We start from the raw sequence: 144,179 nt of genomic DNA, 5'->3' as shown, positions 1-144,179 counted from the left end.
CATAAATTCATCAGATGACATATGGGGAGTTTGTACATGTTCCCAGATTTCAGGCAAGAGTAATAGCTGCTTCAGACTTTGTTTGAATGGAATAATGTACCCTAACCTTGGAATTGTTTGAATTGTACCATTCTTTGTTACAAATTTTTCACCTATTATTATTCCCTGTGGCTCAACTAGTGTTTCTAGTTTCTTTTTATAGAACACTTTCCTTTTTGCATCACTGGAAAATAATTCCAAACCTGTGTCAATATCAGTATCATCAATTACATGAGAGTCAATTCCAATACTCTCCAATTTTTCTGTAATTTGTTTTCTGTACAATTCTATGTGGCTATGAACTGAAGTGTTTGCTGTTGACACAATATTGTCAATACCAGTTTAGGAAACATTATGCTCTGATTCTAAACTCAGAGTAAACATGGTATTGAAGTGATTAGCATCTGGCTGTCTTACAAAAGGGAGAACACCAGTGTCTTCATGTGAATCAATGTCATTACCAACAGTCTCAGTGTTTAAATGCTTGTGTTTCCTATGAATATGAACCCTATAATTTGCCCAACAAGTAGTTGTATATGCACATGATGAATCTATGCAGCAAGCTATAGAAAAATTTGGATCATTTTTGTGGAAACGTACAAAGTGCCTGTTGAAGGATTTAAACAAATGATCAGAATATGGACATAAACAGCATTTAAATATAGGTTCCCCCATGATTAACAAAATAAAACCAATGTAGATTTGGAACGGTATCTAGTAAGTACCAACACGTGCCAGTGGCAATGCGCAAGTTACAACTTTAACAAAAATCAATGTCTTACACAGTTAACAAATACATATACAATGTATGTAGGTCATACATGTAGCCACGAGAAAATAACCGGAGCTATTTCATAAATTTCAAATTTACTGACTCATTAAAAGCCTAGATCACACTTCTGCAAAAGCACCATCACTAACGAAGTCGAACAGGGTAGAACGGTAATGTTCATGACAAGAACACAAGTGTTCAGTGGCGAGTTCATCAAGTCACGTGACATTCATCTCTACTGAGACGCATGCAAACAGAGAAATAAAAAATAATGGAATGGTGTAAAATTGCCACATAATTTGCAAGAGTCTAGAGACAACAACAAAATTATATCACTATAATAACATTAGGCCATTAGGTTACACACAATACTGCGAGGAAGAGTTATTTTGTGGTTAAGCTATGAAAATCGGCACAATCAAAGGCATATCACAATGCCTAGCGGGCCACAGTCATGCAGTCCACACTGGGTTCACATTTTAAAATTAATTATGTCATTTTGCCATCATATACAATACTCACAGTATGCTTTAGTTCATTGTGTAACAGCTTTCACACAACGTCTTTGTGTTGTCACAGAATTCCACTCCGAATTGACCAAGGGAAAACCATGACATGCCAGCAAACTGCACAGTGTCCGTCTGCACAAGTTATGTTGTCTGGTCACTGCGCGCGCTAATTTCGTCTGATGTGTGCATGCTCAGCTTGTGCAGATTACCCATCAGTACTTGCTGCAATAGTTGAAATGCGTAAATGCTAGTGTTCGCTTCGACGCATTTTTAGAACACAAACATTCCCAAATGTAATACTTGTATCACAGTAAACTACAACTAGTCTATACTAGTATCACAGTAAACTACAACTAGCCTATACTAGTATCTACAGTAAACTACAACTAGTCTATACTTATATCACAGTAAACTACAACTAGTCTATACTTGTATCACAATAAACTACAACTAGTCTATACTTGTATCACAGTAATTAAACTACAACTAGTCTATACTAGTATCACAGTAAACTACAACTAGTCTATACTTATATCACAGTAAACTACAACTAGTCTATACTTGTATCACAGTAAACTACAACTAGTCTATACTTGTATCACAGTAAACTACAACTAGTCTATACTAGTATCACAGTAAACTACAACTAGCCTATACTAGTATCTACAGTAAACTACAACTAGCCTATAATGGTATCTACAGTAAACTAAAACTAGTCCATACTTGTATATACAGGAAACTACATCTTGTCTATACTTTTAATACCAAAAACTACAGCGTATCTATGCTTGCATCTACAATAAACTAGAACTTATCTATACTTGTATCTGCAATAAACCACAATGTGTCTATACTTGAATCAACAGTAAACTACAACTAGTCTATACTTGTATCTACAATACACTACAACTAGTCTATACTTGTGGCTACAGTATTGTACAATTTGCCTATATTTGTAACTACAGTAAACTACAACTATTGTGTGTGTGTATCGATAGTAAAGTACAACGTTTCTATACATTTATGTATATATAGTAAACTGTAAATAGGCTGTATTTGAATATACATTAAACTAGTCTATACATGTTTTAGAGTAAACCACTACAAGTCTATACATGTTTTAGAGTAAACTACTACTACTCTATATTTGTACCTAAAGTAGAGTACATATAGTCTATACTTTTGTCTACAGAATATTAAAACTAGTCTATACTTTTATCTATAGTTAACAAACACAGGTCTATACTTGTATCTGCAGTAAATTACAAATGGCCTATACTTGAATCTACAGTAAATCACAACTATTCGATACTTGTATCTGCAGTAAAATATAACTTGTGTATACTTGTATCTACAGTAAGGTACAACTTGTCTATACTTGTATGTAGACATGTAAAGTACAAATAGTTTGCACTCGTGTGCACAGTAAGCTATACCTAGACTATACTTGTATGTATGGTAAATTACAACTTGTCTATATTTGTATCTAGAAAAAACTTCAACTAGTCTGTCCCTGTAGTAATCTACATAGTAATCTACACTAGGCTATTCTTGTATGCACAGTAAACTACAACTAGGCTGTATTTGTATTTATAGTAAACTAGAACTTCTCTATATTTTTATCTATTGTAATCCACAACTAGTAAAAAAAAAATTCGACTACAAAATATTGCCACCTGGCAAGAAGAAGATACGAACTGGCACAGCCAAGAAGTGTACTGACAGAAACTTTGACAAAAGGTTAATAAAATGAGTGCATTGCTCAAATCATCAAAGGCAACACATGTATACGGTCGGTAAAAAAGGTTACATGACTCAGAACGAAAATGAATGGAACTGCTAATATTAGGCACACTATGGGTAACTGCGAACCAGACAAATTAACATGACTCAATGTGGCGTAAAATGCACTGGTAGAGACAACCTCAAAATGTCACTTTTTCATTTGGTCTCTGGGTGCTTAGTCGTTAAAAGGACAATGTGTCACTCCATCGCTGCTGTTGCGTCATGCGACTGAACGACTGGCTCCATAGTGAAGTCACTCTTCTGGCGGGAAATGTTCATGAAGGCGTATAACTGACTGGTTAACACTTGCACTTGACCCTATAGTTCGTCGAGCTGCCCCTGAACTTTGGTACCTTGTCTTCTAACCTGAGTTGTCTTCTTAGATCGTGTTAACTCTGGCTTCGCACCTAATTCAGCGAAAGTCTTTGGTTCGATCGTAACTTGACCAAAATTATCAACTGCTTCCGAATCCTGAACATCTGACTGTTGCTCATCCCTGGCCTGGAACGACATAGTGATGCAAATAAAATGGCTGAAACCGACTGTGAAGTTGGGAGATATCGTGAAAGATCTTTAAAAGGCAAACCAGTCCCAAATGAACACTAAATTCAGAAATTTGGCTCAAACTATAGCCAACTACTGTGACATGTAAACTTCAGTGGGACAGTGCAAAGTAAATAATAATAATGTTGGGTTCTTATATAGCGCTTTCCCACACCGTGCTCAAAGCGCTTTACAATTTATTACCCCTGGCTCGGATCACAACGGCACAACGGCCCTTTAGTCTTCCTCAACTCCCCGGGGAGCATACAATCCATTGCAGCCATTTCAGCGCATAGGATTAAAGCCTTCACATTGCAACCTACATCCTACCAGGTCCCCAATTATACAGCTGGGTTGACTGAAGCACAGTCGTGGTTCAAATCTTGCCCAAGGACTTTAGCCACTCAGAAACAAACAGCAGGCAGCGACAGGGCTCGAACCTGCAACCTGTAGATTCCAAGCCGGTCATGCTAACCATTCACCCATCATGACTCCAATGACCAAGCATCCGTAGCGAGATGCTGAGATATACCATTAATGTACAGGGGTGCCGTAAGACAGACTTGGCAATGGTTTAGGGCAGTAATTAAACAAAATGACACTGAATTATAATATCGCAGTAATATTTTTAAAAGGTCAGAGTAAGTAATTATAATTTTGAGCGTAAACATTACAATTTGAATGAATTTTATTTCATTAAATAAATAAATTTATTCTCTTTTTCATTTATTCACGTTAGGACAAGGCAACGGAAGATGGTACGAAGACCGGACGGAGCTGGGGAGCTGGATGGATGTGACAACGACTCTAAACGCCACAGAAGTGAGTCAACATTCTTAATTTCATAATTAGTCGACATGAATTTCATCAAGATGTTATTGGACAACATTTTTCTCTTCCTTCATCCATGGAAAATACAAGTTATCTAAAGGGGAGGGGTTTGGCCTTGTGAATACTAATCACATGACGAGTAGTGACAACCTTAGTTCACGAGTACTTTCTAGACCAATTAAGTAATATTTCGGGGAGTACCATAGTTATAATATCAAAGTAATATTTTTAAAAGGTCAGAGTTAAGTAATTGTAATTTGGAACGTAAACATTACCATTTGAATGAATTTTATTTCATTGAATAAATAAATTTATTCTCTTTTTTATTTTTTATTTATTCGCATTAGGACAAGGCCACAGAAGATGGTACGAATACCGGACGGAGCTGGGGAGCTGGATGGATGTGACAACAACTCTAAACGCCACAGAAGTGAGTCAACATTCTTAATTTCAAAATTAGTTGTCATGAATTTCATCAAGATGTTATTGGACAACATTTTTCTCTTCCTTCATCCATGGAAAATACAAGTTTTGTAAGGGGGAGGGGTTTGGCCTTGTGAATGCTAATCACATGACAAGTAGTGACAACCTTAGTTCATGAGTACTTTCTAGCTCAATTAAGTAATATTTCGGGGAGTAACATAATTATAATATCGAAGTAATATTTTTAAAAGGTCAGAGTAAGTAATTGTAATTTTGAACGTAAACATTATAACTTGAATGAATTTTATTTCATTGAATAAATAAATTTATTCTCTTTTTTATTTATTCACGTTAGGACAAGGCCACGGAAGATGGTACGAAGACCGGACGGAGCTGGGGAGCTGGATGGATGTGACAACAACTCTAAACGCCACAGAAGTGAGTCAACATTCTTAATTTCAAAATTAGTCGACATGAATTTCATCAAGATGTTATTGGACAACATTTTTCTCTTCCTTCATCCATGGAAAATACAAGTTATCTAAAGGGGAGGGGTTTGGCCTTGTGAATACTAATCACATGACGAGTAGTGACCTTAGTTCACGAATACTTTCTAGATCAGTTAAGTAATATTTCGGGGAGTAACATAATTATAATATCGAAGTAATATTTTTAAAAGGTCAGAGTAAGTAATTGTAATTTTGAACGTAAACATTACAATTTGAATGAATTTTATTTCATTGAATAAATAAATTTATTCTCTTTTTTATTTTTTATTTATTCACGTTAGGACAAGGCCACGGAAGATGGTACGAATACCGGACGGAGCTGGGGAGCTGGATGGATGTGACAACGACTCTAAACACCACAGAAGTGAGTCAACATTCTTAATTTCAAAATTAGTCGACATGAATTTCATCAAGATGTTATTGGACAACATTTTTCTCTTCCTTCATCCATGGAAAATACAAGTTATCTAAAGGGGAGGGGTTTGGCCTTGTGAATACTAATCACATGACGAGTAGTGACAACCTTAGTTCACGAGTACTTTCTAGACCAATTAAGTAATATTTCGGGGAGTAACATAATTATAATATCGAAGTAATATTTTTAAAAGGTCAGAGTAAGTAATTGCAATTTTGAGCGTAAACATTACAATCATTCAATAGGTAAATTTATTGTCTATTGTTTTATATTTTGTGAAAGCTTAGGCAAAGTAATAGCAATTTTGAGTGTTTTGACTCGTATGTCGAACACTTGAGAATGAATGACATAGAAACTTGTTGTGAATTAATTTCACAATGCCATGATGTAGAACGATGCTCATGCAATTTATGAACCACATTACACACTGGAATATTAGATGTTAGAAGTTTTGTTTAAGGATTTTGTAAATGTTACAATTCGAATGGATGTTGTTTCAATAAATACTTTGATTAATTCACTTTAGGATGGACCCAAGATGAATACGAAAACCCAAGAATGTGATTATTAAAAGTTGATGAAATCGTAATGTTTTTTGAATATGATTGATTGAATGAATGAATGAGTGACTTGTTTCTATATTCCTTCCCCTCTCTCTTTCCCAACCTCCACATTAAAAATACTATCATCGTTTTCGTTGTCATCGTCAACTACCTCGCGTCTCAGTCCTTTTTTGCTGTCGGTTTGCATGATCACATATTACATGTACACAACATTTCATCTTTTTCTCGTTCTTCTTATTTTTGGCTAGGTTATGTTGGTGACCGGTTGGTCGGTTGGTTGGTAGTATTTTCACTTGCCTGTCTATGGCCTTTCTCTCATACCTAACATCCACAGACATAAATTTCGCAGTTCCGCCACCGTCTCCATTTTCACCGCGTACATCTCCGTCCGTATTTGTCATCCTCGCCGCGTTTCCATCTGCGTTCGTCATCTTCGCCATGTGTCATATTCAAGTTATTTTTACACCAAACGTACAAACTGTATATGTTTGTATGTTTGAGAGTTATAGTGGCCTCATGTCCTCGACATTATTCGCAGTCAAGCAGTGTGTGTGTGTGTGTGTGTGTGTGTGTGTGTGTGTGTGAAGGCTATGTATGGCAACTCAAAAAAGGCGACAAAGAATTGCTTGGCAGCAATGACACACCTAGCATTGACTAGATAATATGAACTTAGACTGTTAGAAATAGTCTAACGTTCAGGGGACCTTTTTGCCAGACTTGCCATATCATAACCTGCAGCTGTTTCAGTGCTAACAGTAAATTCCATTTAGTCTTGAAGGATGAGAATACTGTAAGTTATCTATACATATAATGACCAACTGAAAGTACTATCGTCTGGCTTTTGTGGCTGTCATTCAAGGCAATGTTTATTACATCTATAAGATATCAAGTGTACATCACCTACGCCTGATGGCTAAGAGTGGTAAGTGTCATCTATAAGTTACTTACTTTTTGTTATTCTTCTACATTCGATGTGCGATGATGATGAATGCAAAATAACTTTCATACATGCTAACGTAAGTGACACATAAATGTAATTTAAGCATGTGTGAGAGCAAATAACACACACATAGGGGCAAATGACTCACATATGAAAATAAATAACACACATAAGGCAAGTAACACACGATGAATATAAATGATGCACACACAAAGGCAAATGATGAAAAATTGAAAATAAGTTACACATGCATGGTGCATCATAAAAATAAATGACACAAGATAACTGATGTACCTAGTATCAAATCACACACAAGACAAATGATATGTCATGTAAAAAATGACTCACAAGGCAAATGATATGCCATGTAAAAAATGACACACAAGGCAAATGATATGCCATGTAAAAAATGACACACAAGGCAAATGATGCATGTATTAAAGTAAATGATGTACATATGAAAATAAATGATGTGCATTAAGGTAAAAGTAGCCTGTATGTAAGATATGTCCTGATGTTCCGCCCTCACCGGCCTACTCTCGCACTTGTGAGGGCGCCCCATCATGGCGTAACCTACAGTCTCAGTGGTGATTCTGAACCAAAAAATAAATGACGTGCCCTTCAGGCAAATGATGAAATATGCAAGTGACACATGTAGGGCTAAATTATATAGGGGTACCGTGTGTTTGTGTGTGTATAATGGTCACAGATATAAAGGAAAATACCACATATGAAAGTAAATGACACATACTAGACTGTATCGCATTCAAGCATAGACAGAATATTTTTCTTATTCCGTCTGATTCTTCGAGTTGACTCGTTAACAGACAAAGAAAAATCGCCACAAATTCTTGATTGTCAATGAGAGAGAACAAAAAAATCGAACCAAATTATTTCCATCTGCTTGATTATCAAACAGACGGAAAGAAAAGTCTTCCCATTTTTCGATATGTCTGCTTGATTGTTAGACAGAAAAATCTGTCCATTTCTATTGTCTGATTAGATTGAGGAAGAGACATGGGGGGGGGGGGTTAGATCTTCATGCTATCTGATTGTTTGGGTTGATTGTCAACAAGATAGAATGAAAAAAAAATGATCCAAATTCTTTGTCGGCTTGGTTGACAGACAGAAAGAAAAATCTGTCCATTTCCGTTTTTGTCTGATTATATAAAATTAGGACCCACGCATTCAGGCAAGGACAGAATATTTTTCTTGTTCCTTCTGATTCTTCGAGTTTACTCAGACAGACAAAGAAAAGTCGCCCCAAATTCTTTGATTATCAAAGAGAAAAAGAGAAAAATTGGTCCATTTTCGTTCTGTTTGTTTGTTTGTTTGTTTGTTTGTTTGTTTGCTTGCTTGATTGTGAGACAGACAGAAAGAACAATTGGTCCAAATTATTTTTGACGGCTTGACAGACAGACAGACAGACAGACAGACAGACAGACAGAACGAAAATTCGGGCCATTTTCATTCTCTCTGACTGTAGGAAGAGAAATATGGGTAGGTCTTCTTTCTTGTTTTGATTGATTGTCAATGAGACAGAACTAAAAATCGAACCAAATTCTTACTGTCTGTGTGATTATTAAACAGACAGAAAGAAAAGTCGGCCCATTTTTCGATATGTCTGATCAGATTCGGAAGAGGGGGGGGGGGGGTTAGATCTTCTTTCTGTCTGCTTGTTCGGGTTGATTGTCAACGATACACGAAGAATGAAAAAAATGGTTCAAATTCTTTCTATCGGTTTGATTATCAAACTAGAAGACCATTTTCGTTTTGTCTATTTGGTTGTCAGAGAGACAGAAAGAAAAATCGGCCCACTTTCGTTCTGTCTGATTGGAATGGATTGGATTGGGAAGAAACAGTTGGTCTTTCTGTCTGATTGTTCTGGTTGATTATCCAGCTGCAGACAGAATAATTTGCCCAAATTCTTTGTGTATATTTTATTACGAAACATCTGCTTGTTTTGGTTGATTATCAAACAGAAAGAAAATGTGGTCAAAATTGAACTTTGTTTTTGCGGTCGAGTATCAATTTATAGACAAAGAGTAAAAGGGATCCATATTCTTTCATTTTGCTCCAAATTGCAAGCTGTAGCTGTCATCCTGAATGCAATAAACTACAGGACACTTACATGCTATGCAGAATGACACAGACTTTAGCAAAACGAAATACAAAAAATGAAAATGTATATGTATATACATAGACTCTCTCAACAGTCCTCGGAGCTTCGCATATGGCTGAAACTTAGGTTGTTTTGTATATACTGACCTCTGCATAAAAGGTACCAAAAGTGGCAAAGTGCTCGGTAAAGTGCTCGATCGAGCACTTTGCAAAAAAATACAAACTGCGCGTCAAACTGCTAGATACCAATATCCCTGTACTGTACGCCCTCCTCTATCACATAGCGCTAACCTTTCGTTGATGTATTGTTAGTGTGACGCAATAACAGATCATAGTAGGATGGAGTGAGTGTACTTTTCAAATAATAATTCGTTTACTGTTGTTTTTTGTCGAAACTAGAGACACTAAACCTTATTCTAAAAAGTCTGAGATCTTGCAATAGTAAAACAGATAGTCAAAGGTCTTGTCACTAGCAGGACAAAAGCTACAATAGGGGTGTTTTCTGTAACAGGATTTATAACAATCAAACACAACTGCCTTGTGCATTGCATCTGGAATGTGGTTTGGATGCAGGGTTGTAATCATCTTCCGACTGCAAGGAGATGGGCTTCAATATAATTTCTCTGAAACAACCCAAACAATTTCATGGCATGTGATGTCAAGATGGGTTGTGATGTATATTGCAAACATGCATCATGCTGGTGTTTTTGTCACTTTTTGCTGAATGATGACCATATTTCTTGTGAAAATCCAAAATTTGTAAAACAGCCCAGGAAAATAAGGCAGTTCTTTTCATTCAAGTTTTGTTTTTTGTCAATTTTCTTTCCTTCCAATATACAAAATTATACTTCTTATTATAATCAAATTAACTTGTGACTTGTCTTTCTCACATTGTTTTCTAACCAATCAGAGTGACCCTCCAAAAAAATGTCAAGTTATGTGAAACCTCTCAAAAAGATTCAATTACATATACAAACGGTTGGTCACATATGTTGCCTTACTGGTTAAGGTTAGGCAAGATGACATCTGTTGTCTTATTTGTTAGAAATACTTTCCACTCAGTGGTCCCCTTCACATGACATAACATGGACCTACATTGTGTGTGTGCACCTATATAGTCCTGCCCAGTAGTCATGGTGCCAAGGGCTGAAATTTAGAGAGAAAAAATTAAAATGCTTGTAATTTTTTCACATTATATTTGGTATTGGAACATCTAGGTTCACCTGTGGATTATCTTGTGTAAGTGAACAGGCAACAGTTTCCATGGTAACAGTGTTAGATAGCCATAGACAACAAAAATTGTGCAAGATACTAGAAGGTGAGGTTTAGGAGATAAAATCAATTCACATCAATACCACGACTGACACCACAATGTGTTATGTTTATTTCTGTTAAAACTGAATACAGTGAGTAAATAAAATAACAGAACTGCAACCCTTAGGCCGACATAACTGACAAACATCAGTACTTCCCCAGGTGTGCATGGCATAGCAGTTCAGCTCGCTGTTTACAATGTATAGCTGTTTGCTCCAAATCATAATGAATTCTGATGTGTCATGATTAACATACTAAATAGTATCGGTACATGATAATTGGCTAATTTGAATAATAGATCAACCCTTGATTGGCTGTTTAAATTAGTTCAGGTGAAAACTATGGCTCCTTGGTGGTATGTTGATTGGTTAAACACAGTGTTGGGGCACATACTGTTTTAGTTGTGATGTATTAATACTGCTTGGTTAGTTCTTGATATTTGTTGTCAGCTTTCTAATCTAGTGATTCCACACACAATGAAATTTTCAGCTTTGAATTCAGTTCTTTCTTTCTATGAAATTACCACCGACAGCTGTACCATATCCAATTGGAGCATTTAATACAAACCGATGACATTATCCACACATGACTTACTTTCAGACCGGAAGATATACATGTATGTTGGACCACAGACAAGGTGAAGTTGCTCTTCCTTGTCCGTTGTTGGACCTAAACAAACATGAGTGAATTACAAGTACCTGTCAATGTCTGATGGATTACTACTAGACTGACAAGCCCTGTTGTTAACATGATTCATCCACTTCTCAGCTTGACATATAGTGCTGACAAAATCACAGTGCTTGGTTTTGATATAGGATCACCAGATTAGAAAGCTTACGACAAGTCTCTGGCAGGTTCAGTAGATCAACACTGATTGGTCAATTACCTGACACACTGACAAGTCAGTAGATCAGAACTGATTGGCCAAGGGAATCTGCACACTAAAAGGCTCAGTAGATCAACACTGATTGGTAAATTACTTGACACACACACTGATTCAGTATGGTGACATATCATTAGCTATAATGGGGGGGGGGGGTAGTTAATGCTGATTGGTTCACTGTAACAATCTAGGGTATACAAGCAGGGATGGTTGTGTATCTAAATCTATGCATCATTTGGTCTATCACTGCATTTGATGACCACTAGGGGCTATTATAGTAATTAAGACAAGACTACGGCATGTGTTAGGTATAAACATTTATCACATTATGGGGTCAAAGGTTGCTTTCACATAAATATATAATATAACATCTACATATTTTGTTTAATAAGATACAAAATTATAAATAACAAAAAAATGGTGAAAAACTATAAAAAATTGTAAATATTCGGTGAACATTCCTTTGCAAAGCATTTTTTTTATACAAATGTGTGTAAAATACAGATAGCTATAAATAATTAAATAATACTTGAATTTGTTCAGCTGAGACAACCCATGCATGTAGCAAGAGTTTCCATTGAGACTATCTCTGACATTCTGTCTGGTTTCCATGGTAATTTGTTGTGACTGCAGTTTGGTGGAAGTGAACACTACAGAATGTAAACATGTTACACTTGATGGAATTGTTGTACTCTGCACACAAACCATTGACGACACTGTTGTGATTTCTATGTTACTAAGGCAACTGATAGTAAAACCCCCATATGGCTAATCACATACGATTGGTTAACTGTTGTCCAATACAGTGATTTGTTACATTCAAAGATGGCTTCATCAATTTGTTGTTTATATAAACTTTGACTTCTCCCAACATACCCGGTATAAAAGGACCTTTCTGATTTGTCAACAAGTTGCAGGATAACGACCTTTTTTAAAAAACCATGTGAGGGTGCACTATTTTACATGAAAATCACACAAGTGTCTTCAAAGATTTTTACAGCATCAAAATAGAATTACAAACCTGGGTAATTCACTATAATTTGTTTTCATGAACCATGATGAAGGTATTACCAGGATATATGTCAAAGACTGTATTAAAAGACAGCAAGGAATAACAACTCAATTACACTTTTTTTTTTCATTTTGAAATTCTCTACAAAAAAATATAGATAATATAAATAATTTATCGTTTACTTAAAGCAAACATCAAAATACATATCGTGATCAACCTTTGTATAAGACTTTAGGGGAACATATACGACTGTAGGAAATAAAAGATGTTTTCATAGAAATTGAGTCTTACAGAGTGATATTATTACTTGCTTCATTTATGTTACGTGTGATTGTAGAGATGGAACTTTCTGTTTTATTTGCAGAAGTATAAATATACACAGACCTGTGTTGTCACCAGTGAAAGTCACCTTCTGACAAAAACCATGTTGTCCTTCAATATTTATGACATGACATATTTGTGACACATGACCGAATGATTTGAGTAGATTTCTCTCTAATCACAAGTAACATAATTAAAACATACATCTAAATCGCTATGTAAAATTCATTCAATACAAAAATATCATGATTTATTACAGTGGTGTTCTCCTGATTGCTCAATATAAGTTCCATCTCAGACAAAAGTAACAGTAGTGATTGTGTGTATGACTGTGTGTGTGTGTGTGTGTGTGTGTGTGTGTGTGTGTGTGTGTGTTCGTGTGGTATTTCCATCTTCCTCAAAAGCCATTCTCTGTCCAAGTTTGCTATGACAAAAGAATTGTATACTATAATAGCATCAGTGGTCCTTCTAAAATTTCTTATAACTTGCAGATTTAGAAATGGAGATGGTCTATACAAAGATTTTGACTGGTGTATCTGTAGAGATGGTCTATACAAAGAGTTTGACTGGTGTATCTGTAGAGATGGTCTATATAAAGTGTTTGACTGGTGTATCTGTAGAGATGGTCTATATAAAGAGTTTGACTGGTGATCTGTAGAGATGGTCTATATAAAGAGTTTGACTGGTGTATCTGTAGAGATGGTCTATACAAAAAGTTTGACTGGTGTATCTGTAGAGATGGTCTACACAAAAAGTTTGACTGGTGTATCTGTAGAGACGGTCTATACAAAGAGTTTGACAGAAAATAAATAAAAATCACATAATCTATGTAATTAGGTCAAGTTCAGTAGAACATTTTGACATCATGCATAAAAGCACACAATTACACATCAAAGGTTTGAATATAAATACATTACTAATTATATTCATAATTAAAATAACTTACAAATAAAGTCAAATTGCATATTATTTCAGTCCCATCATGCACTGTTTTGTATTGTCTTTCATAGTTACATAGACTCCACGGTAACTATGATTACTATATTTCTGGAGTTACTGGTACATCATTTTTACATGTGTTTGGCAACTATTCAGAAAGCACAAGATTGGAATCTAATGTTTGAAAAAACAAACACAAATGCTGATCTTGTGGGAAAAACAAATACATCTGAAGTTGAACCCTGTATTACTTCAGAATCCACATCAAACTAGGTGACTGTAAACATTGTTTACTTGCCCTACATGTACATGTGTAATAAACCCTGGTATATATCACACAGATCTCATGTATTACATGTAATATTGTATTTATAACACAGTCATCACATGTGATAATGAAATATATCACATGTAATATTGTATTTATAACAGTCCTCACATGTGATAATGAAATATATTACATGTGATATTGCACTTATAATACAGTTCCCATGTGATAATGGATATTTATATTACATGGCTTCCTACATGTTAATGCTCTGTGATAGTGCATTTATTACACAGTTCTAACATGTGATAATGGATATATTACATGGCTTCCTACATGTAAATCCTCTGTGTAATTTGTATTTATTACACAGTTCTATATTACATGACTTTCTTTATGAAATAATGAGCACTATGTTGTTTTTTTTGCACAAATTCTCATACTGTATCAAATCTTGCACAACTATTGAAGCAATAAATGAGATGATATGAAACGTTGTGATATTTTCATCTTCCATACACAAGCAGATGCACGATATGACCCAGAGAGAGTTGCTTTTTAAAAAAATATCTTGCATGGAAAGGCACAGAGTGGGTAAATACAATATGAATCAAGTACATTATATAGAAATATTTGGCAGTTGACACTTTTCAGCTTTTCACTTTTCAATAAATAGGAAGGATTGTCTCAAGAGTTAAGACTTAAAATTGCACCAACGGGGAAAAAAACATTCTCTAACTTTCTCACACCTGGTTATGAAATAAATTGACCCATGTAGAAACAGTGGATCATATGTGTGACTATTACCGGTACTACTTTCAATTGTGGACATAAAATTTTGATTTGTCATTCTCATGCAAATGCTTACTATTGAAAAGATGGCTGATATAAATGATTTGATAGAACCAGAGTTTAAGGTCCTTATGGTCCACTAATTCTGACTGGTTCATTTTAAGACTTCAATTTCATAGCACACACAATATTAAATGGTTGTCATAGCAACTGCACCACACAACAGGAAAAACTGCCATTTCTCTGGCACTTTGTAACAATGACTAAGTGAAGTGCAGACACTTTTAGTTATTGTCACGCATAGAAAATGAACAGGCCAATATACACCCAACTCCTACAGACTTCAAAATTAATCTAAAAAATACACCGACTCCCTGTTTTGGACAACAGCCCTTCTTTAAGAGAAGAATTCTAAAACATTATCACTGCATCAAAATTGATGCTGTTGATTTCACACTTTTTATGGCATATCATAAAGATAAAAATATGGCATTAAAATCAAACAAAATTATCTGTTTCAGTTCACATTTTTCATTTGTGAACAGTATCAGTTCCGTAGTGAGGTTTGATTCAGCTCACTTAAAAATTGCTCCTTGAAGAGCAGAGAAAAAACAACTGCCTCCAATTCAATAAGATAAAATAAATTCTTACGACATTCCGGCCAGTTTTGAACTCAGTAACACAGTTTCTTTGTGAAGAAAAGTCATGTCTTGGAATCAAAGTCATTCCTTGTGACTTTCCCTAGAAACAGTTCTTTCCTGAGAACAGAGTCAATTGTTATAAATAGGTCATTCATTGATGATTTGGTTCAGACAAGTACTGCTGTATGCAGAACACTTTGTAGTCTAGTGCTATCCTACATCCAATCTCAAGATCTCTCTCTACACATCTTTATGGGATCTGAGATGAGTTGATAACCACTTTCATATCTACACTAGACACTTTGTGAACCTCATGTAATCATCAACATTTACTTAGAGTACTCTCTAGTACTTGGCCCAGAGGTTTGTCATGGTGATCGCAGGCTAACATTTAAACCACTCCAAGTCTCATGCATAAAATCCCTGCTGTGCAAATATTTCAAATAGCCTTAGTTTGTAATGTTAACAGCAGCAAAGAGAGTTGATAATCAAGAATTCCATATTGACAGGCACTTGTAATTTCTATTTTGTTCAAATTGTTGAATAAATATTCAATTAAACTAAAGAAAGATCTCCTCATACAGGTATAAATTGTAAATTATGTTCACCACTCAATGCCATCCTCACTTTCAATAAAAAGTCATGTGGGTACAAGGTGATTACATCATAGGTTTACATCTGAGCTCCAATTGGATATAGCACACCTATTGGCGTATCTCAAATTCAGAACAGCTTTCTCTGCTGCTAACAAGGTCTGGAGTCTTGGTGTGAATGCCTATGATGACCACAACAAATCTCTGGGCTATACATGTATAGTACGTACTGCACTCCAATGATCTAAAATCGTCAAACGTTAGTTGGAGCACTATTACTACTGTGGTGATGTTTTGCAACACTCAATTAGCACAGTACCCATGTTGGATAATACGCAACACTTGATATAGTGTTCATTTTGGTTACAACACTTAATATAGCATGCATATTTCACAACATTCTAATAGTGTCCATGACGTAAAAAATATTTAATACGGTGTCCAAGGTGGTTGTGACACTTAAGATAACGTTCTTTTTGTTGTAACACTTCAGATAGTGCCCATGTTGGTTGTAACACTTAATATAGTGTTTACATTCGTTGTAACACTTATTTAGTGTTCCTGTTGGTTGCAACACTTAAAGATAGTGTGCATGTTAATTGTAACACTTAATATAGTGTCAAAATTGTTGGTTGTAATACTTATAGTGTTCATGTTTGTTACAACACTTAATATAGTGTCTATGTTGTTGATTGTTAACACTTAAGAGTGTCGACTCCATGTTTTGCAACACTACATAAAGTCTCAATGTAGGTTGTTCATTTTAAAGAGACAAGATTTTACCTGTAACCTTATTACGTTGTAGTCTCTTCATTTGTTTTCAATTATTCTTTTTTTTTTAATTTTAAATTTTAAATTTATTTTGAACTTACAATTCTTAAAGTTATCATTTTCACTTTTTAGTAATAAAATCTGATGATCACAACTCAAATAGAAAATTTTAGTTTCACCTGAACTGTTGCAAGTTGCAAGTACAATTTGTGTACACACCATTAATACTTTGAAGGTAATACTGTGTTTTGAGAAAATATGATACACTGACATGTCTTTGAATGACAGAAAACCTTACTTTGCACAAGACAAAGACCCAAAATTGGGTCAAGTCTAAAATTAAAAAAAAACCCATCAATTACGTTTGTGTTAGTTCAGCTTGTAATGTATACTTACTATGCTATTTTTGGATCAAATGATTGCTAATTTAAAGCTTGGAGGAATTATACTGTCAGTATAATTCCTCCTAATTTAAAGTAATAATGTATCAAATACAACATAAACATATTTTAAAACATAGATCAATGAATCTAGTATTACAACCATTATAGATTGAAGTGTGTAGTAGTGAGTTGCCTCTATATGGTCAAAGGTTAATAACCAGTTGCAGAGGCTAACATATTTCTTTGATAGTGTTGACAAGCTTGCTAGCCTGAAAGACTCATCAGTTTGCACTCTTGTAACCATTGATCACAGGAGTGTACACAGCTGTGAACCATTTGGTATAATACTAGCTTACCAGTCTGTGCAAAACAGATGACAGACACACTGTATCAGTTACCAATCTGTACAAAATTGATGACAGACACACTGTATCACACTCAGAACATTTGTCTGTACCAAGTATATATAAGCATCATTATTATCAAAACAGATGTTATTAGACTGATAAACTAGACTTGTCAGATATATTTGACATACAAAGAAGTTGTTGAATGTCTGCCATTGGTAAACTGTTGACCAGATATAGGCAAGCACATCAAATCTGCAATGGTTGTAATTCATACTACCCAATTCATTCTACTAAGAGGGAACACAATTGACTCGGATAAAGTCAATTTCTGGTAACAGACATGTTTGGTCAAACATTGGCAAAACATGCTGTATGTAATTTTACATGTTGGCTATGTTTAGTACTTGATTACTACAGACAAGATGCTATATAACATACATACCAACATTTCAATTTGGGGACAGCAAACTACAGAGTGTAATGTTGACAGTTTCAAAGTGAAATCATATTGTCAGTAAACAAAGACATTTCAAATCTACATCATGTCTGTATATTGCACCTCTTTCATTAGGTTGATCTTGTAATTCAAGGATCTAAGGGTGAATATTTAAAAAAAAAATTCTTTATGTTTAAATTTGTAGCAATACGTGTTTACTAAAGTTTCAGACCTCCGGCACATATTTGTGACAGTAAATGACTGACATTTACATATCAGTGGCAGTTACATACCTGTGACAGTTACAAATCAGTGAGTTACATACCTGCAACAGTTACATACCTGTGACAGTTACAAATCAGTGAGTTACATACCTGCGACAGTTACATACCTGTAGTAGTTATATATCTGTGAGTTATATATCTGTGAGAGTAACATGACTGATAATTAAATAACTGTGACAGTTACCGATCTTGGAGTTATGTATCTGTGACAGTTATGTATCTGTGACAGGTGACAGTTACGTATCTGTGACAGCTAGATGACAGTTACGTATCTCTGACAGTTACGTATCTGTGACAGCTAGGTGACAGTTACGTATCTGTGACAGTTACGTATCTGTGACAGCTAGGTGACAGTTATGTATCTGTGAGTTAGATATCTGCGACAGTGACATGAGTAACCGATCTGGGAGTTATATGTCTGTGATAGTTACGTATCTGTGACAGTTATGGAGCTGTGAGTTACGTATCTGTGACAGTTATATATCTGTGACTGTTACATATCTGTGACAGTGACATATGTCAGTAACATGACTGTTAAATAACTGTAACAATTACATATATATGACAGTTAAATGTCTGCCATAGTGAGTTACACACTTTCAAAGTCACTTTAACATTGTCGTTTAAATAAATTGACATCTTTAGCTTTGATATACTCAAATGCCATGATAGATTTGTCAATAACCCAGTCTTTCGATGGATGCATGTAGTCCTGTATTAAGTGATTCATGTATGGGTGATAGTAATCATCGATGAACACATTCACGTAATCATCTTTGAAAACATTGAAATATTTTGTCATAAAGACATGCCATGAGTGGATGAACCATTTCTTAGTGGGTAGATAACATCGATGCACTACTAAGTTCCATTGCCGTGCCATCTGGGTCTTACAGGGTACATAGTACATCTCTCTGACTTGTCTTACTTCTGGAATCCGTCGCAATTCATCTAAATATTCATGTTCAATATCTGTTTCCATGACTGCAATAACCAGGGCAACAGCAAAAAGGAATAAAAGGATAAGTAGGTAAAACAGTAACTTGATACCGACTTTGAATTTGGATGACTTTTGAACTTTTTTCAGTTGTATTGTTTGCTTGGTGTCTTCTGTGACTTCAAACTCAGGTTTCGGGATTTCTTCGTCAGGGTCAAAAATTGTTGGGGTTTCCTCTCCATTACCAGAACCAATACCTAGAGTACTGGGTCCAAATGAAGCATCTCTGGAAAACTCCATTCCTGGTTCGTCGTGGGCTAAATCAAATGTTTCATTGTACACTGGTGTGACATCATCAGCATTAGCTGCCGGCCTGGATGATTGGCCTGAATCTCGATTGGAAAGGTTAAAGAAATCTGGTGAAATAGAATTTCAATAGGTACGACATCAAATAGTTGTCAGATAGATTGGACAACTTTCTGGTAAAATATACAAAACACCAAAGATTGTATGATAGGCTGGAGACATTTGGTAAAATGTGCAAAACATCAAATATTGATTGATGTTAGTAGTTTGGAAACATTGGATAAATTGTACAAAACTCTTCATATTTTCTGACCGGTTGGAGAACTTTCAAGGTCAAATACACAACACATTAAAGAATAGATCTTGAGGACTAATTTTTTGAAGGTTGGTATGACATCATGTCAAGGTCAAAGCTGAGTCATAACTTGTTGATTTAAGAGTTTTAATTCAACTTCAAGCTTACCTCGGTATATTTTATCTTTAAATGAACTTGAACGTCGAGGTTGTAGTTTTGGTGGGCTCCTAGGAAGAAGATCACCGACATTGAGTTAGATGCGACATCAGCATGATAATCAGATTGTAAAGTAAATTTAATACAATGTATGATTTGAGATTTGGAATAGAGAAAATATGCACAGTCAGCATATTAATGTACGCTTGTAGATGTTGCAACACAATTATTTGGCACAGATCTACATCCTACAATCTGCTCTACTATTGCTAAACTCCCTGAGAGCATACACAATTTTTGTACTAAGACTTTTATGCCAGTTCCTTGTATGCAGTAGAGTAGTAGAGATCAGTACAGATGATTTGCAATGTGTGTCATTGTGATAATGTGAAGTTCAACCCTGTTTCCATAGGAACATATATCTAGTCGCCAGCAGAGTATAGTGACTATAATCATTTTGATTAGCATATTAATCATTTTAATAGCATCTCTTATGACCATTGCCATGGGTTCAGTGTTATTGATCCAATTCATTTGTTTACTTTCCCTGTACCGATACGTTATATGTTCCACTTCGATACCTCCAGGTATTGAAGACAAATATCATTTCATACTTGTGTGTCCATTATATCAAAATTTAAGATGTCTACTACCAAATTACTATAGACGTTTTCCAACACGTGTTAAATTCTATAATTTACTGAGATCTAATTCCACAACTGTGTTGAGGAATCTTGGTAAATTTGTTTATAAAGCTATGGATTTAAGACAAGAATTTTATATGGACGCTTGATGTTGCTTGATAAGTTTCTAAGTTTCTACAACATTTCACAACCTGTTATACTGTATTCTATTTTTCATTAAATTTAATGTAATTGTCATTTTGGCCTGTGGCCTAGCTAAAAGACGAATAAACAATATTTATAACATGTTCCACTAGTACACGCTTACATGTCTCCTGTTGTACATGCTAGTCAAGGTATAGACTCCACACTTGCATTTTTTTAGTTCATCACTTCCAGCCTAGCAATCACACAATAAACACCTGTATAGTCCACAAACATAGTCCACAACTTTCACTATCCCTAGATTTCTCACATCAGATACTTGTGATATGTGCACAGACTGTCATATCTTGGTTTAGTTGACTTACTGTTACATTACTGAGCTGGTATGTTTATGTACTCTCTAACAGCTATAAAATAAGCTAGGTTTTTACACAAAAAAAATGTAAGTTTAAATTTTACCGTCGAAATTCTGGAGCTTCTCTGATAATTCTCTCACTTTCTGCAAGAGCTTCTCTTTCTGTTCTTCCACTGTTAACAACACAATATAATATCAACACTTACATATTGTCTGGTATATATGTATTTATGATAATCAGCTTGTCTGATACAGTGTCAGTTTTCTAGCTTTTTACCTTGCTCACAGTTTTTGTTCATCAGACTGTATTGGTTAGATATATTTCTTGATTCATTGGTTACAACATGTGAAGTGAATATATATTGTCTCGCATATTACAAAATATGAAACTGTTATCAGCACTAACCTATCTGTTGACATGGTGACTGAATGTATCTATCAAAGTGATTAACACTAACGTACATGGATCCATAACAACTAAGCATATTCTTGAAAGTTACCAACACTAACCTGTCTGTTGCCATAGCAATTAAAACATATTCATCAGTTACCAACACTAACCTGTATAACCATAGCAACTAAGCATATTCATGAGTTACCAGCACTAACCTGTGTAACCATAGCAACTAAGCATATTCATGAGTTACCAGCACTAACCTGTGTTACCATAGCAACAGAATGTATCCATCAAAGTGACTAACACTAACCTGTATGTTACAATAGCAATTAACATAGTCATCAAAATCACCAACACTAACCTGTATCGGAATTTCTTTACTTTGAAGAAGCGTCCTCCAGATTTCTGTCTTGTTATTTCACTAGATCGTTTAAACCTGAAATAAAAATTACAAACTGAGTCTTTTTAGTGTGTATTCATGGAATTTTACTGTTTACCATTTGCATGGGACGAAGGAAATAAGAACAAGTTCACAATGTTCACAAAGTCACATGAAAACATTAATTTTCAACTAATCATTCAGTTTTAACAACTTGTTAAAATATTTGTAATTTTTTATTTTGTATTGCTATCCAGTACTTGCACAGATATATTCTCTTCATATGTAGAAGTTCTCCTTGATAAAGTTTGGCTTTTTGGCCTCAAGTTTTTGTAAAATACAGGACTGGTGCTTTCTTACCAGTAGGCAAGTCAAATTAATACTTAGTAGCAATGGACTCATCTGGACATGAGATATATCAAACTAAGTTCTACTAGTACTACCACGATTGATTGGCTTATTCAAGTCATGTGATAGAGGTAACTATGGAAACCATAATCTATGTCTTACTACACACTGTAAGCTCTAAAAATAGTGCCAATGGCATTGTTGCACCCTATCCAGTTGCCTATCCCACCCTTTTATTATCTTTGCAATATATGCGATCATTTGGCTGTTGCTCTGGGCGTGGTCATGTTGATAGACATATTTGCATACATTTTTGGAATGTCTGTTCACTTGTCTATGAATCCCTGATGTTATCTTTGCATTATATGTGTTCATTTGCCTGTTGCTATGGGCGTGGTCTTGTAGCTAGGTATATTTGCATAATATATTTTGAATGTTTATTCATTCAGCTATTAATCCCTGTTGTTATCTTTGTGAAATACACCACTGTTTGGCTGTTGCTATGGGCGTGGTCATGGTTGCTAGGGGTATTTGCATACTTTTTTTGACGTTTACTCACTTGCCTACCAGATGATGTTGTTATTTGACCAAAATATACTGCCATTTGGGTGTTGCTAATGGCGTGGTCATGGTTGCTAGGACCAACTGTGTCAAAATATTTTGAAGAAAATCTGCAAAATAACACTTCTAGACATCTCACCAAGCTTCAGTCTCACTCACTTCAAATTCACATTTTTACACCTAATTTGCATATCACTGATGAGATTATTATATGCTTAATATTTCTTCATCTATTCATCCCCAGGTGTATCCACATTAAATTTCAACCCAATCTGCTCAGTAGTTTTTGAGTTTCATTTTTTTGACCAAAAACCACATTTTTTGACCCAAATCACACACCTGTGGTATGATCATTTTGATTTGAACAATTTCCCAACTAGACACCCAAGGTAATACAATCACCAAATATCATGGCAATCAGTCTGGCGGTTTTTGACTTTAAGTTGTTCACACACTCGGTCTGGCAGTTTTTGACTTTAAGTTGCACACACACACACACACACACACACACACACACACACACACACACACACACACACACACACACACACACACACACAGACAGACAGACAGACAGACAGACAGACACTTAGTGATGATGCCTATAGCACTACTGAACCTTATCAGTTCAGTTGTGCTTAAAATGTAGATTATAACAAACATCATGTAATTCTGTCATATCCTGTCAGGCTTCTCTTTCATCGAAGTGATGCATCGTGACATGTAGAGACAATAATGAACAATAACTGCTACAAACTAAGTACACAAAATTATCACCTATACAATTATCTAATTATCACATTGATTGATAATCTCATCAATAATATATTAAATGTCCATTAGGGCGTAAAAAAAATGTGTTTGTGATAACATGGCCTCAGAAAAAAAGGGTACTTCAACAAAAAAACAAACAAAATGTTGGTCAGAAAACCCCTTCTGTGATAGTTTAATGAAATATGTATAGACTTAGCTGGTGAAAGAAAATGGATATGTATGGAGGTCAAGAAGACAGAGAATTTCTTATCATTTTGTTTTAAAATTTTTAAACCAAGCTTAAACCTGGGTCGATGAGGTTATCAGAAACACATCATTTTTTAAATTTGGCCTTACATTAATTAAAATATTCATTTTATCTGACTTCAACAATTCCATTTTTAGTGCAATGTTTCTTTTTTTAGACTATATCATGATCAAAAGATGTTGCCTTTGTTCACATTATTTTACACTGTGCTGTCATTGATTGCCCTCACTATTCAAATGTTTATTTTGTTAGGAACTTATTAATAAAAAATATCATAATTTTTATTGAACAGGTGCACTTGATTTCCCTAGGCGATACTTAAAACAGCCTAGTTCTATATGGTTTTGCTAGGTGTTACTCTAGTCAAGTGTTATGTAGGGCATGGTTTCACTAGGTGACATTACTCACTACTTCTAATAGCACAGTACATCAACTTACTTGAAGAATGATTCATGCTCTATAGCACATTTCCACAGATGTTTACTGGCTGATGTTGAACTGGATCGATATCCATGTGTTACTTTTCTCTGGATAGAAAAAAAAGATGGATACAATCAATCAAATTTAACACTTGGTTTTCTCTTTATTAATTTTTTTTTCTTACACACAAATGGAAATTGCGAAACACTGTTCTCCATTGTAAATTGTACTTTATTCAGTATTCTCTACAGCAGGACATCCCGGTATTTAGGTTTGCTGACGACATGTTAGTCCTCCATTTTAAAGACTTCTAATATACATGTGTGAAAATCTACTGTGTCGGTGCTCAGTCTTGCAAAATTTGGAAGTTCAAGTTGCAAAAAACAATTATTAGATATCAGGGTTCATTTTCACTGTAGTTAGGTTTTAATTATAATAATCTAAATTTAAACTGAAATTCTGGCACACACAATTATAACACATGAAATATAACAAAGATAGCACTAATTGCATTGTAGCATAACTGTACAGTATGGGCATTGACTGATGAATGTTTTTGGACTCTGAATTCATGATACACAAAAATATTACTGCTAACAGAGGCTGACAATTATTGAGAATATTAAACCATGTTTTAATTTCCTTTATTGATGGTTTTATAGCATTGTACTTACATGGTTAAACATTGCATGGACAAAAAACGTCTTGCCATCATATGACACTTTATTGATGTCAATCCATTTGAAGAGTTGGACACGTTTTCTGTTTTCAAACAATGATATACCTTGATAGGTGAGACCAATAAACAACTGAGTTCCATAGATGTCCTAGGGAGGTACAAACAAGTTAAAAAACACTGTAACCATATGTTAACATTAAAAAGTGGTGGTGAAAAAACTCTGTCGTTGAATTGATGAACACACTCTACATGTTTGGTGACAACTGTCAAATAGTACACTATTTTGTTGCTGGCCAGGGCATACTGTAAACCTTGATATTTTCACTACTAGAAAATTTATTGATTTTACCGTCTTCAGCTAGTTTTCAAAGACTAATTTTTTAATAATTACCAAACTGGTACATCATGTTCACGTACAAGAAGGCATTTTAGTCACTACTTTTCTTCATGTTTTTGTTTTCCAGTGAAATATTAAAGCAAAAATAAGTCTTTAGTGAAAATTTCCAGGTTAACATAGTCATAATTGAGCACAGAGACCACACAACCATATTTGTAGTTTTGTCTGAAAGCAGACACAATCTTTCATTCTTTATTTATAACACTGTTCAGACAAAAGCTGACCAAAAAGTGACAGGTGTGAATAAAAGTAACTTGCATCCTGAAGATGACATAAAGTTTTCTGGGTTTACATTGATACTCTGAACAGTATGAAATGAATAATACCTGTAATAGTAATTTTACAATATGAGTCACTCTTTATATAACACTTTTCAACACTGTGCTCAAATTGCTTTACAATTATTACCCCTGGCATGGACTATATCGACACAAAATCCATTTAAACTTCAAATCCCTGGGGAGTATCTACATAATTATTTACCTTGACAGGATGGGGATCCACACCATATGTCTCTAGCACTATGGCTTTCTTTAGGAAAATATCTTCTGCTTGACTAGCTGAAATTCCTCTGTATATTTCAGTAATATAAGAAAACATGAAACATCATGTTGTCATTCTAAATAATGTTGTCATAAAAGTCACAGTATCTGGTCATTAAAAGTGTTGTTAACAGAATCATTCCTGAATGATCTTCATTGATCTGATAATAGCACCCATCATGGTAAGTTCAAGTATTAAGCAGCTCTAATATAACATTTCATTGGGGTTTTTTTTGGCATGCAATGAAATTTCACAGATTGAAATATTTGACAAAAAACTTTGTCTGTTTGAAGGCAAAGCTGACTTACATATGACGAAATCAATATATGAAACCAATATGAAAACCTTTCTTATGATAAATTTATATGAGTACTCCAACTGGTGGAGGGTCTATGGTACAATGTTATACAAGTATATTAAAACAAAACTATTTTGTTTGTTCATGGTTCTCATAGAAACTGTGTACATATGGCCTTGACTTTGTAAAGTCTCATCACAAAGTCAGCTTCAGATAATTTATAATTAATTAATTAATTAATAATGATACATTTAATTAAATTCCATATTTAGATTCTAACCACCCAAGAATTTTATTTACCTTGCCATTGTTTGGTGAAGTTCTTCCATCCTATTTTCTAACTTTTCTGTTTGATTTGGAGCAATGGCAAATTCTGAGGCGTATCCAGGTAGGTGGAACATCCGGTCATAGTTTCCAAGCACGGCTGAAATTAAAATTAAACAATTTTGTATAAACAGTTGTGACTGTACCCGGTCTGTATACTGACACAATGAAGAACTTTGTGTGAAATATAAACATTGTTTAGAATATTCAGTTTATTTTGATATATTGTTATAAAATACATTCTCAAACAACTTAAATTGTTTCACATATTAGAGTTGGTTTTATTCCTATATACTATTCTAATAGACATGACTTTTTGCTGGAAGTTACACAAAACACTACATCTTAACTAGTTTTTTAGCTATCGTGCTAGTTACAGCTATGGCATGTATAAATACTAATTGTACTATTGTTGGAATTATTATTATAAATTATATTAACACAGGTGGGTCTCCTGAATACTTACAATAATAATATTTGTTTCACCTCTCTCCATACACTGTTTCCTCAAGGTAATATGAGGGATATTTTAGCTAGAGCAAATTGGGAGATGTTCACTGATGCTGTCATAAAGGGTGGGTCTGCTTACCTTGTAAGATATATACTCCTAGTTCAGTTGTTTCTTACCTTGTATAAAGATATATGCACCTAGTTCAGATGTTTACCTTGTAAGAAACATGTATATATCCACCTAGTTAAACTCTATCTTACCTTATAAGATATATACTCCTATTTCAGCTGTTTACCTTGTAAAATACATGTATATGCACCTAGTTCAACTATTTCTTACCTTGTAAAATATATGCACCTAGTTCAGCTATTTCTTCCTTGGAACACATTAGTCTGTCATGTAGTAGATCTCTTTTCAGTTGTAAATACATCTGATATCTTGTTAATTCTTCTTTTAGCCTAGTTGGGTCAGCTGGGTAAAACTTAACACGGAACACTAAGTTCTGCCCAGCCTGTCCTGAAATGGGAAATTATGAATAAGATGAACCAATATGAACCTCAGTATGTGATAAACCCTATACCGCCTAAATATGGGTATATGGACCTCAGTATGTGATAAACCCTTTACAGCCTAAAGATAGGTATATGAACCTCACTATGTGATAAACCCTCTACAAACAAAAATATGGGTATATGAACCTCAGTATGTGATAAACCTTTCACAGCCTATATATGGGTATACAGCCTAGATTTGCTTTTGGGTATGAAGACAATAGGAGGGTAAAACAATGTGTATAGTCATAGAAATATAGGTACATGTATATCTGACTTCACTTAAAGTTCATACATCCAAAGGTTCAGGAGAGATTTCTGTCTGCTAAACCCTACTTCATACAGAACAAAATACTAGTTTGAAGTACAACAAAATTATCAAACTGTACATTAGAACAAATCCAATGGATGAATTATCAATATCATTTGACATAGCAGCGAGTAATATCATTCCTACTTGTTTTATACAGCATGTAAATCACTGTATAAGAAATCACTATAATGATATACGAGTATACTTTATGCAGGCATGTTGTGTATGTGATGACATACCTACCTCTTACTTGTCTGTGCACATACTTGGCTGGGTCCAACCAGTGCTGAAATGAAATACATTATATCAATTATATGAAATAATCAATTAGTCACTTGTTTCCTATGTGTATAGCAATGCATTCTTTGTATATGTTTATGACAGAAGATTTATATTTCTCCCATGTACACAATCAAATATGTTATCTGGCACTTAAGGAATGTTGCCATGATACATTGTGAATTGATTTCAAGGGATAACTTTGTCAATTGTACTCTGGTCGACTCTGTGACATAGCCCAGGGCTGATGTTCTTTGATACAGTCTGTCTTTCTGAATGGTTGGCTTATTTTGTTTGCAATGGTAGGCCAATCGAAATGGTTGTCTGGTTCTGTCTGTAGTAGTTGGCCTATCTGTATATGGTGACCTGATTGTGTCTGGAATGGTTGGCATTATACCGTATACTGTATTATGTAAACAGAGGAATGATTCTGTCTGTAGTGGTTGGCCTATATAAATAATGTCAGTGGTACATCTATATGATTCTGTGGTGGTTGACCTACATATTCACTTACTTTTACTTTTAAAAACTATTTTCAAATTGATGAAGTTTATAAAAATGTTTTCCTCAATTCTCAGACATACAATTAAGCAAGAATGAAGTATGAATCATATCAGTAGTCAAACAAGCAATACTGGAGTTTAATGTGAAGTAATTTCATGTTTTCCTTACTCTTTGTTTTTCTCCATCTACAAATCGTAATCCAAAGTAGTCTCTCTCCAGAATATTGAGTGTATTGCACACATGGTCTAACAGGAACTGTCCTTTTGTTTCTTTCTGTAACAAATGTGAAAAAGGGAAGTGAGAACAACAAGTAAAAATCTATCGATAATTACTATGCTGAACTTCCCATTACAGGGGTTGATTCTTGCCTGACAAAAGTTGAACAACTGTTACCGTACGTTGATTTTTAGTTATGTTCAGAAAATTATCAATCTCCTGGCTAATTATACGTCATACAATTATCAAACTTCAATTAATTATGCAATACATGTATTAGAAAACAATTAAAAATACCGCCAATGGCATTGTAGCACAACTGTACAGTTTTTAAAAATGTTTATCCATATGCTAGTCCATGCTAACAATAGATATTCATTTGCTGAATGACTATCCAGTTGCCTATCCAACCATGTTGCTATCTTTGCGATATAATGTATATGCGATCATTTGGCTGTTGCTATGGGCATGGTCTTGTTGCTAGGCACATTTGCATACATTTTTTAAATGTTTATTCATTTGTCTTTCAATTCCTGTTACTAGTATCTTTGAAATATACATGATTTGGCTGTTGCTATGGGTGTGGTCTTGTTGCTAGTCAAATTTACATACATTTTTTGAATGTTTGTTCAATTGTCTATTAATCCCTGTTATCTTTGTGAAATACACCATCATTTGGCTGTTGTTATGAGCGTAGTCATGATTGCTAGGGACATTTGCATACATTTTTTGAATGTTTACTCACTTGCCCACCAGATGACAAAATATGCTGCCATTCAGTTGTTGCTAAGGGTGTGGTCATGGTTGCTAGGGCGACTTGTGTCAAAATATTTTGAAGAAAATCTGCAGAATAACACTTCTAGAAACATCTCACCAAGTTTTATTCTCATTGATCAAGTACTTTTTGAGATATAAATTTTTTGACCAAATTTCACATTGTTTCACCTAATTTGCATATTACTAATGAGATGATTTTATGCTTAATACTTCTTCATCTATACACCCACAAATATATCCCTCTTAAATTTCAGCCCAATCTGCTGTGTAGTTTTGGAATTATAGGTTTTTGACCAAAAGGACACATTTTTAGCCCTAATTTGCATATTACTAAGGGAATCACCATGTCATGAACAAATCTTAATTTATTCACATCTGAGAATGTTCCCACCAAATTTCATGCCACTCTGCTGAGTAGTTTTGGAGTTTAAGTTTTTTGATCAAAAATCCCATTTTTTGACCCAAAACCAACATCTCTGATGCAATCATTTTCATTTGAACAATTTCCCAACTAGACACCAGAAGTAACATGACCACCACATATCAAAGCAATTGGTCCAGCAGTTTTTGACTTTCAGTTGTTTACATACACATCCACACAGACAGATAGACAGACACTTTGCCATGCCTATAGCACTACTGAACCTTCAGTTCAGTTGTGCTAAAAACAGGAAATATGACCACTAGGACAAAAACTTATCTGACTGGTCTGAAATAAACAGTTACAACAGTTACTGTTTTTTATGTATCTTGAGCAGAGGCCAGAGTTGGTCACGAGAGTCTGTATTGTTACCAAGGACTGTACATATGGTGCAGATGCAACTCGTGGACACTCACTCAAGCTGAAGAAATCTAAATCACACTCTCTCAACATTTGTTTCACTCACAGAGTCTTCCAACCATGGAACAATCTACTGGAATATATTGTTACTGCTCTTACTCTAAACTCATTTAAAATCAAGATTAGACAACACTGGATAAATGCATCATATCTATACAACCATACATCTGATCCATACTTCCAGATTGATTGTACCGGTAAATACGTACTGGACTGGACTATTGTAAACTATTGGCACTTTGCACAGATCTTTGACATCACCAGTATAAAATGATGATGATGATGATGATGATGATGATGATGATGATGATGATGATGATGATGATAGTGATGATGTGCAAAGTTATAATGTCAACTGTTAACTTGTTAAGGTCATCATATGGTCAAAGGTCAAAGCAGACTTGTCAAGGCTATCAATCACAAGTTTAAGGTTGATGTGGAACTGCATTCTACCGACTATTTTAATCACATTCCAGACATAACAGTTCTGCTTCACCAGCTGAGTTGTGTGGTACACATTTACACTTTCTCAATGATGATAGTTAGACCACCACAACCTAAGGCTTATGAAGCCCTTGGAAAGGTCCAACTGATTCAGAGCATATGTATAACAGTGTAATATGTTTTCTTATAATCAATTACAAAACAAGCAACAGCTGTCGATTTTCTTCTAAAATTGTTCTCCAGCCTAACAGTGTCAACATATCCAAACTCACAAAGGGTATGTCGTTTCATTAGCAAACATGAAATATACGATTTGCTAGCCATTAAATTAAACTGTAGGAAATGAAGTGGCTATCCTGTAAATGTCAAGGTTTCTAAGACAGTTTCAATGACATTATTACTGAATAATTAAATCAATGAATGAATATTTATGTTCATAGTAGATGGATAGACCACACATTTGGTTCTAATTTACTGTTCCAAAGTAACAACATTTCAATTTTCACTGTCTAATTGATTCATAGGTCCACAAACATATTTCCTATGATTTCTACATTTGGTATCTATTGCAATCAAAACATGCCAAGATGTTCATGATTGGGTAAAGAATCTTAACTGCTGGAGTTAGAGTAAACTGTTTATCTTACAACTTTTTGATCAGCTACAGTTTAACACTGTGTGTTACAATCGTAAATCACTGGGCATTATAGATTGACTATAAAAGTATTATCAGTAATTCAGCTATCTTTAACAGAAAATGTATTTTTTGTGAAAATGAAAGTCTATTAATGTTCTTGAAGATGAACTGCATGTTTTGTTATTTTGTCCTTTACACCAGTCTCTTAGAAAGGAATACCAAATTATTTTATACAGTACACAACACGAGAAAAAGCACTAACCTTCTTACTTTCAACCAGAAATCAACTTACAATTTTTTTGTCTATTTTTGTATTCAAAGCTTTTTTAGTCAGAGAGAAGACGCTATTATCTTTGTAATTTCTATTTCATTTGTAATTGTGTTCCATAAGTTGCTGTCTTTATATTTATCCTCATTTTTTGTCAAATGGTGGGCTACCTTTTCTTATGATATAAATATAAATCAAAATAAATCAGAAATTCAAACACTGTACATTTAGTATAGTCACTTTTAACAGAACTAATGCCAGTATTATGGTTCATAGTCTAGAGACTATATCCATTGCCATTGGTTTTTGAATCTAAAGATATTTTTAGACTATCTGATCCACTCGTACAAAAAAAAACCAGATTTGACATCGTCATGCTAGCTGTAAACAAAGTAATGATAAATGACCTTTAAATTACTAACTTACATTCCCGATTAATAGTCCTGGTAATTTGAGAAAGATAAGAATGTTTAATATTGCAATGCAACTTTTTCAAAGTCATATTTCATATTTATTCATATTCCAATATGTAGCTTTGGAATGGCTTTTGAATAACCACATCAACCACACAGTTAACCTTAAATACATATGTACAGTCCAAATAAAACATTTATTGACAAGTATATCTAAATTAAAAAGTTCGAAATGACAGGATGACTTGTATATACCAGCACCATATTAAGTTTAATATGGCCTCTAAGTTTATTCCTACCCTGATAGAACCTCTCTGAGTGAGTCACCAAGTGTCTGAAGACATTCCAACCATGCCCTACACTATGATAACAAGAATAGTTATACTCAGTACAATAACAACAGTGGAAAGTTTAGTCCATCCAAAACATCTAACCACAGAAAATATACTGTTGCATTATGATATTTATCATATTTTCTCATGTTTAGATTTTCTACTTGTAACTTATTAAATTAATAGTTCCAGTAGCTGTACCTGGAACAATATTTTCCATAACTTTTGTTTGCATATTTGACTTAAAAGGCCAGTGTTTCAATCCATGGTTCCCATATTATTGCTATCATATCAGTGAAGACTTTTATCATTCTTTTGTTATGGACTAACTTTTTCTATAGCTTTGCAGTAACTATTTTTTTTCACCAAAATTTTAAATCCTTATTGAACATTGGTCTTTAAGGTCAATCCCAGGTCAATCACATCTAGTGTTATCTTATCTGTAGAACTATAAGGATTATGTGGAATAATTCTTTTGTTCTGGACCGACTTTTTTCTATAACTCTTGTCTTACAACTTTTTTCTCTCTAATTGAATGTACAATCAAAATTAAGGGGGTCAGCAATGAACTTTTTTTAATTTTTACTGTTTGGGGTATAACATCACTATTTTGTTATAATTCATGATAAATATTAGTTTGACTTTCATGTCTTTTTAAAGATATTTTCTTACACTTCAGTTAAAAGTTTTGGCTTCAAAAAGATGAAACTTAGAATAGGATTGAGTAATTAGAATCGCAATTTGTTGTCTGGCCTATTAAAGTATGAAGTAAAAAGTAATATTTCTTTTATCAAAGTTCTATTTTACAAAATCTCTATTTATGGCATGACATTCTGCTTTAACAAGTTACTGGTCATTATTGAGGTTTGTTATTGACAACACCTTTATAGTAGTCTATGTTCATATTACAGGGATCAGAGTAACTTTTAGTCTGACTTCAGTCATAACACTGATGAGCTGTATTTTGGGAGCCATGTTCAGATTGGATTTGTCAAATGTGCTACCCAACTTAGACCTCACTACATTTACAACCCCTAATAGATGGGTGATTGCCAAGAACTGTGTCATCAACTGAGACCACAGTCAACCTAACACAGTTCCGACTTATAAACCACCCTCTGGCAATGGGTCTATTCTAGCCTGACTCTTGGGCCAACTTCAACTAATCAAAATTATATTTTTAATTCATGTTAAGACCAGAGTCGAGTTGGTTTAAAGTGTCCAGTGTGAATGCACTATATGCATCCAACAAAATTAAAGTTGAAATATTTTTGTTCTGTACAGTTAGTTTGTTTAAATAAAGTACTCCTTTTCAATTTTGATTAATTAACTGCAGCTATAGCAATCTACAAAATTACAAATGTACTGTCTAGAATTCTTCATTCTGTGCAATCGATTTTGTTCTAAAGTACTCATTTCAATTTTGATTATCCTGTTTGAGTCTAATTATCAACATTAGTTACGGTCTGATCACATTATAATTATTGCGAATTCAACCAAGTGGCAGAACTGGAGAGTAACAGCTGATGTTTATGAGTCCAAAAGACATCTTTTACTACCAACAGTTAGTTTAATGACTATATACAAATGGATATTCTTCTTTCAAAACATATTTCATTGCAAAAACAAGAGCATCAAAAAAATTAAATGTAGTTAAGATTTTCATTCATATATTGTATGGGATCACATTATTATATATTATACTATCATATTGCATTATATCATACCATATCATATCATATACTATATTGTTATATATTCATATTATATTACGTTTATTATGAATTGTATTACACAAATGCATGCAAATCTTCACCTGCATGACATATCAAACTGGACATATCAAAAAACCTGAGTCCATTCTATGCTACAATCACATTATCTTAATAATTATGTACTTTCTAAACTGGTAAATACACAAACGTTAGTCTAGTCCCTATACGATATTGTTACAATTTACAACTCTACTATTTTCAAAACATCCAGCAAGAAGGATCTACAGCTACTACCGATCCAGGGACATATCGCCAACAGTTTACCTACACAAATCAACCCAAAATTTTAAGGGTTTCAACCTGAACATAACAACCACATAGCTGGTGATCTGTAACCCAACTACCATACAACCTGGTTGAACTTTGTCCATGTTCGGAGTCCCATTCCCCCCTCCTACATGTGTTTTAGAGTAGAGATCACATTGGTATCGAGACTAATATACACATTTACTTTCCATACATCCTTGGGTGGTATGAGTTTGATATGCAGAGGTACTTTTAAATTAATTTGTATTTAATTCTATCATCAAAATGTTGATAATTGGTGATGATTTGTATATAGCTTTCGGTAACTTTTGTTGAGCTTGAGCTCAGAATGTGAAGAATGCAAATGACAAACAAATATCATATTCAGAAAACTAAACTTAAATTTAAAACTAAATTTGAGAAACCACAGTACAAACTGTCGACCTGTTGATTGTAAGCTTGACTTTGTGACAGGTGATGAATGAAAGTCGTGCAATAATGTAATTTGCATAGCTGTTGCATAACCGTTGGATACCATTTTTGATGAGTGGAAAAAATATTGTGCAAAGTAAAGCTGCAGTATTCATGATTCAAAATTGTAGCAAAATAATGGATTCTTGTAATTATGTGATAAATATAATCCCACTGTCAAAAATGGCGTCCAACGGCTATGCAAATTTCCCACGAAATCAATGTTAGTTTTACATTTTAATGATCCTTGGATGATTCTGAGGACTACAAATACTCACCTGCAGCTCACTCACATTTGTATAAGTCTGTGGAATCATACTCGGAGTATTATGAGGAAAATCTAACATTGCTTTCATGGGCTTATATATATAGGTACCATACTTTATTACATTATATCATGTCATTTTATATTAGACCATATTATATTATACTATATTATTATATTATACTCATATAATGTTATGTTATACAATTTCATTATGTCATGTATATTTCATTTCATAGATCTTAAAACAATTGTCTCAAATTGTGATACACCTCCAAAGCAAATGTCACTAATTTTTTTTTTTTTTTTTTTTTTGGGGGGGGGGGGGGGCAGTATGAACTAAATCAACCCTCTTCAGATCAAGTCTATGTAAAAGATAATGACTGTGGCAGGGGGGCAGTATGAACTAAATCAACCCTCTTCAGGTCAAGTCTATGTAAAAGATAATGACTGTGGCAGAACTAGGGCCATGAAGTTCACATACGGATTAAAATTTAGGAGTGAAAATACAGTTGTCTGATTATTTATAGCTGTAGAAAAATGTGGTCCTGAACAAAGAGAATGAGTCTACTTAATCCTTAGCTAATACAAAGATAGTACTTACACAAGAACCTGGGATTGAATCATGGGCCTTTAAATAGGGACACTATGAGTTTTATTTGCAGACAAAATATGGCATATTAGAAACCATTAAATACATCTAGAAGCTTTTGAGAAATTTTATCAGTGTTTAGTATTTAAAGATTTTACGTTATATGTCATTATGTGACTTATTTAAATTGTTATTTGCACGTACTTACATGTGAAATAGTATTGTAAAGAATGAAAGGAAAAAATAACTTTTAGCACAAAAATAACTTTTAGTTATAACTCAATCACTTGATGTCATCCTGTGGTAACACAGTTCACTAAATTGCTAGGTAACACGGCTTATTTTATACAAAGTGAAAACTTTCTGTCAAATTTAGATTTGATATTAAATCCCTGACTTACTGGGTAAAACAGCTTAATAGAGCTAGTGTGCAATTACTTATGTCTGTCAAGTTTTGTTCAATAAAATTCTTGATTTGATGGGAAAACAGTTTATACATCGTGAACAGTCTTTCGATCAAGTTTTGTTTGATAAAATCTTTGACTTTAATATAATTTGGTAAATTGGCTTACACAAAGTGAACACTCTCTATCAAGTTGTTTGATAAAATCCCTGGCTTAGAAGGCAAAATGGCTAAAAGGCATTTCTGTTCATTTGTTCTGAAAGAATCCTGACTCCAGGTCGATAAACAAATTGCCTAAGTGGGTTCAAGTATAAATAGAATCCTGAATCCAGGTCAATCAAATTAATTTGGTGGCTTCAAGTATATAAACAGAATAAACTGTTTTTCTGTTCAGTTTAATTTGATGGTAATCACGTATATAGTACAACACAGCAGCTACTGAAGCAGATAACCTGGTTGGTATACTTGAGTAGCTGCTTGAATCAGATGTATTTTGCACCAGTTCAAGGCCAACTGTTGCCAAGGTTGCATACACTACTAAAACCTGACTGGTGAAATTATTTTTTAATGAGAATTTAATGAAATACATTGATTGAATACTTTAATATTTTGGCAGGCAGGACTTCAATACAAACTTCAACATAACACAAATGCTTCTTTGTAACCAGTGCGTCCTCTAACCACTTTGACGTGCCATTGATGTATGATGCACACAATGTCCAGTGAGGACACACCAAAATTTGGTGTTCCTCTATCACTTACTATGTGGTGACTCACAAGAAATCCCAGTTTTTCTCATTTTGACTCACAACAACAAAATTTGGCTGTCATTGCAGGGCACACTTTTTGTAACTATATATTTACAGAACTCTGAGGTTTATGTGTATACACCAAAATATGCTATCTTTGAAAGGTATGTACATTATAAATAGAAAATCATGTAATTGAATACAATAAAATATACTCAGATTTCTCAGCAAAAAACAACAACTATATATGATAATTGAATATGAAAAAGACATATTAATAGTTATGCCTCTTATATTACATAACTCTATAATCTATTTTTTAAAATTCATATATTCTTGAAGTTTCCCCTTGTGTGTTGATGTATAACTAGGCTAACAAAGTCCTGGCCATAATAATTATAGAGTCTGTATGGTTTATTTTGTGAAGTTGACATTACTTTTGATTTTTAGTACTCCATATCATTTGAAAATATCTTTAAGAGGAGTTCGATATGAATCATAATTTCTTTCTCTAATGTAATGGTAATTTCCATATTATGTAAAGTTTTAATTATATACTTCAAATTTGCATAATTCGGATAAAATATGCAGATGCATACATTTATATTTTATTCATACATTTGATCTACGTTTGAAAGTCAAAAATGAAAGGAAAGAAAAGAAAAATAAACAAAAAAATGTAAGTAAAGTATGTTTATCGCGTTTTTCACAACGCAATATAAACTACTTATTATGCCGTCGGTCAGTGGGTAGCACTTTCACGACTCAACGCGCAAACACGTCACCGTAAAATTAATTTCTACCGTTGAATGGTCAGAACGGAGATATCGCTCAATACAAATGAGAAACGGGCGTAATCATTGGAATATTAATGAAAATAAAAATACTGTCAACACTGACATTAGCTTACTGCATATTACATTGTACAAATCTGAAAGACGAGAATAATTTCATCCCGATATATCGGTACGAGTCTCGACTCAAGTAACTAGCGAAGAACTACTTTACCTCATAACTACATTCCATCGGATCAGATTCGTCCAGCAACCCAATCATACATTTTTGTTCGTCCAGTAATTGGAACGGCTTTTTTCTCCTGGTTAGAGTTCCTAACTTGGTTAGCATGGTCGACATGGTTGCAGGTAATGCTGGAAGAACTTAGCGTGTAGACATTCCCGTGTTTACAGGACAACTGATCTCGACTACGAATCAATCCCCTTCCCACCGCAAGCAACTGTCTCGCGTATTATTCTAATCTGAGTTGATGACCTCTTTCAATATGGCCTCGATGACTAGTTTTACTTCATTTGCATAATCATGTAAACAGTCATTTGCATATCTAACTTTCTAAAGCCAAAAGGTCGTTCAGTAGAGGTCACACAAGGCCAGCAGTGTGCTATTATGAGACAGTGAATTTCCGACCAATGACTTTGAAAAAACAAATGAACAGATCTCAAGTCAAGTCAGCAATAAATCAATCGCCTTGAGTAAATAATTTTAACGGGTGGATGGACAGTTCTATATATCCTGAGACAACTTGAATCACAAGATTGAATTTTACTTTTAAAACTCTTTATGCTAACTTTATTTCAAAAAAGAAATTGTATATCTCAATATCGTTGATTCTTAAGATTCTTTAAAAAAAGAAAAGAAATTAGACTATAGAAACATCAAAAGTTATGACATGTACAATGTAGTGTTACAAAGCCATTTCAAACTCAAATTCAATGGGTTTTTTTACTATTTGAAATCTACATGCATAAATGTTATGAAAAAGAATTTATGGGGGGGGGGGGGTATGAGGAGATAATATTTGGGTCAAATTTCAAAGGAAGGACTTTTCTTGTACACTTCCCATACTTCACTATATTCAGATAATTTTCTGCATTCCAGGTATATTTTACACTACACACTCTACAATATTTCATATTTCAGGTGAATAAAACGTCTAAAATCCTGGGATCCACTATAATTTGGCTATTTATATTTGCATTTTGCACCATCATGTACTGTATTATTGGTTGTGCATAATGTACTACTGTTTAAGATGGGTCCTGCCAAAAAATATATAAATGGTCTAAAATAGAGCACACAATTTTTGGATTATTAAAATAGGTCTAAAATGGGGTTTTAGGTTTGTCACATGGGTGGCACATCTCTAGCAATGGCTGATCACAGGTAACCCCCCCCCCCCCCCCCCCATCAGTAGCATGTCTTTATGTAAATACACACACACACACACACACACACACACACAATGCAGTTTAGGATTCTATGTTGTTTTAGTGACATTTATATAACAAAATGAATAGAATATCAAATATTTAATTATAAACTTCATGTAGTAGTGAAAATAAAGAAGTACAAAATATAAAATTGTATCTACATAACATCGTCAAAACATACATTTTCACATCGGCCTTTTTCTGGACCACAAATTTTAGTATTATGTTACATGTGGTTGAGTTTCCTTGAATACTTTTATCAGGTTGGTCCAATGCACATATCCAAAAGTTATCATTCAAATATAACCAATGAACAACATGCTGTTAGCAATTACTGAGAGGGATGAGGTCTTGGTACACCATCGACATCATGTCAATGACTGCATCATCACTGCAACACCACTATGCAATTGAGTAAACAAATGAACTGGCTGACAAAGCCTATCCATTAGAATAGGGTGAAATATGACATGCAAGTTACTTGCATCTCAAGTAAGAGTGGCCCTATTAGAATAGGGTGAAATATGACATGCAAGTTACTTGCATCTCAAGTAAGAGTGGCCCTATTAGCATAGGGTGAAATATGACATGCAAGTTACTTGCATGGCAAGTAAGAGTGGCCCTATTAGAATAGGGTGAAATATGACATGCAAGTTACTTGCATGGCAATTAAGAGTGGCCCTATTAGCATTGGGTGAAATATGACATACAAGTTACTTGCATGGCAAGTAAGAGTGGCCCTATTAGAATAGGGTGAAATATGACATGCAAGTTACTTGCATGGCAATTAAGAGTGGCCCTATTAGCATAGGGTGAAATATGAGATGCAGGATTGACCCTGTATTCATTTGTTTCTTATGACCTGACTGACCCTTACATGTATGTATGGAATCTGATCTATTTTCCTTCAAACGATGCCCTCTATGGCCAGATATAAATTGAACCACACAGTAAGAGTGTGTTATTCTCATTAATGTCATCTGAGCACCACAACTTTGGAATAAATCAAGAGGTTGACAGTTTTACTTTCTTTTATCGACTTTCTACCTTAATAATACCATACCGAGTTCTCTATCCACATCGTTCTATTATAAATATTATTTCTTTGAAAAGTAATTTACAATTGTTTTCTTAACTTTCTGGCCATTTTGTTTTGATTTTTTGGAGAGTTGTGAGGATTGTGCCAAACCACTGAAACTGCCATTAGATGTATTTTTCTTCTCTTCTCTCCATCTATCTAACAACTCTTGTTGTACTTCACTTGGTAATTCTGCAAACACAGTTGAATCTATGCCCTGTGGTAAATCTGTAATATCATTGTGTGCACTTTTTGTTGCCATGTTATGACCTCCACGTTCCTGAGATAAGTCTGCAATCTCACTATTTGTGCTTTCTGTTTCTGTTTCGATGCCATAGCCTTCAAGTCCCTGTGGTAAGTCTATGGCCACACTGCTTATACTCTGTGTTGCCATGCCATGGCCTATGAAATCCTGTGGTCTTGTAGCATCAATGCCTGTACTTTTTGTTGGCAAGTCAAATATAGTTGACAAATTATTTTGAGATTTCACATTAAATTTCTTCTTTTCAAAGAAAGATTTAGAGGCTTGAGAACGTGATGAGGGGATACTATCATCACCATCAGTGAAGTCACACAGCTGATCAATGTCACGATTGTCTCTCTGTGGTGTCTGTGAAAGTAGTAGTGTACTGAATTTGTTTCCTTGCGATTTCTGTAACAGCAATGTATTGAAGTTTTTATCAATGGATTTCTTCTGGTCTTTGAGACACTGATCTTGAACCAGAGGAACACTATTGTCATGACTTCTGGTTTTGTTCAGTTGAGAAGTACTCTGAGAGTTGGGTAAAACTGTAGTGGCAGTGAAAAATGACTGGATGGTACTGGAAGGTTTGCATTTGTCTTTCAGTTTAGCAAAACAAATGTTGATGAGAGTTAGATGGAAGGGATGGCTAATATCCACCATTCTTGTAAATAATGTGACACACAGTTCCAGAAGTTTGTTGAGTAGCACAGCGTTATCTGTAGTATCTATCAACAAAGAAAAGAAGAGAATAGAATGGAATGGAATCCAAAAGATATCAAATATTGTTATAAGAAGTCTAAGGACATTGTGTGTTTATGTGTCTTTCTGTTTGGGGCCAACATGACACTCTTATAAATGTGGCTAGCTCCGAGGCAGCATTACCGGAAACACCCTCTCTCTTCACTGATTTCTATTTTCAGCTGACATTTCGTGGTATGGATATCAATGCATAGAAGCTTGCTGACATGTACAATCCATTCATAAATAGTAACTTCCAAATTATAAAATGACGATTTTGAAATTAATCTTTGGTTTACATTTTTGGGTATATTAGAATAATGCAAATGGCAAACAGAAATGACCTTAGCCTCATAGTGGTTATATTGACACACAGAGACCATCTTTTTGCAATCCTACTCAATAGTTGAGATTAGGATAAAAATTTAGGTGTGAACAATAGTTGTTTAGGCAGAGACAAAAAGTTACTTCCAAACAAAAGAATGATCCTATGTAATCCTTATGTCTCCACTGATAAGATAACATTAATGTGAGAATGTGGGACTGAATCTTGGGCCTTTAATCACTCTAATGCACATGTACAATGTATTGAGATATAGTTCCATATTATCCCTCTATTTTTTTCCAACAGGCAAATAGAAATCTTGTTCATACAAAGTATAGATAATTGTTTACCAGTAGTAGGCTGTCTGTTGTAATCATATATAAACTTTTGAAAACAATGATCTGAGAGGACTGTCCTGAACCTAGAGAGCTGAGTGCTCCTGTAACTTTTATTCATTATGATAAACTGTAAGTAATTCTAAATTTACTGCAAATTTTACTGTTTACAAACCTTGCTGGAAGAATGCATTGATATCTGCTGGTATTGGGCACTGTCGACTTTCTCTGCTCCATTTATGAGTTTGTGAATATTTCCTGACAGTAACTCTCAGTGTATGTGGTGTTCTACCATCATCCATCATTCTGATAACAATCAAATAAAACATATGTTAACGTTCAGGTTTTATCTACTTATTGTCAATGATACAAATCAACTATGCTAGGGGGTTTGACCCTATACCTATCCCTAACCTAACCCTAACTACAACTCCCTAGCTTGAACGTGTAAAACAGTAGTCATATGTAGTGGGTGGTACAAATCAGCTGGATGTTAGGGGGTCTAAAACATTATTTCTGCTGACTCCCATGATGCAATGTCCCACAGAAAAGATCCCCTATAAAAGCATAAGATCAACTTGATGTTTCTCTGAAATCACAAGTAATTGTATGTGATGTAAAATCATGAAATGACTCTCCAGAACCCATAGTTTATGATAATGTCTTTATTTCCCAGAGTGGTGTTCCCCTTTAATTACCTTGTAATGACATTGTGCAGTAATCCTGTCATGTGTTGTTTGGCTTCGGTCAATGTACTACACTTCCTGAATGAGTCTTCATCACTGATAGACTGTGCGATAAAATACAGAACACAAAATTACATCATCAATTTTTTTGAAACTTAAAATCATATTTTACACCTTACCATTCCTACAACTTTACTGAATCTTTGTTTACTTGTACTACAGAAGAATGTCATATCATTACAAATGGTGAGAACAATGATGATTAGTAATACCCAAAGTGGTCTGGTCTGGATCAATCTGATTAAAATCCGATGCAGTGTACATGGCGTGATTTCTTTTTAGCTCTTACGTTTACTGTCGGTTGTTTTCTTGTGAGTGCCTGTTACATATATCTGACACAATACTATAGGTTTTCCCGAGCCACACACTAGTGCTGAGTGAATTCACTCAACGAATGAGAACCCATAATGCACTAAAACATATGGGTACATACTTCAGAGTGCTCTGTACGAAAAGAGCTGAAGGAAAGAGCGCAGACGTAAACAACGATGTTATCCTTATTGCTTGATGGTTCTCTTTCTTTCAATTTTAAATGTTGATTGTTACATTACAAAACAGATTATGGTTTGTTAGTCATCAGTACGAGATTGGGTTCCGTTCGGGAAAACCTATGGTGTAAGATGTACATAATGGGTGCTCATGACAGTAAACGTAACAGCCAAAAAGAAATCACGCTGTGTGCGTTACATTGGATTTTAATCAGATTGGGTCTGGACCAATCATCAGACTGTTTCATATGCAATAGTACTGAAATAGTGGTAAACATCATTGCACATGTATGTTGTAATCTAAGACATTTACTGACCATTTCTCTTCATTAATTATACCAATTTGGGGAATTTTACACTGCATATACTAGCAGATAACAAGACTGTACATAATAATTCTAATGTATATTTCAAAATGATATCAAACTGAAACATTATCTCAATACCTGAGGAGGAGCTGTCATTTTGACAGGTGAATCATCAACACCATGCACAAGTTGATACATTGTAACAGCTGAGTTGTATCCAAATTCACTTTGTAGCATTTCAATGGAACATGATTTCAACTCTTGGACTGTGTGTATTCCCATGGCAACCAGTTTCTTACCCGTAGTATGTCCAATACCTGTGAAGAAAAATATGAAATAATAGTATAAAAGCAATTAAAAAGAAATGTACTCACTATAGTACATTGAATTAATTCATTTCACTGTTTAGACCTTTCTGGAGTAGTGGGTTCTGCCATATGCTTTCACCTAATAATCAGGGTTCTCCCTATGCCTTTATAGAGAAGTGGGTTCCATCCTATGATTTCACCTAATATAGTAATAATCAGGGTTCTACTCAGACCTTTATAGAGTAGTGGATTCCATCCTATGAGATCATTTAATATTCAGTGTTCTCCCCAGGCCATTTTAGGGTAATGCATTTAATTCTGTGATTTCTTGAAAATAATAGAATTAATATGCGAGACATAATAAAACTGAAACCAAGATACTTGTAGTACAGTAGTGTATAGGTCTGGGCTACTAATTGAGCTACTGGGTTCTCCCAGGCTGTTACAGAGAAGTGACATGAATGCTATGATTTCTGGAAATATAACAGAAATTAATTTACATCTCAAACTCAAACTGAGATACTTGTCTATGATTCTGTCTGTAAGTGGCATGTGATATACTTTGACTACGAAGCTTGTCTTCAAGACTCTGTCATACCTGGTATTTGACGTACTTTATTCAAGCTAAGGAGGAGTTGATCTGTCTTGTCTGGCAGTAACACTGTTTGATCATTTGGTTTGTGTGTGCCAGCAACTAATTTAGCCATTAGTTTATTATGTGATACGCCAGCACAACATGTCAGTCCGATGTCTTGATAAATAGCTTGACGAATATCAAATGCAATCTGGGAACCAACCATTAAACGTTCATAGCAACCACATGTACAGAGAGCTGACACATCTGAAATTGAATAAAATAACTCTATGGTGAACAACCAAACAAAAAACATACTAATCTGATAGAGATTGTGATTATAGAATAATATATTTAGATATTAATCCCCAACATTTATCTTCATTCAGTCAAGGAAAATATGAGTGATGGGCTTTGTCACTATTTATCCAGCGACAGGGGACATGTAATATGTATTATTCCCAGTATTTTTCTTCATTCAGCCAGAAAATAATCGTGACCTATACCCCTGTCATCAATCTTGCCTTCTGATTGGTCGAGAGCCCTTCAGATATATGCTAGCATATTTTTCACCAAAAGTAGCATTTTTTGCTTGTTGTATCATGTGATCACTGCATGTCTCCTTGTAAACAAACCTCACAGACAACAAGGAAGCCAGCCATAACCAGCATGCCAAAGTTATTGTAAAATGAACAAAATATCACTACTGTATACATTGTATTAAATTTTTGAACAGTATGTTTCATGCCACATTGGTCCTTTGTAAACCCATTGGTCCATGTAAAATATACAATATTATAAAAATAACAAAGCATTGTCAGACTTCTGTGTGTAATAATAATTTATTTACTGTCATTGTGTTTGGCAGCTGGTCAGCACACTCGTGACGTTTTTTTTACTTGTCCTAGACTAAAAATAGCTCTCCTCAGGCTACCATATTGTCAGGCCCTGCAATGGAAAATGCCTGTCACACGGACTGAGTTAAAATTTTCAAACTTCAGTAATGCATGTACAATGTATAATGTAAACATGATTTTTTGTAATACTGACCTTCATCTTGTTGGTATCCATAGCAATGTCCCATAAACTTTGGCCGTTTATCACTGTTCATTGACTGTATTTTTGTTTGTATTAACTCGGTGATATCCAGGAAGTTTTCATCAAAGCCAAGTCTCTCTACTAAAGGTGTATACTGTTGAAGGAAATCTGAAACATAATATCCCAAGGTTACTGTGAATCAACTGAGTAGATTGGACTTCTATTCTACCACATACACAGGGTTCTATTCTACAACATCCATAGAGTTCTATATTCTAAGCCAAACTACATGACGTTCTATTGTATTGAAGTTCTATTCTACCACCATTAACAATAGACTTCTCTAGACTAAAATGTAGCAAAAAAGACAAAAGTATGTTTATGTTCTTGAAGGGAAATATACTCTGGTTCTCATTCCACAAGACAGTGACTTTCACCTTTCTGTTGAGTACACGTCTTTCTGTCCTAATTTGTATAATACTGTTTATACATTCAACTATCATTGATGTAGACATAATTAGTCTAGAGGCTACACGTAGCTTCATAGACCGAAGTGATTCAAAGCCACAGATAACCTCCAGACTATGACATAATATCCATATTTAGAGAGACTAATACTAGTATATTGTCCACCTTTTATGGTTTTTTATATGAATAATTAAGTAATTTGATGTTTATATTTCCCCAATATTTTTCTTCGTTCAGCCAAGGAAAATACAAGTGACCTATAAATAGACGAGTAGTGACAAAACATGAATATTTTCTGGCTGAATAAAGACACATATTGGGAATAACATAATTATACCAGCACGAGTAATATCAACGAAAAATTGCAGAAAGTAATGACAATGCAGTAATTTACCACTTTGCTACATTTCACACTTTGACCATTGGTGCCACCCTACTAGATAATATAACATATGCTAAACAAAAGTACAATTGTAGTATCTAGATTGGCTAATGATCATAGTGTCTGTATAAAGCCTTCATGATCAGTACCACTTTTCCATTAAAAAAAAATGAATAGCAGTGCATTTGTAATTTAAAACTACAGTATCTACAGCTACATTGCTCTGATACCAAATTGACTGAACATTTGTACTAGATGGTATCTTTAGCAGCTGATTTCTTGGAACTGTCCGTCATGAGAGAATAATTAAATAGAATATCAATAGCTTAAAAGTTAAATATTCTCCGTGGTTCTAACATCTGCCATGCAATCAATGCAAGAGAGACAGTGAATATACAATGATAGCAGAGACAGACATACCTGTTAATCTATATGAGAACTGCCTGTAATGAGTCAGATCTTCTCCTTTGACAAGTACCAACTGAGGACATTTTTCGAACGCTTCTTTGATGCCCATTAGTTTTGTGACTCCATGCTGTCGGGCTACATAATTACATGTGACTACTATGTACTTCTGTTGAATACCTACATACAGAAATGAAAACAATACAATGACAATGGCACGGTAGAATAACTGATGTATGGAATATGAAGCGGATGTGACTAGAGGTAACACTGTCAAATATTTTCAAATGAACAAACCTAATAATACATAAGACAAATCTGGGTGTTGACTAAAAAGCACAATAATGTACAAATCTAGTTGTACAACATTGAAACATATCATTCACAGGCCACAGTTGTCAAGTTGTCTTGGATTCTTACAGCACATATTACTTCTTACGTAGCATTAGGGTGACCCTGTCTCAATTTTCAGCTCATAGATCAAAATGATAAAATATTTTTATTTTCACCCACCCTTAATATTTTGTAGAATAGTGCCCTCTCTGGCAAGAATAAGCAAGTGTCAGGACTGTAGACATCATCCACAGTCATGGCAGTGATGACGACATTTGTTCATGATTAGAGCAATTCTTTCATAATGGAAGTTATTCAGGGGGGGGGGGGGGGGAGCATGCCAATTGTTTAGAGAAGCTGGGAAAGCACTTGTTACCAGGAATCCAATAAAAAGAAGGCAAAGAGACATGAAGAACATATTCTTTTCCCTTTTTTTAATTGACTGACCAAGCCATAGTTGCCGAGAAAAGAATGATGAGAAACATTAGAAAAAATAGGGTCACCCATACGCCGTTTGTCTAGGACTTATACAGCCCAATAATGTGTGTATCCTTTCACTAGTGTTTTTCTCCCATTTTAATGACACTGTTCAACATTTTAATGTGGTTATCCATTTATTGGTTTTTCTGGAAAATGTGCAAGCCCATTTCAATGAGGTTATTCCTTGTCAAGGATTGCTTTAACACCTGCAAACATTTCAATAGGGTTATCCCTATTGTTGGTTTTGCTGGGCAAACATTTCAATAGGGTTATCCCTATTGTTGGTTTTGCTGGGCAAACATTTCAATAGGGTTATCCCTATTGTTGGTTTTGCTGGGCAAACAGAATATTTTGATATGTTTAACATCTTACCTAGTGGTTTGTCTCGAAGAGAAGGATTTCTGATCATTTCTACTTGTGCATAGAAGCAATCAACATCAATGTGAAGTATGGTACGGCTGTGACGTAGCCTAGATTGTAACATGTCATCACCACCTGGGAGATCAACAAGAACAAAATTCACTTCAGATGAACACGTAATGAATTCCTACAACTTTGTAAAGAATTATGATGCAAGTAACATATTATTCAATGTTAAAGTAGCCATATGAATGAGGATTGGGTATTTATTTTTGGATTTTTAATTTTATAAAACAATTTCATTATGGTTCCCTACTTTGGAAGTCTGTATTTGTAACTCAATACATTGCAAAAAGCCAAAATATGTCATTCTCGCAAACCAGAGCTGCTATTTCTTCCGTGAACTTCGTAGAGCACATTATGGACAGTGCCGTAAAAGAGGCCGTGGTTTGCAACGATGAAATATGTGTAAAAAGTTAGTTATTATACTTGCAATAACAAACATTTTATACATTTATTAATTTTTTGCATGTTATTGAGTGACAAACAAGGACTTACAATATGTTGTCTCACATTGATATTTCAAGTAGGAAGCCACAGTAAAATTGTTTTATAAGTTAAAAATTCAAAATAAATACCCCAATCCTCATACATATGACCACTTTAAGGTTCATCTGTTGTTACAAAAACATAAGTTTCATTTTTTTGGAAACCTCTCAAAACATACATAATGCCATTATATACTCTGTACAAATTTAGTGACATTTTTCGTAGATTGCTTTTTACTTCAACTAACTTTTTAAAGTCAGTGGTTCTCTGATGCTCAAAATACAAGTCTAAATGTTCAGAACCACAAATACTTTCCCCATTTTTCTTACATCAGGCTATGATTACATTATTAGAGAGATTAAGCAGAACTTATGAGAATGACGCAACAATGAATGACCCAACAATGCAATCATCATTTTGTGCTGTGAGTCACCAAAATTTGCACACAAGAGAGGTTTCATTCTAGTCAGTGAGCTGTCTTTTTGATGAGAAACCAACAAGTGTCTCCTAAGTGAATATGGGAGCATATTTTGGCATAATTACCCCAGTTTGCAGTCAAATTTCACCAAGAATTAATTAAAAATATACTTTAGCTAATTTGTAAGAACTATGTACGATTCCATTAGGATATACTGAAAATCTACATTAGAAATACCTGCGGTACAACAGATAAACATCATGCAACTATCGCCTCTGTCTGCGGAAACGTTCCATGCCACAGTGCTCCGTGGTGACCTTGAAGTCACATTTCTTATGATTTCTTAGGTTGCACTCAATTTAACAGATATTTTTTTGTAAACACAAAATTGCAGCAATTAAAGAATTTATTCACAGCATCCTATCTGGTAGGATGCATGTACACTGCATGCAGTGTTACAAGAATGGGATGACTAGACTGTGAGACTCTTGATTGTGTTTGCTTTTTATTCCTCTGACTATGTCAATTTGCTTAGTTTGGAAAAAGGGGAAGTTAACAAATTAATGATAAAGAACTGAATGCAAACTAAATTTGCTAAATTTGTCACTTGTAAATAGTTGTCAAAATTGTGTGTCTTAAAAGCCATAATCACTTTTACAGTACCATAAAAACTAGATGCCAATAAGAAACTGTTTCATGTCATCACGTCGTTGTTGTTGTCGCCATATTATTGTAAGCTCTTCTTAATCTCTCTATTTTCTGAAACATGTATCTATCTTCATTGAGGCAGACAGTAATACTGATGCTGTGAGATGCAATGGTTTTGTCACTTCTCATTGTCAGGGCCTTAACATATATTTAATCAGGGGAACAAAGATAAATATTGGGGTATAATTATATTATCTATAAACTGTATTCTACATTAAATTGACAAGGACAATTTTATCTTTACTGCTACTACATGCAGATTTTTGTACACTGTAAGTGCAACAAACAAACAAACAAACAAACAAACAAACAAACAAACAAACACCAACTTTTTTCATACACTATCCTTTGCTTCTTTGCTGTGGGAGATTTTGTTGATGATTTTGTTCTCAGATTTCCATGGTAATCATGAGAGACAGCAGGAGATCCCCAGTCTTCTTCGTCACACCCAATATCATCTTCATCACTTTCACACCACTGTCTTTTGCCAGTATTCATGCTTACTGACATATCCAATTTGTTTACAAGGCTCTGTATTTAAAAATATAGATATAATGATACAAAGTGTAGCACAACTGCATTGTTTGTGCAATGATTGATTGATGCTGACATTCATTGAAAGGTTAAGGTTCAGTTACACGATGCAACTCATGAAGCAATTTGTCGCATGTGACGAGGCTAGCAACTGCGACGGAGCACGTACACGAAGCAACCAGTTGCATGGTGAGTCGCACGAGCTAACTGTTGCACATGCGTAGATATATAAAAGTTACAAGTCATAGAGGTCAAGTCTTCTAGCGGCAGGAATTTGGCAGAAATACTACAAAATTACTAATATTTACCAATCAAATGACTGAAAATTTGTTGAGGCATTGATAGTAAAACTATATTCAATTCGAAGTTCGTTTAGGGCGATGTTGATCTTTCCGACATCGCTACTTGCATTAAAGGTACAAATAAAATTATATTCAGCGGAGATCAAGCATTCTTAGTCATTGTATACTATTGATAAGTGGTAATCATGGTGATAAATCGAAATTATATCAAAAATACTTGCCGAAATAGAATATTTATACTAAAAACATGGTGGCCATAACATTGAACATCATTTGACAAGTAGGTATATGTCAAAGGTTATTACTTGTGACGCGACGAGGTGGTTACACGATGCAACTCATGAAGCAACTTGCGACGAGTCGCAGAAAAACCAACATGTCGGTTTCCTTGCGTCGCACCTAGCGACGTCGCAAGACCCTGCGATGGAGTGAGTACATGATGCAATTTGTCACATGCAACGAATTGCATGGTGCGTTGCTCATCGAGTTGCATCGTGTAACCGGGCCTTTAGATTGGCAGGACATCAGCCAGTCTTAGTATGTTGATTCAGACTCATCGTGGTTCTTATCTTTGTAAGAGAGACTGTAACCGGCTCCCTGTGGCGTAGTGGTTAGCGCTCAGGATCAGCAGTCGGGAGGTCACAGGTTCGAATCCCACTGGAAACAAGGGATTTTCTGTGACCGACCCAAACCCAGGATGAGTGTTCTACAGACTCGATGGGTAGGCTGTATCACTCAGCCGTGTCTCACTCACAAGACGAGTGCGAATTTGGGGGGACTCCTGGAGTAATGACTCGAAAAGTCGGGGACGATTACTCACACGGAGCCCGTAGGTGCTATGTTTGCCAGGCCTGGGTGACTCTGGGATAGCCTGTGGACTGACTGGGAAAGCTTTGACAGTTCCACAGCAACGTGATATAGAGCATGCTACATACAAATGTAGCCCTGTCACGTAGTCCCAAACCTGAATGGATCTCTGTAGCATTTGTGTTTGTTTGTTTGTGTGTATTTGTCTGCATAACAGAAAATCGCTGGGAGGAATTGCCAGCACAAAAAAAAAAAAAGAAAAAAAAAGGGACTGTAGCTTGGTTGTTGCTATGGACATGTACATGGTTACTATGTACTTTCTGTTTATTTTTAATGCCCATTCACTTGAATGCTGCACTTTATTTTAATCTTATCAAAAGGCACTGGACCTTGGCTGTTGCTATGTCCATGGTCTTTGTTACTAGGCACAGCTGTTAATTTTTGGAATGGTGCTATGTACAGTACTCATTCTTGTAACTTTTGAATTATACACCATTATTTCACAGTTGTTATTGGTGTGATCATAATTGATAGGCATAAATATTTCCAATCAATCAATCAATCAATCAATCAATGTTATTTCTCTGTGGTGCCTATTCCTGTTTCTCTCTTTGCACTAAACATCATCATATCATTATATCACTGTTGTATTTACTTGAGGGTCTTATACCATAAACTCCCAAACATCCACTCCAGGGTCTTACCATGTAAGTAATTGGCCCAAAACTGACCAAGTACGGGCAGAGTTACGAGCTCGCAAGTCTCAAGTACGAGTGACGTCACTCATAGTACAGAATGAACGTACACGTACGCTGCATATCACACTTACACATGTTACATGCACTCTCAGACAAATGAAACGTACCGTACTACATAGAAACCCTTTTTAATGAATTGTACTTATTTAATACTAAAACTAAATACAGAGTTGAATATAAGATTGTTGAATTGAATATGTGTAGAATAAATCAAAAAACGTATTTACAAGAAAGACGACGACGTGGTGGACAGCTGATAAGAACGTATTGTTGTCATGGTTGCATCTATAAATAGTGTTCACTGACATGTAAATGTAATCAAATTGTATCAATGTGTATAAAACGATGTGTCCGCAATTTAGCCACTCAATGAGAAGAAAAAATAAAGTTCAGAAAAACGAAGTCAGGGGTTTCTGTTTCATTGCACGGCTGTCTGCCGCTTTTCTGGGTAAACTACGGAGCAATAACAACTGGGTAGGTTCACAATCAGGCTGCGACTCTAGCCATAACAAACACGGAGAAAGCATAGCTGCCGCTTCGCCGTGCAATGGTACTGGTTCACACGGGACATCTTTTTCGGCTTTATTAAGGTTCACGATCGAATGAGGATTCCTTCCTAGACATCGCAGATTTATAGGTAGGCCGAAGCTGAAAAAGTTTTACACCTTTGAAAATCTTTATTGGAAAAAGAAACGAAACTCCTTTCACTTCTGACCGACAATCATCTTTTCGGTATCACAGTCAATCATCAATGGTTGCGTTACATCTCATGCCGACAAGTTGTTTGAAAGTCGCCACTATAGTCAGAGTGTGACATGCCGTTCTCACCATTTCACAATCATCTCAAATCTTTTATGAATCATACAAAAGACAACGGGGCGGTCAATAGGAGAACAACTTTATTGAGATGTTATTGAAGGTGTGATCGTTCCAATGCACCCGATGCAGTCGTCTTTTGCTCACGTCATTCAAGTGGTGGACAGTGATTTTATGCACACTGTAGCTCCAAGACAAACCGCGCTCATTCACAAGTCGATCGTCATTCATCAAACTTCAAATTTTTACCGAAACATTACTTTGATATCAGAACAACAAATTTTTTCGTGGGACACGTAGTCAGCTCGGATGACCGATCAATTCAGATATTCGCCACGTACTCGCGGAATACGACAAGCGTGAGTCCTCTGCGTACTCATCGAAAATTAGGCCAACTGCAAGAGTATGACGTCACCCGTATATGGAAATTACGAGTTCAGACGTCACTCGTACTTGAGACTTACGAGCTCGTAACTCTGCCCGTACTTGGTCAGTTTTGGGTGAATTACATACCTCGTCTTACACCATAAACTCGAAAACATTCACTCCAGGGTCTTATACCATGAACTCCAAAACATTCACTCCAGGGTCTTATACTATAAACTCCAAAACATTCACTCCGGGGTCTTACACCATAAACCCCCAAACATTCACTCCAGGGTCTTATACCATAAACTCCCAAACATTCACTACGGGGTCTTATACCATAAACCCCCAAACATTCACTCCGGGGTTTTATACCATAAACTCCCAAACATTCACTACGGGGTCTTACACCATAAACCCCCAAACATTCACTCCAGGGTCTTACACAATAAACTCCCAAACATTCACTCCAGGGTCTTATACCATAAACCCCCAAACATTCACTCCATGGTCTTGTACCATAAACTCCTAAACATTCACTAAGGGTCTTATACCATAAACTCCCAACATTCACTCCATGGTCTTATGCCATAAACTCCCAAACATTCACTCCAGGGTCTTATACCATAAACCCCAAACATTCAATCCGGGGTCTTATACCATAAACTCCAAAACATTCACTCCAGAGTCTTATACCATAAAAACCCAAAACTCACCCCAGGGTCTTATGCCATACATTTGTAAACTCCCAAACATTCACTCAAGGGTCTTATACCATACATTTGTAAACTCCCAAACATTCACTCAAGGGTCTTATACCATACATTTGTAAACTCCCAAACATTCACTCCAGGGTCTTATACCATAAACTCCCAAACATTCACTCAAGGGTCTTATACCATGAACTCCCAAACATTCACTCCAGGGTCTTATACCATAAACCCCCAAACATTCACTCCAGGGTCTTATACCATTAACTCCCAAACATTCACTCCAGAGTCTTACACCATAAACTCCCAAACATCCACTCCAGGGTCTTACACCATAAACTCCCAAACATCCACTCCAGGGTCGTACACCATAAACCCCCAAACATCCACTCCAGGGTGTTACACCATAAGCCCCCCAAACATTCAATCCGTGGTCTTAAGGCCCGGTTACACGATGCAACTCGACTAGCAACGCACCATGCAATTCGTTGCATGCGACGAATTGCATCGTGTAGCCACCCCGTCGCAGGGTCTTGCGATGTTGCCTGGTGCGTCGCAACGAAACCAACATGTCGGTTTTCTTGCGACGTGTCGCAAGTTGCTTCTCGAGTTGCTTCGTGAGTTGCACTGTGTAACCACTTCGTCGCGTCGCAAGCAATAACCTTTGACATATACCTACGTGTCAAATGACGTTCAATGTTATGGCTGCCATGTTTTTAGTATAAATATTCTATTTCAGCAAGTATTTTTTAAATATAATTTCGATTCGTCATCACGATTACCACTTATAAATAGTATACAATGTCTATGAATGCTTGATTTCCGCTGAATATCATTTTATTTCCAACTTGAATGCAAGTAGCGACATCGGAAAGATCAACATCGCCATGAACAAACTTCGAATTGAATAGAGTTTTACTATCGATACCTCAACAAGTTTTCAGTCATTTTATTCGTAAATATTAGCAATTTCATAGCATTTTTGCCATATTCCTGCCGCTAGAAGACTTGACCTCGATGACCTGTAACTTTTATATATTTACGCATGTGCAACAGTTAGCTCTTGCGACTCACCATGCAACTAGTTGCATCGTGTACGCGCTCCCGTCACAGTTGCAAGCCTTGTCGCATGCGACGAATTGCTTCATGAGTTGCATCGTGTAACTGGGCCTTTATACCATAAAATCCCAAACATTCACTCCGGGGTCTTATACCATAAACCCCCAAACATCCACTCCGGGGTCTTATACCATAAACCCCCAAACATCCACTCCAGGGTCTTATACCATAAAATCCCAAACATCCACTCCGGGGTCTTATACCATAAACCCCCAAACATTCACTCCATGGTCTTATACCATAAACTCCCAAACATTCACTCAAGGGTCTTATACCATAAACTCCCAAACATTCACTCCAGGGTCTTATACCATAAACCCCCAAACATTCACTCCAGGGTCTTATACCATAAACTCCCAAAACATTCACTCCAGGGTCTTATACCATAAACTCCCAAACATTCACTCCAGGGTCTTATACCATAAACTCCCAAACATTCACTCCAGGGTCTTATACCATAAACCCCCAAACATTCACTCCAGGGTCTTATACCATTAACTCCCAAACATTCACTCCAGGGTCTTACACCATAAACTCCCAAACATCCACTCCAGGGTCTTACACAATAAACTCCCAAACATCCACTCCAGGGTCGTACACCATAAACTCCCAAACATCCACTCCAGGGTGTTACACCATAAACCCCCCAAACATTCAATCCGGGGTGTTACACCATAAACCCCCCAAACATTCAATCCGGGGTGTTACACCATAAACCCCCCAAACATTCAATCCGGGGTGTTACACCATAAACCCCCCAAACATTCAATCCGGGGTGTTACACCATAAACCCCCCAAACATTCAATCCGGGGTGTTACACCATAAACCCCCCAAACATTCAATCCGGGGTGTTACACCATAAACCCCCCAAACATTCAATCCGGGGTGTTACACCATAAACCCCCCAAACATTCAATCCGGGGTGTTACACCATAAACCCCCCAAACATTCAATCCGGGGTGTTACACCATAAACCCCCCAAACATTCAATCCGGGGTGTTACACCATAAACCCCCCAAACATTCAATCCGGGGTGTTACACCATAAACCCCCCAAACATTCAATCCGGGGTCTTATACCATAAAATCCAAATCAAACATCTTATGTCCATAAGTTTTGATGACATATAGGCTATTTTTCATCCAATTCTTTATTGTAGAAATATTGTTGCAACTTTGTTAAAAATAAAGATATTGACTCTTGATTTTGTCCCTTTAATATTCATCATAACATTAAAAACATTATTGTAGAGTTTGGTTAAATTATGATGAAATTTGACACCTGTGTATATTATTACATCATATTTTTCATATTTTCCACTCTGTAATAGGCAATTTTGATTTTTGTGTGCATGTTTTGTTCATATTTGAAAGGTTATTGAAAGAAGGGAGGGAAGATGTTCCCGATGTCCACCCTTTAATATTTCTACTATAGTATAGATATTGATACATTTGTAATAGCAGAATTTGTACGATATTTTCCTAAGAAAACGGCAATCCAAGCAATAATATGTTCCCGTGTGATCAGGAGATGGTCATATTTCACGCAACGGCCCAGGCCTGATTTCTTCCAGCCCTCCCTCATTGTAATTACTGAAGGTTCCCTAAGTTCACTACGTCAGATTTTAATGAGCTTGTGATCCTACAATGCCAAGTGATTCTGAACTCTAGACTATGGACAAGCCCCGGGTTCCTAGCATAAGCATAGGTTCACCATGGATTGGACGTATGAGTGAGCATGAAACATCCATTGTAGGGGTTTGATAGCTTAGAAGTTAGAGTCAAGTCGTGTCTAGTACTAGTAATGCACGAGTCAATGTAATGCCCGAGGGACCCCACCTCTGGCGATACAGGACAAATGTGGGGGATTAGACCTTGTTTGCCATGAAACAATGCCCGAGGGGGTGGGGCAATTGCCTCATATTGACCTCCCTAGTCATTTTCATGGACGTAAAAGAGGGGTTGTGTGTCAGTCAGAATTTTTGAATGCCCCACTCACTGGGGTGGGGGAAATGTTGGGAGTTGTACTTGTTTTAGGTGGGGATTTTCAAGAATGTCTTGCCCCAGGGGGTGGGGCATTTAACAAATTTTATAAGACTAATTTCCAAATCCCCCACTATGCCCCGAGGTGGGGGGTGGGTGGGGGTTGACATTCACTCTTGCATAATACTGTGCGGGATGCGATAGTTAAATCCCACACCATGATGACACGACTTAATTGACTCCACGCATCCATGTTCTACCCCGGGAGCAAAATCAATCAAAGCCTGGATTGACATTGTAGGTCTGTTTCTCATTTATTAGAGGAAAAGTGTATTATTCGAAGACACGGCTTTACTAGGGGGAGATATTTATCATATTAGTGATCATCACAAACAGACCAATATAATAACTGTTTTTGAAAGCTGTCGACCACTTCCGGCGGCGACCTTGTACTTGTAAACATGTGAGGTTTCGCCAGAGGAGTCGAGATCTGATCTGCACACATACTGTCAGTGCACTGAGCCGGGTCTCCATTCTTCTCACACTACGCGAGGCATGACCACCAAAGTGACCGTGAAACTCATACGAAATGTGAACGAAGTATTCATCATTCACATGTGCAGTAATAAGCAAGATGTTGAAGAATGTAAACAATGTTTTACCTGCTACTCGGCACGCTGCTTCTCCAGCTGGCAGCCATGTTGTGGACTATGTATGACATCACTTATTCCCTATCACATGATTCGCTCCTCTGCTCGCCAAGCGTCCACTAGTGATTACACCTGAATGATAGACCTCCGTACTGTTGTTGTGAATTTAGCGTATCGTCCGTCGTTTCGTAACATACGAGGTAGCGAGTCTAAGGTAAATACCTTCCTCTACCTAGCAGAAGTAATTTTGGATGTCGACAAGGATAGAAAAGTAACTTTTATATCGAAGGAATCTGGAGTTAGTTAACTGTAGAAGCGAGGGTAAGCCCACAACATGGCTGACAGCATCAGAGGCGGTCTTCATTAGCACGATCAAGCTAGCCACCACGTTTCATGTATCATTTGTGTAGAACGTAGCTCAAAATTACAACAGTGCGTAACATATTGCGAGAATTTACCAATGTCAAACAAACATATCTCACATTTCATTCATAAGTAATCTCTGGCATTTCGTTTGAGACCATATGCATGATGTCTTTGTCTGATGTCTGGCGTGTAAAGACCCTTGGCTTTGCAGTCCCAGACAATCTTATGAATATTAATGACTAGAGTTTCCCTCCATCTTTACACACAGGTGAAAAAAAGTTGTCGGCAAGTCCGGTTATACTGGTAGATATTACAAACTAATAAACAGGACACTTTACAGCGGTAAGGATTTTTCATTATTATAATATTTTTTTGGTAAATCTATGGTTTTGTCTTCACATTTTATATTGACTATTGTAGCTGAATTGACACCAAAAAACCCAACCTGGGCTTTGATGATAAAAGTAATTCAAACTTGCATATTACTTCATTTAGTTGATTATATAACCTTGTAAGTATTCAGTGATCATTATAGTAATTTAAAAAAAAAAGAGATTAATCTTGTATTGAAAAGATTGTTTATTGGTAAGTACCATAAATTGTTGGGACTGGTAAGTTATGGTCATAATCTACATGTACATTCACTGATCTTGAACTGTTGCTATGGCATGCAAGTGTTCCTGCTATACATGAATGTGTAAGGTCAATTGTCATTCCTAGTCCATTGTTATTGTGTATTAATGACAAATTAAGAGAGACTGATGAGGGCATTTGTAAGGGTTGCGGCATTAGAGGTGAAATTCTTGGATCGTTGCAAGATGAACAACAGCAAAAGCATTTGACAAAAATGTTTCCATTGATGTAAATGGAAGATATTTTATCTCAAGCAGGAAATATTACATGTACATGTACCGTGTCCAAATATTTTACTTAGGCTCAATTGACTTCTTTGGTGGACTAAATGTTTTCGCCAGGTGTTGTTAATGACAAAAAAATGTTATTGACAAGAACTTCAGAATTGAGAACATGTGATGATATTCAGATGAAAGGTGTAACCCCCATCCAGTTTATGGTAGGCTTCTCCGTCCGGATCCTACTCAGTTTCTCAATTTCTAAGCTCTTGTCAATAACTACTTGATTTCAATAACACCTGGTGGAAACATTTAGTTCACAGAAGAAGTCAATTGAGTCTAGAAGAAACATTTTAACAAGCCTTATTTTTAACTTATTTCATTCTTGTGATAAAATGACCTTTAATTTATAAGTTGTGAAACCAAACTGATGAATCTCATTGGGTTAAAAATATTTATTTGACATGATTCCCTTATGGTTATTTCGTATCTGAAGGAAATTTGAGTTGGGAATCATCCCAGGTGTGTTTTAGTGATTATCTGACATGATATGCCATAAACCATGTAATTTAGGTTCACCAGCCTTCCTGTTAATATCATATTACCATCAAAATTCAATATTAATAGGTACATGTATATTTCAAGGTAATTACTTGTATTAACAGTACAAACACTAGCTGCAATAATTGTAGCTTTGTTTTTGTTTACAATGCTTTTTAGTCTATTTCATATTTTATGTTGTTGTGACACCATTTTTTGTTGCATTTTTTCTCTTACGGGGTTTGCAAACCAAAACAAAGCTACAATTCTGTCTACCAGCAGGGCTAATCTAAAATCTCTTGGCAATTACTTCCAGGGTTTTCTCATAACAATAGTCAATTCCTTAGCATCAATACCAAAATTCACTACGTAAATACTCAAATCAGTTCATTTTTATGTTCAAAACGGCAACAAATACTCCAAACCACAACACGAGAGTGCTACTCCGCAGTCTACATTGTATTACCAGTGTTTTTCGCTGCCCATTCGCCAAATCGCAAAATGCGAATAAAATCTGCATTTGGCGAGAATATTTTTGATACAATTAGCCAAACTTGTGAAGCCAATTTAGAATAGGGCACCACAAAATCTATGCGTAATGCTTGTGGTTTCTTTGTCGCAATGTGGAATATCCGTAATTTAAACTACATTGTATCACATTTAGAAGGAAGTGTACACATTGTGTGTTCCTCAAAAGTTAAACGAATCATAAAATTGTTACATCAGCAATGCAAATAACGTCCCATCCAACAAACTTGCAAGTTCCGTTGTGTAAAACTTTCAGCATCTGATCATGCGATCCATGCTTGTAAAATTTGATCAAGTAGTTCGTTACATGCAAGTGGCAATGGAAGATGAGTCGTCTTTATTACCGGGCCTTCCACTATGCAGGAGAACTGTTAACTTGTAATACACAAAGATATTCGTTTATTCTTGAACGATACATAACGTGCGAACCAGACGAAGAGCATGGTGTAGTGAACTTACCGTTTGCGTTCGATCTAGTCTACATTGTATTACCAGTGTTTTTCACTGCCCATTCGCCAAATTGCAAAATGCGAATAAAATCTGCATTTGGCGAGAATATTTTTTATACAATTAGCCAAACTTGTGAAGCCAATTTAGAATAGGGCACCACAAAATCTATGCGTAATGCTTGTGGTTTCTTTGTCGCAACGTGGAATATCCGTAATTTAAACTATATTGTATCACATTTAGAAGGAAGTGTACACATTGTGCGTTCCTCAAAAGTTAAACGAATCATAAAATTGTTACATCAGCAATGCAAATAACGTCCCATCCAACAAACTTGCAAGTTCCGTTGTGTAAAACTTTCAGCATCTGATCATGCGATCCATGCTTGTAATATTTGATCAAGTAGTTCGTTACATGCAAGGGGCAATGGAAGATGAGTCGTCTTTATTACCTGGCCCTTCCACTATGCAGGAGAACTGTTAACTTGTAATACACAAAGATATTCGTTTATTCTTGAACGATACATAACGTGCGAACCAGACGAAGAGCATGGTGTAGTGAACGGTAAATTCACGTAATGCGTTTGATCTAGTAACGAAGCTCAAAAAGAAAAAGTTTCAGTTTTAGTGAGAATGAAATGGTGACGTAGCAGTTTTGAATTTATCTAAGTGAAGTTTTCAGCATAGACTGTCCAACGATGTGGTCCATTCGATCATCGCTTCACTCGTGCGGGAAGATGCTTCGCCGTAATGGCCGTTCTATCGATGGAAACCCTTTCGCACCACGTCTGTTAATAAGTAACCAATCACGTGGATAAGTAATGATAACATCGCGTAGTTTCCAAACTACCCAAGACGTGCTCTCCACATCAGGAAATGGTCATGGGGCACATGAAACTGTTGAAACGTTATGCATACGATGGGTCATATTCAAACTTCACAGGTCACACTGCACATTGAGATTTAGAAAATAGTTACAATGTGAACTGATTAAAACCTCAATGTTTGGTGCTACAACTTCGAAGCAAAGATGAGAACCGTACGTTTGCCAACATGACATGAAAAATGTATGTAAATAAACAGAGTAAAAGCATACAAGTGTGCGTTATTGTCTTTATTTATATAGGTTCATTTTTATTGCAAAAGTTTGGCTAATTGAAAGTCTGGTTTGGCTAATAAATTTTGAGGCAAATTAGCCAAATTGCTAGTAAATTTTTTGACTCGGAGGAAACACTGATTACAATGTCGTGCCAGTGCATTGAGCATGCGCAGTATTAGCCAACATGACCGCAGAATCTAAAAAGTTAGCTGAAACGTCGAGATTGTATTATGATTTTCACTTGAAAATAACACTGAGGAAGCGTTAATCCAATCGAGAACGATGAAGTTATAGTCTGTGATATAGGATATGCTCGGGTTTCAAAGAGGTGAAAGATATTGTCTACCACAAAAAACGGTTTAAAAATATGCTCCTTGATCCTGAACACATTTTAGATGGGAGCTTTATATAGGGCGATCTGTAGCGGTCGCAGCATAGTGAGAGTGATATAGCGAAACCGCTTCAGTACTGCATCTATACAAACACCAAAGATACGACTCAATGTGATAATTCATTCTGAGTTTGGCAGCTGTTCCGGCATACACTGTTACATGTATATACAAAAGCAATACTGTTTAGTGTAGGACTAGTTCTTTTATTAGTCCCCACCAGATGAAATCCGAGGGGACTTATACATGTAGATTGGGGTCCGTCCGTGCATATCATTCTCACAAACCAGAGTTATTATTTCTACCACTACGCTTCGAAATAAAACTCTAGCATCTTACGGCTGTCAAAGCCGTACCTCATGTATACGTAATACATATTCATTATCAATAACATAATGGTAATCTGACCAATCAAAGTCTGTTTCTCAAAGAATGCACTTCAGATAACAACAATGGCCTCATGTTATGGCGAATTATGGCAACTGCCGTGTTTGTGGCAAAGCAGAAAAACTACAGGGTACTCACACATACAACTTTCCCAAAAGAAGTCCTAAAAACTATAACTGGGGAGTACAACAGAAATTGATGGACGTTCACATTTTTGACGCTGCAGTAAGAGAGGCTGTGGTTAGCGCCCGGGTGTTAGCGACTATAATCAACTGAGTCCAACACAGCTAGCTAGCGTGAACAGCAAACGTTGTACAGATGCATGCACTGAGTGAATGTGAACGGGCGATTCTAAAGACCCGAGTAAAAGTTACTAGTCTCATTTAAATCTACTAGGATAACCAATATTTGATGGGGGTTAAAGAGTATAAAATAAGAACAGGGAAAGATTTGTTGAACATTTACATTAAGGGCTGATAAACAGGTACTGTACAGTGATGAATGCAGTCATCCCGGTGTTCCTAACTCGTGTGCCTGAAGACACTGTGCTAAAAGGTCGTACTTAATTAGCGTTCAGCCCAGGTTCAGTTCCTTGTAAAATCAAGAGTATGGTCAACAACACTTCAATAACTACAGGTTGTGAATGGAATTAATTTTATCTTGAGTGAACTCGCTTGAATCAGCCTATATTGGCTTGTTGTAACCATAGCTCTAATATTGAGATAATCCATGTTCTAATCTACTTGAGTACTTGCTACAAACTCACGATTGTATCGGACGCCCGGTCTGACGGTACAACAAATCCATGCTCTCACAAACCCTGCTTGACACTTCAAGGCAAGATTTATAGATCATTATTTTATGTTCATACATGTATCAATCCAATCTTGTTTGTAGGATGGCAAAAATAAAATTTCAGCATCAAGAACCCAACTTGGTCAAGTCAGTTTTCAGTGTACGTACTAAGCTCTTGCCAAGGCATTGTATATCATGTGGTATGCAAGGGGCAATCTGATTGGTTATAGTGTTTACATACAAAACAAATAAATTAGCTATGCCATAAGTACGGATATAGTACATGTATATGAATGCATCCACGGCCAGTGGGAGGCTCGTTAAGAACATTGTCGTAAACAGACCGTGGTTTGTGACGATGGTGCATCTGGAGCCATTCTCGGAAATTGCGGGACTGATTTCTCTCAAACTTGGTACAAGGACAACACGCTATGGCGCATACATATGCACGTCAATTTATTTTGTGATACGATCCAATATGGCCACCAGACGGCCATTTTGTTCTGATTTTTTCTCGTCCAAAGCCATTACGCAGACATGCCTGAACTGATCTCATTCAGAGTTTGTATAAGGACAATGTTGTATTACGTACATATGCATGTTAATTTATGTTGTGATACGATCCAATATGGCCACCGGGCCTTTGGCCTCGGGAAATAGCATGTGATTCTGGTAACTCACAGTCACAGTCCGTCGGGTGTAATAAACGGGTGCTATAGCCCTCATGGCCAGGCAATATGTGTTCACTATAATCTTCACATGCATATCAACTTGTCATCTATGATGGCTTGTTTAGTCTACCAGTATACATGTAGTAGCTAACTAAATGCTAAAGTTGCTGGTTTGATCCATTTGTTTTGACTGGCTGAACTCCATGGGCAAAACTTGAATCACTATTTAGCCTTTGAGTCTTCCCAGCTGTACAAATGGTGACCTGTAGGGTAGAGTCTGTTCTCTCAACTATTTATTCCTGTGTGCCATAAGTTATAGAGGCAGCATGTCTTCTACCAAGAGAGTGGGGAAAATACTTCTTACTAAATCAGGGTTCTCCACAATTTTGAAAAGTTGGAGTTATTACGTATTGATTTGCATATCATTAGCATATTTTCAGATCTTGACATCGAACAATAAAAAAAAAGGTTTTAACATCATAAATGCCTGAATTCAATTAAATTCATATTTTCAGGGATGATCCATTAAGCAAATAAAAAAGCATGAAAGTAGAATGAAATTGTTTCAATTCAACAATTTCAAATATACATAACAGCCTAATTCATCTTGGCAAAAAAAGGAGGGGGGAGGCAAAACAAACTACATACTCCATAATGTATTAATACTGTTAACCATTCTAAATGTACGTCCACACAAGGGGTAATGGTTGTACACAATATAGGATATTAGGAAAAATTAGACTCTCTTGCAGTCCTCTGAGCTTCACATCACCAACATTAAAGGAGTTGTTTTGTATGTACTGATATCATGTATACTACTGCATAATAGATTGTACTAGAATATCCTTGTACTGTGCGCCTTCATTGATCACATTGGGCTAACCATTTGTTGATGTGTGTCTGCGAAGCTCAGTCGATGACAAGATATTTTAGTACAATAATTATACAGTAGATGATATCGGTATATACAAAAAACTCTTTTAATTTTGGTGATGCGAAGCTCCGAGGACTGTAAGAGAGTCTTAGGAAAAATATAAAAGTAAAAGTTGTGAGTTACCGATGGAATTATTTCTTCCCATCTCATAATGGTGTCTTCTCCATGATAATGGAATTCTTCCCATGTTATTCATAACAATTGCATCATCTGTGATCTTGTACATGTATGAGTTTTACAAGTTTCATTATCTGTGAGGTCTCACGTCAGGCAAACCGTCACCACCATGTCTTTAAAGGCAAACAAACTCAAAGTTTTCCATGGTGATTTTTTCTGGTGCATACTAATTTGTTTCTTTGGCTGCCAAATGTTAATGGGAAATCCTGGCATGGAGCCTGAATACACCAGGTGACCAATTATCAGAAGTACATGTGTACAAAACAGGTTGCTTGAATAGATATTTTAACTTCAAGGTACATTGTAACTCGCCACCAAAGACTACATTTAGAAAAGTGACAGGTGTTAAAAAGGTAGCAAGATACACTGAAGATTAGAATCTAACCTAATCATTATCTCAGTAAATTTTGAACCTGCTTGACCCAAAGTCTACGGAGATCACTGTTGTAATGTTACCTGTGATTTGTTTCTAGGTTGAGTGTACCATGGCAGATATGTTAAGATGTAGACAGTGTGACTTCATGGCAGAAACTTATACAAGATTGGCTCACCATGTACAGCAAGATCATGCTACTGAAGAAGAAACTTTAGCTGAGTATATTCCTCGGGCACACTCTGCTTCATTTTTTGCTGAAAACCAAAACCTTTCTATTCAATCGGATGACCAAGAAACAGAAAATGTTTCAGTCGATGTAGAGAGATGTAGTGGTGATGAGAGGGAGGAGAAAGGGGAGATTCAAGAGAAGCCTGAGGAACAAGAAGAAGACACGATGATCAGCACAACCACAGAAACGCCAGTCGACAATACAGAAGACCAGATTGAACCTGTAGATGAGGATATGCCAGAAGATGTGGATGAGTCCAAGATAGCAAGCGATGAAGAGAAAAATGAAGATTTTGAAACCAACAGTGAGATTGCTGTAGAGCACTATACAGCAGTAAAAGTTGAACCTTCCTCATTCCCCAAAGTTTTGATTCTACCTAAAACTGCCATTGTAACAGTGAAAAAAGAACCAGAAGATAACTCAGCCTCATCAGACCATGAGCCAGATGATAAACCAGCTTCATCACTCATTATTGATGATAAAGAACTTTCTGATCGTATCCTTGAAGGGAATGTCATCAAAATAGGACAAAATTTTGTTTGTTATATTTGTCACCAGAGATTTAATAAGAAGGATAGATTGGCTGCGCATATAAGTTTTGTTCATCATGGTAAAAAATTATACCAATGCAATGTTTGTGGTGAAAGTTTTACATGGCGAGAATCATACAGACGACACATCAATCTAAACCATGAAGCAAATACCATTAAGTGTCATCTGTGTGGTTTTTCATGTTCATTGAGAGCTGAGATGAGAGCACATGTCAATAAAGATCACAGGTGTCATCGTTGCAACAAGGTATTTCCTACCAAAGATGAATTGCAAGAACATATTAGTACGATCCACTTACAGAATAAGTTGAATAGCAAGGTTTCGCCTTCCAAATCTAGACCTCTTTCAAAAACAGCCAAGTTTAGATTGAGACTCAAGAATTCTACATGTGAAATTTGTAATACAACTTTCGCAAATAGAAAGTATTACAATAAACATAACAGGGTTGTTCATGGTATTTATATTAGACCTCCAGTGCCAGTTCAGGATAACAGTGCTGGTGGTACAGCTACTACTAGTAGTCCAGTGAAGACTGAAAGTGTCAGTCCTGACACTGCTACTAGTAGTCCTGTAACAACCAAAAGGCATGCTGAACCTGAAAACGTCAGCCCTTCTACTAGTAGTCCTTCAAAATCTAAAAGGCGTGCTGAGCCTCCTTTCATTTGCAGTATTTGTAAGAAAGTATACAGCAGTAACAAAAGTTTGTTATTTCACAGACGCAAGATACATAACATATTCATTATGAAGCGGAAACAACTCCCTGTGAAGAAACAACCCCCAGTGAATAATAGCGTAGCATTTGCTGCTCAGTGTAATGTCTGTAGATTGAAATTTAAACATAGTTGCAATTTGTCACGCCACATGAAAGTACAGCATGGCGTCACATCATCGCGTTCGCCTCATGCAACTACTGAGGCAAGTAAAGCCAAGCAAGAAGCCGATGACAAACAACCACCATTTATCTGTAGTATTTGTGACCGTAGCTTTGGTCGCAGAGGAGATTTAACACAACATGAGCGTAAATCTCACCCAGGGGAAAAAACCAAAAGCTTTCAATGTGTGGAGTGTAATAGGAGATTTTCCAAAAAACATCATCTGCTCTGTCATCAACGATGGCATAAAAAGAGTAGAAACAAACCACACAGATGTAAAATGTGTGACCGTGGTTTTTATAAGAAGGTTGATTTGATTCGACATCTTCAGATCCACAAAAATGAAAAAGCTTTGAAGTGTGACAAATGTAAGCATTCCTTTCCATCAGTTCATGCATTGGTCCTTCACAAAAAGACCCATCGGTCCACAGGAAAAGGTACAACCAATCAGTCAAGAGGAAAAGGTACTGAGTACATGTGTACTACATGTGGTGAGGAAGTCACAGGCAAAGTTGCTTTGATGTACCATGTTAAATCACATCCAAATGCCCTTCTGTGTGATATCTGTCCCTATGCCACCGTTGAACACAAGAAATGGGAGCACCACTATTCCAAGCATTTCGACAACAAAACTAAAATGTTCAGTTGTTACTACAGAGGATGCTCATACAAATGTAAAACCAAAGAAGGTGTCAAGACACATGTCTCGTCCCATTTTAAAGGCGAGTGCTATAAATGTGAAATGTGTGGATTTAAGACAAGATATAAACCAAATTTAAGAAGACATATGGAGTCTGTACACCCAGAAAAATTGGAAAAAGAGGAGAAGGTGCAAAAGAAGGCATCACAGGAGCCACCTCAATTTGTTCGAGGCAGATCTTCCATAAAAGCACTTGTAATGTTGAGAGATCATTTGAAAAGTGCCTCAATGTCTACCACTCCTGCAGCAAGTAAAGTCACTGACAATGTCGAGGTTGGCAAGGATGATGATAATGATGATACTGATGAGGTAAAAGTGACAAAAAGGTGTCGTGTGTGCCACAAAGAATTTAAGTATTCTTCTGAGCTACGGCGACATGAATGGATACATACAGATGATAAACCATTTGTTTGTGTAAACTGTGGTAGAGGATTTACTCGTCAAGATACACTTCGTAGTCATAAATGTACGCCTGTTGGAGAAAAGGGGTTTAAGTGTATGCATTGTGATGAGCATTTTGACACTCGCTTTCAGTTGTCAATACATCAGGTTGCTCACAGACAGGATGTGAGAGTTAAATGTCCTCTCTGTGACGAGTCATTTCGTTCACGTGTGGATCTAGCATCTCACCAGTACACAATACATAACGTAGAATCACGATTAAGAAGTGATTTGTTAGATTTTAGTTGTGGGCAATGTAACAAATCATTCAAACTGTGGAAGAATATGAAAATTCATATCAACAAACCAGGCCCCTGCCAGGGAGTACCTCCCATACCCAATACTGCCACAGCCTACCAACAAATGTCTCCAACATATAAAAGTTCTACCAATCCATTTAAAACACCAGGTACGCCAGTAAAGAATGATGGTACTGCACCTCATGAGAACTTTGATCAAACACCTCCACCTGTAGGTTTCAATGGTAGTGAGAGTCCCAGCAGTAGCAACCGTGATTCTTTTGGTTTGGTGATCTCAAATGTATGCTCACTGACAGATAGTGAAAGAAGAGCAACTGCATCTCATCCAAGCAGACTGCAGTCTTTGTTGTCTACCAGGCAAGGATATGAAGAACATGTAAGTAGACCAGGCTATGATGCTTCTTCCAATGGAACTGATGAAGGGTATAGTGAGAAGTCTAGTACTGACTCTAAACCAGTCACTGATGCTTCTAGTCCTGCTAGTCTCTCTGCTTCGAGACCAAAGGATCGCTTCAAATGCAAACACTGTGAAATTGTTTTCCCTGATGTCATGTTGTTCACTATTCATATGGGTATTCATGGTCCTGGCAATGCCTTCCAATGCAGTAATTGTGGTGAAAACTGTGGCAATCGTAATGCTTTTATGCTTCATTTTATAGGACAACATAGTTAAATGAAACTCGCTCCCCTACTCTGTCTCGCTACTCAGATTTTAGTGGTACTTTCCCTGTTACAAAGGTACCTGAAATTCTCAGCAGTATGTCTTCAAATAAAAACGAAGTTTTCTTTTGGTATAAAAATTATAAAATTTAGGGTTTCTTCTGAGGCACAACATAGTAAAAGATAGAGGAATGCCAAATTGTGGTTCATCATGGACAAGAAATTGCTGTTCATTAGTGTCACTTCCTGATGTAGAGGGCTCACTGTTCCAAGTCATTTTACTTGGATTCCCCACCAAGATTTTACCTCTGTCAACCTATGGGGTACTATACAAGTTCACCCTATTTTCCCCTTTCACTTTACTGGGGTTTTAAAAGCTCAGCAAAACCTTGTGGTTGGTCACAGTGATGTATGATGCCATATTCATTCACGATGTGAAAAACAGACAGAGCTATGCTTTCGTTTTGAATACTGCTTTAACTATTTCACACAACTGCAATTATGAAAGCGTTACCAGAAGCTTTCAAATAGAAACTCTAGCGTTGTTCACTTTCTGCCACTAAATGGCATTGTGTTTATGAAAGCTTTCAACTAGAACCTCTGGTGTTGTTCACTTGCTGCCATTAGGTGGCATAGTATTTACAAAAACTTTCGATCAGAACCTCTAGCGTTGTTTACTCACTGCCACTAGAGGGAGTAGTATTTACGAAAGCTTTCAACTATAACCTCTGGTGTTCACTAGATTGTGTAGTATTTACGAAAGCTTTCGACTAGAACCTCTAGTGTTGTTCACTCACTGCCAGTAGATGGTGAAGTATTTATACAAGCTTTTGATCAGAACCTCTAGCATTGTTCATTTACTGCCACTAGATGGCATAGTATTTACAAAAGCTTTCGATCAGAACCTCTAGCGTTGTTTACTCACTGCCACTAGAGGGAGTAGTATTTACGAAAGCTTTCAACTAGAACCTCTGGTTTTCACTAGATTGTGTAGTATTTACGAAAGCTTTCGATCAGAACCTCTAGTGTTGTTCACTTACTGCCATTAGATTACATAGTTTTTACGAAAGCTTTCAACTAGAACCTCTAGCGTTGTTCACTCACTGTCGCTAGATGGCATAGTATTGAAAGCATTCAACTAGAACCTCTAGCGTTGTTCACTCACTGCCAGTAGATGGCATAGTATTTACGAAAGCTTTCAACTAGAACCTCTAGCGTTGTTCACTCACTGTCGCTAGATGGCATAGTATTGAAAGCATTCAACTAGAACCTCTAGCGTTGTTCACTCACTGCCAGTAGATGGCATAGTATTTACGAAAGCTTTCAACCAGAACCTATAACATTGTTCACTTACTGCCACTAGATGGCATAGTATTTGGATCGCTCTGATTCATCGATACAAGCAGTGTAATTTTTATGGACATTTAAGTTGTAATCACGTTATGTTTTTTCAGGGACTAGCTTTAAAACACACAAAATACAATAACAACCGTGGAGATTCGGGATTGTATGCACTGAGGACAACAAATATTTTAGGTTTGTCAAACCTGATTAAAAATTAAATACTCGTTTTGTTTTCCGATGGAAATCTACTGAAGAATTTGATTTGTAATTTTTGACAATGATAGGGGGGTATGCACAAGCTTAACGTTTATATGTTTTTTTGGGTTTTTTAGGGGGGGGGGGGGGTTCATTTAATCTTTGCTGCATATTAAAAAGCACCTGTAGTATTCTACTTACTTATGCACACTGAACACTTGGCAGATCTCAAACCTGGTGTTCAAGTATAACGTATATGTATGATTTCAGGACATATAATATACATACTAAATAGACAGAAATGTCAAAGAAACCCTTGTTATGCCCTCAACTGCATCTTCAGTGCCAGAAGATAATTTTAATGCCAGTGAGTCATGCATTGACATTATTAGCATTACACTGGAATAGTTCATGCAATATTTTATATTCATATTTTTAACTTCCCCAAAACTATTGTTACATTGACACTCCTACCTGCCTACCCCTACATAATTACATGTGTGCTTTTTGTTAGGACATTGACCTTTGACCTTCGGGGTCACTTAACAAAATCAGTTCATTTCATGCATATCACATGCACTTAATGGTGTTCATTTTTAATAGTCACACGCAAGTAAACTACATGGGTGGGGGGGGGGGGGGGGGGCTATGAAGTCTTGTCAACCTTAGTAAAAATGCTTATAAACTCAGGTTTGATATTTGTCTTGTGTTAATATTTGCATTTTTTATTTGGAATCAGCAAACTCTTACTTTGAAGGGCTGCTTTCTTTAAAAGAACAGGCTTACTTTTGTTTGTTTGTTAGTTTTGTAATTAACTTTGAGAAAGAAGGGCATTCGTAACTTTAAATAATGACCGATCATTTTGTACATTTGTGGTTAGTAAACTTTTTCTCTGACAATAGCTTGTATCTAAATTCCATGCTATGGTTAGCTTGTTACAATGGCAGTTATATGGATTGTAACTTTGCATGAAGTATTGACCAGTTCGCTTGGATATTGACTTTGTGTAACATCGTTAGGAGTTGTAAGCCAGTTTTTGTGAATATTGAAGATGTTCATATGTTGGCTGCTAACCAATCAGGTCAGATTCTGTCCGTATTTTGACCAATTATTGTAGATACTGCAATTTCCTGGCATTTTCATAATTAATGACCAATGTTGTTAGATATTTTGATAATAAATTTCCAGTGCTTGTTATTGCCTACTTCATCCTTATGTTGATGGGAACTTTTCTAGACTAATGTAACTTTTCTAGACTTATCAACACATATTTATGAAATAACGAAAATAGAACTACTTCATTTCATTGTTTTAATGAACAAAAAGTGTTGTATTAACATTTGAAAGTTTGTTTTTTTTAAACTACATTGTACATTTATTTGGTAGTTAGATTGTAGATGGTAGTTTTTATTTATTTTACACTGCCATTTTTGGTGCTGCCAATATGTCCATTTTGTTGGACCAAAGTTATACTTTTCTTATTTTACAATGTATGAAAGTTCATTTACTGTGTTATCTAATGCACCCATCTGTACAGATTGGATGTTCTGGTTTTGTCAATGAAATCAGACACACTTTTAACTTGAGTCCAGTAAACACTATGTTGTATACATTTTGCAAGGAAGCCAATAAATCCAAATCTGGAAGCATTTTGCAGCACACAAAGTCAGTCTGTTGGTGTGAGTGACAGTTCAATTGTACAAGTGTAGCTCTTTATTTAGCCAAACTGTTATACTTTGTGAAAATAATGCAAAGGTGCTACATGTAATTCTTTGTAATGTAAAAGTTTGCTACATTTTAGCAATTGCAATGCCTTGGAGGAGATAAATGTAAAGTTGGTACTTTGTAGCAACTTTGGTACTGTTTGTACTGAGATGTACATTGTAGCAATAGTACTGTTTTGCATAGAAAATTGCTACATTGTAGCAAAGTTGTCATTCTTCATATTAACATACAAAATACATTGTAAAAATATTAGTAACTGAGTACAAGAATGCTGTGAATGTTGAATTGTAGCAATACTGTCACGCTTTGTAAAATGACTAATAAAACTGTGAATTGTATCATAACCCCTTTTGTTTTTATGTTTCTCATGACTCTACCCACCCATTGTTTCTGCAATTCTATAAAATCATTTATAGAAATTGACACCCTCTGTGGCCAGATCAGAAAAATAATGGCAATTGACCAAGCTATCATTTCCAGGTGTTACAATCAGCAACATAAAAATGAATAGGGTTACCTTAATGTCAAATGACAGCATTGTTGGCAACTTGTCATCGTTTATATCAAGATAATGTAAGAAGAGCTAATGAATGATCACAGAAAATAAATCAAAAGTTGGTTTTGAAGAAAATAGCCTTGTCACATTCATTATGTATTTTACTTCATTGTAACACACACACACACACACACACACACACTCTCTCTCTCTCTCTCTCTCTCTCTCTCTCTCTCTCTCTCTCTCTCTCTCTCTCTCTCTCTCTCTCTCTCTCTCTCTCTCTCTCTAATATGCAAGCCACTCCTTTTGTCAACTGAACAGAAACAGTGGTTATATTGTTTTGCTAAATTCCATAAAACCACTTCCATATTATTTATTCATCGTGCACTACATGTATTTACACAGTACTTCATAGAGGGCGCCCTACTGTGGAGGGTCTGAGGTCTCGCCAAGTAAATTGTTATACGGTACAGCCGTATGAAGCTGTCAATAATTTTGCCAAAGCAAAGAACTTTAAACATTTTCAAAATCACTCAGATATTACCCATTACCTTACCACCACACTTTAGTTTTGTCTCACTGCTTATTTAAAATTAGATGACACTTTAAGTGATGATGAGATGGGGATGTTTTATAAAACGAAATGTTCAACGTTCCAGAGCAAATCAGATATCGGACAGTGCTTTATCTTTACGCGTCCAGACATGAACGATGACAACAGACCAAACAGAAACAAAGACCGTGTCATCTTCCAGATCACATACAGCAGCTCACTCCCAGATATACCAAGGATACTCATAAACAAGATGCGCACTCTACATAAATCACAAAGATGCAAAAAGTATTTAGAAATCCACCAATGGTAGCCTGGAGAAAAGGAAGAGATATCGGCTCACAACTCGTACATAGCAAACATCACAGAGCATTCATCAAAGAAACAACAGGATCAATACCATGTGAGAGCAAACGATGCGCCATCTGCCCCTACATGGAGAAGACAGATACATTTCAAGGGCCAAATGCACAGCATTATAAAATAATACACCATATCAACTGCAAATCAGCAAACCTAGTGTATGCAATACGTTGCTCACATTGCGAAAAAATAGTCTATGTAGGAGAAACCGGAGATACACTATACACAAGAATGCAGAATCAGTTATCACAAATCAGGAAAAAAATAAATATGAACCAGTACCAATTCACTTCAATGGACCATCTCACTCAATCAAACACTTCAGAATCATAGCAATTGAAAAACTCTACACACCAGATAAAACCTACTGTCAACTACGTGAATCATTGTGGATAAAAAAAAATAGATACACTCACCAATGGCATCAAAAGAAAACAGTAACCTAGCAACCAGTAGTCACCAGTACTCCACAGCTGGCCGAGTATAATATTCATACCTTTCCAGGACAAGAACACTATTTTGCATGACAATAACCATTACCTTCAGTATTTAAAGTTTAACTGAACTTGATTTGTTTGACAGAACTGGAGACCCACCGATGAAGAGGAGCTCATTCTCTTCGAAATCAGTCTCTTCGAAATATTTGGGTCAGAACTGTATGGTTCATGATATTATTTATATATAGAACCTCAGTGTAAAGTGTTATATATATATATATATATATATATATATATATATATATATATATATATATATATATATATATATATATATATATATATTGAGGGTAGAAGAAAATCAAGTCGGGTTTTTCGTCTCTACAAGCCTGTTTCGTGAGTAAATCACTCGTCAGGAGATGTTGATCTCCTGACGAGTGATTTACTCACGAAACAGGCTTGTAGAGACGAAAAACCCGACTTGATTTTCTTCTACCCTCAACATATACTCCGCTCTGCGTGCAGACGTATCGAGCACTGTACTACGGACAAATCTTACCACTGACTTCCTATATATATATATATATATATATATATATATATATATATATATATATATATATATATATATATATATATATATATATATATATATATATATATATATATATATATATATATATATATATATATATACAAAATACACAAGTTATGGTACGGAGCCGTTACTCAGAGTTTCACGCTTGAATGCGATCTTCGGACGACTTCCGAGTCGTCCGAAGATCGCATTCAAGCGTGAAACTCTGAGTAACGGCTCCGTACCATAACTTGTGTATTTTGTGTAATACAGCTCTACTTCTCAGTATTGAGCGCTTTTCCTTCAGTTTATGACTTACCTCTTACACTGAATTAGTATATATATATATATATATATATATATATATATATATATATATATATATATATATATATATATATATATATGTGTGTGTGTGTGTGTGTGTGTGTGTGTGTGTGTGTATATATATATATATATATATATATATATATATATATATATATATATATATATATATATATATATATAAATAAATATATGTATATATATATATATACACACACACACACACACACACACACACACACACACACACATTCTGGGCGCAGTCGAGAACAAAATGGCAGCAATCAATGTACGTTATCTCTGATGGACACACATCAGCGTGAAAAGCTACAGGTACTAGGTATGTACATGTACTATATTTTATTATGCGCAAACTCGGATACCGTCCACTTACACTGAAAATGTGAAAAGGGGTAGTTTTAATGATATATTCATAATATTACAGTCATATTCAAATAAGTTGTCATTAGGGAAATCGAACCTGTAGTAATTTAGACCCCCTTAGAAATATTTCAAAACGTGGTTTTAATGCTGTCAGACATGAAAAAGAAGACTAATCCCAGAATCAATGGTTTAAAGGACTTAATCCCACCGCTGCCACCACGTTGAAAAGGCATTGGTTATTTCCCAACTACTACTTCAAGAGTGAGCTCGAGTTTATGTGAAAATGGCACTAACTAACTAACTAACTAATGGTATTAACCAATTAAACAATATCGCGGTGTTTGGGTCTGTGATTGGCTGAGCTGAAAGCCAGAACTTCAACTCCCAAACAAACACTACATGGGCACACTCCCGACATTGTCAGGACCGATCGGTCAACATCTCCACCCACAACTACCATCTCAGACCACTAAATTAATAATTTTCTAAAAGAAAAGTTTAGGGTCGGCAGTGAAAAGCTAGGTGGGGTAACCGGAACCAAACATTTTTTTGTATGAGCTATATATTACCCAACTGTTCCAGTTTACTGCTGTGAGACCCTTAGATAGTGGATGCGGAAACTGATATCAACTTAAAAAGACAATATAAAACTATTATTCCAATCTGTAATGGCTGTATATGTGATAGGAAGAAATGAACAACACAGAGACCATTTGGAAAACAATGGAAAACCTGAACTAGACACTCACACATGAAAAAAAAATGTATATAGAATAAAATAAAAAATCTACCTACCCCACCTTTTCTAAAATTTAGCATAATTAGAAGCACACAACCCTTTTTATTAGGCCTTAAAGGAAGATGCGTAAATTTAAGGAACTTTGTTTTTCGATAAATAGATGTACATCCAATGAAACCACACATTCACCTAATAATCCAACAAAAAACCCCTAAAACTAGCTTGTACAAGAGAAGTGAGTATATTCAACAACTGTTATTGAAATAACTCTTTAAGAAAAAGTAGATTTCAAAATACATGTATAGGCACTACGTTCAGCGTATAAATACAAACATTCATTTTAGACAATTTCTGGTGAAGTTACTATATACGAGTTCATCCACCGTCTGGCATATCATTCCTGTTTGAACAGCGCCGCCACCGTTCTGTTTTATGATTAATTGCACCTTGCATCAATATTCTAGTAATGGCCGCCTCCATGAGCTTCAGTCTGTGGTTGGCGTATTGACATATTAGGCCGTAACGACACCGATCGAGACAGAGTGAGTGAGTGTATAACAAGTTATAATCACAATATGTACATAGTTATCAGTATTCGAAGCTGAATTTAAAGGGTAGTGTGTTAATATCTTATTCAGACTGGCCGCATAACACCACGTGTGAATTATCATCTACATGTTTACCATGCTATTTCGTCATAACATGAAAGATCTACTAGAATACCATGTCATCTAACTGCACTAATTGTAGTAGCGTTTGTTGTGATTTTGAGGGGGTTTCCTGCAGTTTCTGTCCTTTTTTCGTTCCGATGTTTAACTGGAAGCAAACACTACAATTCCTGTAATACTGTTATCAACAGTATAAAATGATGATGATGATGAAGTTAACGTTAACGCAAATAGACGGAAGCGATTCAGATCTGAATCGCAAAGTTGGGTGGATTTTTCTCCTAAATTACGCCTTACCTGCCAAAAAAATCGGACATTTCCTAACTCTAACATTAATTACGGAGCCTTCAAGACCCAAGACATGTTCAGAGATACGCTAATCCCGTCAAAATCGGCAAAAGTAGCAATGCATGCAGTATTTTGAAACGGGTATTAAATTACGGGTGACGGATCAACTCGTCCCAATTTCAACTCGTCCCATTTCAACTCGTCCCACTCAACTCGTCCAATTTTCAACTCGCCCCAATTTCAACTCGCCCCATTTTCAACTCGCCCCAACTCTTTGCAATATAATTTACCTGTGCATATATGAAATCGAAGCGAGTAGTACTCAGTTTGGAGGGTCTGTGGTATCTCGTATTCCACTAATGAAGTACCACTTGCGCTGTAAACACATACTACAATACTTAGTTGCGTTTACTAGGGAGAGGAGACACGTCTCCAAAACCCGTACGCGCGGAAGTCGTAAGCGTGTCAGTCACTAATATTCTCCCTGGTTATTATCATTATTATTTCTTATTTGGGTTGTAAACATTAAGTCCTAATGTGAAAAGTGATATTCCATGACTGGGGAAAGTTGTTGTGCTAGTATAAGTTCTAGATCTACCAAACACTTAGCCAAAACCCACACCACTTTCTGCTACGAAATGTTACATTTGCTACGCTTCAACTGGCTACGTAGGTAAAATCATGTAAATGTTTCTGTCTCCGTACTTCGAGTCTATGTATCGTTTAGATTTATAAACGTTTCCTAGTGTTGTTGGGGCGAGTTGAAAATGGGACGAGTTAAAAATGGGGCGAGTTGAAATTGGGGCGAGTTGAAATGGGACGAGTTGAAAATGGGACGATGTGAATCGCAATCTAAATTACGTAGCCCTGCTTATACAGGCGGTGCACGAGTCTATATTGCTGACTTGACTCTAAGGGACAATTGTCAGAATCGAGTCCCGGATTACTCCGTATGCAAGCAGGGCTATAAATTACGCTAATGATATCTAGCTCTGGATGTACATGTAGTATGTACATGTATGTGCTACGAGGTTTGACACGTCTTCCCTTAGACTTTAGAGGGAGACGTACGTTCGTGTCGAACCTCGTACCAGAGCTAGCTGATATCTAACTCACGTTTTCAGCGTGATTTCGTCTATTTGCGTTTACGTTAACTTACATGAATTGTGGCGTTTGCTTACAGTTAAACATTGGAGCGAAAAAAAACCAAAAGCAAAAGTAAAAATCCTCAAAATCACAACAAACGGTACAATTATTGCAGCTATGTCATCTAGCTCTGGAAATATGCTCTCCAGAGATGTGTCGGATTTATCGTAGTCTATTTCCAGAGCTACATGTCCTCATACGAATAGATCCTGGATACCACATTACCAGGATAGACGATTTGTACAGTTATTATTAATTGAAGGAATTACACTCGACACTCTGCATAGTGTTCATTCATTCATTCATTCATTCATTGCAATTACGATTACAATGTATAATGATTGAGTTCAATTATGTTAGGAAATCTATGCCTATCCCCACTAGTGTTGTTTGCAAACCATGGAGGTATAACCTCCTTGTGCAGATGCGTAGATGTAGTCCTGCTTGCATATACGAAGTAAGTCGCCCCTTGCTTGTTGAGCGAAACGCTTGCACCGTCTGCAAGCAGGACTGGTGCAGATGTAGTCAATCGGGACATGGATGTATAATTTCACTAATACATCCATGGTCAGGACTAGATTCTGACAATGTCCCTCTCCTTAGTTTCGTTCTTATAGAACGGGACAATGTCAGAATCAAGGCCAAACTTATTCCATCTTCAAGCAGGAATAATCCTATTCCTAACCAAATCCCTGGCATAACCCTATCCATAACCCCATGTCTATTGGCTGAATCATAGACAGTGCTCCACTGTCAGTGGTTGAATCTCAGTTCATGATATATCGGCTGTGGTTGAATAGAGAAATATTGTCTATTGTATACGAATGCATGGGTGACATTCACAATCAAGTCCTGTAATTAGTCCTTCTTGTAACTTGTAAGCATTGAAGTAATCATAGTCCAGTCCACACATATGACCAGGTGTCAATTTTAATATATGTTATCCATGACAATAGTATGAGTTTTGTTCAAGTCTTGTCCAAAGACTTTCACCAATCAGAAACAAATGAGAGTGGTACTATTTCATATCATATCAGGTGTATAACAGTAAATTACAGTGTGGATTTTCAACTCAAATGTTACAGGTCAAAATGCGGAATTTAGAGTTGCGACACAGTGAATGTCATACTGGTTATGGAGAGCTGTCCAATGCACAATGTATTTCGATAGACTGTGACACTAGCTATGTGTATGTTGCTACATCACAAGGCGTTGTGGGATTTGATCCCAGCAGTCAACAGGTAAGTGATGCTACATCACAAGGCAGTGTGGGATTTGATCCCAGCAGTCAACAGGTAAGTGTTGATGGCATTGTAGGAACTTAGCTCTTACAGCATTTTTGATAAGAAAATTACTTCAGCGTGATACAGTTGAAATTTTATTTCAATTTGTTCTTCAAATTGAGACCAGAGCATGACAAAAGAAACCAGTAACTTGAAATATACAACTTTATCATCATGCCCATATACATCATTATGTGTATCTTTATTGCCATAATGATGGAAATGATATGAATTTCCAATATCATAAATTTGCATTATCACTATAATTGCCATTCATATTTCCAAAGTAATACTTGTGTGTTGCCAAGGATACACACACTGTCTTGATGTTGTTGCTATGGATATGACATTCATATAAAGTATATCAAAATTGACTGATTTTGTCCTTGATGATTGAGTTTGTTTGTTGCCATGGAAATGACATGTAACCTGTATGTTTTACTTTTGACCTCTCTACAGATTATATCCAATGTATCTCTTGTTGACGAAGCATATCTGCCTAGTGATGGAAGTGGACACATCGTAGGAATACAACATTTACCAGACCAACAAGCTGTATGTGTTGCTACACAGCAAGGAGAGGTCATATTATGGGATAGTAATTCAAATCAGGTAAAACAAGATTCAATTTAAAGTCATATTTGAGTGTTCAGGTTAACACACAATCATGCATATTAATACTATTATACACGATGAAAATTGATTCCACACAAAGTGGGTTAAGTGATGTATAAGCCATATGCAATATGTTTTGTCCAAATGAAAATTTCTACATGCCGAGTCTAAAATATTTGTGGTATGGAATCCCAAATTTTCACTCATGTTTCGTCAGCATCATCAGGGACGTACGTATAAGAAGAAATTTTTCATTTGATACTATAAATCCATGAACATTAGTATATTTTGTCCAGCCATGCCACAATCTGGTTGGCAAATATTACTGCAAAGTTTTCACGTGATAGGATTAAAGTTATTTGAAATTTTCCTGAAGCAATTCTACAAACACTTAATGTAAATGGATTTATTGTGGTTTATAATAATCAACACACCCAGTAAACTGTCAGTAGTTTTACCTTTCATCTTCGAGGGAAATGTTACATGACACAATCCTGATTAAAAGAGAAAGGGGTTACGTCTGAGACATGTATGTCAGCTGTATAGCAGAATATGTAGCGATCAGAAAAGAACTTAAAAGGTTTTTAAATATTATCAAAAAATGCAAAAATAACCAGAACTATTTAGACTGGTTGTGAATGGAATGGGGGTAGACATCTAGTTGTCATTTAAGAGTAATTTTCAACATAATCTACATAACTGAGGAAAGAGTTTCTGACCCTGTATCTTTATAATTGTAACTGGCAGTTCGAGTTTCACTTTGAGTTTGGATTTTGTTCTTAGCATAAACTGTAAACTCAGGAAATCTAAGCAGACTCATTGTACATATGCTTCGATTCATATGCTAAAATATCACTCTGAAAGTTTCTGCAAATAAAGAAATGTTTTTATATTATTATAGGCAAGCAGTGGATTTAAAATCAATAACACCATTACATCAAATGTTTGAAGATTTGGGCAAGTGGTTTTAGAAACTATTGTCCAAATGGACAAGTTAAACTTTCTTTTGTGATACAATGTAGTGCATGATATGACTACCCTACTAGTTTGCTAAGAATCCTTAGAGAACACTTAAATCATTCTGTGATACAGTATATATAATTGTATTACAGCTTGAGTGTGTTGGAAGTGTTGATAGTGGGTTGACCAGTATGACATGGAGTCCAGATCAAGAACTGCTCATATTGACCACATCAAGGGATACTCTGATTGTCATGACTAAAGATTTTGACCCCATCACAGAAATGGACTTACACTCAGAAGACTTTGGAGAACGTGAGTTGAGGAGGACTGTAGGCTGTTTTTCTCTCTGTCTCTCTGTCTCTCAGTCTCTTTGTCTGTCTGTCTGTCTCTGTCTGTCTGTCTGTCTGTCTGTCTGTCTGTCTGTCTGTCTGTCTGTCTGTCTGTCTGTCTGTCTGTCTCCCTCTCCCTCTCTCTCATAGCCCCTTTTGTTTTTATGTTTCTCATGACCCAACCCACCCATTGTTTCTGCACTTCTAATTCTATAAATTGACACCCTCTGTGGCCAGATCAGAATAACACTATAATGTCACTGATTTCAACTGACCAAGCAATCATTGTAACCAGGTGTTACAATGAGCAACATAAAAATAACTAGGGTTACCCTAATGTCAAATGACTGCATTGTTGGTAACTTGTCATCGTTTATATCAAGATAATGTAAGAAGAGCTAATGAATGATCACAGAAAATAAATCGTTTAGAAGTAAATAGCCTTGTCACATTCCTTATGTACTTTACTTCATTGTAACTCACTCTCTCTCTCTCTCTCTCTCTCTCTCTCTCTCTCTCTCTCTCTCTCTCTCTCTCTCTCTCTCTCTCTCTCTCTCTCTCTCTCTCTCTCTCTCTCTCTCTCTCTCTCTCTCTCTCTCTCTCTTTCTCTCTCTCTCTCTTTCTCTCACTCACTCTGTCACTCACTCTCACACTCACTCTCTCGCTCACTCTCTCTCATTCACTCTCATTCACTCTCTCACTCACTCACTCACTCTCTCGCTCTCGCTCTCTCTCTCTCTCGCTCTCTCGCTCGCTCTCTCTCTCTCTCTCTCTCTCTCTCTCTCTCTCTCTCTCTCTCTCTCTCTCTCTCTCTCTCTCTCTCTCTCTCTCTCTCTCTCTCTCTCTCTCTCTCTCTCTCTCTCTCTCTCTCTCTCATCATCATCCTTATAATACATTATTACCAAGATAAGGTACACCATAATAGAAATAAAATGTCATTTTCTTTACACAATATTTTCAGAGAAACCTATGAATGTAGGATGGGGTAAGAAAGAAACACAGTTCCATGGATCAGCTGGTAAAGGAGCTGCTGTGAAGAAAGAAGATCGAGTGGAAGTAGCATCAGAATGGGATGATGGGTTGACACGTGTCAGCTGGAGAGGTGATGGACAGCTGTTTGCAGTGACAGCCATCAATCCACAAACAGGTATGTTCATCTGAGATGATGGATGATGGGTTGACATGTTTATGGATTAGTGATGATCACCTTTTTGCCATATTTCAGTTCCTTTGTCAAATGTGTACTGTAGTTGTGTCTTGTCTTGTAAAATCTTATGTATGGCAAATTCTGGTGACCAACTTTTCATCCACTTTTGAATGTAGTGTCGCACAAGAGCACTCCAGATCATGGAAAATGAAGGTTTAACAATGGCAAATACTTGGCAGCACAAGAAGCAGTTGGCAAAATGGATTGACACAGATTTCATGACTTCATAAAATCTGTTACAATTCAAAAAGAAGTAGCACACAAACTATTTCATTTTCATTTAACTAATGATGCTATCAAAATGTGTCATGAAAGATTGGAATGTCGACTTTCTAGGTGAGCTACAGTACTGAATGAATCTGGCTTACACTTGTGATGAAGATCTGCCGTCAAATAGCAACCTTAGTAACCAACCCATGCAATCATAATATAGCATATTTAATCAGGGGTGAACAATCATTTTGTGAACTGGTGGTCCTCGGACCAGTGCCTTAAAAAATCCGGTGGTCCTGCTGAAAAAATTAGTGGTACAAGGTAAAATTTGTGCAGGTCCGCCCAAAAAAATCGCTAGTCCCGGACCCAGGACCAGTGGATTTCTTCACCCCTGCACATTAACTGAACTGAAAGTGGCCATATGGATGAGGATTGGGTATTTATTTTGGATTTGTAATTTGTAAAACAATTTTATCATGGCGTCCTACTTGAAAAATTAATGTGAAACATTATAGACTACATCCTTGTTTGTAACCCAATAAATTGCAAAAAGCTAAAACGTGTTAAATGTTGTCCTTGTACGTACAGTAAGAAACATTTTATACATTTATTAATCTCTTGCAATTAATTGAGTTACGAACAAGGACTTGGCATATGTTGGCCATGATAAGATTGTTGTATAAATTAAAAATCTAAAAACAAGTATCCAATCTCCACTTTAAGGTGCAAAAGTGCTATAGGTATGGTAAAAGTTTGAAACAAGTAATAAGTACAAGACATAGCAGTGAGTTTTCTTTCTTATCATTGGATTGAAGGTACTCGAAATATAAGGATTTGGAATCGTGAATGTGTACTTCAGTCTTCTGGTGAGAAACTCAATGGTTTGGAGCAAGCATTGGTATGGAAGTAAGTCATTATGCAATTTTACAAATCTACTCATGTACGTGTAACATACACTCATATATACACCTATTAGTGTAACGGAAGTAAGTTTAGCAGAGCAGAGTTTAATAGCCAACTCATCAGTGTAATAGACGTGAATTTGTATCTTGTCTCAATTCTCGGTACCAGAAATAGAATATCACTGTTTCAGCTTATCATAAAAATAACAAACAATCATTTCTTGGTTGACGCCATAACTTCTGCTCCACACATTTCAAATACATTACCGTAGGTGCGTGTGAGACTAAGTCAACCTTCTTGTTCTATTTTGACCCCCTAGTATGAGGTAAAATGCTATTACAGGTACTGAGAATAAGTCAACCTTCTTGTTCTATTTTGACCCTCTAGCGTGAGGTAAAATGCTATTACAGGTACTGAGAATAAGTCAACCTTCTTGTTCTATTTTGACCCTCTAGCATGAGGTAAAATGCTATTACAGGTACTGAGAATAAGTCAACCTTCTTGTTCTATTTTGACCCTCTAGCGTGAGGTAAAATGCTATTACAGGTACTGAGAATAAGTCAACCTTCTTGTTCTATTTTGACCCTCTAGCATGAGGTAAAATGCTATTACAGGTACTGAGAATAAGTCAACCTTCTTGTTCTATTTTGACCCTCTAGCATGAGGTAAAATGCTATTACAGGTACTGAGAATAAGTCAACCTTCTTGTTCTATTTTGACCATGTAGCGTGAGGTAAAATGCTATTACAGGTACTGAGAATAAGTCAACCTTCTTGTTCTATTTTGACCATGTAGCGTGAGGTAAAATGCTATTACAGGTACTGAGAATTGATAACGCATAAAAATTATTTTTGTATTTTTGTTAGGCCATCTGGTAGTCTGATAGTCAGCAGCCAACGCCTTCCTCATCGCCATGATGTCATATTTTTTGAAAAGAACGGTCTAAAACATGGAGAATTTACATTACCATTTGATAAGTTACAAGTGAAGGTAATTGATAACATTAGAATTGTTTCTATTCTATCCTTCTTAAAGTCTGATTCTTCAAAAATTAGCACCTCTACTGGTGTTCAAATGGTCTTTTATTTTGATGGGTTCATGTAGAAAATCTGTACTGATAGAATTATATGTCTATCACCCAAGCCACTCAACTTAATGTTGCTGTTTTTCTCATACTTTTGTACACATGGAATCATTTTCTGCTCATTTTCATTCAAGTATGCATGATGTTTTTGGTATTGCACTGCAATGTAAATACCACCTAGTATATATATGTACTGACTCAGGTAAACACTGCACTGCAATGGAAATACCACCTAGTATATATATGTACTGACTCAGGTAAACACTGCACTGCAATGTAAATACCACCTAGTATATATATGTACTGACTCAGGTAAACACTGCACTGCAATGTAAATACCACCTAGTATATATATGTACTGACTCAGGTAAACACTGCACTGCAATGTAAATACCACCTAGTATATATATGTACTGACTCAGGTAAACACTGCACTGTAATGTAAATACCACCTAGTATGTATATGTACTGACTCAGGTAAACACTGCACTGCAATGGAAATACCACCTAGAATATATATGTACTGACTCAGGTAAACACTGCACTGCAATGGAAATACCACCTAGAATATATATGTACTGACTCAGGTAAACACTGCACTGTAATGTAAATACCACCTAGTATGTATATGTACTGACTCAGGTAAACACTGCACTGCAATGTAAATACCACCTAGTATATATATGTACTGACTCAGGTAAACACTGCACTGCAATGTAAATACCACCTAGTATGTATATGTACTGACTCAGGTAAACACTGCACTGCAATGGAAATACCACCTAGTATGTATATGTACTGACTCAGGTAAACACTGCACTGCAATGGAAATACCACCTAGTATGTATATGTACTGACTCAGGTAAACACTGCACTGCAATGGAAATACCACCTAGTATGTATATGTACTGACTCAGGTAAACACTGCACTGCAATGGAAATACCACCTAGTATGTATATGTACTGACTCAGGTAAACACTGCACTGCAATGGAAATACCACCTAGAATATATATGTACTGACTCAGGTAAACACTGCACTGCAATGGAAATACCACCTAGTATGTATATGTACTGACTCAGGTAAACACTGCACTGCAATGGAAATACCACCTAGTATGTATATGTACTGACTTAGGTAAACACTGCACTGCAATGGAAATACCACCTAGTATGTATATGTACTGACTCAGGTAAACACTGCACTGCAATGTAAATACCACCTAGTATGTATATGTACTGACTTAGGTAAACACTGCACTGCAATGGAAATACCACCTAGTATGTATATGTACTGACTCAGGTAAACACTGCACTGCAATGTAAATACCACCTAGTATGTATATGTACTGACTTAGGTAAACACTGCACTGCAATGGAAATACCACCTAGTATGTATATGTACTGACTCAGGTAAACACTGATACATATATTTGATATTTACATGTACACCGTAAAGCGAAGATTCTTACTTGACATTGTATGCTGCCTCAAAGTGCTGACTGTGCTAAACATTATGATCTTTTAAAACCCAACGTGAACAAAACAGAAGGACATGTTTAAGTCAGTCTAGAGTTAGTCTAGGGTAATATGAGAAGGTGGTTTAAGTTGACACTAATTGTTAAGCTGGCTTGATGTGAAGTGAATACATTTAGCTTTACATGTATTCTGGTCTCTGTTGATGACACAATTCTCAGTAATTCCTTATCCATTTAAGTCATGATTTAAGCAGGGTCAAAGACTTGGATAGCATATTTGACTAAATCCGATCTAAATGCAATCCCCAAAAAACATTTGATCAATTTCACCACCGAAATTAGAGTTGATGCTGGTCTTGATAATGTAAACATACTAAAACTATAAACCCTTATACTATCTGTAAATGTTTGTTATTTCCTTATTGGTCTCAGGTTGTTGAAATGATGTGGAATGTAGACTCTACAGTTTTAGCACTCTGGCTGGAAGAATTACCATCTGAACAGGCCAAAGCACAAGAAAATTTCACTCCTAAGTCTTATGGTAAGTTCTTCACCCAAACTAAAATTATCTCTGCTGAGTCTTGCAGGGTAACATGATCAGGTTCTAGTTCTGGCCTTGGTAGCAGGTGGACTGATGTTTGGCATGATGGGTAATAAGGAAAGACAACCAGATTCACAGCATACACTACAAAACACTGCTACCTTTATTGCTATGAATCTAAGACTAAAGTTACATACCAAGACAACCAGATTCTGAACACACAACAAAACACTGGTACCTTTATTGTTATTAGTCTAAGACTAAAGTTGCATACCAAGACAACCAGATTCACAGTACACTACAAAACACTGCTACCTTTATTGTTATTAGTCTAAGACTAAAGTTACATACCAAGACAACCAGATTCACAGTACACTACAAAACACTGATATCTTTATTGCTATGAGTCTAAGACTAAAGTTACATACCAAGACAACCAGATTCACAGAGTACACTACAAACCTCTGGTACCTTTTATTGCTATGAGTCTAATACTAAAGTTACACACCAAGACAACCAGATTCACAGAGTACACTACAAAACACTGCTACCTTTATTGTTATTAGTCTAAGACTAAAGTTACATACCAAGACAACCAGATTCACAGTACACTACAAAACACTGCTACCTTTATTGCCATGAGTCTAAGACTAAAGTTGTGTGCCAATGATAATGAGTCACACATCTCCTTACTTAATATTCATATAGAAACTCATGAATAGTAAAACACATAATTATGCATGTTTGTTTATAGCCACATCAGAGGCAGTTGGTGCAGTAAATACAAAACAAAATGTGAATAAACAGAGCACATCATATGTGATAAGTACTTCTATCTCAGCACACCAAAACATAAATATTTGTTGAATGTATTTAAATGAACATTTAGAGAATAAATAGCAGCAGAATGCATTTATGTTTTGTACAATTTTTGTTCATCCTATGAATATCAAACATCAAAAAAATCATACTATATTATGTAATTTTTATTTTATTTTCAGTTCAGTTATGGACTTCAAGTAATTACCATTGGTATTTAAAACAGAATCTAGAGTTTGGTGCAACAAGGGAGGAAAGAGTTGTGGCAGTGCAGTGGGATCCGGAACAAGGGTATTGCATCCATATCCTATGTTATGGAGGTGACTATTTAAAATATACATGGTCCTGGACTACCAACCATAGTCGTGGAATATCTGAGAGTGACAGTGCTTATGTGGCTGTTATCGATGCAGGTATGGTGAATATGTTTACTACAAAAATGGGAGTGTAGCTAATGTGTACTGCTAAATAATCTGTCATCACGGTTGGACATTGTCATACATTTTAGCATTACAGACAAGACATACAACAGTGTTGTCAACTCTTTGCAACGTATCTATAAGGTGCTTAGAGCAACCAGAAAGGAAACAGTTACAATAATCTGCCAGTAAGTGAGACAGAATGAATGTAGAGACAAGGGTTTGAGTAGCTTGTGGAGAGAGGAAGTGACGAATAGAGATGAAATGCCCAAGTTTTATGTAGGCAACTTTGTAAACATTCTGTGACATATTTAGTCAAACATGATGCCAATGTTTTTGACACCATAGACAAAAATTACACTGGAATTTTCAGAATAGAGGACGGGAGAGAAGATTTGGTTGATAGTCTGACTGTTGATATCAACTTTTGTTCTGTTTTACTAGCATGTTGAATTTTGTATGAATAAACCCATTTCATGTTTTTTTTACAGGTCGTGTTCTGTTAACACCGTTCCGTTCAGCGGTGGTACCCCCACCAATGTGTGCATACTACATTCAGTTTAGCAGTAATGTCAATCAAGTCTTCTTTGGATCAGCTCAGAATAGCAATGATGTGGGAGTAGTATTAGCTGATGGAACAGTTGCATTGTATGAATTCACTAAAGGTATGTGTTTTATAATACTGTAGGCCAAATGAAGAAAATAGTCTATTTCCAATAAACCGACCGACCCTAGTTTAAGCCTCCAACCCTAAATATTTTTTTTTAACCATATGAAAAAGAAAGATAAGAAAATCTTTGTCTTCTTGACCTTCATGCATGTCTGTTTTCTTTCCCCAGCGATGTTTTATATATTTCATCAAACCATCAGAGAAGGGGTATTCTGACCAATATTTTGTAGGGTTGATGTAGTTTTGTAGTTATTTTTCAAAAATAAAAACAATTAAAAAGATCAAATAAAAAAAAATAAAACCTGACCTATCTACCCTATTTTCTGAGGCCATGTTATCGTAAACACACAATTGTTTTTCCCGCCTAATATAACTCAGGCTGGTGGTCATACTATGAATGTAAGTAAGTTTGACTCTCAACTTATCTTATTTAGCTGATATGGTTTTCCACCAAAATAGATCAACTTGAAAATGTAATCACTGTCGCTGGTAAATTCTTTATTAGTAGCTTTAATACAGTAATAAAGGGAGACATGTTTATTTAGGTGAGAATCAAGACATCAAGTTAAAACAAATGTGATGTAGCTTTAAGTGAGTCACAGCCCCTAAACATTTTTCCATAAAAAAATGCGGCCAAAATTATCAATTTCAATAATTTTAATTTTTAATAATTTTGATAATTTTTAATGCATTATCTCTCTAACTTCACATTAATTGTACTATGTATAAATTATACCTAGAAGTGCCATAGAGGGCAGTATATGTCTCCAAGTTGTCTAAATTAACATTGTAATTATACCGTATATAAACTATAGGCATGAACACCCTAGATGACAGTGTGTGTCTCCAAGCTGCTGGTGGTGGCAATGGCTTCAAAAGAACAGTGTCAAACCATCAACTGATTGGGAGATACAGGTAGGAAATAAACTTTTTATTTTATGCTATGCAATTATCCTCTGCCTAGTTATATCTTTAATTCAACTTTTGCTAATGGTTTTGTTGTTAAGCCTAAAATTAGATTACATTTTCATGTAGCAACAACACAACCTACTTATATATGTGTAAGGGACGTTGTCACAGTCAAATGCATCGTAATTACTCGTCCTAGCGACTGGTTACTAGTGATTACCAGTGAACACGATTCACTATTATCATATATTCATAAAGTCTTGGAACATATTCATGAGATCGATACTGTAGACAATGAATGGTAAACCATATGTACATTTCTTTTGTCTTTTGTTCATTAATTTATGCACGTAAACTACATGTCTTGCAAAGATAGCAATAGGGATAGATAGGCAAGTGGATAAAACCAAACGTCAATCATTACCCAAACTCTGAAGTGAGTTGTGTTGTAATGCCATTGGTGTTATTTTTATGTGTTCTGGTCATTTAACATTAATATCAGAATAAATGTAAGAACTGTAAAATTAGTCATTGTGAAGACCAGATACCATATTCCATTTATCAGAAAGACAAAAGATTGTATATTTTATACTTTGGCCACTAGGAGTGCTGTTTATAAGCAGCTTTTAGACCACTAGTGATTGCCATGATAGTAGAGTACTATAGCCTCCTGCGAAGGAATCACCATTTCCCAGTGTTTCACAAGAAAAGTTGGTTGCATTCTCAACCAGTGAATATATTCTACTAATTTTGTTTCCAATGATGTCATGTTTGGAAACTCACAGAGTTGTCTTAGCCACACTCTGTTGACTGCTTCATGTACTGTCATGTAATTTTAGTCACTACTTTTTCCCATGGGGGAAAGGAGGGAGAGGGGAGGTGAAATCAGATGTTCCCTCTTGTAACACTTCTTTTAAAAAATGACTGCAAGGTGGGTTACCAGAGTATCGTGTGTTGTCCATTAGAACTGATTAAAAGCTTCATGGTTCTAATACCTACAATGAAGAACTCCTTTGTGATTCCTTTTTAATAAAGGTTTTTGACTGCTTAAAAGTAACACTAGAGACGGAACATATTGAGGTATCTACCAAGTGGGTTGACTTTGAACTACACTTCATGAATGTGGTTTGCCACTGTGTTGAAAAAAACAGAAAGACAAGGAAGATTTTTAGATCCACCATGTGGGTTGATATTTTAATAGTTCTAGTAATTAATAGTGTTCATTACATTCACTCTACTGGCTACGTAAACTGTCTAAATTTTAATTTCATAGAATATAGAATAATATACTTGTAGTTATTAAAGCTGCATTAGCTACAACTGGGATATTTTTTGAAACTGTTTTGTTAGGTATAATGACTTACTCATAATATCGGACATCCTGAACAGTATTGAATTACCTATGGGTAAACATACTTGTGTAGCAGTACACAAAGTATGGTGCAACATATCCAATCGAATTGATTTTTAAGTCCACACCCCAAAATCAGCATCCCCACTGAAGTGTTTTCAACTTCTTACTGTACTACTTATAGATAAAATAGACCTCTTGTTGACATGTACATCGTCAAATTACTGGTATTTTAGCAATTCCCAGTGATCATGTGAATATATTGTTGGTTGTCTGATTGAACAATATACCCCAGTTACAACTAGTACAGGTTTAAGGGTAACAAAGCAGGTATATAACTATGTTTTTATCCATTCACAACTTAGTTTGCTAACTTAAAGACAACCCTATAGTTAGCAAACTGACTTGTGAAGTGAATAATAACATAGTCAAATAAACATAATGTCAATCACTTGGGTTATTCCACTCATTATACATTTTGTTCATATTAATGTTTTTTAGACCTTGAAAAAATTGTTGGTTCCGGTTACCCGACTCCACCTAGTTTTTCACGCCGACCCTAAACTTTTTTTTTTTTTACATATTCAAGGAAAAAAATAATAACATTTCGAAAATTGTGAAGTCTCGCAAGAAATAGTATATGTGGAAACTGACATCAACTTAAAAAGACAATATAAAAACTGTTATTCCAATCTGTAATGGTTGTACATCTGATAGGAAGAAACCAATAACACAGAGATCATTTGGAAAACAATGGAAAACATAACTACCTGAACTCGACACCCGCATATGAAAAAAAAATATTTAAAAAAAAATGAAAATCTACCTACCCCATCTATTCTAAAATTAAGCATAATCAGAAACACACAATTTGTTTATTAGGCCTTATGAACCGTTAGTGTAGACTAAAAGAATCCAATCAACTTTTTTATCAACCAAATATATATTTTAAAGGAGGACAAATGTGAAGCTTTTTTTATCATAGCTGCATTTTTTTAATGCTAGAAAAGTCATTTTCATCAATTCTATCTCAGACCACTCTAGAAATTATAGTGGGCTGAGATTCTATATCACACAAGCCCTCTACAATAGAATGATAAAAATTCTATGTATACGCATGTTGGACTTCATTCTATTTTTGCAGTGTTGCAGTAAGTAGATAAAATCTATGTGGGTTCTACAGTCATAATACTGAGCATCTCAAACAACATTATTGTATATATATATACACTCTGTCACCAATTATGGTAGTTTCACCTTACTTTTCAGCTTCTATTACCAGAGTTTCTCAAACCTGAATGATTTAATGAATACTCATTTCACATTTTCACACAGTTGTATTTTTTTTAAAGTTGTTGATGCTACTTTCTGATTTTTTCCCATGTATGCTGCATAATAGAATTTGTTATATTCCTCAGCAGTGAGGAAATTGGTTTCCTGAAAGTAAGCTCAAATTACCACCAAAAGAAGTACAGCGTGCTAATTAGGAAACACAGTGTAACAGATAATTCATATACTGATAAAGTGAATGTACTAAAGTACCTCAATCAGGGTAAACAAGATATCCATTAAAAACATTTTCACCCACGTCACTACTGGCATTAATTCTGTGTCCAGCATGCAGCACTAACTTTATTTCATCCCCTTGATTCAAATGTAACATACCACACTGAGATTGCATTATACTTCCTGTCTGTCTTGTTGAGTGATAGATTGAAAATCTATTTATGTTATTTTGTTTCAATTGGATCCGAAGAGCTTCACCTGCCCAAGTAAGAAATGAGAAAGAGAAATAGTACACACCAGGTACTACACAAACAAAGACACCGTTATTGAGATTAATATTAGCACCTTGGTTCAGTGTAGAGTGTGAATAGGTAATGGTTTGTGCAGTACTACTTGTACTAGATATACTTTGTTCTCGTCTAACAGAAAATGCCACTTTAACATTCTGGGTTTCTGCTGTGTCACCTTTTTGTCCTTTGTCACCCTTTGGACCATGTGGTCCAACTTGACCAGTATGACCTTGTTGACCAGTGACGCCCGGACTACCTGGAATACCTGGAATAAGAATTAAAATAAATAAATTAGACAGATAATTTGTTTTCATTGCAATCATTTTGATGGTGTAAAGTCAATTAATTTATCGGAAATGTGTTAACATTTTTTGAAATGTGACATTTGTGAACAGTTTTGACATGTTTACATGTAAGTAAGCATAATCGTTATTGATAATTTTGTTTACAACCGCATTCCCAGGAATGATGTCAGACTAATCAACATCGTAATTGAGCAAATTAAATTAAATCAAATCAAATCAAATCAGGTCTGTCATTTAGTAAGACAAGGCTAATTATAGTTCTCTATGATTTAGAAATAGGAACTGTTGAACAATTCAACGTTAGCCTTTCCATTTTTGAAATGTTTTCTTCAAAATAAACATGAAAATTGATAAAAAAAATGAAATCATGTAATGTACTGATTACTCACAGAATATTGTTTCCACATCAACCTTATAGATTTCATTTATTCAGATGATTTTTCAAATAAATTTTCAATAAGCAATCCCATATAAAGACAAATTCTCTTTTTTCTCTGATCACTTGATTTTTTTTTTTATTGAGGGGGGGGGGGGGGGGGGGGGGCTACATACTATCCGTCTGTCTATCCGTGGTCAGCCATATCTCAGACATCCATGACTCAATTTCAACAAACCTGGCACAAATGTCAATCAATATGGAGTACATATGCACATCACTTAATTTCATGACCTTGATGTTTATGACCAAACGTTATATTTGTCCAAAAAATACTTACCAGGGCATATTGCCTCTTATCTCCAAAGCTTTAATACATGCAGACACCATCTACTCTCTATATGAGCTTTCTAATGTGAACTTGATGACATTTGGTGGGGTGGGGGGGGGGGGAGTAGTTCTTACCTTGTATGCCGACTGGTCCAGCAATACCTGGGGCACCAGGTTGACCAGGAGCACCTCTAGTATCTGGCCATGAATTGGAACAAATACTTAAACACTGGTCATCAGTGGTCTGAGTTGTAGACGTCTGTACTAACATTACCAATGTTAAGATGGCTACCAAAGTTTCCATGCTGGAATATCAAAATAGAGACAGTTTTGATTGTGGTATGCCTTCAAGTTCTTCTTCCTGTACAAGCCACCATCAATAATATGAAGATGATGTGTCTTATTTTATGCAATAATGTTTGCAATGTTGGAAAATAACGATTTGTTTTATAGAAGAATTTTAGTGACAGATATACATGAAATTGTAATAGATCCTTAAAATTTCCCAACAAGCTTCTTACAAACATTTCCCATGTATCTGATAATGTAGTTCACTGATTTATATCAGTATGGAAAGCAACTTTATTTTAAGATAGATACAAAATAAAACTACCGTAGTCTTGTTCCATATATTACATTACAAGTCAAGTAGGTAATAGTAGTACCTTACCCTGTAATCAAGATTAAATATTACATGTATTGCCTTGATATTAGGTTATATGCATGAAGGCATGGATACAATCACACGATGTGCAGAGGAATGCTGATGTATCCTTGCACCAAAGGCATATAACCTAATATCAAGGCTATAATATTTTTATTAGATGTCTTCATGAATGTTATTTTCATGCAAGAAATTTCATGTCAGTATCAGTAATTTTAAAAAATGACTTTGCTGCAGTAGTATCGTACTTAATTTGACATCTGGTGGTATAAAAACAATGATGGATTACTATATTTTGGTCTGTTATGTGGTCAACCTCATTTGCATACTTTTGATGGAGAAAAAAAGTTTCTTGTGTCAATCATAATGCAGTTGACACCATGTACAATGTTACTGTAGAGTTTAGGACAGCTTTCAGAGTGATGAGTTCATCATATTCCACACCCGACTTGTACAAAATATCAGTTATTCCCGATATCGGGGATAGTGAGGTAGCATGCTAAATCATCAGATCATTGTGGGAGTGATTATTTTGAAAAGCTAGCTGCTTGTTCAAAAAGCATACACTTCACCAGCAGAATGAACTCTACTGATGGAGTGATTACTTGAACAGAAGTATTGTCGGATTCATGAAAAGTGAGTGTGATTCCAGTGATGACAATGACTCTGAATGATGTTGAACTATTATTGTGTATGTGTCAAATATTGTTGCTTCACATGTAACTATTGATTGCCTGTGTTTGTCCTGGCGTATCGCTTGTGAAATATACTTCACTTTTGATAACATGCATGATTGGGACAATAGGACAATGTTACTTTGATTTCATAAACTATTGCCATGATAATCCCAGACAATTCAAGCTCCTGTACCATATGTTTGACAGTCTAAAACAACAGATACCTGTTAATTTCAAATAATATCATTTTACAAACTCAATCTATGCCATGATTCATGCATCCTAACCAAAAGCAGAAGTTACATGAAATTTGAATACTTTTTTTCCCCAGATTCTCTTGACGTTTTCATTTACCCAAAATAAATCACATCAAACCCATGTTTGAAGTTTTAACCAAACTACCTACATTGTAGTCTAGTTTCCTATATTTATTACGACCTCACTGCAAGAAGTGGAGATGATCGTCGAAAATGTAACATGTGTAGGAAACTAGACTACCTACATAGTGGTTTCCGCATTGTATAAACAAGACAGTGCACCCTGTTATCAATTATATTCCCACTGTGTACAAGCAGTAAAATTGCAAAGGTTAATGGAACTATATGCTATAATACAAAATTAATGATATCTGCAATAATATATAGTCAAATTTCAATTTTCAGTAACACAAACTTATTTTTGTAAACTTGATATAATGTCTTCAACTTCTCTCGTTTTGTGACAGCTGTTTACAGCTGATTTGACAAAATAAAGAACAACAATATTACAGAGATATTTTTGGTTTTCAACTTTGTCTCTACATTTGCTGTAAGAGTGACAGACATTGTTGAAGTTACCCTAAAACTTGGGAGATAATATCAGGAGTAAACACCAGGGTGCACACACTTAGTAGTTGTCTTGTCTGAAAATACTAGTCCCCATGTATTTTTGAATGATATGGCTACTACGATAACATTAGTAAGTAATTCTACTGTGAACGTGTGAATGAGTTCATAGTTGTAATTTGCAGGTATTTACATGGATTCATTGAAACACAAAATTGATGACACACATGTCTTAGAAAAGAAAGCAAGACTTAGTCAAAGAAAAGCAGACAGCTCCTTTTACTGTATAAAGTTGTCTATTCATTCATGCAAATGCATTGACAACTTATGTGTATTAGTATCCAACTGAGATAGATCATAAAATCTTCAAGTACCGTACTTTATTGTACACTTCCCCAAGTGAAGAAACTTGGAGCCTTACTTTGAAACCAATACTAGTAATCTATTAACATCTATGTAAACAATGGGAGGCTAAATCAAATCAGCTATAACCCCCCTGGGATGTATTGAAAAAAAAGAAACTTCTTATTATAAAAAGAACAGTTTTAAATTCTTTAAACTTACCTTTGTGGTTGATATGCTGTGTTTTACCAAGAGATGAGAACTGTTATTGTTACAGTGTGTTTCAACAAGAGATGATCGTAACAAGTTACAACGACTCTGATATCTCCTTTATAATATGGCAATGTGATTTCAGCTCAAACCATTCTTATATAGGGGTATCACATACACAACTTATTTTGGGAATTTTTGTCATTTATTTAAATCCTGTGATTTTGTAATTTATGACCTAAGAAATCACCATTTCCGTGCATTTTTCATAAATACCAATTTCTAGTACGGTATGTGTATGTATATTGCATGCCTACAATGTATACAAAGCTGTCCCCCCCCCCCCCCCTAAAAATAATGGTGAACATATTTTCCTAAACATTGGGACTTTTCAAGATATTGGCAGATGGTAAAGAAATAAAAGTCCTACACATCAACAGTGTATATTATGAATGGAGGGTCAAAATAAGTTTTGAATTAAAAAGTTGGTGAAACTGATAGAGTCTTGGGGATACTTTATACATGTAAGTGTAATTTGGAATCTTTCTCACGCTTGTTTCCTCAGAATAATTTGGCATAATAATTGTCTTGATATTCATTTCCTGAAACTGACACCAAAAGTATTTCATGTTTTTCATGAAGGAACTACGAATAGTACATTTCTCAGGGGGATTTCATGACTTTAATGAGTCTCAAACTGGACTCAAAACAGAACAATATTGAGGTATACACCAAATGGGTTAATTGGAACTATAATTATAATTCATGACTGTTGGTCTCCCACAGCTCTGAGAAAATGTCTAAAGATGGGTGGGTGTGTGTGTGTGGGGGGGGGGGGGAGAATATTGAGGTTCACGTGTATCCCGAATGGGGCATTCTTGCATGTCAGAGTTATTATTTCTACCACTACATTTTGAAATATAGGCTCGTTAAGAACGTTGCCGTAAAACAGGCCGTGGTTTGTGACGATGGAATGGGGCTTAATTTGAACCACATTTCTTGACTTCAGTTTTCCTTGGTATAAAAAAATGACTGAATGATATAATAACATTCTCAGTAATTCAACATCATCTTCACTAATAGTTTACTAATTATTAAACATATTACATTATGACACAAAATACAACAAATCATGCAGCATAAATTAGTATTCTAGTTGTAAAAAAAAACATTTATAAATTAAAATGAATTAGGATATAGATTAATGTTATATTTAACAAAAAATGAATTCACAAAATCAAGCGTACTATATTACTACTCATGTAAGTTAATAACACATAAATTGAACTTTGTAGATCCAACTGTAGAGTAGTGTATATGTATTATGTAGTTATTATATAAAAACACAGCAGGTATGTCAGTATATGTCTTTTATACTCATAAATAAAACTCAGTGTTTTGCTACATAAGGTCAACTTGGCTACATATAATAATTTGTAGATTTAACATGTTTTTGATTTCACAGCTGGCCAGGGCCATTTTTGAGGTTCAGTCATGCTATAGGCATGGTGATTGGCACAGGCATGGTGATATGTGTATGTATGTATGTATGTATGTATGTATGTATGTATGTATGTATGTATGTATGTGTGTGTGTGTGTGTGTGTGTGTGTGTGTGTGTGTGTGTATGTATGTATGTATATGTATGTATGTGTGTGTGTGTGTATGCATGCATACATGTTAATGAGTATATAAATATAAAAATTATAAAAAAAATATATACTATTATTGAAATTCATATAACTTGTTCAGTTTCCTGTAAAATTCTTGTATTAACAGGATAATGAGTGATGAGCAGCCCATTGAATGGAACAAACCTCTCAATTGGGGTCATTTTACTTGGATTACTGAGAACAAAATCCTTGCTGTTACCATGGAAGCCAACTGTTCAGAATCACGCATATATGAACTCCGTCTTGAGAATGCAAAGAGTACAGAAGGTCAACTTGTGGCCAGGTAATGTGTATAATTAGTAATTCAGATGATCAGCTTGTGGCAAGGTAAGGTGTATGATTTGTACCATCAGACGGTCAACTTGTGGCCAGGTGATGTGTATACTTAGTAACTCAGCTTGTGGCCAGGTAATCATGTGTATACTTAGTAATTCAGATGATCAGCATGTGGCCAGGTAATATGCATACTTCGTAATTTAGACAATGAGCTTGAAGCCAGGTAATCTGTATACTTTGTACCATCAGAAGGTCAACTTGTGGCCAGGTAATATGTATACTTAGTAAATCAGATAGTCAATGTTTTGTCAGGTAATGTGTATATTTGAAAAATAATGTAGTCAGAAACTTTAGCTCCGATAGTCTACATCAGATAGTTCAGACGATCTCATATTTGAGTTAATAGGAGCCATCCTTAAATCAATCTGGCTTAGGACACTGATCCGATATATAATTTATAAAACACTCCTGAAAATTGTCTGTAAATTATTCTGTGTGTGAGTACACATTATTCCATGGTATAATAATGTTTTAAAAACAGTATACAGAGGTAGGAGCTAGGTATGTCTAATGTAGATGCACAATAATTTGACAGGGCCAGTCTAGCTTGTTATGGCCAGGTAACATGTTTACCTTATATCAGTAACTATGTAGACCATAGACCCTCCAGGAGACTGTGATTATGTAGACGCAGTAACTATAATTGTAAACATAGAGATATTCTCCCTGTGGCAGCCTCATCTATGTTTCTACAGCATACTTTCAAACATTTGTTTTGTAATTTGTTGCACAGCAACTTTTGTGATGTATAAACCAGAATTACATGATTGTATATTCTTTCAAACACTTAACAGCATGCTTATTTAAGAATTTGGATTGCAAAATCCACAAAAAAAATTCATTATGTAATAAGTTTTACTTAAATGTATGACAATGATGGCCATGCCATGTTACAAGTTAGTTTTTGACACTGCTACATAATGATTATTTGAATAATTGTCTCGTCATCCTGCAAACAGACTGATGTAAAAGACTCTCAGTTTACCGTTTAATAATGGTACAGCCAGTCGGCATAAGTCTCTCAGGAAATTTTGTTAAAAACTTCTCATATTCTTCAAATCATTTTGATTTATTATTCACATTTAGTTTTGTAAAGGAAAGTGATCACCCTACTGTTTCACCATCACTCACTCAACTCACTATTTCACACAAAAGGACACACTTGTGCTTAAAAGAAATTGTTCAAATAAAGCGTGATGAACTACAGGATCCGAGGTTGTGTAAGGTAAAGGTATCTTTGGCCAGGGAATCTGTATACTTGTATCTGAATTGTATTAGTGGCAGTTGTTTTGATGTGTGATATTTTGATAGGACCAGGAACAAATTGTAAAGATTAAAGATGTTTATGGACTGAGTTGAAATTCTTTGAAAACTAACATTTTATTGTCCTTTACAGCTCCTCAACAATAGTGGATGGTAAAGTTTACTGTATCCATAGCAACACAGGAGATAGTGTTGTTATACAATTGATGGATGGCAGTTTATTGCAATTTGACACCACAACTTGTACAGCAACACCCTGGACAATGAAGAGTGGTTTACAAATCAGATTTCCTCAACCATGTGTACAGATGAGTGTTTGTCAGTTTGCAGGTGAGGTAGGTATTACAGCAGTGTGTACAGATAAGTATGTGTCAGTTTGCAGGGGAGGTAGGTATTACAGCAGTGTGTACAGATAAGTATGTGTCAGTTTGCAGGGGAGGTAGGTATTACAGCAGTGTGTACAGATGAGTATGTGTCAGTTTGCAGGGGAGGTAGGTAGTACAGCAATGTGTACAGATGAGTGTTTGTCAGTTTGCAGGGGAGGTAGGTAATACAGCAGTGTGTATAGATGAGTATGTGTCAGTTTGCAGGGGAGGTAGGTAATACAGCAGTGTGTATAGATGAGTGTGTGTCAGTTTGCAGGGGAGGTAGGTATTACAGCAGTGTGTATAGATAAGTATGTGTCAGTTTGCAGGGGAGGTAGGTATTACAGCAGTGTGTACAGATGAGTGTTTGTCAGTTTGCAGGGGAGGTGGGTAGTACAGCAGTGTGTACAGATAAGTATGTGTCAGTTTGCAGGGGAGGTGGGTAGTACAGCAATGTGTACAGATAAGTATGTGTCAGTTTGCAGGGGAGGTGGGTAGTACAGCAGTGTATATAGATGAGTGTGTGTCAGTTTGTAGGGGAGGAAGGTAGTACAGCAATGTGTACAGATAAGTATGTTTCAATTTGCAGGGGAGGTGGGTAGTATAGCAATGTGTACAGCTGGGTGTTTGCCAGTTTGCAAAGGAGGTGGGCATCAGTAAAATGTTATCACTTTGATCGATCTTGTACAGTACAACTGAAATTGTCTTATTAGCTGCTGCAGTCCTGCAGTGATAACATCATGAACAAGGCATAGTTTCTTTATTCAGACTTTATTATGGTCATTGTTGCCACTAAGAAACTACTACTGCTGAGTACCACAGTGGACGTGGCTCATCAACTCATTAATTGCTCTGAGCAAGAGTCCACCATCCATCCCTATAATGATTTCCCCCTCACACCATTCAATTGTATTCAAACTTGGCGCAAAGGTTTGATGCCATTAATGGTCTTGTGAATGTCACTTTGTACCTTAATGTGATTAAACCTATTAACATAAGACATACAAGAATGAATGTTAATGGACTGTGAATTCATAATTACTACACTGAGTATACACAGAGTACTATAGAGCTGTATTTTAAATAATGTTAGATTATTTTTACTTTGGACCATGGTCTATCATTGTAATTTGGCTTCTGTTGATTTTATGTATCAGGAAGCTGTACTTGGTTTGACAGAGAGATATCGACTTTATGTGAATGATACAGAAGTAGCCTCAAACTGTACATCCTTTGCTGTCCATCAAGAATTCCTTCTACTGACAACACATTCACACACTTGTAGGTGTGTTAGTCTTAATAATCCAATCAGTGGTAAGTACCTCACCAGGTGTGTTAGTCTTAATAATCAGTGGTAAGTACCTCACCAGGTGTATTAGTCTTAACAATCCAATCAGTGGTAAGTACCTTACCAAGTGTATTACTCTTAATAATCCAATCAGTGGTAAGCATCTCACCAGGTGTGTTAGTCTAATAATCCAATCAGTGGTAAGTACCTCACCAGGTGTATTAGTCTTAACAATCCAATCAGTGGTAAGTACCTTACCAAGTGTATTACTCTTAATAATCCAATCAGTGGTAAGCATCTCACCAGATGTGTTAGTCTAATAATCCAATCAGTGGTAAGTACCTCACCAGGTGTATTAGTCTTAATAATCCAATCAGTGGTAAGTACCTCACCAGGTGTATTAGTCTTAACAATCCAATCAGTGGTAAGTACCTTACCAAGTGTATTGCTCTTAATAATCCAATCAGTGGTAAGCATCTCACCAGGTGTGTTAGTCTAATAATCCAATCAGTGGTAAGTACCTCACCAGGTGTATTAGTCTTAACAATCCAATCAGTGGTAAGTACCTTACCAAGTGTATTGCTCTTAACCCTTTTTACTCGGCTCGGTAATATACTAAACGCGCGCATGCGTGATAACAGGCAATTTTGTAATACCCCAACATCGTACAAGTTTTTGCGCCTTTAAAAAGCGAAATAGGGGTACCCGCCATTGACCCGCTATTAGTCACCAGGCTAGGGAGTCATATATACTTTCCTTTGCTCATACATATACGAATCTGTTGAGTAATCACATAATCTACGCTGCGAAAATCGAAAAATTCCTCACAGAAATTTAAAAATGGCGACAAGGCGACAACTCCGTATCGATCCACTGCATGATGAAGATGCTTTCTGGGCTTTTTTTGATCGCATTGACATCGGAAATAGCTCAGAAAGTGAAGAAGAAGATGAAGACATCGACCAAGATGGTGGCGAAGATGACATAAACGATCAAGAAAATCAACCACCACCGCCAACACCACCACCACCACCACCACCACCATCGCCACCTCCAAGACGTCAACGGCTGAGACAACAACAAGACCCAAATCCACCGATGGCAGAGTGGCGTGAAAATATAAACGGTAGGCAAGCCCCTATTTACGATCGTGTCAGTGGGCCCACTATAGCTATGCACAACGACAGCCGACCTTTAGATTATTTTAGCATTTTTGTTGACAATATAATTTTACAACTCTTAGTAGACATGACGAATTTGAACGCAGCAAGGAAGAGGGCAAGACACAACGACAGGGGGGCATGGGTAGACATCGACATAATTGAAATGAAAGCCTTTTTAGGATTATGTCTAGCGATGGGTGTCATGAAGTTGCCTACATTAGACCTGTACTGGAGAAGGACAGACAGGCTCTTTTGTTGTAATTTTCCTGAGGTCATGTCAAGAGATCGGTTCCTTCAGATTTATCGTTATTTACATGTCTCCGATGATGACTTACAACAGCCTAGAGGACACCCAAACTATGATAAGCTGTTCAAGATTAGACTATTTTTAGATCTCATAAATGCAAAGTTTTTTGATGCTTATATTCTTTCTCGGGAGGTATCCATCGACGAGTCAATTATACCATTCAAGGGAAGATTATCATTCAAAGTATTCATAAGAAACAAGCCACATCGATTCGGGATAAAGTGTTGGGTTTTATCTGAAGCAGAGACCGGGTACGTCAAGAGGCTTCAGATATATCAAGGTAAATATGTTGTTCATGTTTGTATTGGCATTGTAATTTATTATTGTGTGCACACTTTTATCAAAGTCACATCATGGTACTGGGTACCTATAATTTTTGTTAGTCAATTTATTATGTAAATAATATCAGATTGTAGACACAATGTCTTCATAATATTACTAGGTACAGCTATAATTTTTGTTAGTCAATTTATTATGTAAATAATATCAGATTGTAGACACAATGTCTTCATAATATTACTAGGTACAGCTATAATTTTTGTTAGTCAATTTATTATGTAAATAATATCAGATTGTAGACACAATGTCTTCATAATATTACTAGGTACAGCTATAATTTTTGTTAGTCAATTTATTGTGTAAATAATATCAGATTGTAGACACAATGTCTTCATAATATTACTAGGTACAGCTATAATTTTTGTTAGTCAATTTATTGTGTAAATAATATCAGATTGTAGACACAATGTCTTCATAATATTACTAGGTACAGCTATAATTTTTGTTAGTCAATTTATTGTGTAAATAATATCAGATAGCAGACACACAATGTCTTCAATTTTACCACAGTAAATAAATTATAATTAGTATATTGTCATTGTATTTATTTTGTACACTTCTTATCAAACCCGAATCATGTATGATATGACATGACATACAAATCAGTATACTATTGTATTCAGTCCCTTCCATTTTTGTAAGTTTGTGAGTCATAATAATAGTGAGACAAACATATAGTTTGATGGATAGATCAATTATCATTTCTCATAAAATAAATGTAACATACGTAGGTATTTTTTACTCTATTTCAGTATTTGTATTTTTTCAGGGTTCTATTGTATTGTTAGGTGTGTGGTTTTAGTCACAAAATAATCATCAAATACATGACAAACATTTTGAAATGAAATTGACATTTTTTCTATTTATTATTTATTTCAGGGAAAGAGGGAAACCGACCAGAAGTAGGGCAAGCCAGGCGAGTTGTTTCAGATCTTCTTCAGGGTTTATTTAATTTAGGTCATCATCTGTATACAGACAATTTTTATACAAGTGTCAGGTTAGCTAACGATCTTTACCAACAGGGAACATTGTTGTGTGGGACAGTACGATTCAGTTCTGCACTTCCACAAGACATCAAGCTCGCCAACGTTGATAGGGGCACCATGAGATGGAGGATGGCTGGCCCTGTCCTAGCCACTAGCTGGATGGACAGAAAGCCAGTCTATTTTCTATCAACGATCCATTCACCAGACCATAATGGTGTTCCAGTGACTGTGGATAGACGCCAAGCTGGAGGAACAAGGGAAGTGCCATGTCCACCATTGCTTCCTGACTACAACAAGTATATGGGAGGTGTGGATCTTTGTGACCAGATGATCCAGTATTATGGGTATGGTAGGAGATCAGTTCGCTGGTACCGCCGTGTCCTGTTCTACTGTATAGAAGTGGCCATACTAAATGCGTACATCATCGAAGGCCATGTTACACCTCACATCCGTCAACATCATCGGAAGCGATCCCTTTTGGATTTTCGGATCCAATTGATCAACCAGCTGATCGACCAGTGGCGGGCCAATCGTACTCTACAATCTCCACGTAACAGGGTCACTCAAGAACAACGGTTGGAAGGGCGCCATAGACCAAAGCGTGTGGCTGGTGGAGGAAGACAGTGTGCTGTGTGTACAGAGACCATCAGGCGTTCTGATCGACCAGAAGACATAGCACGAGTCCAGAGTAGACATTTTCCACGATCTGTCTTCAAATGTCAACAATGCAATGTGTTCCTATGCATTCAGGATGTCACAGATGACCGTGATGGTGGCAGGACATGTTTTGACAGGTATCATGACCTTGTGGAATACTGGCGTTGATCAGTAATTCTGTCAAGTGTGGATTCGTTGTCGTTGCAAGTAGTTCTGTCACCTTGCTTGTCTTCTCTGTGTATTAGTGCATTAGAATACATTGCATTGTAAACATTGTTACAACATGACTTACCAGATCCAGTGTCATCCAGTTACCATTTAGCAACCAGTCTACTGCTTTGAAGATCAATGTATCCTTTTGTATGTGTATGTGTCATTTTGCCTATGTACATGTATGTCTGCACTTGTATATAAATTGACAGTATCATGATGATATTATGTTTATTTTTTATTTGCATTAGTTGCTCTCATTTCTTTCTTTCCCAAATATTTAGTTGGTCTAGGCATTGAAAGAATATGGTTTTTTATTAGTTCTGCATGCTGTATCATACACTTGGGTTTTACAGTAGTTATTCATTTGTTACGGTCAAATGATTTTGCTTACACTTTGGTTATCCTTAGATAATTGTAATATTGTTTTTTTATTATCAAATATATTGCTTTAGTAACTCAAAAATAGTACTCCCTGGCAAGTATTTCAGACACTGCCCCCCAAAACGAAAATAATTGTAGACAGCTTGGTATATTTTATTTGATTTTAGAAATATCTCCCTGCAACAAAATTTATACATGATTGATATCGATGTGGCATATTCAATTAGTAATCAAAACAAAATAACTGTTACCCTTCTATCATTTTCAAACAAATTTAGCTGTACATTTGGCAAGACATTATAGATTTCTATTTATAAACGTAAAGTTCATGACACACTGCGCTTCAAACATTTCTATTTTTGTTTACTTCTTAGATAAATTTCAAGATTTAGCGACACGTATGATGTGGCAGTAGTGGTTTCTTTGGATTCAAGTGACAGCAACAGTTTTGATTTAATATTTGTTCTCTTTTCATTTGTTAATTGATGTCTTTGTTGATAGTTGTGTCACTCACGCTTTTCCAGAGATTTTGTCCCGAAATAACAGGGTTTTTCCTCTGGTTTTTAGTGCGGAGTGATGTTTATAAGTTTATGTGATTTTCTGTGTATGAGGAATGTAAGGGACATGAATAAATGTGTTGGTGGGGGCTACACCAACTGTTGTAAATATGATATATGAGTTCTTGTTATCAATTACATGATTGAATGGTATGAAATGTGGAGTAATGCTTTCACTTATATCAAATTATCATATGCAAACTAGATAATTTTTGAGATGAAAATCCATTTCTATATCTCAACCTTTACATATTATAGTAATATTTCCAATTTGCACCTCAGGTTTTTTGATGCTGATGACTTCAATACAATAACAATATTGAAAATTTCTATTCTCACCAGTACAAATTTAAAAGTGTGTGATTCTTTGGTTTCACCATTACAAATTAAAAAAAAATGAGTGAAAAACTCAATAACTTTGTAGTATTGGTGGCCATTTTGAATATTTAATGAGGTCACCTGACCAAAATTTGCATATTTTTGGGACCACTGTCATTTGGTGATTCCAAAAATATATGGTTATGCATGGTCAAACATGGTCAGTTTGGACTCAGGCACTCCTGTAATATGACACTTTCACTTGTTGAATGGTATGCATAACATGTCAAATAACAGTATGTTTACCTTGTACATAATGACTAAAAACAAAGATTTTGAGCCCAAATATTTACATATGCTGTGATATTTGCAGGTCATTCCATAGGTTTATAACATTGAACAATAAAAGTGCAAAAAGAAATAAAGATTTTTTGGTTCCACCATTACAAATTGAAAAAATGAGTGAAAAACTCAATAACTTTGTAGTATTAGTGGCCATTTTGAATATTTAATGAGGTCACCTGACCAAAATTTGCATATTTTTGGGACCACTGTCATTTGGTGATTCCAAAAATATATGGTTATGCATGGTCAAACATGGTCAGTTTGGACTCAGGCACTCCTGTAATATGACACTTTCACTTGTTGAATGGTATGCATAACATATCAAATAACAGTATGTTTACCTTGTACATAATGACTAAAAACAAAGATTTTGAGCCCAAATATTTACATATGCTGTGATATTTGCAGGTCATTCCATAGGTTTATAACATTGAACAATAAAAGTGCAAAAAGAAATAAAGATTTTTTGGTTCCACCATTACAAATTGAAAAAATGAGTGAAAAACTCAATAACTTTGTAGTATTGGTGGCCATTTTGAATATTTAATGAGGTCACCTGACCAAAATTTGCATATTTTTGGGACCACTGTCATTTGGTGATTCCAAAAATATATGGTTATGCATGGTCAAACATGGTCAGTTTGGACTCAGGCACTCCTGTAATATGACACTTTCACTTGTTGAATGGCATGCATAACATATCAAATAACAGTATGTTTACCTTGTACATAATGACTAAAAACAAAGATTTTGAGCCCAAATATTTACATATGCTGTGATATTTGCAGGTCATTCCATAGGTTTATAACATTGAACAATAAAAGTGCAAAAAGAAATAAAGATTTTTTGGTTCCACCATTACAAATTGAAAAAATGAGTGAAAAACTCAATAACTTTGTAGTATTGGCGGCCATTTTGAATATTTAATGAGGTCACATGACCAAAATTTGCATATTTTTGGAAACTGTGATATATATAGATTCCATAAATATATAGTTTTCTTGGGTCATCCTTGGTCAGTTTGGACACCAGGGGTTATGTTACATGATACTTAAACCCAGTTTATACCCTCTCAGGGGCTCAGGGTTCAAAGGGTTAATAATCCAATCAGTGGTAAGCATCTCACCAGGTGTAGTAGTCTAATAATCCAATCAGTGGTAAGTACCTCACCAGGTGTATTAGTCTTAACAATCCAATCAGTGGTAAGTACCTTACCAAGTGTATTGCTCTTAATAATCCAATCAGTGGTAAGCATCTCACCAGGTGTAGTAGTCTAATAATCCAATCAGTAGTAAATACCTCACCATTTAGGCCTATTTAGACACAAACAAGTGTAGTACCTAGGTGTTGTAGGTAGGAAGATTTGTATTGTAACAGAATCACATAGAAACCTTACTTCTTCCCCAAGAACACTTAAACCAAAGCCACCAAGTTGGTTGTTCAATAATCTGTGATGGTCTTATTTGCATGATTTGGGTAATTTTGTATATTCACATAAATCCTTATTTCACTAGAAAACAGAAACACAAAATAAGTAGTGACTAAAATGTCTTCTTGTACATGAACACAATGTACCTTTCTGGTAATTAGTAAAATAAGTAGCGACTAAAATGTCTTTTGTACATGAACACAATGTACCAGTCTGGTAATTAGTTTTTTTTTTGAGAATTAAGTGAAGACTGTAAAATCGCAAACAATTCTAGAAGTGAAAATATCTAGGCTTACAGTACATTCTTATGTGACTTATAATTTGCTGAGATCTTTGTCCGATATGTCTATTTCTGCTACAGGAGTTCCAAATCCCTACCTATCAACCCTCTGGTCTAATAAATAGGAACATTTTATAGTCAAATAAGAATGTAGTGGAAACTGAAGTTATCATCATGGTTCTCTTTGTTCTTCTGTTTTGTCCCTTGCTGATGCCAATATTATAACTTTCGTTTGTTCAGCTCTTGTGTCCCTTAATGATGCCAGTGTATCAGTATTAGATGAAAGCATACGCCGTGTAGAGAGAGGATCAAGAATAGTTGTAGCAGTACCCAATGACACCAAAGTTATCCTACAAATGCCCCGTGGTAACCTAGAAGCCATCCATCCCAGGGCTCTGATGTTGTCAGCTGTCAAGAACCACTTAGAGGCATTGCAGTATAAACAGGCCTTCATAGCCATGAGGAAACATCGTATTAACATGAATCTAATCTATGATCATAACCCAGAGGTAAGTCTTGTAAATAACTGTTTTCAGTAGAAATTTGAAGGAATTTGAAAAAAAAGAATAGCCAAGGTTCTCCCCAGTTGCTGGTTAGTAATTTTAACTTCTTTCATTGGGGGCTTTATAAGACGAGTTATAGGGGTCACTTGAGGGTGGTTAGTAGAAGTTACTCATTAATACAGGGTTCGTACGGTCCTGGAAAACCCTGGAAAACCCTGGAATTTCAAACCCTCCCTGGAAAACCCTGGAAAACCCTGGAAAATGTGCCCTACCCCTGGAAAACCCTGGAAAATGATCATGACCAATCGATCAATTAATATTGACGATCGTCATGTATGTGCTCGAGCCACCCATTCATATGATTCTGAATCTCGTAAATGTAAAATGTCGAAAATATTTTCAAAGTCTTTCGCCACGGTGGTGAATCAAAATTCACGCCGATTAGACCCAGTCAAACGATCGTTCCACGAGACACTTTGCCCCACAGACCGTGCCTATGCGTAGTTGAATGGGCACCGCAGTGTTTGTTTCGATCTTGCATATTGCTACTCCATCTCCCAGTCGCCATTTCAGGGACATGATATTGTAAACAGTCCCGGCCAGGGGTAACATTGACAGTAGGTCTGTTAACAAGATTATCGTAACATTGTAGCGAGTATCAAAGCATCATCAACCACGACTAGAAATTGTTACAAGTTCGGCGCACGAGTCCGACATACTACTACTAGAAACTCAGGCATGGCAATACTACGGCCTAGGGAAGTGCAGTTGAATTTCCGGGTTGTGAAAGTACGGTTTTGTCATTTATGTCGTCGATAAATGGGTATTTGTGTTACATGTTCTAAAAGAATAAACTACTGTTTTATGTTTTCGGTACAGTAACATTCGTCAGTGGTCAAGTTAAGTTGAGAAATCGCGATGTTCCGCAACTCGTGGCATCAGGACATAAACATCGAGACGCAAGCGATGAATGTATTCAGTTATTCATAGCTCGAAATTTCGTAACGTAAATGACGTTTTCATTCAAAATTTTGAAGAAAAAAATTATTTATTTTTCTGTATATGTCTGAATTAGACTGACGAATGCTGCGACTCAATCTTACACGATCAGTGTACCAGCTTGACGAAACGGCTACTTAGGGGAGAACCATTTGATTTCGGGGGGGGGGGGGGGTATGGAGGAAGTAGGTACGGGAGCAATTTTTTTTCCAGTCAGAGTGACAGCAATTTTTTCTTTCTACTGTCAGTCCTGCATCAATTTTTTTTTTCAAATGGAGTAGCACTGCAAATTTTTTTTTAATTAGTCATTACTTTAGTGTCAACACCCCTGGAAAATGGCCAAAATCAATATGAATACCCCTGGAAAACTGACGAAAAACCCCTGGAAAGTCCTGGAATTTTGTTTTGCTTTAAGTGTACGAACCCTGTTAATAATTAATAGGTAAAGTAGCCAAAGTAAAGATTGTCCATTAAAACCAACAAGAGAACGGTTAAAATTAACTTAGAAAAAAACCACAACACCACCTTTCCAAATCATTACTTTATTACATGACATCTTGTAGGGATAAAAGTAAAAAAAAAGAAGTAAAAAAAAAACAATAAATAAATAAATAAATATTTGTGTAAACAAATACAAAGGCTTTTTCGAATCCCTGTGGCCTAACTATACAATGTATAATCTGATAACTGACCTAGTTACTAAAAAAACAAAAGATTGTATAGTTTGGCCACTAGGAGTGCTGTTACTAAAATGAAAAAAGAGTGTATAGCCAACCAGTGCCAGGGATTTTCATGATCAAACTTGTTCATAAATAAGTAGCTCATGGTAATGGTTTGCAATCTGAGTATTTAAATTCTTGGTATCTATCTGACAAGTATTGAAATATAAATGGTATATGATTCTACATGAATGAACAAAACACTGTATGAGTGACATATAAAGAGTTTCTGTGACTTTTCACTCTGAAATTACATCAGAATTCTTAATTCAAATATGTTTTGTTTTATCTACACCATTAGGTCTTCATAAACAATGTTGATAAATTTGTACATCAGTTGGATGATATAAATCACTTCAATTTATTCCTGGCTGATCTGAAAGCGGAAGACGTGACGATGTCAATGTATAGTGCTGCTTATCCCAAGACTAGACAGAGTACCATTATATTGACTGACAAGGTGGATTTAGTGTGTGACAGTGTGAGGGCAGCCTTGCAGGAAATCAACCAATCAAAGTATGTATAACATTTTGTGGCAGTAATGGTAGACTTACTGGTAATCAACCAATCAAAGTATGTGTATCATTTTGTGAGGGTAGCCTTGCATCAAATCCTCCAATCAAAGTAATTGTATACTATTGTATGAATGTGTGATGGCTGCCTTGCAACAAAGGAACCAATCAAATAATGCATAGCATTGTGTGAATATAAGGGTAGCCTTGCTGGAAATCAACCAATCAAAGTTTATGTAACATTGTGTGACAGTGTGAGGGCAACCTTGCAACAAAGCAACCAATCAAATTATATGTAACATTGTGTGAGGACAGCCTTGCTTGAAATCAACCAATCAAAGCATGCATAGCATTGTGTGACAGTGTGTGACAGTGCAACAAAGGAACCAATCAAAGTTTATATAGAATTATGGGGGCTGTATGGTAGCCTGGAAACCTACCAATCAAAGTATGTTGAGCATTGTGTGAGGGCAAATTAAAGCAACTCACCCATTTTGTTGTTGTTTATAAACTGAGGCATCCAAATGTGATGAATGTAATGAGAGTTGTAAAAAACTAATAAATAAAATGATTTTAAAACGTTTGTCTGAGTGTTCATGAGATGCTAGTACACATACTACACATTGGACTTGATAACAGTTATCTGAGTGTTTATGCAATGTACAGTATTGTATGAACACCAAGTCATGTACCATTGATTGAACACATTCTGTGTTGTATTACAGGTATTTCTTATCAATTATTACAACTCTTATCAAGAAAACTAAACCTGAACTAGAAGCAGCTCTACTAAAGATAAAAATGTTAAAAGACAACCCATCCACAGACAACAGCTGTAGTGCTGATGAAGCTTTGAAATATGTCTTCTATATGGTAGATGTCAATGACCTTTACAGTGTTGCCTTGGGAACCTATAACTTTGATTTGGTTGTCATGGTAGCTGAGAAGTCACAAATGGTAAGAAACCCATGGTGCTTACATTACATCCTGTGCTGGTTTGTTCATCTATCTGACCAGATGGTTGTCATAGTAACCTCTGTAGATGAGGGATGTTGGTCTCTCTATATCTGAAAGAAAGATGCTTGTTGATTTAAAGTCATCAACATTCAGATTTCTCAATATCAACATTCTTGAAAATGACACATTTGGTGACTTTTACCTATAGTGTAATCTAAGCTTTCAGCTTAAAAGTAGACATAAAGTAAAAGTACAGTAACCCCAGCTGTATAATTGGGTACCTGGTAGACTAGAGGTTGCAATGTGAATGCTTTAATCCTATGTACTTATAAAAGCTGCAATGGATTGCATACACCCCTGGTCATGCTACCTGGCTGCGCTCGGTCGCACAATGTAACTGCGACCTATTTGTAAATTGCTACTTGCATGACAAGTATAAAAAACTGGAAATTTAGCTAGGGGCAGTGTCCATCGCACAGACAGGTAGTACAACTCATTGTATGATCAGATTGCAGATATCATTTTAGAATTTGTGCGAGTCACACATCCAAGTTGCAGATACTGATAGCCTTTTCTAGATACCGTTAAATACCTCCCCACTTGTGTTAATTACCCAATTATCCAAACAATAGTTGTAGTTTGTGTCTGTCTTTGTAAGTTGAAAGCTTGGTTTCCGCAGTTGTAGAAACATTGTTTACTCGCAAGTGAACTGAGGGCTAGCTCAAAGAAATGAAGCTTAAATAGTACCTAACAAGTAACCATTCTTTTTATCTGAGAGATTGAATGAATCTAGTATATAATAGTTCCTATACAGTATCGTTACCATTTACACCTCCACTCACAGTATAGTTCCTATACAGTATCATTACCACTTACACCTCCACTCACAGTCTAGTTCCTATACAGTATCGTTACTATTTACACCTCCACTCACAGTATAGTTCCTATACAGTATCATTACCATTTACACCTCCACTCACAGTCTAGTTCCTATACAGTATCATTACCATTTACACCTCCACTCACAGTCTAGTTCCTATACAGTATCATTACCATTTACACCTCCACTCACACTCACAGTCTAGTTCCTATACAGTATCGTTACCATTTACACCTCCACTCACAGTCTAGTTCCTATACAGTATCGTTACCATTCACACCTCCACTCACAGTCTAGTTCCTATACAGTATCGTTACCATTTACACCTCCACTCACAGTATAGTCAAAGTCATTACTCTAGAAGTCCTGAGATGCATGAGATGCAATTTAAAATTCATCCACAGCCACCCACACAGTCATTAACATCATGTCTTTTTTAATCAATCACAAAATTCTAGCCAATAACACAGTCCCTCATAAATTTGTCAGCTCAGGATGCTAACTTTAAATAGACACTGTTTACTATCACTATAACGGTTGGGGTTCACTGATTGGATGAACAATTTTGTGTGCTGATAGATGGACTTTGACCAGATGTGGTTTAGTTAGAAACAATGTTGGAGATGATCCAGACTAGCATGAATCATTCCCCACATCTACTTTTGACAGATTACATGAAAACTCTCACTCTACCATGTCTTTTTATTTGTCTGCAGGACCCTAAGGAATATTTGCCATTTTTAAACAAATTGAGAAAAATGGAGAGCAATTATCAGAAGTATAATATTGATAAACATTTGAAGAGATTCAGCCAAGCTTTAGTCCATATCAGTAAATGTGGAGAACATTGGGAGGAGTGTGTACAACTGATAGAACAGCAAGAGATGTTTGTAGAAGCCTTGCAACTATTTGAGATCCAATCTATGCAATATAAGGTAGGCTAATCGTGTGTATGTAGATTCTCACACAGATATGCAATTGCCATTGTACGATGTGCAAGCCAAGTTATTGTCATTGAACAAAAAATATGGCTTTTATACCCTTGCTGTTTGACTTCATGTCAACCCACACCTACATCACTGGCTCTGCCAGGCTTGAAATTCATATATGAGTCCAATCTGATTAAAATCCGATGTAGATGTCGGCTAATCGTTCATTGCTATTTTACCTTTGTTATTTTGCCTGAATTGACCTTCTTGGTACATGTGTATATTTTTAGCCTGATCGCCTCCTCTACATCTGAACTGGCGCACATGCAAACGAATTTCTGCTCAGTGAGACACACAGCCAATCAGGTTGCGTCTTACTTGTCATGGGCATACATGTACGCATTGAATATCAACAAACATGTAACTGTAAAACTGAAATCAACTTAAAATGAATGTTCATGGACTCTGAGTTCATACTTAGTAATGACAATTTCTACTGACTGTGAGTAGGAATTTTATTACTAAATATAATGAATTTATTCTCCAATATTTTCTGTATTCATCCAGAAAGTATTCATGACGTGAGTTTTGTTACTACGTACTAGTCTGTATCCCTGGCAACCAAAAAATAGGTACAATGGGTTGTAGTGTTTGTCATACTGTAAATTTGAGCTTTTTCAGTTGAAAGTATTTTTGTGCCAAAATAAATCAGTATGTAAATGGAATTATTATTGTTGCAAGTAAATTCTGAACAACCACAGGTAATAAATACAAATTTATTTAAAATCAATATACATTTCCTCAAAAAAAGGGATTTGGCTATAAGTACACTGTAGTCGACAATTTTATCATCAGCCAAAATATAGTTAAGCCTAAATGTGAGACATTGTCTTTCTGATAACATTTTTTGTAAATACTTGCACAATACTTCATCAGTACACATCTGTGTAAGATTGTGATGGCCATTACACTTTGTTACTTTTTTTCAGACTATTGGTCAAATGTATGCAGAACATCTGTTTGGTTTACGCCACTATGAAGAGGCTGCCATTATGTATGCTAAATGCAACCAGGACGAAGAAGCCCTAGAAATGTATGTAAAATGTGGCAATTGGAGACAATCTATGTGCGTAGCCATCAAGTTAGAGCAGTCAAGTGACCAGCTAGCACAGTTGGCTAGAAAGTTGGCAAGTAAGTTATCTTTATATCTAAATCACAATAAAATTACCTAGCAACCGTGGCCACAAACATAGCAACAGCATCATGAGATTTCATAGCATTTCTAATCATAGCAAATTACCAAGCAACCATGGCCACAAACATAGCAACAGCATCATGAGATTTCATAGCATTTGTAATCACAACAGAATTACCTTGCAGCCATGGCAACGTTACAGTATCATGATATTTCATGGAATTCTTAATCTCAACAAAATTACCTAGCAACCATGGTCACAAACATACCAACAGTATCATGAGATTTCATAGGATTTGTAATCACAACAAAATTACCTAGCAACCATGGTCAGAAACATAGCAACAGTATTATGTGATTTCATAGGATTTGTAATCACAACAAAATTACCTAGCAACCATGGTCAGAAACATAGCAACAGGATTATGAGATTTCATGGGATTTATTATTATAATATGTTTTGATGTTTAGTTTGAAGAATATTGTCAGTGTGAAACAATAGTGATCACCAAGAACCATAAAGTTATAGATTTTGTCCCTTTGTGAACACTTCTCTATATTTCAGGTAATCTTCATTCACATCGTCAGTATGAAGATGCTGCCTATTTATTAGAATATTACGTCAATGATGTGGAAGAAGCTATTGTTACATTGATTGAAGGAAGTTTGTGGCAGCAAGCAGTGCTAGTAGTATGTACTTATCTATATACCTCCTTTGATTCAATTGATTGAAAACAAAGTTGTGTTTTTACTTGTTGACTTCGTAGAATGATAGTTATAGTTGGAGATGGAAATAGTAATACCGATAGTCTGCTAACATCTACTATAAGGATAGTTATAGTTGGAGATGGAAATAGTAGTACCGATAGTCTGCTAACATCTACTATAAGGAGAGTTATAGTTGGAGATGGAAATACTAGTACCGATAGTCTGCTAACATCTACTATAAGGAGAGTTATAGTTGGAGATGGAAATAGTAGTACCGATAGTCTGCTAACATCTACTATAAGGATAGTTATAGTTGGAGATGGAAATAGTAGTACCGATAGTCTGCTAACATCTACTATAAGGAGAGTTATAGTTGGAGATGGAAATACTAGTACCGATAGTCTGCTAACATCTACTATAAGGATAGTTATAGTTGGAGATGGAAATAGTAATACCGATAGTCTGCTAACATCTACTATAAGGATAGTTATAGTTGGAGATGGAAATAGTAGTACCGATAGTCTGCTAACATCTACTATAAGGATAGCGATAGTTGGAGATGGAAATAGTAGTACCGATAGTCTGCTAACATCTACTATAAGGATAGCGATAGTTGGAGATGGAAATAGTAATACCAGTAGTCTGCTAACATCTACTATAAGGATAGCGATAGTTGGAGATGGAAATAGTAGTACCGATAGTCTGCTAACATCTACTATAAGGATAGCGATAGTTGGAGATGGAAATAGTAATACCGATAGTCTGCTAACATCTACTATAAGGATAGCGATAGTTGGAGATGGAAATAGTAATACCGATAGTCTGCTAACTTCTACTATAAGGATAGCGATAGTTGGAGATGGAAATAGTAATACCGATAGTCTGCTAACATCTACTATAAGGATAGTTATAGTTGGAGATGGAAATAGTAGTACCGATAGTCTGCTAACATCTACTATAAGGATAGCGATAGTTGGAGATGGAAATAGTAATACCAGTATTCTGCTAACATCTACTATAAGGATAGTTATAGTTGGAGATGGAAATAGTAGTACCGATAGTCTGCTAACATCTACTATAAGGATAGCGATAGTTGGAGATGGAAATAGTAATACCAGTATTCTGCTAACATCTACTATAAGGATAGTTATAGTTGGAGATGGAAATAGTAGTACCGATAGTCTGCTAACATCTACTATACGTCAGGTCAGATGTGCATGACAAGGACAGTATTACAGTCATAAAATGTTATTATCAAATTTGACCAAAAATGGTTCTCTTTGTCAAATAAAATCCATAATTGATACAACAAATCAATAACTGTACCAGATTTAGATTCAATCTATGAGTATAATCATATTACTCCTTGAGTTGTAGTATCAAATTTTGTAATAAAAGCAGTCTTTGCCACTGACAGCCCTGCCCATATCACAGACATTGTATAATGCCTCACATGCTAAGTTTTAAATTGAAATACATTGGAAATTATAATCATGTTCAGTTCCATTGATATTTGATTCAACCAAGAAACATAAACAAAAAACTTAGATAAGTAGTGTCTGTGATATCAATAACAGTTGGTGGGTGCAACCAGAGCTATACTATAAGCTTGAGCTGGGTGATTTGAATTCTGTGCCCACAGTGTTTAATATACAGTAGATCTGGTTGCACCCACCCATCACAGTTTATTACTGACACTTACAGGTTACTTATTTGATATTTCATGATTAAATGTAGCTCTTATCAAACCTGTATGATCATTGAAACTGAATGCAATTATACTTTCTGCGGTACGTTTCTTGAAAATCTTAAGAACTGTTTGAATGTCATTAGTATCGACAAACAGAGTCTAGAGCAGCTCGTACATGTCAATTAAGATTGTACAATAAAAACAGGTGTGATGTTACCATGGTAACTGATGAATGATATTCTCTATTTTTTGAAAACAGATATACAGACACAAAAGACTAGACTTCATTGAAACCAATTTAAGGCCAGGTTTACTTCAAAGTAAGTGACAGTTATATGAACTTTTTAACAAACATTTAGGATTGGTCACCATGGTTACCGAGAATAATTACAATTGATCAGACAGCAAATGTGTGACTATAACTAATTTGTCAGTGAGTTGTGTATGAAGTTGTACAGAATTTTAAATCCAGTCTAGTTCATACACTTATCTGAAAATCTATTTTAGAAGCACAAAGTGGTCTGCTGTCAGAATAAATTAAGTTACTGATTAGTATGTGGTTTGTGTAGATATTTTCTACTCCACTTTAGAATATGTACTGCAGAGTATGAATTGTTCTGGAATGCTAACAGAACTCTTGAATCAGCTGGGTTCATTGGGTCAGATGTAAGAGGCATGGTTAAAAATCAACATCAGGTGCATGCTTTCAGTTGACCTTGACATTCAGGGTCATTTATCAAAATCAAACTGTTTCATGCATACTGGTATTTAATTGTAACCACTTATGTTTTTGGTATATTAAATAAAGACCAGATTTAAACTGAATGCCTTCCGTATAAGGGCAAAGTTTTGAGATTGTCGTTCCTACAGACAATTATTGGAATACAACAGAACATATGCAATAAGTTATTTTTTTCTCATTGATTGCTGTTTGTCCATTGCTAATGGATTTAGTCAGTTCTGATTGTAACTACTGTCTAAATCTCGATGTGCAGTGTGACCTGTGAAATTTGAATATGACCCATCGTATACAAAACGTTTCAACAGTTTCATGTGACCATGACCATTTCCTGATGTGGTGAGCACGTCTTGGGTAGTTTAGAAACTATTTGATATTATCATTACTTATCCACGTGATTTGTTACTTATAAACAGACGTGGTTAGGCAGGGTTTCCCTTGATAGCACGGCCATTGCGGTGAAGCATCTTCCCTCACGAGCGAAGCAATGATTAAATTGACCACATCGGTGGACAGTAGTCTATGCTGAAAACTTCACGTGGATAAATTCATACTGCTACGTCACCATTTCATTCTCACTAAAACTGAAACTTTTTCAAGCTTCGTTACGGGATCGAACGCATTATGTGAATTTACAGTTCAATACATGCTCTTTGAAGCTTAATCTGAGGTGAACGCGGTTCATATACGTAAGGCATCGTTCAAGAATAAACGATTATTTTGGTGTATACTGAGTTAGCAGTTCTCATCAGCGACACAAAATTTGTATCAAACTTTTACCACTGTGTCTCACGATGTGTTCATGTACATGTATTTACATTTGTAATGTATTTAGTGTACACCTGAAAGACATGTAGTGACTGTGTGCATGCAAATTTGGAAAAGACGCACTGTAATGGGATTTTGACGCTAATTTTGCCAGGAACGCGTCCCAGGGACGCATTAAAAAAAAAAAAGCTACCGCGACCTCTGATCTAACATTTTAGTTGAAACAAAAGTCATCATCAAAACATGCAAAGCTGTACAATTACTTACCCAATGCTTTGTATACCACTGACAAGGTTGGCATGAAGGTCGTGCGATGTGCTGGTAACCTGACAATGCATGCACGACTAACCAGCTAATGACCACCGAGTGCAGCCTTTAATTTCCTTGGCATACATGTATGCGACATGTGTGATGGGTTATGTACAATACCGAAAACCCTTAATTACGTAAATTGCTCATTAATTTTCATGGCATGTTGACCAAAATCTTATCAGTTCTTGCTATTATCCTACGAAACATGTCTATCAAATTTACTTCGAATTGATGCAGCCGTTTTTTCAAAAATGATGACACAGACACACACACACACATACACATACACACACAACACACACAACACACACACACACACACACACACACACACACACACACACGCACACGCACACACACACACACACACACACACACACACACACACACACACACACTGACATTTCTGCCCCTAAAGTATCTCCTTCCTTACGGAAGGAAAAAAAGGGAAATACAATCAGGCATATATTTCATTAGTCACACAGTAGTAAAGTTTTTGAGGGGTCTGTGTGTTCTACAAAGACTTGTCATTGGTTCTTTGGATCATATGTAAGAGGCATTTCTATTGGTTCTTTGCATCAGTTGTAAGGGGCTTTTCATTGATTCATTCCATCAGATGTTATGAACATTTTAATTCATTGATTGGATGAATTTTACATTTTCATTGGTGCATTAAATCATCTGCAACAGGCATTTGGATTGGTCCATAATAATAATAATGATCTTTATTTATACTGGATAGTTTTTTAAGTATATAAACAATTGTTTCCCAAGAAGTCCAGTGAGGGCCATCCATCATGGGTTCAGTGTTAATGCAGGAGGAACCCGGAGTACCCGGGGAAAACCTGCATTGTTCGGTATAGTCAAACTGAACGACACCCTACTTACTTACAGCGCAGTAAATTTAATCAAACCCTGAATTGGTCGAACCCTGACCACAGTGGTAAGAGGCAAGTGGTTTGGCCACCGACAACCCCTTGTATTTTCAAATGAGAGTGTAAGAATTAGTGTGCATTCATTGCATGGTTTGTTTAGAAAGAAACTCTACAACTACTTCATAGTCACAGCCTACAACATCACTGTCACAGCCTACAAAATCACTGTCACAGTCTACAACATCACTGTCACAGCCTACAGCATCACTGTCACAGTCTACAAAATCACTGTCACAGTCTACAACATCACTGTCACAGTCTACAACATCACTGTCACAGCCTATAACATCACTGTCACAGTCTACAAAATCACTGTCATAGTCTACAACATCACTGTCACAGCCTACTGCATCACTGTCACAGCCTACAGCATCACTGTCACAGCCTACAGCATCACTGTCACAGTCTACAGCATCACTGTCACAGCCTACAGCATCACTCACAGCCTATAACATCACTGTCACAGCCTACATCACTGTCACAGCCTACATCACTGTCACAGCCTACAACATCACTGTCACAGCCTACAGTGTCATCATCACAGCCTACAACATCACTGTCACAGCCTATAACATCATTGTCACAGCCTACATCACTGTCACAGCCTACAACATCACTGCCACAGCCTACAGCATCACTGTCACAGCCTACAACATTACTGTCACAGCCTACATCACTGTCACAGCCTACGGCATCACTGTCACAGCCTACATCACCGTCACAGCCTACAATATCACTGTCACAGCCTACATCACCGTCACAGCCTACAATATCACTGTCACAGCCTACATCACCGTCACAGCCCTTTAAACACAGCCTATACAACATCATTGTCACAGCCCTTTAAACACATAGTTTCATATTAATACATACTCACCACTTATGTTTTCTTACCAGATTACAACACATACACAACACTTCTAGAATCAATGCTATTACAGTTTGAAAGACAGAAAGCAAGACTTCAGGTTGTCAGGGAAACAAAAGAAAAACGAAGTCAAGGTTTGTTTGATGAAGATGAACCATACGACAGAGATGGAGATTTATTCTCAGAGACAAGTAGTATTGGTAGATCGTCTTACAGTAGTATTGGTAGATCATCTCATAGTCAGTATTCAGCCAGTAACTCAAAGATATCTGGGTAAGTAAATGGATTCCATCAAATACAGTCCCAAGTCTGATCTCTTACCTGGGGCACGTTCGGTAGCCAAAACGTTTTGTCATTGTTTGGCCAGGGCACCCTGGCCCTATTTCGAACCCTATTATGTATGTTGCGCATGAAAAACAAAAGATGGCGGCACATTCAAACAGAAGATTGTCGCATTTTGTGTACATTCAGCACTCATCACTGAAAAGACAATGCGCATAGTTAAATCACACCATTGCAGTACTGTCAGGATGCTAAAAAAGGCCTGTAATGTATGTATGTACTATTCTTACGCTGATCTTTGACCTGTGACCTGACCCCAAGTTTATCTTGCATCGCTCAATGTACGTCAAATCGATCATACCATTATGCCGACAGGTATTTGTATTTCTAAATACAGTTGCCAATTGTAAATGACCAATTCCATGAACTTTTTTGCAGTGCGGAATCAAAACTAATGTGCACTATATAAAGTAATCCTACACAAAATCTCAAGTTCGCCAATGAAGTGAGAATTTATGGCCGCCATCTTGGCTTTTGGCGAGTCACCTCACTCTTCCACCTTCCTTCGTCCCAGGTCGCCTGCGATTAAATTATGACAATTAGTCGTTCGGGAACAAAATGTTTTGAAACGTTTGCGGGCATTTTATCTACCGAACGCGCCCTAGGTCTACTCCATTTTTATGACCTCTGACCTCGATTCCATTTCTCCAAGTCTGACGTTTGACCCAAACTTCCATTTTTTGATATGTCTTAATTTTGAACGTGATTGTTCCATTTTCTGTGACCCCTTTCATTTTTTTTCCCTCTGTGACCTCTCTGACCAGGACTGTTTCATTTTCTCAACTGAAAACAGCATGTTGCTAATCTGAGAGTGATTTTCTATTTTGATATTGTCATTCATCGTGTTGCTATGGTAAGCATTTTAATTATGTAATATACTGTGTTGTCTTTAAAATGGCAAAAGCTAAGTTTATAAACCTTTAACTCAAGTGAAAATACTTAATATATAAAACCTTGATTAAACTATTCTAGTATGGCGTTAATATTGATGCATACCTTCTATGACATTACAAGTGTTGTCTGGCATTGTTAGAACAGTTGATTGCACTGTAGGGATTTCCTCGACATTTTTGTCATACATATAATAAATTATGTCATCATTTGTACGTTATATCTTAAGACCTGGTTTCAATTTTAGTTTATTGCAAGTTATGGTTAAGTGTGCTTCAGGAAATAGAATCCTACGAGTACTTTTTAAATATGGGGTATTATTATGTCCAAATAAAGTATGAACTCAGCTTGTGCCCCTTTAATCATAGCATGTACAGAAGAAGAACACAGCCCTCAGCATATATAGACAGGATATTAATATCTTCTATGGTTTGATATGCCACATTCTCACTTGATCGTCACACACACTTACACGAAGCAATTAACATAGTATAGAACATGAATGAAAAAAGTGTTATTGAAAGTGTTCACAGTCACTTTCACATTTACCCTGCAAAGTAATGGAATCACCCATAAACATCATCACATTTGTGTACAAGGTATTAAACACAAAGGAAATTTATTCCATTCTTTGAACCCATACATAATAACGTATCACTTAGTCGAGCAGAACTCGAATTTGTAAATGTGAATAAATGGTGTAACGATAACAAACTGACCATTAACGCTAGCAAAACCGAGTATATGGTGATTAAGAGTAAACAAATTAAACATTCAGTCACTGGTTCAATTACTCTAGATGATAAAGGAGGTTGATTGTACATCTTGCATTGGAATTCGTCTTGACAACAATTTGTCTTGGCGGCAGCATATTTTGCACACAAAGGAGAAATTATTGTCATGCTCTATAACACTTTCATACTGCCACATATTAGTTATGTACTAGAAACTTTGGGAAGTGCATATAAAACACATTTAAAGGACATTTTACTTGTACAAAAAAAAGATCGTTCGGATTATACATGGTAGTAAGTATAATGCACATACGATTACCCTGTTCAAAAAATTTGACATACTTGACATATATAAACAATATGAGTTTCAAGTAGGTCTTTTTGTGCATGATGCACTAAACAATAATCTTCCACCTATCTTCCATAACTACTTTTCTTTTATTGCACATGATAGTAATACTCGCTGTAAATTAAGAGGAGATCTTCATGTTCTTCATGCTGACTTGGCCAGTCTTCAATTCAATTTGTCGGTCCCATGCTATAGAACAAAATACCCAACGATATCAGAAATATCCCCAACAGGGCTAGGTTTAAATCAAAATATAAGCACTGGATTCTAAGTACATATTAAGGTTATTAGTTATTTGTGTTTTCATGATGCTTTAACCAGTTGACATGTAAATTTCTTATCACCGTAGTGTGTTTATCTGTTTTCTTATTACTGTAAACAATTGTTGTTTGTTGTTTTCTGACTGTGTAATCAGTGTTAATTTGAGCAACTACAGTCACAACATTTTTTTTAATGATATGCAATTCGATGCTTGTGAAATTGAGTAGCTAGACTCGATTAGTTTTCTGAAAACTATTTTCTAGTCTCTCACCCACAACTTAAAATCATTTTCCTTTTGGATGTTATCATTTATTTCTTTTCTGTATGTTTATTTCTTGTGGGGAATAAATTTCAATTCAATTCAATTCAATTCATTTAGAAAACCTGTTTTTGAAATTCCTTCAATCAGTTTCACATATACCCTACATGAATGAAATCATCTATATGACACAACACTGCATTACTGTGACAATTTAGTCACTCTGTAGTTTGCCACACATCTTCCCAAATCTAGGATGTTTCAGTAAGGTTACATAAAGGAGGCCATATTAGGTGATGGACAACATATCATCTGAATGGCTTCCATTAATCCGGAATTAAATTTTGGTAATTGTACAGACTTAAGTTTCAGGAAATCCCATATGTTGATTTGTGACAGACAGCAGGCATGACGAGAATTTATGGTTGCCATAGCAACCTGCACACTGTTTACATGTACATAAATTTCTGAAGTATGAATTTAAGTTAATCTTAGTAATTTAAACCTTCAGTTGTCTGAGCTGAGCTTATGTTATCTAAGGGATTTAAAACTTCACCTTTCAATTTAGCGATATATCTATATACATCTGGTTGACGTCAAATAGATATGTCATCATAACATGTTCCTACAATGCTGTGGAATATGTCAACGTCATCTAAGAGGCAGCAGACACCCCTGCTAAAAATGGAACAACCAGAAGTCAGATGGATTGACCTAAGGGGTCAAATTCATCTCCATACTAATTTGGCAAGCTGTTGTTTAATGTTGTGAGGAATATCTAAGCCGGTCTGCTTTGTACTACACTTTATCATACACAGAATTTCCTATGGTTCTGATAGTATTGGCAAAGATGTAATCATGCTGAAAACTAAATGAACCTAGATAATATATATCATTCACTTTTATAAGTGAACACATCTTGTAGACAGATCTTCATTCAACCACCAGCTGATCGTCTTGTCTGTAAAATGCTGACAATACCATATTGGAAACCTTTAGTCAGACTGAGATGCTGTGCTGATAACTGTCTTGCAATCAAAATGTTAGTGATCAAAAATGACAATACATGAAATCTAAATTATAGAATTCATCAGAAGTACTACCCTACTGTGAGCATGCACAATTAAACCAAAATTCTACTCAATACCTTACATCAACATGTCGCAAGAATACATTTATTTTATGTTTAATAGTTAGTTGAAACCTTGATTGCCGATGGCCTGTCATACCATAATTTGAAATCAGGATTGAGAAATTCGATAAGATTGAATTCTTGTTCTAACATTAAAGTAGCAATTTCACCTTTGATTATTCACTGACTCCCTAGTTTGAGAAATATTGTAATGATGTTGTAATATTTGTCAAGCTAGGTAGTCAGGTTGTAGCCATAGGCAGTTGATAAACTGATATCAAAACCAATTTTTAAGGTTAATTGAATCAGAAATTGAATCGGTCTTTGTAATGTTCTGAATGTGAAGTCAATAGAGTATTAGATTAAAACAGACTGGAAGATATTGACAAGATTGGGAGATATCTGACAAGAGTGGGAGATATTATGGAATCTGATGAGATTGGGAGATATATGGAATCTGATGAGATTGGGAGATATATGGAATCTGACAAGAATGGGATATATATGGAATCTGATGAGATTGGGAGATGTATGGAATTTGACGAGAGTGGAGATATATGGAATCTGATGAGATTGGGAGATATATGGAATCTGATGAGATTGGGATATATATGGAATCTGACAAGCTGGGAGATATATGGAGTTTCACAAGAATGGGATATATATGGAATCTGATGAGATTGGGAGATGTATGGAATTTGACGAGAGTGGAGATATATGGAATCTGATGAGATTGGGAGATATATGGAATCTGATGAGATTGGGATATATATGGAATCTGACAAGCTGGGAGATATATGTAATTTTACAAGAATGGGATATATATGGAATCTGACAAGAGTGGGAGATATATGGAATCTGATGAGATTGGGATATATATATGGAATCTGACAAGAGTGGGAGATATATGGAATTTGATGAGATTGGGATATATATATGGAATCTGACAAGAGTGGGAGATATATGGAATCTGATGAGATTGGGATATATATATGGAATCTGACAAGAGTGGGAGATATATGGAATCTGACAAGCTGGGAGATATATGGAATTTCACAAGAATGGGATATATATGGAATCTGATGAGATTGGGAGATGTATGGAATCTGACAAGAGTGGGAGATATATGGAATCTGACAAGCTGGGAGATATATGGAATTTCACAAGAATGGGACATATATGGAATCTGATGAGATTGGGATATATATATGGAATCTGACAAGAGTGGGAGATATATGGAATCTGACAAGCTGGGAGATGTATGGAATTTGACGAGAATGGGATATATATGGAATCTGATGAGATTGGGAGATGTATGGAATTTGACGAGAGTGGAGATATATGGAATCTGATGAGATTGGGAGATATATGGAATCTGACAAGCTGGGAGATATATGGAATCTGACAAGAATGGGATATATATGGAATCTGACAAGATCGGGAGATATATTGTCAATTGTCAATGGCCAAGTGGTTAGCTCGTGTGCCTCTGCAGCCAGGGTTCAAACCTGGTAGGTGTCAGCTGGGTTTGATTAAATTTACCACACTGTAAGTAAGAAGAGTGTTGTTCAGTTTGACTCTACCGAACAACGCAGGTTTCCCCAGGTACTCCGATTTCCTCCTGCACTAACACTGAACCAAAGGAGCCTATAAATGGGACTAGCTCACGTTGGTTATCCAATAAATGAAATAAAATAAAATAAAATGGAAATAAAATATGGTATTTGACATTTCTGTGTGACAGCCATGTCAAATATAGTAATGGTATTTCATTTGTGTTACAGTTTCAAAGTAATGTCTATATATACCTGTGAGTTAATCTAAAGTAATGTCTATATATACCTGTGAGTTAATACAAAGTAATGTCTATATATACCTGTGAGTTAATACAAAGTAATGTCTATATATACCTGTGAGTTAATCTAAAGTAATGTCTATGTATACCTGTGAGTTAATACAAAGTAATGTCTATATATACCTGTGAGTTAATACAAAGTAATGTCTATATATACCTGTGAGTTAATACAAAGTAATGTCTATGTATATCTGTGAGTTAATACAAAGTAATGTCTATATATACCTGTGAGTTAATACAAAGTAATGTCTATATATACCTGTGAGTTAATATAAAGTAATGTCTATATATACCTGTGAGTTAATATAAAGTATTGTCTATATATACCTGTGAGTTAATCTAAAGTAATGTCTATGTATACCTGTGAGTTAATATAAAGTAATGTCTATATATACCTGTGAGTTAATATAAAGTAATGTCTATATATACCTGTGAGTTAATCTAAAGTAATGTCTATGTATACCTGTGAGTTAATACAAAGTAATGTCTATATATACCTGTGAGTTAATACAAAGTAATGTCTATATATACCTGTGAGTTAATACAAAGTAATGTCTATGTATATCTGTGAGTTAATACAAAGTAATGTCTATATATACCTGTGAGTTAATACAAAGTAATGTCTATATATACCTGTGAGTTAATATAAAGTAATGTCTATATATACCTGTGAGTTAATACAAAGTAATGTCTATATATACCTGTGAGTTAATACAAAGTATTGTCTATATATACCTGTGAGTTAATACAAAGTAATGTCTATATATACCTGTGAGTTAATACAAAGTAATGTCTATATATACCTGTGAGTTATTATAAAGTAATGTCTATATATACCTGTGAGTTAATATAACGTAATGTCTATATATACCTGTGAGTTAATACAAAGTAATGTCTATATATACCTGTGAGTTAATACAAAGTAATGTCTATATATACCTGTGAGTTAATACAAAGTAATGTCTATATATACCTGTGAGTTAATACAAAGTAATGTCTATATATACCTGTGAGTTAATACAAAGTAATGTCTATATATACCTGTGAGTTAATACAAAGTAATGTCTATGTATACCTGTGAGTTAATACAAAGTAATGTCTATATATACCTGTGAGTTAATCTAAAGTAATGTCTATGTATACCTGTGAGTTAATACAAAGTAATGTCTATATATACCTGTGAGTTAATCTAAAGTAATGTCTATATATACCTGTGAGTTAATATAACGTAATGTCTATGTATACCTGTGAGTTAATACAAAGTAATGTCTATGTATACCTGTGAGTTAATATAACGTAATGTCTATATATACCTGTGAGTTAATATAACGTAATGTCTATATATACCTGTGAGTTAATATAACGTAATGTCTATATATACCTGTGAGTTAATACAAAGTAATGTCTATATATACCTGTGAGTTAATACAAAGTAATGTCTATATATACCTGTGAGTTAATACAAAGTAATGTCTATATATACCTGTGAGTTAATATAACGTAATGTCTATATATACCTGTGAGTTAATACAAAGTAATGTCTATATATACCTGTGAGTTAATACAAAGTAATGTCTATATATACCTGTGAGTTAATCTAAAGTAATGTCTATGTATACCTGTGAGTTAATACAAAGTAATGTCTATATATACCTGTGAGTTAATCTAAAGTAATGTCTATATATACCTGTGAGTTAATCTAAAGTAATGTCTATATATACCTGTGAGTTAATACAAAGTAATGTCTATATATACCTGTGAGTTAATACAAAGTAATGTCTATATATACCTGTGAGTTAATACAAAGTAATGTCTATATATACCTGTGAGTTAATACAAAGTAATGTCTATATATACCTGTGAGTTAATACAAAGTAATGTCTATATATACCTGTGAGTTAATACAAAGTAATGTCTATATATACCTGTGAGTTAATACAAAGTAATGTCTATATATACCTGTGAGTTAATACAAAGTAATGTCTATATATACCTGTGAGTTAATACAAAGTAATGTCTATATATACCTGTGAGTTAATCTAAAGTAATGTCTATATATACCTGTGAGTTAATACAAAGTAATGTCTATATATACCTGTGAGTTAATCTAAAGTAATGTCTATATATACCTGTGAGTTAATACAAAGTAATGTCTATATATACCTGTGAGTTAATATAAAGTAATGTCTATATATACCTGTGAGTTAATATAAAGTATTGTCTATATATACCTGTGAGTTAATACAAAGTAATGTCTATATATACCTGTGAGTTAATCTAAAGTAATGTCTATATATACCTGTGAGTTAATCTAAAGTAATGTCTATATATACCTGTGAGTTAATACAAAGTAATGTCTATATATACCTGTGAGTTAATCTAAAGTAATGTCTATATATACCTGTGAGTTAATACAAAGTAATGTCTATATATACCTGTGAGTTAATACAAAGTAATGTCTATATATACCTGTGAGTTAATATAAAGTATTGTCTATATATACCTGTGAGTTAATACAAAGTAATGTCTATATATACCTGTGAGTTAATACAAAGTAATGTCTATATATACCTGTGAGTTAATATAAAGTAATGTCTATATATACCTGTGAGTTAATACAAAGTAATGTCTATATATACCTGTGAGTTAATACAAAGTATTGTCTATATATACCTGTGAGTTAATACAAAGTAATGTCTATATATACCTGTGAGTTAATACAAAGTAATGTCTATATATACCTGTGAGTTATTATAAAGTAATGTCTATATATACCTGTGAGTTAATATAACGTAATGTCTATATATACCTGTGAGTTAATACAAAGTAATGTCTATATATACCTGTGAGTTAATACAAAGTAATGTCTATATATACCTGTGAGTTAATACAAAGTAATGTCTATATATACCTGTGAGTTAATACAAAGTAATGTCTATATATACCTGTGAGTTAATACAAAGTAATGTCTATATATACCTGTGAGTTAATACAAAGTAATGTCTATGTATACCTGTGAGTTAATACAAAGTAATGTCTATATATACCTGTGAGTTAATCTAAAGTAATGTCTATGTATACCTGTGAGTTAATACAAAGTAATGTCTATATATACCTGTGAGTTAATCTAAAGTAATGTCTATATATACCTGTGAGTTAATATAACGTAATGTCTATGTATACCTGTGAGTTAATACAAAGTAATGTCTATGTATACCTGTGAGTTAATATAACGTAATGTCTATATATACCTGTGAGTTAATATAACGTAATGTCTATATATACCTGTGAGTTAATATAACGTAATGTCTATATATACCTGTGAGTTAATACAAAGTAATGTCTATATATACCTGTGAGTTAATACAAAGTAATGTCTATATATACCTGTGAGTTAATACAAAGTAATGTCTATATATACCTGTGAGTTAATATAACGTAATGTCTATATATACCTGTGAGTTAATACAAAGTAATGTCTATATATACCTGTGAGTTAATACAAAGTAATGTCTATATATACCTGTGAGTTAATCTAAAGTAATGTCTATGTATACCTGTGAGTTAATACAAAGTAATGTCTATATATACCTGTGAGTTAATCTAAAGTAATGTCTATATATACCTGTGAGTTAATCTAAAGTAATGTCTATATATACCTGTGAGTTAATACAAAGTAATGTCTATATATACCTGTGAGTTAATACAAAGTAATGTCTATATATACCTGTGAGTTAATATAAAGTAATGTCTATATATACCTGTGAGTTAATATAAAGTATTGTCTATATATACCTGTGAGTTAATACAAAGTAATGTCTATATATACCTGTGAGTTAATATAAAGTAATGTCTATATATACCTGTGAGTTAATACAAAGTAATGTCTATATATACCTGTGAGTTAATACAAAGTATTGTCTATATATACCTGTGAGTTAATACAAAGTAATGTCTATATATACCTGTGAGTTAATCTAAAGTAATGTCTATATATACCTGTGAGTTAATCTAAAGTAATGTCTATATATACCTGTGAGTTAATCTAAAGTAATGTCTATATATACCTGTGAGTTAATACAAAGTAATGTCTATATATACCTGTGAGTTAATCTAAAGTAATGTCTATATATACCTGTGAGTTAATACAAAGTAATGTCTATATATACCTGTGAGTTAATACAAAGTAATGTCTATATATACCTGTGAGTTAATATAAAGTATTGTCTATATATACCTGTGAGTTAATACAAAGTAATGTCTATATATACCTGTGAGTTAATACAAAGTAATGTCTATATATACCTGTGAGTTAATATAAAGTATTGTCTATATATACCTGTGAGTTAATACAAAGTAATGTCTATATATACCTGTGAGTTAATACAAAGTAATGTCTATATATACCTGTGAGTTAATACAAAGTAATGTCTATATATACCTGTGAGTTAATACAAAGTAATGTCTATATATACCTGTGAGTTAATACAAAGTAATGTCTATATATACCTGTGAGTTAATACAAAGTAATGTCTATATATACCTGTGAGTTAATACAAAGTAATGTCTATATATACCTGTGAGTTAATACAGTCAAATGACTTGTAAAATGTAATCTGTTATTATTTACTACATGTATTGGTAGACTTGATTAATTATCTAAATCAGTGACAGTGTAGGAAAAGTCTAGATATAATCGATACAATAATGCTGTCATATGAAGCCAGAATATATATAGATGTAATCTGTCCTGAATAGCTGTAGAAATCAACACAGCTGATACAAGCATGGGTCATGAATCAACTTAGCTGATACAAGCATGGCCCTAGGAATCAATGCAGTTGATATGAGCATGGCCCTAGGATCAACTCAGCTAAGACATATGTAGGCCTGGAAATCAACACAGCTGATACAGACATGGCCCTATATAGCTCCATCAATGCAGCTAAAACACTGTGATATATACATGTAGGCCTAGCCATCAACTCATCTAAGACAGGCCTCAGGCCTAGCAATCAACACAGCTGGTACAACATCGTTATTGAAATCAGTACATCTGATCTCAATATCAAACAGCCATAGTTGAGATTACCTCAGTAAATATATTAAATTGTGTTGCGGTAATAGAATCTGTACACAATGTAACAAGTATATGAACCCTACTAGAGTTTCACATCAGTATAAAGTTACAATTTTACCAAGGTCATGGTAACACCATTGGTCATTATTCTCATTGGATTTTCAAGTTGTTGCCTTTAAACAAGTGCTGTTGGTCAATAGTGTATTTGCACACATATATAGATACATATACACACTCATACATATAGAGATACTTGTAAACACAATGTAAACATACACTCAGACATGCACAGACATATATAAAGACACACATACATTACATACATACATAAATACATACATACATACATACATACATACATACATACATACATACACACACACATACATACATACATACATACATACATTTGCATGCATGCATGCACGCACACACGTACAAGATACAAGAAATCTTTGTTATCTCACATAGAGAAATTACGGTGACGTGGAGCCATACATTAAACACATATTAAAATAAAGATACAATAAATACAAAATAAAATGTAATATGATCTTTGACCACTGTAGGTCAGATAAAATGTTAAAAACAAAGCAATGCAGAGCAGATATCTTTAAAATACAATCATTTAGTTTGATTTAAAAGTCTTATTGAAGTGGGCACAAAACTTGATTTGGTTCTGACTGTTCTGATTTTGGGACACAAAATCGTCTCCCTGATAGCAGAAATTCAAAGTGTTGGGACATAATGTGGTAATTGTCATACATACGTACGTACGTACGTACGTACGTACATACGTACGTACACACATACATACATGGCATACAGACAGACAGACATAATTGAAATAAATAAATGTGAGCACAGTGAGTTTCTGCTTACACACATTTCATGATCATGTTGTATTTTAAGCTAACTTCCGAGTCCCCGCCCCCATGATATTGTCCAAGGGAGCGACTTCAATTATATTTGTATGTGCGTGTTTGCATTACAAGTCCTCTACTCATGTTATTGTACACTAAACTTGTCAATGTCCTGGTTTAAATGATGTTATTGACTGGATGTTCCACAGGAGATCATCTAAGAACCGTAGAAAAGCTGAACGCAAGAAATACAGTTTGAAAGAAGGCAGTGAATTTGAAGACTTAGGATTGTTGGAGGCATTATCTAGTGTTATTCAGAAAGTTGACAAAATGAAAGGTAAGACTTGGATTAAAGTTCAAATGATGTCGGTAGATCAAGTCACATTTCTTTGCGTTCACAATTCACACCAAAACCATGCATAGAATTGACAGCTTACTAGTATATAAAATCTGTTTTATCATACACCATGTGTTGGTTTATTATTTCAGTTCTCCTATGACACAACTTACCTACCACAACCATGGCATTGTTTATTTTTATGTTTCCCATACCCAAACTGAACAAATGTCTTGAAAATGACCAAAAACTTGTTTTGAAATGATGTCAAAACTGAACATCACCAGTAGTATGATAGTGACAACACAAGGGAGTATTCTTACCCAAAATAATTTGTTTATTTCTGAAATTTGTGACCTTTAAATCAATTAAATATTTCATGGCAACCTTCAGACTTTATTTTTCATTCGTAAGTAATCCTGACTGTCCAGAATGATGGAAGCATTACCAACATCTACCTGCACACTTTTTTCCATTTTTTAACTCTAGCCTACTGACTCATCCTTTTCATAAATGTGGTAATGATAAAAATGTGAAAAATAAGAATTATGCATTAGTGATTTCAAGCCGTTTCTTCAAGGTCTTGATTATAATTTGTCTGAGTGGGCATGATAGTATGTTATATAGCCATTCAGTTTTGTTATCACTTAAGTATACCAGTCACAATGGTAATGCAGTACAGAGATGTTTCTTTTGTCAGTGTTGCCATAGTTACAGACAATGTTCTCACCATGTTTTATTTATCTCTAGATGACATAGCATCTCTACTCAAAGTGTTGGTACAGTATCATTATGACAAAGAAGCCGTCAGTTTACAATCAACCCTTGACAGTGTGGTGCAGGTGATTGATAAGTCTGTTCATCACATTTGGAAAACAGAAATTGATATGGATTCCTCTAGTCTACCTGTAAGTTTGAACTTCCTGTATCCATGGAAATACAGTAATGTCATGAAATTACTGTGACTGACCCTCTAGTCAAATGCATTTGTATGTGTGTGGGGTTTTTTAGTGTGCATGTTTATATCTGGCTGCCTGTCCGTCCATCCATCCATCTGTATGTATGTAGGTATGTGTGTGGTGGAGGGGGTGGGGGAGTGTGTGTGTATCAATTTATAAAAACTATCAGTGGTTTACTAGTATAATTTGAACTGTATGAAACCAGACTTCAGTATTTGATCAATGTGGCATTTAATGACCTTGGCCTGACCTTTTACCTTTTGAGGCTTCTTGTATAGCGGATACAAATTACACTATCGGTGAATTCTTCATTTCAATAATTTGTCTTTCCAGTAAAGCTAGTAGGAGCTCCTCATCTGTTTGGATATTACTTTGAATGTAATGAGAGTTATTGCATGGTGAATTCTGTCACAGTAGTCATGGAAAAGACTCACTTTAGTAAAATTGCAGAAATGTATAATATTTTTGAAATAAATAATCATAATTCCAATTCATGGATCAGTCAGCTTATGGTACATTAATATTTGCCAACATGATATAGCTGATAGAATATGTCTATTTAACATTTAATGTCATGATGGAAAATTCCTTTGGAAATTGCTTATTATGAATAGGTGAAATATGGTTACTGTGACTTTGTTATTGACACACAGTACCATCGTGTGTTAATTGTCTTGTTCCTATTGCAATGCCTCTTTAGAAAATGTTCAGAGTTTTATAGATATTGAATTATGAATAGAAATCTTTTAATTCATTTTATATACATACATACCCATGGAGACTATCGGGTTATTTGTGTATGTAGCCTGTGCCCCCACATGGCTATTCTGATTGGCGGCAATTGAAAATTGCCTGATTTGGTCATTTGTGACTTCCATTTAAAGATGGCTAAAATTGCCTACTTGTCGTGTATGCAACTCTGCCAATGCTACAGCATTTTTATCATTTACACACAAATTCTTTGCATCAGATAACCTTTGGCAAGGTGCTTTGCATTGAATACTTTTCGGCTTGTTTTGTCTTTTATTACATATGAAATAATAATTTAATCATTAAACAATAGAAAGACATGTTGAGCTCCTGTAATTGTGAGTCACTCGTGATTTTATTAAACAAATACTAAATGCCATCAATGACAGATGGATTTTACTGGTAAACCCATGGTATGGTCAGGTGACAACCATACCCTTGAGTAGAGAATACAAAACTCTACACATACAGAATATATGGCATTGTATGAAATAGTGCATGATACAATCTTGGAACTGTGGCAACAAGTGATTCACTATATCATAATATTCATTCATAGTCGATTAGTGATACATCTAGTGATATCAGTTCACTAAATCTACATTTGAGAAATAAAAATTCATCCTTTGATTATTACTACTCTGGCAATTGAGGTTTCGGTTTACTAAGATAGACATAAATTGTTGTTTGATGTGGTAGATTGAACAAATGGGTGATAATGGTGCCTCGTGTTGTACAGGTATAATCACCCTGTAATCAAGATGTGTGGCCACTTGAGGAAAAACTAACTATCTGAAATGTCAAACTACTGAGAGAATAATTAAACCAACATCCATTCAATTGCTTATATCAACATATCACAACAATAACTTAGTTTGTGTCTATCTGTAATAGTATTAATGAAACCTTGATAGCCATTGGCATACAATGTATCTTACACCGTATGTATTTATGTTTTTTGTTTCAATGCAGGTACTTGGTCCAAAATCCACAGCCAATAGTATAGCACTGGCTATGATGGATGCTACCAGGTCATCAAAACCACTAAATGTAGAAGAATTAGCATTTCATATTCCACCCAAAATCAACAAGGACACAAAATGGAAACTTCATCAATTGCAAACTAAATCATGAGTTCCTTCCTAATTTCTATTTATTGCATTTTATTTCATCTTGTCCTGTACATTGCATCGCAAACATTGATGGCAAAAAATTGCTACATTTGTTTTGTTTTGTGTAACTATTATAATGTACCATAAACATTAGTGGACAAAAAACTGCTTCCTTTGTTTAGGAGTGCAAAAATTACAAACATGCATTTGTGGCTCCAACATTTGCTACATTTTATGGTCTTCTTTGACAATTAAAGTACAATTTTTACTTTTTAAGTCTTAAAGTGTACGGATCACATACAGGTAGCCAACATAAACAAAATGTAACAGAATAGTTAGAATAGATGTAGTTGGATCAGAAGATAAAATGTAGCAATGTTAGTAAGACGTTTGTGAAGCTGAAATCAGATGACATTTTGTGTCAGGTTTACAAACTTCTATTGTAAATCAACTCTCTCAATTTGTTTAGACTTAACTACTTTCAAAATTATTTCAGTCAAATTGTTGCAGTACCTGAAATTATTTATGATACCATGGTAACGTGCAAAAAAAAGTTCCATACGATTATGAATAAATTGTGTCCCTGATGACATGTCAACATTAGTTGGCATGCCAACATGCTTGTTCATGTGAAGTCCAATCATGACTATGTAAGCATTGTATGGCAACATGTATCAGAAATGTGAAATATGTGAGTAGATTGTAATTTTATAAATGAACCAAAGTGAGGAAAGTGGAAGTTACCTGTGAAGATAAAGCAAACAAATAAATGGAATTAAAAGCATCATCATCTGTGTGTGTGTGTGTGTGTGTGTGTGTGTGTGTGTGTGTGTATGTGTGTGTGTGTGTGTGTGTTTTGATGTTTGTTTAAGGGGCATATGTCCATTTGTATATTGCTTTGTTGTTTTTTGCACAACTGGACTGATAAGGTTCAGTAGGCATGGCAAAGTGTCTGTCTGTCTGTCTGACTGTGGATGTGTGTGTGTGTGTGTGTGTGTGTGTAAACAAGTTAAAGTCAAAAACCGCCAGACCGATTGCCATGTTGGTGAGTGTATTATCAATGGTTACATAATATGTAACGACTAAATTTGTCGGAGCCAACCACAGACCAATTGCATTCATATTTGTAAATGGAGAATTCTTCAAATGAAAATGATTGCATCACAGGTGTGTGATTTGGGTTGTAAAAAATGTGGCTTTTGGTCAAAAAAAAACTTGAACTCTAAAAGTACTGAGCGGAAACTTTGTGGGGATGTTCTTAGGGATGTGTTAATGAAGAATTGTTATACATCTGTAATATGCAAATTACTAGTTGGTCTAAAAATGTTACTTTGGTAAAAATCTTTCATTCCAAAATTAGTAGGCAGATTTGGCTTAAATTTGGTGGAGATGTTTCTAGAGATGTGTAGATAAAGAAGTATCCAGGACATGGTGATCTCATGAGTGATGTGCAAATTAGATATGAAAAATGTGAATGTTGGTTAAAAGGTATATCAAAAACTATTAGGTGGATGGGTTTGGAATGGAGGGGTGTTTCTAGAGGCATCAATCTGCAGTTGTTGTACATGACATCTGACAACTGGCCGTAGCGACCATAACCTTGCCCTAAGCAACAGTCAAATTCCACTATATTTTGCAAAGATAACATCATTGGGTAGGCAGGTGAATAAATAAATATCCAAAAAAATGTATGCAAATATGCCTAGCAACTAAGACCACATAAACAGCAACTAATCAGACCCTCTGAAAATTTCGTCATCAATAATTGCGCAAATTCTCCAGTTCTTCCATAGAACCAATGACACTATTTTTTTAAAAAAATGAACACATAGTGTATGTACCTAGTGACAACACCATACCCATGGCAACAGTGGAATGATGATGTATAGGTATTTTTACGACCAAACTCAAACCGGTGAACATCTCAAAAGTCAACTCGGTAAAATTATCAAAATCTACCAACAAACAAACATCCGATGCCCTTGTCTTAACAATATTTGAATTACAACAAGTCATGCATGGGTAATGAGCATCTTGGGATTACAAAAATTACAATATATTAATCATGCATACAATAGGTAGCATTTAAAAATGTCATTGAAGAAAAAAGGATGCAACAGTCACATCTCCACGCAGAGTCTATTATCTTTACAGCCACGCCAATTGCGATAATAGAATTTAAATCTTACAACGAGGGTACATTTAAGTGCTTTGGACAGGAACAGGTCATTGCACTATTTTATGTAAAGTAATGTCCCCATATCAGAAATAGTTAATCTTGTTTTCTCTGCTAAAATGCAAATTTGGCCCAACAAGTGAAAATACAACACCATCTTTTACAATTCTCTTTTGTTGCCATTTCCTCTACCGTACCTTGACTTGTGACTACGACTATTTCTCTCTTGGTAAATAAACCACTTATAGTATCATTATTTTAATACATGTGAAAATGTTAGCTAAAAAGAGTAGATAAATAATTATTTAGATGGAGACAATGTACATCTATTGGACATTTTAAGACGCATTAACCGAAAATAATTTAATAAGTAATAAAGGAGGTTAACTAATTTGATATTACAGGAATAGAAAATAATTGACAAATTTGTTATCAGCTGCTTTCATATTTTTCAAAATTACATGTAAAAGGAGGTAAAAGTAGTTTTATCCCCATGACTGACATGAACCACTGTATATTTTTTTCGACATGTCTTAATTCTCGTGTCTTTAGTATTGCGATAGTTTACGATAACTAACTGTTAACTGTTTTATGTCCAACTTGCTCACAGCCTTTGACACACAGAGAACATTTGGAGGCCAAAGCTTAAAATAAAATTACAATTATGAGATCATTGAATTTGTAACGACACTCCCAGCATCACCATGGAGATTTAATTCATCAAAGTCGTCGCACAGATGAGGACGATCCAACAACCACCAAGGCAATGTTGTCGCTTACTCGTCTCCGTCCTTAGTAAGCAGATCGTCATTACACAGATCGACGTACAAAAACTACTGACGCTGACAGCGCGTGTACACATGCACGCTCGCTCGCTCGCTCGCTGCAAACACAAAGCAACACCGTCAAATATGTCATAGAATTTCAAAAGCGAGATAGAAGAAAAATTCGAAAGCAAGTGACTGACAGTAATACATGTCAAATCTGTTAATAAATGCTTTGTAAGAAAACACAACCCGTCTATTTTCCTTGTAAGGGTCGTAGAAATTAGCAATCACCGCTCTTCTTAATTTGTCATTAGATATTTTTGTGACGCAGTTTGTACATGTCCTTGACAATTTTGCCTTTTTAGACAAATCTAGATTGCCACGGGAGATCGCTGTGCCACAATTAGTCTGAGAGCACGTGAGAATATATGTTTCCTTTCATTTGCTATGGAATTACTTTTATGAAGTGTAAGACGACTTGCTTATGACTAATTGATTTGAAGGATTAGAGGATGTATTTTCTGCTGTCTGTGTGGGCAGGAAGAGTGTAAAGGTACCAATTAATAATGCAGCAATTGAATTCCAAGAAGAATGATGGAGAGAGTGGGAATATATTCCGATATTGGGAGAGACAAAAGGGAGACGGTCCCAGACATTTTTTGGTAGTGGGCAGTGCACATGCTGATTCAGGGGAATGCATATTTCGACATGTTACGGTGGGATGGCATATACAAACATCTTTCACTTTCACTTTAAATCGGCAGTAAAACCCAAAACTGTCAACCTAGTCTTAAACATTAGTTTAGCTTTTCGTAAAGAATTCAGAAACTGATTCAAACAGGTGTTTGATGTGGTAAGTGATACCATATACCATAGGTTGTGTTGCACAGGAGGGTGATAGCGGTGCCTTTGTTGTGCCATCTGATATATCTACGCTATTTTCAGTCCGACGAGAGCATTACACATTTAGGGACTTCACGTCAACACACTCAATGCGATAATATGTCCTATATAATTACGCCATAGGAATATTTATAATTAGTTAGGAAACAGCAAAGAATCCTTGTTTTCCATAGCAACAGAATGATGTATATGAGTATGTATATGTATATGTACGTCCATGAAGCATTCGGACTTGGGAGAAAATGATTTCACTTCACAAGATATGTTTTGATTTTTAGTCTTTATTCCTTTCCCTCCATATATGTATGCACTCTTTGTATTTGTTTTTTTGTATTTTGTACTTTGGGCTGCAGCTGGTGGCCTTAATAATACGAAATAAACCATTAAACTCAGAATCATGTGATCAATCATCATAATCAGAAAAGTCAAACTCGCTCTTCATTTGCATTCTGTCTGTCTGTCTGTCTGTCTGTCTGTCTGTCTGTCTGTCTGTCTGTCTGTCCGTCCGTCTGTCCGTCCGTCTGTTGATTGTTAAAATCAAATGATTACTCATTATTTTACTGGAAATCACCTTGGCCGATTTTTGCAGTTTCATTTCAAGTATCATGCTACTACAGAGAACTAATCTGACATGGAAGCCAGTAACAGAGATCATCTTTGTCGAAACGCACAAGACAACCATCACCACCACCACCACATGTACAGCTACTATCATTGAACCATATGGATGCAAGAATGATTGACATCTGCATTATCAAAAAAATAGTTTACGAAAAACACCCATTCTTACATAGAATGTTACGCCAGTCGATACATCACCACAGGGAAGAAACTCAACGTGATATCCAATCATATGCTTTATAATATACATGAATTTGATGTTATACCGAGTTAACTTACATTATACAATATTACGGGAACCGGTACGGAGATTCGAATCTATCTGTCGTTACTATGGAATGGATAGGGCAATAAAAGTGGAACAACCCCTCCCCTCCCCTCCCAACAAGAGAACACATTTTCATGGAAAACCCAGATGCGAACTTGAGGAAATATAATTTGTCCGTGGAAATGCTGCCGAGAAATGGGATGATGTATGATTTTGGCTTTACATCGTGTTGCGAATGAAGAGCGAAAGATAAATGAAACAATATGAAAACTGGACGACGAGCTGGATCTGGTTTTAGTGGCCTAGTGTTGTGGTGAATCGCTATCAAATCTTACCACAGCGAACTCGGGCTCAGTTAGTTTTGTTTACGAAAACAAACAAACAAACAAACAAACAAACAAACAAACAAACACATGGATGAATGAATGAATGAATAAATAAATAAATAAATAAATAAATACTGACAAACATCAACAATAGATTAATCACAAATCAGTATAAACAATAATGAATGTTTCACAGTATCAAGAATTAGTGAGTGCATGTTTTCATATGTGCAAAATAGTCACAGAAACTGTTCCTAATACCTCCACAGGGAACTCAGGCTCAGTTAGTTTTGTTTACGAAAAAAAAAAAAACCAAAAAAACCAAACAAACACATATAAGTAAATAGATAAATAAATATTGACAAACACCAAGGAATTGTGACAATTTTGCACATAGGAAAATATACTCTCTCACAAATTCTTGATACTGTGAAACATTGTTTATACTGATTTATGATTACTCTAGTGTTGATATCTGTCAGTATTTGTTTATTTGTTTATTCATTTATTTAATTTATTTATTTAGTATTTATGTGTTTGTTTGTTTGTTTGTTTGTTTGTTTGTTTGTTTGTTTGTTTTTTGTTTTTTTGTTTTTTGTTCTCGTGAAACAAAACTAACTGAGCCTAAGCTCCCTGTTATTTTACAAAAGAGGTTGATGTATTTGACATATGAAGATGTCATTTCCGCATCAAAGTGAACTCGAGGGGATGAACGGATTTTGAAAATGTCCCTCTAACCATGGAAGTATAACTAAAAATAAAGAGATAGCTGATGTGTTATTCTGTGAACACAAATTTTTTTAAGGCGATTGACAATTATGGAGTGGCATTTCATCATGATTTGAAGAAATTTAAACCACTCCAAGAAAGTTCAACAACGTATGTTTTGGTAAAACCGAAATTAAGAAGTACTGACGAAACACAATACATCGATTGAATACCAAATTCCCGTATTCGACTTTCACCACCGATTACTGATAAACGTTATCATTTCAAAATATTCACCGACTTTAAGCTCAGTCAACTTGTCTGCAACATAATAACATAAACACATACGGTTGTCAGTGCTAATGGTGACTCATATGACCACAGCATTAGTCGAGCTGTAGTTTTGCATCATTTATTAGCTTGGGGACCCTGTACAGGCAAATGAGCGGCAATAACATCCGGGTATTTTACCATGTTCGTGACGAAATCGTGTTGTGGGTATTCGGACTAGGTCGAAGCCTAAATGTACAGAACCACTCGCTGTGTGCGTTAATATACGTAATACGTAAAAGTGAAGGTAAGTCGATTTATTACAATGGAAGATAAGTTCAAGGGCGTTATTGGTGTAACAAATTATTGGGGTTATCGTGTTACTATCTGTTGTTACAATATAAAAGTTAACGTTGTGAAACATACGCACACACATTCCTAATGCATTTTTTGTACGACAGGTTCTATGTACTAATAGAGTATGCACTTTGCACTCAATGTATGCTTAATAATATATTCAACTTTGGAATGTGGTTTTTCTGGACCTCGATACAACTGATATATAGATATAATACATTGTGTTTCATATCTTTTATTGATTTCCAGTCAGTTACTTAGAGCACAGTCTCTCTATTACGGGTGACAGAGTGACTGTGTATGACAATGACAACAATATTTATTATATTCAAGGATGACAATACAATACAACTTGTTGACTGATTTCACATTTAAATATTGCGTAACCATTTCCGTCAAACATTGGACCGATAGTATAGTTGTATCAATGGTTACGATAAAATTTGCAACTCTATCATTTTGGCAGTTCGAAAGATGATCCCAACCACAAGTCCTTATAAATAACTTGCTGATCGTGGGTGTATAATGTACAGTCACGACACTATCAGGGGTCATGACTTTCAATATAATTTACTCTACTCCACCGAGACAACCCTAATCTACATTTGATTTAAGTCCGCTGTGGCGGCCGTTTTTCTCTCCATAGCAGCATTTTCGAATTTTCAAGCATTGATTGCTATATCCCTTGGGCGGCTTGGTTTTAGTTATATTTTTCACATTTGAAACATAGCGGTATATATTACATATATACATTCTAGCAACCCAGATAGTTTATCCGCTCTCGCACAAATAGTCCAATGAAGTGTGTGTTATTGCTGCCGCATATAAGTGTAATGTTTTTACGACGATTGAGGGAACGTGTTCCAACGTAGATGTAAAACGTGTCTGTAGTTCAACAACGATGGTACTATAACATAATTTCAGTTCAAGACTTGATGACGAGTCTTTAGAATATCACAAAGCCTCAAACGATTAACAACATCGTCCACGTAAGCTTGTCTACTGTCCGTGGAATATGACACCTTTGTTAAATGAGAAAGGACGATCCTTTTTCACCGATGTAAAATATATTTGGGAAATGTTTATATCCAGGAGTAAACACGACAACTACCACATAGCACGGAAACAGTCTCATTCTTAGCTTGAATGGTTACCGTTTTACTAGCTATATAGGACCGTTGATGCGGAGAATTGAATAAAATACATGATGTGTTTATACTTGCGTTTTCTATTATCCATTCGTCAACTCTTGTGACATACAACAGTAGCCAACTAATGTAGACCACAAATTAGTGTCGTGGCGTTAGTTTTTCTTCAAAATTTGGTAAAAATAAAGATAAAGTACGCAATTCCAAAGTAAAAGCAGGCAAATTGATCCATACAGAGGACTAGCCATATTTAAATTGTACTACCCAGGTGTTGTGTTGAACATACTCGCATCTTTAAATAGAACTGTGAGTCTCTCGTGTTGACAAGCTTTCAGGCCTAAATACATAGATGTTTGACACACGATTTCGAGATCCTCTCGTCTTCAGAGAAATACGTGATGATGTTACTAATTCACATATTCATTGAGATATTACGGTTGTCACTCAAATGAACTAACCTCGGCGGCGCATTGTGTATGATGCACGATTGAGAGATAACATGGGTTGCATGTAGTCTTGTTACACACTGGCTATGTCCTATTCAATAACAGGT

The 144,179-nt window shown here is 35.6% G+C and overlaps 3 protein-coding genes and 1 long non-coding RNA gene across 8 annotated transcripts; 2 read left to right on the top strand and 2 right to left on the bottom strand.

Moving 5' to 3' along the window:
• Positions 1-18,785: 18,785 nt before the first annotated feature.
• On the bottom strand, positions 18,786-38,411 carry LOC144443588 (FERM domain-containing protein 5-like). Of its 2 annotated transcripts, none has more exons than XM_078133126.1 (12): positions 38,177-38,411; positions 28,908-29,012; positions 28,200-28,242; positions 27,432-27,608; positions 26,618-26,741; positions 25,960-26,047; positions 25,075-25,227; positions 24,419-24,507; positions 22,033-22,107; positions 21,379-21,447; positions 20,144-20,202; positions 18,786-19,790 (listed from the first exon to the last, which is right to left on the bottom strand). In XM_078133126.1, the coding sequence occupies exons 1-12, from the start codon at positions 38,300-38,302 to the stop codon at positions 19,048-19,050; spliced, it is 1,851 nt and encodes a 616-aa protein (XP_077989252.1). In that variant the 5' UTR covers positions 38,303-38,411; the 3' UTR covers positions 18,786-19,047. The 2 variants fall into 2 exon arrangements, with proteins under 2 accessions (XP_077989252.1, XP_077989253.1); XM_078133127.1 differs by having other exon boundaries at positions 18,786-19,766.
• Positions 38,412-39,855: 1,444 nt separating this feature from the next.
• On the bottom strand, positions 39,856-57,782 carry LOC144443523 (DNA polymerase iota-like). The gene is made up of 10 exons (XM_078133039.1): positions 57,736-57,782; positions 50,008-50,209; positions 48,016-48,138; positions 46,846-47,010; positions 45,588-45,743; positions 44,562-44,804; positions 43,794-43,972; positions 42,812-42,903; positions 42,289-42,419; positions 39,856-41,440 (listed from the first exon to the last, which is right to left on the bottom strand). Exons 2-10 carry the CDS (start codon positions 50,186-50,188, stop codon positions 40,491-40,493), a joined length of 2,220 nt encoding a protein of 739 aa, XP_077989165.1. The 5' UTR covers positions 50,189-50,209; positions 57,736-57,782; the 3' UTR covers positions 39,856-40,490.
• Positions 57,783-57,834: 52 nt separating this feature from the next.
• Positions 57,835-65,420, top strand: LOC144443285 (uncharacterized). Its single transcript, XR_013481680.1, has 3 exons — positions 57,835-57,937; positions 58,358-58,431; positions 65,380-65,420. It is a non-coding gene; the product is annotated as an uncharacterized LOC144443285 (long non-coding RNA).
• Positions 65,421-76,594: 11,174 nt separating this feature from the next.
• LOC144443236 (elongator complex protein 1-like) lies at positions 76,595-136,847 on the top strand. 4 transcript variants are annotated; one of them, XM_078132653.1, is made up of 25 exons: positions 76,595-76,678; positions 79,324-79,479; positions 79,981-80,133; positions 81,249-81,411; positions 82,390-82,575; positions 83,664-83,754; positions 84,618-84,741; positions 86,745-86,853; positions 87,855-88,085; positions 88,583-88,756; positions 89,577-89,676; positions 98,325-98,501; positions 99,951-100,152; positions 101,340-101,496; positions 108,686-108,954; positions 110,968-111,182; positions 111,904-112,135; positions 113,732-113,950; positions 114,934-115,135; positions 115,705-115,829; positions 117,797-117,857; positions 121,188-121,431; positions 133,134-133,261; positions 134,012-134,169; positions 135,943-136,847. In XM_078132653.1, exons 2-25 carry the CDS (start codon positions 79,330-79,332, stop codon positions 136,102-136,104), a joined length of 4,032 nt encoding a protein of 1,343 aa, XP_077988779.1. In that variant the 5' UTR covers positions 76,595-76,678; positions 79,324-79,329; the 3' UTR covers positions 136,105-136,847. The 4 variants fall into 4 exon arrangements, with proteins under 4 accessions (XP_077988779.1, XP_077988778.1, XP_077988780.1 ...); XM_078132652.1 differs by having other exon boundaries at positions 76,598-76,682; XM_078132654.1 differs by lacking the exons at positions 134,012-134,169; positions 135,943-136,847 and adding an exon at positions 122,265-122,353 and having other exon boundaries at positions 76,598-76,682; positions 133,134-133,260.
• The last annotated feature ends 7,332 nt before the right edge of the window (positions 136,848-144,179 follow it).

The sequence above is a fragment of the Glandiceps talaboti genome, chromosome 12 (genome assembly GCF_964340395.1).
Source record: "Glandiceps talaboti chromosome 12, keGlaTala1.1, whole genome shotgun sequence".
In the NCBI taxonomy this organism is placed as follows: Eukaryota; Metazoa; Hemichordata; class Enteropneusta; family Spengelidae; genus Glandiceps; species Glandiceps talaboti.
This window is presented reverse-complemented; position numbering and strand designations above follow the sequence as displayed.

Excerpts from the sequence above, each read along its gene's own strand:
- LOC144443236 (XM_078132653.1), top strand. The coding sequence starts at position 79,330 with ATGCGGAATTTAGAGTTGCGACACAGTGAATGTCATACTGGTTATGGA. Across the intron at positions 80,134-81,248 it reads GGGATAGTAATTCAAATCAG|CTTGAGTGTGTTGGAAGTGT; the intron begins GTAAAACAAGAT and ends ATTGTATTACAG. Across the intron at positions 86,854-87,854 it reads TTTCACTCCTAAGTCTTATG|TTCAGTTATGGACTTCAAGT; the intron begins GTAAGTTCTTCA and ends TTTTATTTTCAG.
- LOC144443588 (XM_078133126.1), bottom strand. The coding sequence starts at position 38,302 with ATGTCGACCATGCTAACCAAGTTAGGAACTCTAACCAGGAGAAAAAAG. Across the intron at positions 20,203-21,378 it reads GAAGCTCCAGAATTTCGACG|GAGCCCACCAAAACTACAAC; the intron begins GTAAAATTTAAA and ends TCTTCTTCCTAG. Across the intron at positions 19,791-20,143 it reads TAAAGATAAAATATACCGAG|ATTTCTTTAACCTTTCCAAT; the intron begins GTAAGCTTGAAG and ends CTATTTCACCAG.
- LOC144443523 (XM_078133039.1), bottom strand. The coding sequence starts at position 50,188 with ATGTCAGTAAGCATGAATACTGGCAAAAGACAGTGGTGTGAAAGTGAT. Across the intron at positions 43,973-44,561 it reads TAAAGTACGTCAAATACCAG|GTATTGGACATACTACGGGT; the intron begins GTATGACAGAGT and ends TTTTCTTCACAG. Across the intron at positions 42,904-43,793 it reads AAATGACAGCTCCTCCTCAG|TCTATCAGTGATGAAGACTC; the intron begins GTATTGAGATAA and ends TTTATCGCACAG.